Here is a 136,736-nt window from a genome sequence, read left to right on the forward strand (position 1 = left end):
AAAGCCCAAGGCGCTGCCCTTCTTTTTAGATTTTGACGTGCTCAGACCCCAGGGATTTGATCCGATCTCTTCCTTGGCCTCAGCAGGGGTTGTTGCGGCTGTAGTTTTGCTAGCCCCAGACCAACCCCAGCCGCTCCCAATCCCTGCACCCCAACCTGATCCCCATCCGCCCGAACTTGACTTGTTGTCTGTAGAACCGGAATCGGCGTCTAGCGTGCCGCTGCCGCCGCCGCCGCCCGAGTCGTCTAACTTGATCTCGTCAAAAGCGTCCATATTTGATGCCGGAATCGTAGGGGGTTCGTCAGAGATGCCCTTTTTGCCCTTCTTCTTGGATTTGGCAGTCGCGAAACCCCAATCGTCCTCCGCCGGTGGGTCCTCCGCCGGTGGTGTTTCTTTCTCTTTGTCGCCGCCGTCACCGTCGCCTGCTGCACCATCACCTTTGGGCGCATCGCCACTTCCCTGGTCACCTCCGTCGCCAGCACCTTCATCCTCTTTCTTTGGATCGTCATCATTGTTGTTGTTCGTGTTGTTATTCGCAGGAGCCTTGGCCGGCGCCTTCTTCTTCTTCTTTGCGGCCTGCATGAAGCCTTCTTCTGAACCAAAATCGATCAAAAAGTCGTGAGATGGATCCCGGAATATCGCATCGCTGCCACGTTTCTCCCTGGTTTCAGCCTTCGAGGTCTGAGGTCGGACGAAGAATGAAAAATCGGAGGGTCGTCGACTTGCAGAAGCGCCAGAATGTGTAGGGTCCATTACTTGTTCTGATGATTCAGATGCTTCGGGTGGCGGGGTAAAGTGTCGCGACCATCGCGGGCCGCATTCTGGTGCTGTCAACGGGCTCGATATGTCAAACGTGGTTCTGAGGGGTCGCTGATGGTATGACGTCTAGGAATGTCAGCGGATCAGCTTAGTCTGCATGTTTGTCCGATGCTGAGGCGTATTAGTGGAAGGGGGGGGGGAGGCGGTGTTGAGCCACCTCACTTTCCCGATTTCCCCCAATGAAGGTACCTCCAAATAGCCCCTTACAGCGAACGGTAACCGTTAAGCTTGGGACGAGCGATTGGGGCGTCGGCGCTGGAACGACGCCGTCGCGCACAAATTTCCAAAGAAAACTGCGAACTAAAAAAACGAATGACGGAGGACGAAAATGTTTCGGGCCGTACCTGAGCATTTCGCAGTGCAAATTCCCATGCGCGCGCAATCATGCGCAAGCGGACGCGCACGTCGTCCTCATCCCACCCAGTCGTCGATTGCCGAGCTGTTCTCCAACCATATGCGCCTTCTGCCCAGCTTCCGGGGAAGCATGTCGAAACCGCGGCCGCAGCCATGTTGGGAATTGGACCTCGTAGTGTGGCTTCCGGGTGTGAAAATCATGGAATCTGCGTGGAATCTGGGAGAGGCCCGATAGGAAACTGGAAAGCGAGAGTAAGTCGCGGTCGTGTTCGTCGTGGCTGTAAGTACGAATGGTAGAGGGAGGGGCAACGGTTTGCGCGTTTGAGGAGGCGGGCGAAAAGCCAATGAAGCGGATATCAAGTTTGCCGTATTAAAAAGACTCTGCCAGTACGGACGCTTGAGACTTTGAGTGACCTGGGAAGCTGCAACAAAAGGTGGTACAAGTCAGCAAGAAAAAAAAAAGATGTTTGCAAATGAAGTGGTAAAAGTAGAAGTAATGCGCGGGCTGGGGAAAGTCGGTTTGGCGGGCAAAAAAGGGACGGAGCCACTTCGTGCGCCAGGGACCTGGAGTTGACAAGGTAAGGGTCGAATGAGGTAAGGGGAGAATGATGGATAAGATACCACAGGGCGAAATACCTCAGGACGCCGCCTCGTCTTCTCTAATTACGTTCCTGGTCCTTGCTAAGGATAGGCTGGACAATAGATCGATAACGGGCCAGTTACGGGCGATAACAGGGATGGAGCTGTTGGCGTAACAGCTCAAAACGCCGCCGTCACCGCTGTCTGGTTCACCAACTGCGCTGGTCTGACCGCCCTAAATCTGTGAGAATACAAGTCAATTCGCCGATGAACTTTTTGGTGTTCGTCTCACGTTCCGAATCGTCCCTTGTTTTTTTTTTCCTTCCCACCTCCTATTTTCTTCGTCTCGTGTCTCCTTGGCGGAGGCGAGGTCGAGCCATATAAGAGGGTAGAGAGAAAGAAAAAACAGCAAAAGAAAAAGGAGCAGTGGGAGCGTTGGAAGCGGTCCAGAAAAGATTCTTACAAGCCACTTCCTGCACAAGGAGCCAATGGCCCTTCGCGTCGTCGCTGGATCGTCGTGGCGATGGGCAGACCGCCAATATCTTGCAGAAGAAAGCAACACACCCGCAGCTGGGTATTATCGTTCCGTTTGGCCCGGTGCCTGGACTTGTTGTCGTCTTTGGTTGGGAAATCGGTATAAGGGGTGGCCAACGCTCGAGAAGCAATTGCGGGCATCTGTGAGGAAGTAAAGCGCAAAGTCGCGGTCTTTCTCTTCCCCGTCAACTCCGCGCGTCTGGGTTTCTTCTTTTTCCAGGAGCCGACTTATCATGCAATGGGATGGCAAAGTAATAACAGAAACGGCTTGGGAAAAAAACAAGGACGGTTCCGCCGCCTTGTATCCCCAATGGTGTTGATGAACGAGAGAAAGAAGTGACGAGAGTCACCGACCCAGGCCGAGCTACATCAATCGGGTGCCATAAAGCAAGTTGAGGTAAGGTAGGGTCGGAGTAATAATTATGGATATGGATGTTCTTGCTGCTGCTGTATGTACGTCTTGCGATCCATCTGCCCAGCCAACCGTCCTATCACATCCAATCCAAATGCTCAATGAGTCTGGTCGGTCTGCTGGCCATCGCTCCTCAGTATTGTCCCGCTCCCCTTTGCCCCTTTCCCCCAATCTTCGCTTGTCTGTTTTGTCTGTACTTGTTCGGGGCGTGTGGTGAGTGCGTGTGCAAGGTACATACCGCACCACACACCCGAGCCACGGCTCATGATGAAGATGGCAGCAGGTGCCACAGTCGGCAAAAGCGCAACGAGTTACTTGCTTGTGTGCTTGTTGACCAAGAGGGTGTTGATCCCTGGCAAATGGGCGGGTTGGAGGGGCGGGCTTGGGGGTTCATTGGCTGGGCCGATGTGATATAGTCCCTGCAAGTCCCGTCCCTTTGACTCGATTCACACCACTGTGGCCCCCCCTCCCATTCAGCCTGCCGTGCAGGTGATGCCATTTCTCCAGGATCCCGTACGCTTCAAGTGGGCATTCGGGCAGCATGCACCACACGGCGCGAGAGCGAAAATGAGAAGCCAAGGTCAGGAGGTTTCTAAGGCTTGTTTGTTTGCCACGCGAGTTCTGGTTGTGGTGTTGTCTTAGAGTGACAACTGCGCGAGTTAAGTTAGATAACAGACAAGTTGTGACCCAGGCCTACAAGCTATAGGGCAAGGCCCAAAAGGTGCAAAGGCCGTTACTAGTACAGGAAAGAGAAGAGGTTGAACGCCCTTGCCGCAGGCCAAGCTAACCAGCCTGCCACTTGCTCATCGTCCCAGAGTGCCTACCTTACCCAGACAGGGTACCCCAATTGCACCTGCTGGAGGAACAGCGATACCCGCACCTTAATTGCTTCTGACAGTTGTCTCTAGACTCCAGTTCCCGGACAAGCAGGACCCTACGCACCGTCCTTTCCAGCCCTCTTCCCTGCTCTGAACAATGGGTGTTGACGCCCTTTCCCCCTGGATCTTCGCTGTTGGCGCGCTCTTGATTTTTTAATTTCTCTCCTCGACACTGCGATATTCCATGTTGCTTCATGATGACGCTTTGCCGCTATGTCTTTCTCCAACCACTCACTAACGAGGACAAGAGAAGAACGAGCAAAATAGAATTCGTGTATCACCGCCCTTGCCAGAACCCTTATCCGGCTACGCCCGGGCGCCCATGCCCTCCTCGGAGTTCATCGCAGACAATAACCCCCCATCCCATCTGGCTGGTCAGATAAATAATATTTGTTTCTCTCGCCTAAAGCGCTCAGTGGCAGAGGTACATGCCCGCCCAGCCACTCGCCCTCACTTACCCATGTACTTGCACACATATACCAACCCCGCCAAGCAAGGGAGCTGTACGGCCAGGAGAAAGAATGCCTCATTTGAGCTTGCATTCCATACGCGCAAGAGGTCGTGGTAGGCGGGTACCGACAGGCACATTGATTGCTACTGTATTGATAGCATGGCCAAACTTGGCCATGCATCTGTGTCTGAAGTGCAAAGCGTGAAATGCAAGTTCAACGAGCAGGCGGGGAGGACAGAGGCAAAGAGGGATAACATCATGTACATCATCATCTCTCACCTTGCCTTCGGCATCTAGGCCAAACAACCCCATTGCTATTTGGACCATCATGCCGGAAGCGGAACGAGGCTTGCAAGGGCAGGGAAAAAGAGGGAGAAGCCGGCGTTCATGGAGACGTTGCCATGCAGACGACGGCTCGGCCAGCCTGCTGGCATCAATAGCAGTGTAACGCGCATCAGATGAGGTATCGATACATGGAAGGCTGGGCAGCCATGCGCATGCGAATGTGGAATAGCAGATGTTGGGGGTTGTATCCGTACCTGCTCTCGCAGCGAGGCCTTGCTGAAGTCCTGGGCAGGTCTTCCCACGCCGCCGGAGCCCCATCTGGCATCTGTACGATGGACGAATGTCCATCCAGTGATCTTAAGCCTGCGCCAGTAACCTGCAGCTGGGCGGGTGTACTCGCAGCGCCGCTGGCTGCGTATCGGGAGCTAACAGGGCCTACATGCACACCAATTCTGGCCCTGTCTGCGAGGCAGGCGACTGTATTCCTCTACTGGTCTCTGCCCGTCCCACATCCCCAACATCGACTGGGCGCATCAACCCCTCCACTCCTCCCACGAGAGCCACCCAAAGTGGCATGGTGCCCCCTTCACCGCTTCGACGTCTCAACCCACGCAGAGCGAATTCGCACCAACCAGCCACGTCAAATCGTCATCTCCGCAGCTTGGGCATTTGAATACCGCAAAGTTTTATTCCCTCGTAGCATTAATGAACGCAGATGATGCGGAAATGGCAAGCTGATTTAGGTAGTAAATTTCGGTTTGGGCAGCCGGCATAATGCAGCTAGAGTCCAAATTGACAATGGGCTTTTATTGCTTCTGAATCTTTAAAGGGACGAACACCAACTGACAGCAAGGCACATGCAAGTGAAAGTGGCTCTCCCGCATATTCTCTATACCTCAGTAGTACCGGGCTGTTCTGCCGCTGGAAACACGAACATTAGTCCATTGACAGACAGTTGTTAATTAGCGAGTGGAGGCTTCTCGGACGAACTCTCTGCAGACTTGCGCGACTCCTCATGGCGGTCAGACCTGAGCCAGGCAATAGGCGGTCATCAGGTCCATGTCTAACCCTTCATTCAGGTTGAAACTATGGGTCGATGGGGAGGACAACGCAGCAAATGCAATATCACCGACTTGGTTAGCTGCAACGTCAATCGATCTGCGCAGGAATCCTATCGACCCCTTTCGAAAGAGAGTCTGGATCCGATGGTTCCAACCATGGGACGCTGCTCAGTTCCATAGCCAGCCAGCAGCGAGTCATCGATCCTCAAGCCATTTCGCCCCATTTGCGTTGCGTGGGATGCATGGAGAACTCCATGCATCTTCTGTTGTGCAGTTCAGCTCACTGACAGTGGATGTTGGGTGGACTAGTTCTCCAGCAACCAGGTGAATGACGGGCAACCCCAACAGATCGTCCGCGTCAAGTCCAAAGAGTATCTTTATTCAACGGTCGACAGTATCTGTGGACTGAAGGCCGAATTCGTCTCGTTTGCAGTCTATGTCTTGAATCATTGGTTGAAACGAGGACTGTACCGGTCGTTTGGAAAAGACAACATTGGGCAAGACAAAGCCAAGATCGCATTTCGGGACGAGCCTGGATTCCGTGGGTCTTTCCCGCTTCCGGTCGGGCCATTACCCATCTTCAACAATAGACGGCCTATCCGCCCTCGGAGCCGAAGTGGTGAGGGTGAGAGTGGTCAGCCTCAGCCCAGCCACAGCCACAGCCATAGCCATCATCTCACTCCGGGCTCAGTCCTCCAGTACCGACCGACTCAGTCTAAGGCCGGCCTCTCTTTAATCCCAGTCTGCGCCCTCAAGCTGAGGGTTGCGACAAGGCCCATTCCGAGGCACCGGCTCCTCACCCAGGGGTTAAATTTAGTATCACTGCCCGTTTCAGCGTTCTCTGTCAACTTCGAGTATCAAATCAGTAACTGTCTGTGATCAACGTTGATTTGCCTTCGTCACGCTAAGCAAGAAGTGACCAAAATCTGACGCAGTCTGCCGGAACCAATGCATCGGGTACTACCTTGACGCTATTCCCTACATCCAATGATAGTTTGGCACAGCAAAGCTGCCACATGTGTCTGCTAACAGTGGTTAGCTGAGTGTGTCTCCTCCATCGTTTCTGGTGACGTTGACAGTTAGCGCTGCTTCGAGGCAAGGTCCATGCGACACCATCTCGGCCTCGTGCTGCACCTTCTGCGGCCTGTTGTTTGGGGGATCAACCCCTCCTGAGAACAGACCATCAGACGAAACAGAATATTCTTACACCGTCGCTGATACTTTTCTCTGTTGATCATAACCCACTTAGAACGACCTTCGATTCTCAGAACAAGGTTCTTTCTGGCCGCTTACTTTGAAGACAGAATACGCGGATTCCCGCTGATCCTCAATCGACAGGGAAGGAAGCTGACCTGAACTTGGCTTCGCGCCGCCTTACGGCTTGTCAATCCCTTGGCTGTCGACATCATCTACTTATTTTCTTTTAACCTCTCGCGGTCTTCCATTTGCCAACTGTGTCGTTTTTCAGAGGTATTAGCACCTCATCTCATTGTTCTTTTAAACATCAAACGAAACAACTAGGTCCGGAAGTCCCCCCCGGACCGTAAGTCTCCACGATGCCCGCCCATCACAGCCTCACGATCCGCGTTCCACTCCCTAGCATGCTCCCAGCGGAGGCCGTAATCGAAACCCTCCAGTCGCAGTCGCCAGTCATTCGTCACCAGCCGCTCATAACCCGCTTCGAGAAAGTGCCAGTCTTACTCGACAGCATCGTCGACGACGAGTTCTTCCTCGAGACTGGGCTCAAGATCGCATCATACAAAGTCTACGAGAAAGTGACGGTCGTGCCGGGTGTCAAGACTGAAATATCCTTTCCCGCAATCCTGCAGAACATCCCCAACGGTCTGCGCTCGCGCGCCTCGGCCCCCGGCGGCGTCCGGGTCTGGAGCGAGTGGCTCGTCGTGCCCCGCCCCGCCGAGCGATGGCCGGGCGAGCACAGCTCTGGCAAGCTCGTAGGCTACGTCGAGGGCGACTATGACCTCGTCGAGACGACGAGGGTCGAGACAAGCCGGATGCTGATGCCCCTGGTCAAGGGGCAGATGGAAAGTGCGCACCGGGACATGGTGCGCAAGATGTTGGACGAGGTAGCGCAGAGAATCGGTCGCGTCAAAATATAACATAACGACACCGAAAACGAAAGGAAAAAAAAAAAAAAAAGGGACAAAACATAATCATATAATATGACGGCAGGCTAGGGTTGGGTTGATGACACGGCATTTGTACGTTTTCGTTTAGATACCATAATTGTTAAGCGGCGGGAAGGGGTGGCGCAATGTCCAATGAGGTTTCAAAAAGCAAGCACTTGAATATATTAATCTTATACAAAGAAGAAACAAAACGCTCCCCGCGTTCTTCTCCATGTGTCATAATCATCGTGGCATTCACCAGTCTTCAAACTTTCAAGGGGGGGAAACACCCTCCCCTTTCACGATTGGTATTAGATGGTGTAAACAAGCTTGCCGGCACTGACCTTGCCCTCCCTCAACTCGCTCAGGCCGACAAGGACACCATCCAAACCGCTGCCGCCGCGGTTCTTGATGACGCGGACGGGCTTCAGCTTCCCGTCCGCCAGAAGCTGTCTGCTGAGGTCCCAGAAGCGCTTCGCGAACTCGTAGTTCTCGGGGACGGCCTCGACCCTGCCAAAGTAGGCGAACGGCTCGCCAAAGGCGGTATAGTACACGGTCATCTGGACGTCGACGTTGGGGTTGGCCTCCTGGACCTTGGCCTTGTCGACGGACAGCAGGGTGGCGATGAGGCTGGGCTTGGTGGACGACAGGGCGTTGGCGATGAGCGTCGCGGACTCGAGCGTCGAATGGCAGTCCCAAGCGATCGTCAGCGAGTCGTTGGTGTACTTGCGAATGTCCTCGGACACGGTGGGCGACTTGTAATCGAAGACGACGGAGGCGCCGAGCTCCTTGACGTAGTCGAAGTTGTGCGGCGACGCCATGGTGATGACGTTGTAGCCCGACAGCTTTGCGTACTGGATTCCGGAGACGCCCATGGCCGTGCTGCCGCCGTAGATGAGGATTGTCTTGGGTTCCTTGGCGGGGGACGTGGGGAGGGGCAGCTTGAGTGTCTGGTAGAGACCTTGGCCCTGCGTTCAGTGTTAGTATTGCTCGTCTGGCGGGTTTTTTTTTTTTTTTTTACATGGTTCATGTTGGCCCGAGGGGGTCTATCATCATTTGCTCATGAGGAGATGAGGTAAGAGGGAAGGGATAGAAGGGGCACGTACAACTGTAGTGACGGCGATACCAAGCGTGGCAGCCTCCTCGTCGGAGATGTTATCGGGCGTCTTGATTTGGAGGTCACCCTTAACGACGATGTACTTGGCGAAGGCGCCATCAACCTCTCTCAGACCATTCCTAGATTCCGTTAGCCATTGTGTCGCCAAATCTCATGCTACTTTCTCTCTCTCTTTCTCTGAAGGAAAAAAAAAATTAAAAAGAATGAAAAACTCACGATCCATTGACAGGTCCGCAAATGCGATCACCCTTCTTAAAGTCCTTGGTCACGCCGGGACCGACCTCCTCGACGACACCCGCATAGTCGCATCCGACCCAGATGCCGACGCAGCCCACCTTGTCCGCCATGTCGACGTGCTTCCAGTCCGTGGGGTTGATGGCCACGGCGGTGGTCTTGACGAGGATGTAGTCGTCGGCGGGGAGCTTGGGGATAGGGGCGTCGACAACCTTGGCCACGCCGGCCTCGATTGTCTTGACAGCTTGGTTCTCCGCCATTGTGTTGATGATGTGCTGCGAGTAGGAAAAGGTACTATGTAAGAGCGTCTGTGTACTAGTGTCAAGTTCAATGTTGCTGCTGCTTCGGTGTAGAATGCTTCCAGTGTCTGAATTGCTTCGAATTGAGTTCACAACCAACTATCCCATCGAGGGAATCACACTCCCATATATACCATGCCATACGACGCCGACGCCGATATGAGAACCACCTCCTTCCCCCCCCACATCCATCCATCCATCGTCACAGATTACAAATGTGGTCTGCAACCCAGTGCTCATCGCAGGGTTGTGTGCATAGACAAAGAGCAACTGGTTGACGGCGGGGCAAACCAAAAAGTCCGCATCATCGCGCGCAGTTGATTGCGCTTCAGAGAGTGGTTGGCATGTAAGAGAGAGAGAGAGAGAGAGAACATAATTCCGCGCTTAGAAAGCCCATTTCGGCGCCGGAGAGCCGCTTCCTTGCTTACGGCAGACTACCACGTCCGTCCTCGCTTATTCGCCGACACCCGCCAAAGGGGGCCCATAATCCGGCGCCGAAGACACATTTGTCAGATTATGAGGGAAACTCGGTTTACAAAGTGGTGCCTTTAAAAAAAAAAAAAAAAACCGCCCGCGCCAAAATCAACTGCCTTTTTACTCCCCCCTCCCGCACCTAGTGATAAGCGAGAGCCACGCCACGATTCGGCCCCGCGAACACCCCTCGCTAGATGATGTAACAGCATTCTTATCGCCGACGGGAACCCCTCCGAGGAGCATTTCTGCTTTACTGTTGGCTTTATATTATTGCACAGAGGACGATGAACAAATCACCTTGATTTCAATGCCCAAAAGTAAAGTTAAAACTTGTATGCAATCTCATCATAATGGTATCTATAGCAACGCGTTCTAAACCCTGTAACCAGACCATCCGCTCAAATGCCCTCTCAATGGGCAATGTTTGCAGTGTTCCCTTACAACAGACGCTTGACGATGAAGCGCCACATCCCCAAGAATAAATAGTATAAAAGACGTGTCATAGGCGAAGCGCCGCACAAAGAAGTCAAAAATCAACAAAGCAAAAATCGGTCGGTAGCAGCCGTGTATTGCCGTTACCGACCGCCGTAGTCACTGGCGTAGCCAACTTCTCCAAATCCTTGGCTCATGCCACCTTCACCAAAACCCGTACCGGGACCGCTGACGTAACCGCCGTCGTCGCCTTCGTAGTCACTGGCATCGAATGATGAGCGGCCCGAGATATCGTCTTCTAGGCCGCTGCTCGCGTCTGGCGCGGACCAGTTCATCTGTGCTAACGCAGGGTATTGGGCAAGAAGAGCGGCCGGCAGCATGTACTGGCCACTGGGGTCCATCGGGTAGCCTGGTTCCATTCCCATAGCACCCTGGGCCGCCATGTTCTGCATGTTCTGTTGTTGCATTCGCTGTTCTTGCCAGGCACGCTGCCTGTCAAGCATTTCTTCGTCCAGCAAGGGTTTGATGCAGATCCGCCCCGCCTCTGACCGGAAGTGTCGACCAAGTGCATCAGCACGCGCAAATCTGCGGCCGCAACCCCACTGGCCGCCAGCTTTCAAATCGCCCTTGCAGACGAATTTCTTTTCGCCAGAGTGTAGACCTTCGTGTCTCTTTCGGTCGTGCTGTCGAGCAAACGCTTTGCCGCAGACCGTGCAGACGAAGGGGCGCTCGTCGGTGTGCGTGCGCAGATGCGACCGTAAATTGTAGGCTCTGGTAAAGCGCTTCGGGCACAGCGTGCACTGGAAGGTAGCCGGGTGCTTCTGCACGCGTTTCGCGTTGCCGTTGTCCTGAGAATTTTGGTACTCAGGGTCCGCCAGTCGCAACGCGATGACGTTATTCGGCACGGCCGAGGTCGACTGTCTTCTGCGGCTGGGGCTCGTGCCTGATCGGTCGAGCGGAGATAATGATCGGGAGGAGTCTCGTCCGGACAGATCAGACCCCAAATGAGGAGACAGGCTGCCAGCTGAGGTCTGGCGGACCATGCCGGCACCGGCACTGTTGAATGGGTCCGTAACCGCACGCGGACGGGACCGGGGACGGCCTGTTGCTCTGGTTAGCTGCAGTGAGAAAAGAAGGTGCTGTTGGTTCCATACCTCTGTCGGGAGGGGTCAAGGAGTCTTGATCCATCGCAGCCTTGGGGGGCTCAAAGCTGGTCTGTCTTGATGTGGGAGCAAACTCGATGTTAATGGCCGGCGCCACTTGGGGCATGTCGGAGGGTTGCTGCAGGGTCGGGAACGCCTCCTGGGCTGAGTAACCACCAGCGGCAAATCCAGCATTCTGAGCGCTGAGTCCAAAGTTTGGCGGCTGGTTCAGCTCGGGTATCGACTGGGGAAGGATGCGCGGGGAGATGGCCGGACTGTGGGAGGGGCTCCGCCCTTGCAGGTTGGGACTGCTAAGCGCGGGGTCGGAAATGGTGAAGCTGTCAAAACCTTGAATTTGCTGGTAGAGACCTGCATCCGCAGGGCGCTGCATCGGCGAGTGGCGTTGGTCAATAGCCTCGAAGCTGTCGGCGCTCACCAGGTTCGGCGAGGGGGCAGCGGAGGAGACGTCCGAGAACTCGGATGGGGACCTCCGGTGACGCTGGAACTGGGGCTGGCTCCATTCGTTCAGCTGGTTGGGCATGAGGGCAGCTTCAGGGCCGAGCGAGGCATGTCTGGAATGGCCCGACGGCGGCGAGGAGAACTGGTGGTTGTTGAAGGCAGGAGACTGGTGAGCAGAGGGCGTCTGGTGGGGGTCGGGATTTAGGAGGTGAGGAGGGGTCGGCGAGTGGTGGCTCTGTGACATGGCCATGTTGTTCATGTCACCAGGGTTGAGGCTCTGGTCGTAAACTCCCGTGTTAAACTGCTGTTCGCCCTGGCTGGTGGTCGGGGGGAAGAGTGCAAAGTCGCCGGAGGGAAAGTTGGGGTCGAGAAAGCCGGGTTGGGCTTGGTTTGCGAAGGCAGCAGCGGGTTGATTGAAAGACTGACCGTTCTGCTGGCCGTTCAAGAAGTTGTTATTATTAAAAGTAGAGAAGTCGGCGGAGGCGGCTCCGGAGAAGGCTTGGGTAGCAGATTGATCCAAGCCGAGACCGAGACCAATAGAAGCTGCTTCGTTGGTGGGCTGGAACGGACTCGGCGACGGGGAATGCGAAGGTTGTCTTATATGAGGCTGTTGATGCCCCGCAGACGGCGAGCGACCGCGTTGGCCCTGTTGATCCATGATGTAGATGGATGCCGGGAGTCGGGACCGGGATAGACGAAAATGCGCGTACTGCGTGTGTGGTGTGAGTGTGTGTATGTGTGTGTGTGAGTGTTGTTGCTGTCTTTAGAAATATGGGCGAGGCAGTTCACAAGTCAGCCTTTCAGGCACCGCACCGCCCTGGGGCTGTGCTGACGCGCGAGCTGACGGACCGCACCCAACTGGTGGCCGCGGGGGGTGAAGAGAGCGCGCGTGCGACGAGCGGTTATTATTCGCTGTTGCGAATATGTTTGTGGGACAGAGGTCGGTTTAGACGAACGTAAGTGATTGTTGCGTAAGATGGAGGAGAGCAGCGCCGGAGAGAGACCAAAAAAGTCGGAGACTGGTTGCGGGTTTGAGGGGGGCGTTGGAGAGTTGAGTGTCGCAGTAAGAAGAGCGAGTAGAGTAGTAGTAACGGCTACAGTGTACGAAGAGGAGTTAAGATGGGGAAGCGAAGGACTTGTGCCAGCGAACGAGGGGCCGGCCGGACTAGGGGGAGGGAGGGGAACAGACAGGCGGACGGAACCTCTCAGTCAGTTGGGATTGGGGTCTGTGTCGGGTCACACAGTTTTGGGGGAGGGGGAAGGGGAGGGGTGTGTGTGTGTGTGTATGTGTGTGAGTGGTGTTGTGGAGGGGCCTAGCAGCGATGGATGACATGCTGATTTGGTTGGTCAAATAGAGCCCACTTGTGCGGCCCAATCTGAGTGGTGCCCACAAGGCTGTGCACGTTTGAGGATGGATCTGTCGACCCAGCGGCTTTCGGTGTGATAATGTCAGGAATTTGTGTACATGACAATTGTACCTGATTTGTGTACTCGAGCGAGGTACCTTGGCTTGCCCTTTTGTTCGCTGGGTTGAAGGTCGGAGGTACCTCTGCAACGGCGCGCCCCGACTCGAAATGGTATGCGCTGGGCTGCTTGGTCGTTCTGCTGGAGGTAAGTAATGGCTAGGTAGATAGGTACCTTGCTTTTTTCCCCTGCGTGTGTGCCTGTGATGATGCGCGGGCCAGCTGCAGCTCTCTCTGGGTGCGTCTCTGTCTCTTGTTGCGCCCGCGGCTGTTGGTTCCAGCCGGGAGGCAAAGTCCAGAGAACCTGGTGATGGCGTTTGTCGTGTTGGGTCGAACTTGTGAGTACCGGCCGCGTGTTCTGTCTGCGTGGAGCGAGAAGCGATGCTATGCTGCAAGTCCGGAAGTGTAAATCCAAAAATATCCTTCCTCTGAAGCAGGGATCCAGACACAGAAGCTATCGTGGCCTTCGAATGCTCTTTGGCTGTTCTCAGTCTCTAGGTTGGATGAGGGAATGATGACAGACGTCGCTCGGGGCTTAGAGCTAAAGGAATCCGTTTCAAGCAGGAGGATGTGCAGAATATTGATGACGCTAAGGCGATTCCTTGTTGGTTGATTTACTCTCCCGCCTGAGAGGAAGGTTTCGATGGACGTTCAAGCCCGGCTCAGAGCGCTAACAGCGGCAGGTAGTGATGATATGTTGTTCAGAGTTGAAAAGCCAAGTGGTGATGGATGCGCAGATAATCCTCGGAGCTGCCACTACTGCTACTGCTGCTGCCACTACCTGAGGTCTACCTGAGGTATGTGCTGTTGCCCTGGACTGGGTGGTGTATGTCGAATAAACCAGTGTCCGTCGGCCACGAAACACTGTATACCGGGGTTGGGGGTTGGGGAGGCAAGAAGAAGCCTGTGACTCGCGACGAGACGGGAATAAAGGGCGCCGGTCGGCGGTGGGCGGCGGGAAAGTGAGTTGGAGCCATTCCCTTTTACCAAGGTGGTACCCAAAGTAATTAGCTACTATTACAGATTGGCTTGGTGACGTTGGTGTCGCAAGCATGTGGGCTAATCAATACTATGTGTACACTCAACCAGGCAGCAAAGGAAGCAGAAACCAAGTCTTTCCACAGGCTGTTCCCGGCGCATAATATCTCGTCTATTTCAAGCTTAGGGCGGAAGAAACGGGCGGGAAACGGTAGGAGAGGGGCAAAATAGGGGTCCCTGATTTCCAGATCAAGGCAACGCGGTGCATTTTCCAAGGTGCGAACAAGAGAAGACAGGACATGGTACTACTGTGGTATCGGTACCGAACACGGAGGACAAACGGACCACCGCTTTTGCGTCCTGACAGTAAATGCCATGTCTTGTGCCGTACAGGGCCTGTTCCTGTACCTGCTTATCCAGCTTACCCCATCTTACCTTACGGATACCTCCCTGTACTAGCAGTAGTAAAAAGCAGGGCGCTAACGTGAGCAGCTGGATCTCTCCAAGATTACTGCTCACTATGCTACCCTGCCATATATTATATTACTGTCTATCGTAGACCGCGGTCGTCTCTCCATCAAATGTCCGTTGTTTGGCTGTCCGTTCCAGATCAATCTCGTCCTGCTTGTTGACCTACAGAACGTCCAGTGTTTCTGCTTGAGCGCTCAAGTACTCGCTAAGCAATTATTAGGTGGATGTGTACCTGCCCAGCCCTCTCGTCGGACCAGGCACAGGGGAGGAGGAAAACAAGGGACACTGGAACACAGGGGACACAGTTCCGTAAATGGGAAACTGTAACAGCTGCAAGCGTTGGGCGTTTTTTTGCTGCTTCTGAAATCTGCCTTACAGTGGATTCATGTTTCCTGTCCGTGCCCACCCCGACACTTGGTGCTTGATCAGACCCGATAATTTGAAATTACGCTGTTCCTCGCTTGGCCTTGGCATTTTGATGTGCGGCCACGGAGCTTCCTTCCATGCCACAGCGCGCGAAGTCCCATCCTTGGGACAGCGCATCACTACGTTTTACGTGGTAGTACGTAGTAGCCAAATGCTCTCACACTTTACCACACGCCACTTTGGGGCCCTGTGCTGCACTACTTTCACATTCCTCCTACTGGGGTGCCCATAATTCAGACCTCGACCACTGTCTGGTCGTCATCATCTCATACTTGGCCGTCAGCAGGAATTCCACCTTCACCTGTCACCTTCCCAGTGTCAATGATCACCGCCCGGTCTGGACTTGACGCCGACCTGCCACCTGCTGATTAACAAGCCCTGGTACATCCACTTTCCACTTTCAATATACGCTTCACTTGGACGACCTGACACATTATGGAGTTGGACCAACCTATTCGTCCAAGTCGTTGTCGCCCACAAATCCATTGACCCGCTTTGAGAGGTAAACCGAGCATGCCCAGCTCTCGTAACCTCCTTCATTGGCATCAGATGGAAGAACCCACAGCCCACAGAGAATAGCAAGAGTCTCCGAGATGAGATGACAGTGGAAAGCCAACGAAACAATTTCGTCAAACACATGACACCACCAATCATCATTGTCGACCCGTCGACGCTCTACAAACTCTCTTTCCAGCACAAACCTGTCAAAGTGAGGAATTATTACAGAACCGCTCCAGGGGGTGATTGCCCCTTGCCCGTCGCGCACTCGAAATAGGTAATCTGCGCGTGCGGAAGCATGCTGACGCTCATCACCAACCACTTCTCCTCACCAGCCCGCTTATTCGTCGGTGAGCGACGCCCAGTATTCGCTATGTGCAAAGCAACCTTGCCGCCTACCTGTAGCCCTGTGCAAGTTCGGCATATGCATTCCTCCCAGATACGGATCGCAGGGCTCACGGAGTTCTCTATGCTCGTTTGGCGGCCACGGATACTGATGCTCACCTTGTTTATGTATCTCGGTGGCATCTGCCCAGCCAACCCTAGCCACATCCATCTGACTGTCGTCGCTACAAGTCGCCAGCGCTGTCGCCTCACTACGCCAGGAGAACCAGGGCAAAGGGCCATTCATCTTGGTCAGGCACAAGTCTCACCATCCCCCCTGAGGCTAACCACAAATCCAACATGAAGTCGGCCCCTCCAATCTGCATCAGCGTCACATCTCATATGAGGCTTTTGGAATTCAGATTGTTCACCTGAATCATCCGTTCTAACCCCCTCTATTGCTTGTCCATTACCGTAGTACATCGCCCGCCGCCCCAGACCTTCTAGACAGTGCTTTCGTGAAGGGGACCGACCAGGAGTGGCGCAGTTCGTTTTGAAACAGAACCCCTCACGGCCAGAATCACGATGATATCCATAGGCAATCAGCATCAATGTTTTATCCAATAATCCGCAAGCTCCCCGGAACTCTCGTTCAGCAGCTTCCAGGACACTCCTGGGGGCAGGAAAGTTCCATATTGCTTCCATTCCAACCGGCCAATTACGAAGCCATCATTCGAGTTACTACGTAGTAGCTCAGCTGCATGCGTCCGACACAGCCACGCCGGCCTGCGTGGCCCCCAACATCGGACATGACATCAAGCATATGCCACTGGAAAATCCACAGACGCGGCAGGAAGAAGCTTATTCGAGAAAAGGTACGACCCCAGGGGCTACCGAAGCCCGTGAAATCGCCCTGTTGTGCTCAACCTCGGCGGAGTCAATCTGTTCCATGTTCCCCATAACCGGCGACTAATCCGATCCATGCCGGAGCGGGCCTTGAGCCATTTTGACCCCCGCCAGCTCGAACTCCATTTTTAGAAACTTACAGTACCTTCGGAAATACGAACCGGACCGCATACCTGGGATTGGCATTTGTTCGAGAGACGTCGTCCAACCTGGAACCACGATGATGAAGACGCGTCGTCTTCCCCCTCCCGTGATGTTCATCACTAGTATATTCAACCTTTTTCTTTTTCGGTGCCAGAGGTCTCGGATGTTTTGCTCCTCCTACTCATCTTACCGTTTTTTTTAGGCAGCTACGATTTGAATATAGCGGTGGGGGTTTCCATCTGATGACATGTCGTTCATCCAAAGATGCCCTTGTAAGGGCTGTGCTCGTCGATCATTCTGGAGAACGCTGAACTTTTCGGGTTTCCCCTCGCCGAAACATTCGTCGTCCGAATCGTCACACCGACTTATGGAATGTGTTATCCAGCGACCGACATGTTGGCCGTTTGTAAAATCTTAATTTTTTTCTCTTTCTCTAACCCCTCTTTCGTCCGGTTTTGCCTCCCGTTACCGGAAGCCTAGCGGGACGCGATCCGGTTCGCAACTTGACTGCGCAAAGCTTGCAGAATCACATCAGACTTATTGAATGTTAATGTCGAATGCCTGGCTCTCGCCCATCCATTCTCTATTCTATAAAAAGAAAAAGACAATATTCCTCCTCTAAATCTTACACGTGAACCTCTTCAAACAGACTGCAGCGTGTCCCAAAAAAAAGACCGATGCCTCTCCTAGTATAGTACAATGAGTAGGGACTGTCCCATCTCCCAACAAAACGCCCATTACGCCGGAACAATCCCCCATTGCAGTGGTATCATCGGTCTGTTCTCTAGCCCGCAAAATAAACGTGAGAAAAAAAAAAAAAAATTGTTCGTCCGTGAGGATGTTGGCCTGTGATCCATACCAGGAATCTTTTGGGGGGATAAAAGAAAAAAAGAGAAGGAAAAACAAAAAAGGAGATATAATAATACACTTTTTTGAAATGAGGGTCTGTTAGATGACCTCTTCACGCTCGAAGCCCTGCGTCTTCAACGCGGCGTTGGGTTTCCCGCCCTCCTTGTACTCGCTGACGAAGGGGTTCGGGTCCTCCTTTTGGTTGAGGTTGCTCAGGGTATGGTTGACGCCACGATGGACGGCCTCTGCGAAGCATTGTCAGCACCGACCGAATCTTTCTCGTCCTCCGCGATTCTTGAAAGGGAGGTGGGTGTCAAGGGCTACTAACCATCGGCTCTGATGTAAAGGATGAGATCCTTCATCGTCCTCTTCTCCTCCGGGATCCTCCAGTACTGCACCGCGATGTCCGGGATGGCGAAGTTGGGGTCGGACCACTTGGGCAGCAGGCCCTCCTCGATCTCGCGGATGCAGCGCGTGTACGTGTGCACGGCCTCCTCCTCCAGGTACCCGACGAAGCGGTGGGTGATCTTGGGCGAGATGAGGTACGTCAGGAACAAGCCGTTGAAGAAGACGCCCTGGGCGCCGAGGATCATGGTCTTCATGAACCACCCGGGCTCCGACATCTTCATGAACGTCAACAGGTGCATCCTCTCGTTGAACGACTCCTCCAAGAGCGTCTCGATCCAGCCGTTGTCGCGCTTCATGCGTCGCAGGCTGCCGAGGTGACGAAGCATACCGGCTACCATGCCCGGAACTGGTTACGATGTTGTGTCAGCTGAGACGTCGATAACTCCTCGCCCGAAAGGGGGAGGGAAATTCCCTGAGAATCCCAAGAGGGGGGGGGGGGGGGGGGGGGGGGGGAGACAATTGGTGTATAATTGGTAACTTACCTCCGGCAATACTCTCAAGAAAGATGAACCGCACAAGCCATTGGGCTTCGGTGAGCGGCTTATCAGCGACCACGGCCGTCGTGGGGTTCTTCTTGTCGACCTGCTGCTCGGCGCCCAGGCCCGTGGCGCGGTCCATGCACCATCTGGCCAGGCGGACGAACTTCCAAGCCGCCCAGTCGCCGGCGGTGCGCGGCGCGCGATGATCCGGGACGATGTCGAGCATTTCCTTCTCCGTGTACCCCGGGTGCGGCCATGCCGGCGCCGTGGTGCGGATGTGTTCCGTCTCTTTGGCGGGGAAGAAGTCGCGGAGCTGGGCGGCGCGGGTCGTCGAGAAGTTGCTGTGCTGCTGATGAGACGCGGATTCCGAGAGTCGCAGGCTCGCCGGGTAGACCGTCGCGTAGGACGAGGTGCCGAAGCCGTGGAGCGCGGCTACCCGGACGAGCTGGGCGGTGCCTTGTTTAGGCGCGCAGAGTCTGACTGTTGCTCTTGATGAAAGCATGAGTGACGTCTGTTGGTTTCAAAGTAGGTGGTGGTGATTATGTTATCCGTTTATGATGTTGTTATTGTTGTTGCGGTGTAAGCCTTGTGATGCTGATGAGTACAAAGTGAGAGCGTATGCCTGAGGAGGCTCGAAGACGTACGCCCTCTTATATCCCATATGTCGAGGGGGGTTTAGGCAGGTGAAGGGAATTTGTCAGAGAGAGGGGGGAATAACACAACACACGAAACGATACGCAATGGGCCGGAATGAATCACTGGACCAGGTTCAGTCTTGGAAGGATGAAGCTGGCATTACTCAAGCCAATACAGCCTACGAAGACAGACCGGATCCAAGAAGGATTGCCGTTTGCGTTGTACCCCCCCCCCCCCCCCTCCCCCATCCAAATGTGCTAGCTCCCGTCACACCGGGTCTGTCCCCTCCCTCTCAATACCAAGGCGAAGGTAAAGTCGCCGAAAGGCGCCGCCGCCAATCTCGGGCTAGCCTCATGCTTGCCGCTTACAATCCCGCAGCCACGGACTAGGTTTGGAGTTTTTTTTGGTAGGTCGGTTCTGACATTTCCGACTTGCCGAACTTGCTGGGTTGGTTGGCTGGAAAGTCTGGAAATGGCAGGTGGGGGCCCCGTAGGCAAAGCCCGGGGAGCGTGGGTCAGCTGGACGGCGTCAGTCGGGACCTGTCGGGATGAGGGAGTCCCAGCACTGAGAAGTACTATGGTATGTTTTGTCAAGAATAAAGTGCTGTTCCGCTCCTTTTTCGTCGGGATGTGATTGGCCAACTCCGATGATTCCTAGCAAGCCACACAACTTACACAGGCAATATTCTCTGCAGGGCTGGCTGCTTCGAGCCCGCATGACGGTGGCTTGGGTGCTTACTCTTGTTTCTGCTTGAATGGCGCAGTGTCAAATTGCCGTCTGTGATGCAAATGGTACGTCAGGAGATTATCCAGCCATGGCCTGTAAGGCCTTTACTCAGAGCCCCCTGAAAGTCGAAGCACTTTACTCCCCGGGATACGGGGGGCCATGTCCGTCCGCTACGGACTTCTTGTCCGAGTTGCTGGCGGCAGTTGATGAGATGGAGGAGACGAGAACGAGCTTTTTTTCCGTGAAACACCCGAGTCAGAGAAGATGGAAGGGAAAAGGAAAAAAAAAAAAAAAGACTCTTTGTCGGGCAATGCAAAGCCGGGTAATGGCTAACAAGGCTAAAGATACCCCACTGTTCTGTTTACGAAGTTGATATTTTCAAACACCGATTGTGGAAGAGATGGGAAAGTTCCGGGAGCGGAAGGGCCGTCCGCCGCCGTCTCTTCCGCCTCCCGCCCCGGATGGTCAAGCCAAGGCCTGGGCGGATGGGCCATGTGACCATTCTAGAACTGGCTTGCTCCAGGGCGAAAAAAAAGAAGACGGGCCAGGGGTGCCAGGGGCAAGGGTCCTCGCCTTGTCCATTCGTAGTTCATTTGATATAGATGACATCGCAACAATGACATTCATTGACTCACATGCTCCCCAAGGGGGTAAGCAAGAGTAAGAAACTGCCTCAAAAAGGTGGGCTTCTAGTGAATCCCTGATGATCTTATTGCCGACGCCCTACGACCCCCGGAGAATAGGATGGGGAGAGAAGAAATTTGCTGGTCACGTTTGCAGAATTTGAGGCTGTTTCGAGGTAATTTAGGAGGGATCGGGAGAAGGCGGCTCTGCAAGACGGGGCCCGTTCGTCATACGGAAACCATGGTTCCTGATCCGTCAATGCCTCAGCTACAAGGCTGCAGATATTGATGCCAGAGATCTTGACGTGGTGGATCATTGTTGCTTGTATGCGCATGAGTTTAAAAATAATTAATGCCAGGTTTTTGATGCCCTGCTTGGTATCGTCCTGCGCCTGGGCTCCGATGTGAGTCGGAACCTGACCGTCACGTTTCGGTCCCTGCATACGATATCAAACCGCGCTCTTCCTGGTGGATGCACCATAACACAGTGAGGTGACATTTGGACCGCGTCCTAGGTATCAGAGCAGGCCATTGCGCATTTCGTATTCCGTGTTTGATGCTGACCTTCTTCACCCCGGTCCACGCAGGACCGCAAGTAATGAAAGCAAGAAAGCAGAAATTATCCAAATCGGATACTTGGGTATTCAAAAATTCCCTAGCCGGGACGAAGCCAGCTAGAAGTGGTCATAAAATAATTTTCAAACAGCAATAACACGATCTCGGACGGAATCCTCACTGATCCGCGTAAAGCCCTTGCACTCGGATAAGGAGGAAAGGAAACGAAACATGTAAAGATTGCGGTGGATGGTGGGGTTTATATAGATTTCCAGAGCGGGGTCATTCTTGGTGACTCACTGCTCAAGGTGTCAAGGTGCGTAGAATAGGAGGACAGCATCTCCAGTGAGTGAATGGAGAGTTTGGAGGGTTACCATGGCTCTCTATTGGAGGTGCACGCCACTTGAGGCCAGTGAGGCCGATGAGGCCAAAAAAGATACCCGATAGGGAAAGGGCTCTGAAATCGACCACTAGTCAGCTTACGGCTTTAAACTAGGGATGGCGGGGTCAAACATCCCACCATGATTTTTATTTTTGTTTTTATTTTTGGACAACGGCTGAGGAAGTCTGATAAACCTTGCCGATCCCTCAGATTGAGCGTGGACATATATCTACAGGCTTATTTCCTACTTTTGCTCACCGACCGCTAGTACTTTCTGCATGTAAACACAGCCTTTTCTGTCTCATCGGACTACTTCTTCTTTAAGGATAACCACAGATGTAGGTGACAGCGGCGCCGCCGTTCCAGTGTGATGTCATTGAAAGTAAAGGGAACTCTTTGTTATGCAGCCCCAATAGCCCGCAAGTATTAACACAGGTTTGGCTCTCCAGTTTCAAGGTGACATATTTATACTGGTACATGTTTGTTTTACAAGCAAAAACTTTACATATCAGGGGAGCAAGTCAATGGGCAGACTTGGACCATTCGCAACAGAACACAAAATACGAAACGAGAAACTCCAGTCGCCTTTGTAAAAGAGACTGTCCAACTCCAGCCTACTTTCTTAAATATACAGAAACAAATGATGTGAAATATGTTAGTCCATGATCAAAGTCTCCATGTGGAATTCCTGTACCACGCGCGGTATGCGTGCCACTGCGTGTGCATGTTGACACACCAGAGTTCATCGGGTCTCCAGTGAAATGCCCCCCCGCTGCTGCCGCGTTCGGCCGGGCTGGGTTTTCCCTTCCTCGGGCGCCCCTTCACTTCTTTCCTGCCCAACCACGGACCCCCCCTTCCTTTCCACAATTTGTTTCTCCGAAACCAAACTTCAGGCTCATCGGATTTTTTTCTCAACAGAGATCTTTCTGAACTGCTCCCTTTCAAGCTTTGCAACCTCTGCCTATCTGCACACTTCGCTTTCTGATTTTCTACCCCGCGTCTCCTACCCATACCATCTGACATCATGCCTCCTAAGAAGTGGGGTGAGTAGCTTATTCCTGCCTTGTCCCGCACACACGCACACAAATTATCGTCAGAGGCAAAATGTCGCGATGATCTGTCCAGACCGGAAACCGCGACCGTTGCCGCCCAGCCCACCTCAAGACCCCACCGCAGCCGGACTATAACCATGCCTTACTGACAGCATGTTTGTCTATAGACGAGGAAGAGAGTGGTGAGGAGAGCTCCGGCCCTAACTCCCCTCCCGTTGCCGCCCTCCGCCGCACCAAGTTCGACGACGAGGAGGACGAGGACGACGTATGTTGACCGAAACCCGTATTCCACTACGCCACATGTATGCTGACACTTCCATGTAGGTTCTCGACTCCTGGGATGCTGCCGAAGACTCCGAGGTCGAGCGCGAGAAGGCTAAGAAGGCCGAGGAGGCCAAGGCCAAGGCTGCCGAAGAGGCAAAGAAGAACAAGAAGTCCAAGGCCCAGCGCATTGCCGAGCACCAGGCTGAACGTGTTCGCCGCGCCGAGGAGAATGAGTCTGATGAGGAGGAAACCGAGGCTGAGCGCCGCGAGCGTCTTCGTCGTACTGAGAAGGAGTCCGACATGAAGCACGCCGAGGATCTCTTCGGTGATATCGGTGTCCCCGCCGGCCGCAAGGCCACCCTCGCCGGCACCGCCGTCCAGATCGATCCCAACGACCCTACCAAGACGGCCAACATCGCTGATATGCCCCTCTTTAAACCCGTTACCAAGACTCAGTTCGAGCACCTCCGCACCACGCTGGCGCCCATCATCGCCAACAACGTCAAGAAGGCCCACTACGGTCTCTTCCTCCAGGAGTTCGCCAAGGCCCTGGCTAAGGACCTCCCCAGCGACCAGATCAAGAAGATTGCTTCCACCTTAACCGCCCTTGGTAACGAGAAGATGAAGGAGGAGAAGGCCGCCCAGGGTGGCAACAAGAAGAGCAAGGCCGCCAAGACCAAGGTTTCTGCCGTCGTCAGCCGTGCCAGCGCCGCCGACACTGAGACGTACGAGGATGACGCCTTCGGAGAGTGAGTTGACCCCCTCGGAATCTCTTGCTGTTGTCGACATGCTAACTCCCCCTTAGTGACGACTTTATGTGAAAGAAGAGGGCAGGGTTGCATCATTCTTCCACACCCAGCGTCCGGCCCCTTACAGCTCCGTGAGCCCGCTGCGTGCCATCAGACCTGGCGCGCCTCCGTACCGAGACTTGCAGCAGCGACACATTGCAGTTTACCAGCGTCGCTGCCGCGCACCCGGCTGCGCCCTGTGCAGGTGGGGAGCAAGGAGACTTGAGGGCTTGCAGGTTGTCAGGGGTCGCTGGGAAGTGGTTGAGAGGGAAAAGGTGTTTGTGGGCTGATCAAAATGGGGCCGATTCGGGCGGACGCTAGATAATCATGAAAGGTGTTCATCGTCTACTCCATACCGCTGGAGCCCAGCATGCTATACAGCGTTTCTCGCATGATATAAGGAGCAAGGCCATTCATGAATGACGGGTAATGGGACTTGATAGAGCAAAACACGATAGATTTGAATCATCAGGCGTGCATCTGCAGGTACATCTGTGTTGAGTTGGTCCCCGGTGAGATATGTCACGGAAGACGCTGGATCAAGACGTTAGAATTAGTCTACATACGATGATCCCATATTGACATTGTACCATGTGTTATTCAGGCTTTTCTCGAACGTGTGACAAATCTTGGTGTCCCGGGGGTGCTTTGATGAGTCGCTTCCTGTACAACATTAGTAGTGTGGCATGTAGGTGAGCCGCCCAGAGACAGAATTCTTTTGGTGAGTGGATTTAAGAGTACTAGGCTTGCAGCTTCTTTACATCTCGGATAGCTCGAGTTTGCCTCGCTACCCATCGGGATGCTGCTAATCTACATAATCCAATATCGTCTACAGGTGCCAGCGTTTTGGCGCAGGGACACTTTAGTTTCCAGTATGTACCAAGTCGCGATGTCCATCAAGAGCCGTGGTGTTCGATGTACCATCGCTCTCTCATTAGAAAGAACGTCAGCTGGATTTAATCTCGCGCCGCCATTTTCCAAAGTGAACAGGGTAATCCAGCTATTATGTAGTATGTAATTTGCAGCTGGGCGTTACCGACCCAATTTGGAAACCTACCAACTCGTCGCTCCAAACATCGGCCTACTACTACTCCACAAACGAACATCTGTTGTCAAGTGACACTACAAACGGCATCTTCGGAAACTTCAAGCGAAGGATTCCCGAACGGCATCTCTAGATGGGGCACTTATTTCACTATACATACCAAGCAGTGCGCAGCTAAGCCTCTCCTACCATGTGACGGCGTAGCCAGCATCGTTTGCAACCGATATACCCGCAACATATCGGCAAGCCTCCCAGACATAAGCACCGCAGGTTTCAGAACGCAATGCGGAGGTTCAATGCCTAACCTACCCTCCGTGTCTAATTAAGGGTGAACAGCTCAGCAAACCGGCAAAGTAACGCCCTTTAATGCCTCGCTCCCAACATGGTAAACAATCAGCCCACGGCATGTTGCACCTGCCCATCAAGCGCATGAGAAAAGGCTACGGGAGGAGGAGGAAGAAAACAGGCTTCTGCCAACGTCGAGCTTGCTGCGCACCACACCCAGGAACAAGCTTCGGCCCATTATCTGGAAGCGGAGGGACCCTGAACGCGCTAGGACAGCTGGCTTCATATCGGATGTTATGCATAAGTTTGAGTCACCCATGGGGTCGCGAGGAGGAGGAGGGAGGAGGAAAGTGGGGATGACATGGTCGCGTTACAGCACGAGCATTATTTGGACCCCTATGCGGACGACGTGGACGTCATGCGCAAACATCATCGCGTTACCGTAGGCGCGGGGTTAAAGATCGCGTGTAATGTTTAACTGTCATGGCCACAGGAGGTGGACAGTGCATTCACACAAAGACGTAACCAGACGTGTCTGCAATAGGGGTATCAATTAATCTGTTCCCTCTCCCCTACCAAGCTTGTATCCCATCTATCGAACGGAACGCCTCGCCTTCCAAAATAAAAACAATGAAGGAGTGAGTGGTTTGTTGCTCAGCCCTTCTTCCATGAGTGTGAAAAATGCCCGTCCGTTATATGTACATGGCCGTTCCCCTTTCTATACAATTGCAACGCCCGTCTTTGAAATCATGTGCTCGTTAACACACCCGTGCTCTGGTCCGAGCGAAATAAGAGAGGAGAGGAGAGATGGACTAGATGACGTTGCCAGCCATACCCATGAAGAGGGCGTGAACAGCAAGACTCAGAGTCCAGAAGCCGACCTTCTTGAGGCGGCGTACGCGGCTCTGCTGGTCCTCGACGTCGCGGGCAAATGCCTCGTAGGTCTCGGCAGACATGTCGTCCATGAGACCGCAGTCGAATATGGACCAGCTTCCGTCGAAATCACTAGCGCGCTTGACTATGCGGCAGGTGATGGGTATATATGTTTTCTTGGCGTTGATGTAGGCCACAATAGGGCGAACAAGAGCCTGGTTGATGTACGAAATGTCATTCGTAAACAGAGGCACGGCGGCCTTGACATCGTTCATGTGAATGCGCAGGTCCATAATGAGGTATCTTCGGTCCTCGTCTGCCGAGTCTGCAGTTGCCGACTCGGTGGATTCTTCAGGGTCTTCAGGGTCTTCAGGGTCTTCCTCGGTCAACTTTGGTGTCGCCTGGGAGAGGTGGCCTTCAGTAGGTGTTGGCCCCAGAAGATCCGAAACAGGGCCTGCGAGGAGATCCTTCTGTAGAAGGCGCATACGGTTTGAGATGACGACATCTTCGAGTTGGTCATAAAAGTCCGACATGACCTTGGTGATGCCCTCGTCCAGATCAGCGGGGAACATGACATCCGCTACAATGTCGACGTTTCCCTCATAAATCCAACCAAACGGTCCTTCAACACCTCGGTTGAGATGGTCAATCTTGAGGCCATCGATACGAAGACGACTGAATTTCTTCCACGCAGACGGTTCGCCAACATCATCGGCAACGTCTCCATTTCGGCCTGCCAAAGTGCCGTGTACCTGGCGGGGGTGAATTGTGAACAAAGAGCCGTCAAATGATCCGGACATGTGTGTCGCGGAGAGGAAGTCGTAGAAGAGCCACTGTTTCCTGAGCTGCGGTAACTCGCAGGAGTAAATGCTGACTGAGAACGGCCGGAAGTTGTTTGGTTGGTGAACAGTGACAAGAAGGTCTTCGAGCTTGAATGAATCGATCTCAAAGTCACCGGGCTCGTGAGTGTGTCGGTACGAGAGAGGATCAACTGCCTCATCCGACCACTGCACGGAGGTGCGATCCACTACACCGCGAACTCCCTTGACTTCGACATCCTTTAGGAAGCCCTTACCGTTCCACCACTTCAGGAACGATAGAGTAACGTTGACGGTAGCGATTGTGAGGTCGTACTGGGTGTAGTTTCCGGCATCCTCTTCCAGCGCCTCTCCGTCGGACTCACCATGCTTGCCAGCCGCAGCCACAGCCGCGGCATTCGTTGATGAGCCCTTGCTGACGGAAGACGTAATCTGGCCGGGTCGTCGTGACACAAAAACGTTCCTAAAGCTGATCACGCCATCTCCCCACTTGGGAACGATGGCCGACTCGAAGACTACAGTCACGCCGGCAGACTCAGTAAGAGAATCGCCAACCCATTTCGCAAGAGTTTCTACGGGAGATGATTAGTGGTGTCGGCGGTGTCATTGAGGACAAGGAGAAACATACCCTGCGCAAAAACGGTGTTGATACTGAAGATGATAAGGGAGAAGAAGGTCGTGGTACCGACGAGAATCCAAACCAAATGGCCGAATAGGAACCACGACACAAATGCGCCCCATTCATCAATATTCCACGGCCTCATACTCCTAATTGACGCCCACTTAAATCGAACCTTCATGCGACCCAAGAAGCCGTTGGCGGCAGCCAAAAGTTCGTCCCGGGTGGGTCGATGCGGCATTCTCGGTATGTGCAGATATTTCGACATGGCGGAGGCAATCGACTCGGCATCGGGCTCTGGTACATCGACCTTGCCCTGGTCTGGTGTTTTAGGTGCATCCTGCTTTGGCTGGGCTGTTGCGCCCTTGTTTTCGTCTTTTCCACTCTTGGAGCTATGGTATCTCCTCTCCACTGGGCCAAGTCCCCTTGAATCGCTGTGCATGCCCCGTCGCCATGCTAGCCGGCTTAGCTGGTAGAGATTGGACTTCTTCGCCAGGCCAGCGCTTGCGGCAGACTCTGTGGCAGCAGCGCAGGATATCACCGTAGCTTGGGTGGGAGAGAGGTTGGTGGTGAAGCCGACCAGTAACAGGCCGCTCCCAGTATAACTTCGTTGCGCATTGTGAACATTCGGTCGTGGGAATGAGCGTTGCCCCGTATGTATCGCTCTTCGAAAGGACGCTGCTTTGTAAGAAGGACTGACACAAGGCTGGCCAGTCCTCAAAAAGGTATTCCTCGTCGCAGTGGTGGTGAAAATCGTCCCTCGCAAACCCAGAGTCTGCGACATAGATTCGGAGGCGCAGGACCAGAAGCGACGCCCAAAAAGAGTCGTCGAAGCGTTAGACATTTCTCCAGCTCATCCTGTCTCTTGGTTGAACAGAGAGACAGTCAATGAGAAAGGAAAGCCCAATGATTATCTACCTCCAGTAGTAAGGGAGGGGAAGGAGGGTCTCAACAGGCAGACTGTAAACAAGACACGAGGGAGAAGGGAAGAGAGGCACGGCAATGTTAGCACATTTCATGCGCTCATGCGAATGTGACTGAGATGCAAAGCTGGGCCAGGGAAGCGCCTGTGAAAAGTCATCCATGACGCGCTACCAACAGCTATACCTCGCTGAACCCGGCAGGACCCGTTCCAAAGGTACCTTACGTATGGGGCGTCACCTAACAGAGCACCTCATTCTGAGTAAATGGAAAAAAAAAAATCAGCAAAAAGCGATATGGCCCGTGCACGACGACCTAGGCCCTTGCTCCCATGAGGTACCTTTAACGCTCAGTGCACGGTGGTGGCTTGTCTCCACTTCTTGTGTCCATCTTTTCTTTGAACGGGCACGCCGCTTATCGATAAGGAACACAAAATTTTGGGAATTCGGCGATAAATCGATATCGGTCTGCAATTGGCACCCGCCGCTTTTTTCTTCACACGACCGCCTGACCCCCGCTGCCAGACCGACTCGTCCCGACACACAAACCGGAGTTCCTCGACCGAAAAAAGAGACCGATTTTCGAGCCCTTCCGTTTTCTAGCGATCTAATCAACTCGCGATATCCTCCACCCCCTCAGTCGCCCATTATGCCTGCCCCGACCGCCAAGCAGGCGGAGATCGCTGCCCCGCCATTCGAGGCTCCCCTCCAGGAGCCTCAGCAGGACGAGGAACTTCTCCTCGATGCGCCGACCGCGCTGCCCGAGGACCTGGATGCGATCTTGCCCAGCGTGCCCCATAACGGAGAGGAGGGCGAGATGGTTGTCGACGAGGAGAACCGCCCGCGCTTTGCGCCTGCCAGAGATATCGTGCGCCACCCCGTACTCCCCCCCCAAAGATTTCTCAGTAGCAGGGACTGACCGTTACCTCAGGACCCCATTACCAGAATAGAAACCCGCAAGGTCCCCGTGCCTCCTCACCGGTTCACCCCTCTTAAGTCTGCCTGGCCCAAGAGTACGTGCCCCTCCTGGATCTCGGTCTGATAACCCCTTCTGACGATGCGCCTGCAGTCTACCCTCCCCTTGTCGAGCATCTGAAGCTACAGGTGCGCATGAACCCCCGCCGGAAACAGGTTGAGCTCCGAACCTCCAGGCACACCACCGAGGATGGTGCCCTGCAAAAGGGTGAGGACTTTGTCAAGGCCTTCACCCTGGGCTTCGACGTCGACGATGCCATTGCGCTGCTGCGTCTGGATGACCTTTACAGTAAGTCCACAGCTCTGGTCACTTATAGCAAAGACATGAGAGTTTCTGACAACCACAATAGTCGAGACCTTCGAGATCCGTGACGTCAAGCAAGTCATGGGTAACGAGGCACAGGGTCGTGCCATTGGTCGCATAGCAGGAAAGGACGGCAAGACGAAGTGTACGTTTCCCTTTTCGAGGCTTCAACCGAGGGCAAAAAAGAAGGAAGAGATTCTGAACTGACAATCTACGTGTGTAGTTGCCATCGAGAACGCCAGCAAGACCCGTATCGTCCTGGCCGACAGCAAGATCCACATCCTCGGCGCGTACAAGAACATCCACATGGCCCGCGAGTCCATTGTGAGCTTGATTCTCGGAAAGCCGCCTTCCAAGGTCTACGGCAACCTGCGGACGGTTGCGGCGCGCATGAAGGAGAGATTCTAAGGTGGCTAAAAGACGAGGCCAAAAGCATCAAAGCTGGGATTGGAAATCAAACAAAAAGTGAAATGGAAAAGAAAAAAGGACAAATTTTGGGGTGGTTTAATGATGGCATGAAAAAGACATCCTGTCATGGACTCCGGCGTTCTGGGCATTTTAGAGATTCCAAATCGTTTTGGGCAGGGGACAATATGACAAACATTTGAACAAAAAGATTTATCTCCTACAAAGGGGAAGTGTTAAAGAAGCCCACCGGTATATTGAACGAATGGGGGGCAACCTCTGAGATGTTAAGTTCACAAGCTTATCAAAATGGGTTACTAACAGAAAGTTGAGACTGAAGACAGCGTCGTGTCCGTTAAGTCATTTCGCGCCAGAAAATGCGACCTAGCTACCTATCAGCCAAGACAAGTTAACTACATCAGACACCGAAGCAAGTCTTTTCCCAGAGCTGCAATAGTCACCACAACATAGCCACACTTACTGACCTGGCAAACACCCGTGAAACTTACCCCGTAGCCTTTCAATCCTCAGCTATCCAAGTTCAAGAAATTGCCCAAAAAAAAAGACTCTTTCCCTGCTGGTAAATGTCGAAAGTTGTCACACTCACAACACAGAACCGTCTACAAAGCAAACACCACTTCAGCTCCGTAAACCAAACTGCCAGCTTCCGTCATCAAAGCCTAGCCATACCAGGCCAATTCAACTGGACAAACAAAGAGGTAAACGTTCACACACGATAATCAAAAGGTGGAATGAACCATGTCCATAATGCGTTACTCCATAGACGTCTATACGTGCCTACCCGACAAGGGGGGAAAAAAAGGAAGCGACTTTTTACATAATGACCGCTCCCCGGCGGTCAACCTGCAAGACAAAGTCCCCTTATCCAGGCGATCCGTCTCATACGAAAAGAAAGGGGGGGAGGGGGTTTGGTGGTTAAGGAGTCAAAAGCCAACAACTTCTTCCTCTTTTCCCCCTCCGCCTTCTTCATTCTCAACTCTCTAGGTTTGTCTCGTTCACCAAAATAGGTTCTAGAGCTTTTCCTTTATTTAAAAAAAAAAAATCCATCCGGATTTGTTTTTTTTTTTTTCCCCTGTAGCTCTCGTTACGTTGACATTCGCCAGTTCTTTTCTTCTACTTCTTCTACTCCTCGGCATCCTCGCCCTCCTCCTGAGGGACATCGTCCTGCTCGTCGTCCTCGTCGAGGCTGCCGGCGGGCACCTCGTACAGACGAAGGATGGACTTGTTGGGGTCCTTGACGAGGACGTACTTACCGTCCTGCTCGCGCTTGAGGCACATGTCGGCAATGGTGCGGACGATACCCCAACCGTTGGAGAGAGACAGGTTCATCTGGTTGGCGAAGTCGCGGGGCTTCCAGCCGACGACGCCGAGAATGACGTGCTTGTCGTTGGACTTGGGGTTGGCACGAGACACGAAACTGGGATTTTTTGTTAGCTTTTTGTTTTTGTTTTTTACTCTGTTCATGAGGGCATTAAGATGATAGATAAAACGTACCCAAGCTTCATGACATCGGCACGGGCGAGGATGGACTGGACGGTCCACCTGGCGAGCTTGCAGGAGTTGTTCTTCATCTCCGTCGCCACGACCGCACCACGCTGGCTGACGAGCTTCGTCCGCCAGTCGAGGGCGCCACCGCTGCCCTGAGCCTTGCTGTCGAACTCGTTGAGCGCGTGCAGGGTGACGAGCTGGTCGTCGCCGCTGATGGCGTTCTTCTGGACGGCGTCGACCTCGGTACGCACGACCAGGTAGACGTTCTCCTCCTCCTCGTTGGTGGACAGGTCGAACTTGCGGTACTTGTAACCCTTGCTGGCCGGCGGGTCCGTGTCCTCGGACGAGTTGTAGAAGGGGTTGGCGTGGGGGAACTGCAGCTTCTGGGTCTCGTTCTCGATGACGACCTGGTTGGCGAAGTTGTGGTTGATGTAGGTGGCCTCCTCGGCGAGGGCGCCGGGCTGGTTGAGGGTGTCCTTGCTGCCGTCCGCGGCGTCGAGGGGTGCGTCCGCGGCGTTCTCGTTGACAGTGACCATGTCAAGGGCGGCGTTATCGCGCTTGTCGATGAACACCTTGTTGCCCTGCACGGAGATGACAATGTCCCAGGGGTAGACGGAGCGGGGAGAGCACATGAGCATGGACAGAATGCTGTCGGTGGCGAAGATGGTGGCCTCGTTCTTCTCGGCGAGCTCCTGGATCACAGGATCCGAAGAAGTCGTAACGTTGTAAGCAGCGCGGTCGATGGCGTTGAGCCGGCGCTCGGCACCCTTGACGGGGGGCTTGTCGTAGGAGCGGTCGTAGCCGTAGACGAAGCCGTAAGCGTCGAGATCCTCGCCCTCATCGGCGTCGAGGTTAAGCTTGGCGAGGCGGTTGAAGTCGATCTCCTCGAGCAGCTTCCAGTCGGCCTTGATGTTGATGCTGGCATCGCGGTTGCGGGCCGGCTTGTCGTAGTCCTTCCAGCCGAAGCGGCGGCCGCGCTGGCCAGTGTTAGATCTGCCACCGCGGTCGAAGCCGCCGTAGCCCTGGCGGCCGCCCTGCTGACCGGTGCGGTTGATGGCCTGGCGACCACCACGGGTGGTGGTGGCAGCGCCTCCACGCTGTCCACGGCCACGGGTGAAGACGGCGCCACGGCCGTATCTCGTCTTGGTGCTGTCGCGGGTGTTGCTAACGACGGAGAAGGTGGACTCATCCTCGGCGGGAGGAGCGTTGAAGGAGATGGCGTGGCCGGCACCGTAGACCTGCTGATCTGTAAAGGATGGTTAGCGACAATGTCCTTTTTTTATTTTTCTCATCTTTTTCTTTTCTTTTTTTTTTTCCAAATGAGAGAAAGGGAACTTACCACGGAAGTTACGGTTGTACTGCTGTCTGCCTCCACGGCCCTCTCTGTCCTTGCCCTCAGAGGTCCAGTCGGCCATGCGACCGAGCTTGTCGCCCTTGGAGAAGGGCGCGTATGGGACGCCATTCAGGGTGGTGTCGGAGGTGACTGGCGGGCCCCAACCATCGCCGGCCGGGCAAGTCTCGACGAGCTTGACCCAGTCGATTTCCTGAGCCATATTGAAAGCCTGTATGATTTTACTTCGGGACGGGCTGCAAAAGTTCGTAGGGAGTCGATATTAGGCGCTGATGCGGGTGCAGCGGCGGGCAGCGATTCGGCTCTGAGGAAGGAAAAGTCGTCAAGGGTTTGGGTAGTGCGCCTCCTCTCGCCGTCGATTTTCGACGTTCGGATTTTGGTGGGGTGAACTTTGTGGGGCAGAGCGGGCAAAATTTCGATAAAGTGTTTTGACACCTGGCGGCGGCTGACAGCCACTCGTTTCCATGCGACGCGGGGCCACGGCCAGTTTGTGTGTCACAGCTCTTGGTCGAAATGCCATGTCTGTGCAGTGAATATCCCCAAACTGTGCATGGGACTCATGGGCTTCACGACGCAAGGTCATGTTTTAATGTGGCTTTTTCAAATTATTATTCATGTGATCTCTCAAATTTTTAGAACTTGTTATAAATTCGTGGTATCAACAAAAATCCCCAAATGCACTCCTCGTGTTCCCGTTTGAGCACCTCATCGGACCAGTAGTACAGGCTGGTATATACTAAATGCCCTTCATACATCGCTCTATTTACCTCGCCAAAGAGGCGCTGCACCGGGTTCCCATTGACTGGCGGCTTAGTAGACCATCATCTCAGGTCGGGCGTAGAAAACGTTCTCCAGGGCATCCCTGACCTCGAACTCCTCCATAACAGCGCCGAATCTAAGCCGGGGTCAGTCAACATGCACATACACCATGAGAAAAGAAAGGTCAAAAATGAAATAAAATTAAAGGAGGGGGAATAAAAACCCAAAGAAAAATATGAGGAGGCTTAATACATACCCGTAGCATCGGACCTTGTCCTTGAGCTCGTCGGTGAGCTTCTGGAAGTCCTCGGCTCGAAGCTCGTTGACCCTGGGGTGGCCAAGAACCATGCCCCATGCCATGACGGGTGTGACTTCTCCGTCGAGATTGAGCTTTTTGCTGAGGTCCAGCAGAGCTGAGAGACTGCCCTTGCTCACTTCCCACGTCCTCTGCTGGGAGTCCAAGTCTCCGTTGACGTTGCTGTATCCGAATGGAATGTCGGGCGTCAGCTCGGGGAAGGGCGCAGGAGGGCACGATGCCATCAGCGCGTGGCCGCAGGGTTCGCCGCCTGTCTCGCTTGCTCTTTCTAGTAGCCAGGGCATGTGGTTCATGCAGGGTTTCTCGAGACTGTACATACCCTCGATAAAATCGCACTCGTTAGCAAGCCCTTCTTTCCGTTTTTTTAACTTTGGTCTCGATCATGATCGCTCACACCACCCGACTCCTGGTGGTGACCAGACTTGGTGGTATGAACAATGTCTCTTCACTGCGGGGGAGGTGAAAGGTATGCCTTCGAGGGGTGGTGGTTATCGTACGTTAAGACGAAGTCAATGCCCGCTTGCTCAAAGTCCACACCTCTGCCAGAATTCTGCGCCTGCATGTTTTGCACCTGCTGTCCGCCCATCTGAGGAAGGGGAGGGGGCGGGCCGTGTGAATGGGAGTGAGACGGACCGTGAGACGAAGGCGACACCGACGGCGCTGTCGTGGAGGTCATCGGCGGTGTGTAAGCATTTTGGCCGTAGCTGTGGCCGGAAACGCTGGCGCTGGACGTGTAGCCAACGCTGGGGTTACTGACGATGTCATCACCGTAGTGAGACAGAGGGATCCCGTTCTGAGCCAGGATTTGCTTGAGTTGCCTGTTCTCCTCGGCTATCTTATCCTTGTCTTGGGATATGTTGCTGAAGATCTCCTTTAGTCTCAGCACTTCGTCTTCTAAAGCTTTGATATATAACTCCTTCCTCTCACGGTGCGTACTGGAGATGGCGCTGTCAGTAACTGTTGCGATGTGTCGCAGTGACAGCCAGCAAAGGCGATCGCGGCTTACCGTTGCGCTTGGCGGTTCAGTTCTTGTCGCCTGGTCATGGCCGGTTTGCTGTCAGGCTTCGGTCCTCTCCTCTTGGGCGGGTTGCCATCTACAAAAGGTAATTGTCAGATCTAGGCTCGTTGGCATCAAAAGTCAAAGTCCTTACCGCGTGTGGTCCTCTTTTCCGTCAAGGACTTGAGAAAACCGAGGTTGAGCGAACTCAAAGGGCTCTTGTCTTGATCAGAGCCACCGCCCCCGGAACCGGAGCCGCCGCTGTAAGGTAGCTGTTGCGGCGCCTTCCCGTACTGGTCGGGGGATAAGGAGGAAGCCATCGCTGCCCTCTCGTATAGCGAGCCCGAAGATTGCTTGCGTGACGGGGACGACGATTGGTTCGGCGGAGAACGATAGGTAGCTACGTTGCTTAGGTCAGTCATCTTATCGTTCAGGGTAATCGCCGTGGAGCGATGACATTTAAAAAGAGGTAATGCGACTCATGTCGTCATGTGGATGTATTGCGCGTCGCCAGGCAGGTATAGCGGGGATGGCCTCTATTTCAAGTTCGTCGCGGCGCCAGGCGCAGCGATGACACAGAAATGGCACCCGTAGAGATTGGAGGGCTTACCTGGGACGATTGACTGCGCGGCGGACAGACTCCCGGTTCGCCTGGCAATGCGTCGCAGTTGGATGAAGGCGATTATTGCCCGTCAGAACAAAGGGACGTGTACTGGGAAATGATTGAGCCGATCGATGCTTGTATCATGCGCCAACCTCCGGACCGTGAATACGGTTATTTGAGAACGAGTTGCCCTTGCACTTGAAACCAGGTTCTTGCGTCTGAGCTGTCTGAGGATACAATGCGGCGCGGCGAGGGAGATGAGCACGGCGCGGGTAGAAGATGGGGTCGGGGTAGGTAAAGTATGGTAAGCTGGTCCGCCCTGTTTTAGGTTTGTTTGACGCAGTTCAGACGAAGAATATGTCGTGCTTTCTGGTCTCTGGATGGTTGCAGCAAGCAAAGAACTCCCCTCTTTTTTTTTTTCCTTCCTCGGAAGCTACCTAATTGTAGTGAACCACGGTAAGGTAAGTTGGGTTAAGAGAGCCGGAGGGATTTGGCGGAAGAGGCGTAGTAGTATCTAGGAGCACCGAGGTGACGATGGATGAGAGAACGGATGACGGCAGAGCGGAGAAACCAGCCCGTGAACAGAGTGAACAGAGATGGGTGCGATTCAACCACTTTGCTTCACCTGTCAGACTGGGTAAGTTTTGTGTTTTGTGGTGGCTAATGTATGTCGCGAATCGAGATGACAAGAAAATACGCCACCGTTCTCTTCTAAGACAATATGGCGGGAGCGGAGAAGAGGAAGGGTGAACGGACAGGCAGCCAGCTGGTTTAGTCAGGGTAGAGTCGACTCAAGCCTCTCTCTCTCTCGAAGAATGAGTAGTACGAGCCGCAAAAGGACGGTTGGAACCGGCGGTACAAAAGTAGGGAGGAGAAAGGGGGGCGTTAGGGGGGGGAAACGCGGGGTTCCAGTAGCCGTCGGTCGTCGTTCGGATCAAGTTGAAATCCAGACCAGTGACTAGAAGGCGAGCAATGTATGAACAATGATGAGTATTTTGTTCGATTTTGTCCTTCACCAGATTCGACGGAAGTCGGAAGCGCTGGGCCCAAAAAAAGAGTTGGTTTGCGGGACAAAAAAGTACGAAAAGTTGGACTCGAGACTGGAATTCCTTTTCCTTTGCTGAAAAACACAGGTCGATTGGGGCGGTATTGGCTTGGTCTGGCGTGACGCTGACGAGGGACTCCCACTTGGTTGCTTTTTCGGGATTATCGGCGTTCCACGCGATTCTCGTTGGGCCAGGTCTGCTTTGCCTCAATGCTGTACCTGAGGAAAGACGACGGCGCCCAAAATTAAGTGGAATGGCGGCAAGCCTATCGATCTGGTCAGCCGGTAGGGCTATGGCTCCAGTCGTCTAGTTGGCGTGCGATTGCTAGACCGTGGTGAGGCCGAGAGGAGAGGAGGGGCCCCCCTCAAGAGAATGATTTGTATTTATGGTTTTGGCGCCGGTACTGTATGACAGTGGCGGGGGTGGTCAAAAGGCGCGGCGTTGGTCTCAACCCTGACTTTTGAACTCCCAACTGCCTATGCCAACCGGTTTTGATTGTATTTTTATTTTTGGCCCAAGTGCGTTATATACTTCGGAGGAAAAGACCTATTCAGGTAGCAATGGTCCAGATGAGAGGAGTATTGGCACAGATCAGAAAAGGCGGTAAAAGCCTCAGCGAAGTCTTGGTACTGTATAGTTATTATCTGAGCCGCTTGCGCTGTGACCATCTGTGACTGTCTATCTAATCTAACCCATCACTTTTCATGAGGAGAGGGGAAAGGGGAGGGAGGGGTTTGAAGGATGGATCGCGGCAGGCGGGTGCAGCTTAGATGCATATCAAATTTGAGAGGAAAAAAAAAAAAAAAAAAAAAGGTCAAAAGAGGTTACAGGATTTCAAGCTTTTCCATTGTTTGATGCATGCGTGTTCGGCCAGACTATCAACCCATCCGCCGAGTCTGTCCACGGAGTGGCTACGCAGTAGGTGACCAGAAGCTTGACTAGCAGAGGAGGAGCTCCTGCCAGGTTGCAAAAAGTGCGCCAGCTTCGGCACAGGTGGGGTACATGGAGGGGTTCCCATTTGCCCATGTGTTTAGGGGACTAGGTCAGGGCAGCCAGTGTAAGTGACGAATTCCTACCCTAACAGCCTAGCCACCTGTTAAATGCCTTACTACGCAGTAGCTAGCTAGGCAGAATGCGGATACACACCTATTGGGTAGTATTTTGCGCTGGTAGTGACTGGAGCACGCTGTTTGCTGGCAAAGATGAGTGGAAGGGTCCCCTGGGAACAGCAATTGACTGGCCCCTGTGGGCCCCAGCGGCCTGGTGGCATGTAATCCAGGTTCCCGTAGCTTGACTTACTTGACTCGGCGTCTCAAATACAACAGCTACTGGCCCCGTCAAATGCTGGAAAGCACCAGCGATAGCAAAAAAACTTCGGAGACAAAGTCCGAGGTTGTCTATCGGCTTAAAGCATCTGACGATACGATAACCGAGCCTGAGCATGTATGGCCGCCTCCCCTTACAAATATGATGCTCCCTATCTGTCCGTCAGTCTCTTCGCTCCCTTGTTGTAAATACGGCCATTCGGCGTTCGTCTTGCCATCATGAGACTCGGCGATGCACAGAGTCGTCTGTTAATATCCAACACTCCCTCATACGTCCGTAAGAGAAATCTTTTCCCCCCACGACTGTGCCAACCTCCCACCCTCCCCAACAACAGGATATTTCAGGTTACTGGAGGAATTGGATCCCAGCTCGATCATGCTTGCGTGTGCTTCAGCTGAGCATCCACATCCCGAATATCCAATCTTGAATCTCCGATCTTGCCTCTCACAAAAACCATTTCTTACGCGATCAGCGATCTCGCCAAGCTCACAGGCCTCGGTACAGATGATGGCCCAATGGCCGCATCGACATCGGACGAGCTGGGAAAGCCAAGAGGGCCTTTAATGTGGGCTTCCCGGCCAACGTCCCTGGCCTGCGCACCTCCCTCCAATATACAAACCCAACTCGCTCGGCCTGTGCTGCCAGCTCTGCCAGCTCTGCCAGCTTTTGACACATGAGCACCAGTCCGTGTGCCGCCGTCCCTTCAATTCCAAGACCGGCTCGTCGTAGAAATAACCGGTTCGCTGCCCACTGGGCCAGCTTCTGATATCTCACCCGGTCGTCCGCAGCCGTGCCATGTGATGAGCAGCGCAACAGCAGACGAATGAACCCTGGCTCCACCGTTGCAGAAAGAGAACGAAAGTAAGAGGGGCGGCGCACACACTTGCCTAATCTTTCATATGGTCAAGTTTAAACATTCCCGTTTGTCAGCCGCCCCCCCAAAGCTGGACGACGGATCTCTGCCCAAAAGTCAATGCCGTCATACTATATCCCACTAAGGAAATCCGGCGGGGACCGACAACTTTGCTAGTCGAGACCAGCCATCGCCGGTATTATGTTTCCTTTTCTCCGTCTTTGGGGCCGTCGCAATCATGTCTCGTGAACAAATTTGTGTGAACAGATGCTCGGCCCCCCGTTCGCCCAGCTTTAGAAATATTGTCCGGACGTCAAAAACGCAAAATCTCGGAGACGAGTGAACCCCGGATCGTTACGCGCCCTAGCTTTGTTCCAGAAACACTTTGGCTGTCTCCCTTCTTTGGAGTGGTGGGAAGTCACGCGCACGCGACTCCCTTTCGAAACATTCCACTCAACGCCGAATGGAACCCCCGGAAAGAAGCTGACCGTCGTCCAACCTCACCTGCCGGAAACCACAAGTTCAACTTCATTGTTTTCCTTGCTTTTTCCTCCGTAGGGATAACGGCTATCGTCTTGTTTTGAGTGCCCAGATAAATCGGAGGGTATTTCTTTATTCTTTTTTTTTTTTTAATTTAAACTTTCGTTTTTCTTCTCAAGACCGCGGCCTAGGGAATACAGTCCGATTCGTTTCGCTTTCGGGTTGGCCTTTCGTTGTGCCTTGACGACTTCGGCTTTTCCTCATCCCGTCACCGTTGTCATGGCTGGCAACGGCAATATGCTGACTCACCTCCGGGGAGCCGCCATCCTGGCCCCCTGGGTCCTCTGGTTGCTGCTGGCTGATATGGCCATCTCCCTCCAGTTGCCGCTCAAGTGGCTCGCCCCGAATTTCGTTTATAATTCGTCTTCGCGGATCGCCGAGACGGTGTGGTACTGGATCCAGGTCATCTTTGAGCGCTTCAACGGTGCCAACATCACCTTCTCCGGCGATGCCATCCCACGTGGCGAGTCCGCCATCGTAGTCGCAAATCATGTTGGATGGGCAGACTTTTACATGATCCAGGCTCTCGCCATTAAGGCTGGGATGCTCGGGCGGTGCCGGTACTTTGCCAAGATTCAGCTGCGGATCGTCCCGTTCCTGGGTTGGGGCTTGTGGGCGATGGGCATGCCCATGGTCAGCCGGAACTGGTCCAAGGACAAGCATGAGCTCGACAGAGTCTTTTCGGGCATCATGAATAGATTATGGCCCACTTGTGAGTGCTTTTTAGTCACCTGCCCGAGTCCGTCGACGGACGATCGTTACTAACAGGGAACAGGGCTGATCAGCTTCAGTGAAGCCACCCGCTTCACTAAGAAAAAGTATGAGCAGTCGATTGTCTGGTGCAAGGAGTCGGGTCGTCCGCAGCCGAAGCACCTGCTGTATCCCAGGACAAAGGGCTTCATCACTACCGTGCAGCACCTCAGGAAGGCCCCGCATGTCAAGGCAGTATACGACGTGACGATTGCCTACCAGAGGGGCGGCGACTTCTATGCGGCGCCAACCATGTGGGATACCCTCAGCGTCCCCGGACTGAGCTCGCGGCTGGGATACAAGTTTCACGTCCATGTTCGCAGGTTTCCCATTGAGAGTCTGCCGGCGGATGACGAGCAGCTCGCCAAGTGGCTCGAGAACGTGTGGGTTGAAAAGGGCGAGTGGCTGGACGTGAAGAAGGCCGAGTGGGCATCTGAAGCACAGAGTTAGCTGGGCATTACATGTTGAAGAGATGAAGAGCCCAACAAGCGTGGTATGTTCCTACGTCTAACAGCTTATAATACGTCTGATGACAATCCGGGACAGCATATAATTGCCGTTCAGGCAACGAACCTCTGTCTTATCAAATAGCTTAACAATGCTTCCCATTGAACAGTCAGTTGCCATCGTGCCCTTGACAAGTGATACTTTACGGTATTCCATGGCAAACTCAGTGACATGCCAGACAACCGTAGCCTGGCCTTGTTATCAGTAGGCCTCATATCAAAACACACAGTGTCATCCCGCACAGCCCGCGCCGGCTTAGAATGCTCACTGTGCTCCCATGTCACCTGCAGTCAACGAGGCACCCCTAGCTTGGTATCCAGGCACCGGGACGTCGTCGGAACGGCTCAAATGTTTCGAGAGACGATGTACCGTGAGACAATAATGGCAGGCCCCGCTGGGCTTTATACCGTATAGCATGACTCACAAACAAACGTGAGTGTTCCAACCGGATAGGAACCCGCTCCGCGCACGGGAGGTTATTTTGAAAAGTAGAGATTACAAACGGGCGTTCTGGTTCGGAGGTTGTGGTGTGTTTTTTTTTCCGAGCAGTCAGAGTATCGTCATTGATCCGTAATGGGTAATTTACGAGACTCCTTGGCGAGGGTTCAAGAGGTGGAACCGCGGCGATTGGTTTGTATGGTATTTGAAATGTTCCGGAGGCACTCCCAAAGTTATTTTGTTGTTGTTGTGGACTATGTTTATCATGTGTGTGTGCAGCTGAGATATCAGAAGTGTTGCATTGTGACGGTCTTGTGTTGGGTTACATGATGATGTTTTGGTATGGGCCCAGCTACGGCCTTTGGTACGTGGGTCGCAAACAGAACCATGCCGCTTCTATCTTGACTACAGCGGCATATGTTTTCCGTTCTTGAAGTCCCTTCCATGGTGAGTTGGTTTTATATATATGAAAGATGCAGTGTGGCTAGTGATACTCCTCGCTCCGAAATCTCGGTTCTGCCCGAAGGATGTGGAGGATGATGCCTAATGCCCCCCTATCAGCGGAAACGATGTTTCTCTACTCCGGACAAGAAACGGAGGGCGAACGAGTGTGTAGCCCTACGACTCTTCTTGCCGAAACTCTCGCTGGATCAACACTCATAAATCAGGGCTGGCTTACAACCATTTTCATGGGCCAAACAACGTCTCTTGTCCGAGAACATTTTCACTATCTCCGGAAATCTGATGGCATTGTTCTAAGCCCTTTGATCGAGGAACCTCGATCAAAGGGCTCCTATGGTACATTTCTCAAAGCGCCGTGGTCGTGTGAACACAATAGACCACCAAACATGAACGAGAGCTGTATTTCTCTATGGTCATGGAAAACATCTACTTCAGTCCGTGATTCTGCTTTCAGAGCCTGCCTTTGCTGTAGGTCAACTACATGCTTGCTAAACCGTCCTTATACCAATCGGAAACTTTTACCGTAAACGCAAAACCCTTTCCATCCCTCAAATAAGATACAACAGGCATAACAGTCGTGGCACGTTAACCGTTGAAACCCCGTGTTTCCCTCTTTCCCTCTGGCGGACTACATATGCATTGCATATACCCCAGACATAGATTCTCAGCGAGAGCCATCGGCAATTGCCGTTCCCTTGCCGGTCGAAATAGACTCAACCCTCACGGCAACCGCTTCGGGCCCATGGACGGGCTGTTCCGTCCGATGGGGAAGCCGAAGAGATGGGGGATAAACTCGCAGCAGGGGTTCCAGCAGACAAGACCGCGACACTGTCCGTCTCTCGTAGACCCGTCATCCCAGTCGAGCCACTTTGGCTTAAGCTCTGTCTGTGTAACTGAGTTTTCTCTGATGCCCTTTGCGAGAACTTATCGGGTCCGGCGACAATAGCCAGCAACGCGTCCTCTGGCCACTCAATAGCCTCCGGCAGTTTCCTCCGTTCCTCTGCTTCCGTCTGATTACGAGCCTCCTCCTCCGAAAGTCTCGTCTTCCCAAATGTCGTGAGCTTCCTAGCCGCGTTAGCAATGTTCTTGTCGCGCCTCTTAGTATCGAATAGCTGCCTCGGGGTATCTTGAACCACTCGGATGCCCTCTGAGCGTGGCCCAGTGGCAGCCCTCTTCTCCAGACGACTACTAGGTTCCACGACCGCCGGTCCTTCTCATCTTCCACGCGAATCTTGTGAGACTGCAGGAGCATCACGACTTCCCTTCTTTTCTGGTCAGTGTAAGACCGCTCCACGCTCATGAGCGGCCTGCGCGATTTTGGCTGCGCAAACTTCTCTTATGGTTTTGGTGTTGGCCCGGCTCTCTTGTACGGTGTGCCGTCAGCTTTGTGCCTGACGCCTGCGAAGACTACCGTTACCCCTCCGGAACAGACACTACGGCCGGGCCCGGCGCCGGGCTGTCTGTCGAGGTGAGCAGGGGCCTTCCCGCGGCAACTGCTGTCATGAGCGTACCACTGATACTCGGTGGCATGGTTGGCCTGCCGGGAGAGGAAGGTTGCAAGGTGTTCTGCGGATTTTAAGTGTTGCTGATGTTTCCGCAGCAAAACATAATTTTGATGCTTATGTTACAGTGTTAATCCCCCAAGTGCCGTCTGCCCGTGTCTCCGAACTTTCGGACTTGATCACGCTTACGCCATGGCATGCCACCCCATTCATTTCAGCCGCGTTTCCTCTCTCTTTCTTTTTCTCTGCTTCATGCTACTACAACACAGAGGGTTGCCGAAGCTCGGCTTTTGCGATTGAAAGAGACAAGCAATGCTGGGTACCCGAAAGTCGAGGTCGGGACTGGAATGGCCAGCGACGCAGACTTGCAGCCACTTGTACATGCAGCAGCAAGACAAACGCGTGAAATTGCAGGTCATTCATCCTTTCTTACCCCTCAGTTCCAGAGAAAGGCGGCATTTTGAGACGGAGAAACATCCGTACACTCATTGCTAGAGCCCTGATTCGAGGATACGGACCCGACGCCTTGGGGCACCACAGACGCGGCGCTCCTCAAAGACATGCTCAGGATGGCAAGGCAGACTGTGTCTGACGGATTGAGACAAACTTATAACGAGTTTGGTTCTGAGGTCTAAAAAAAAAAAAAAAAAAAAGTGAGTCGGAACTGGACCCAGTCCGGTGTCATGGTGGCCGTGTTTCCTCACCTCCCAGCCGCCAGCAATAAAGCGTTGGTATTCACACCGCGCGCCCGGATTTTCCAGATCAGATCGTATGATGGAACGATAATTTGAAGCTTCGGCTTCCCAACAAAAAAGAAAACAACCTTAACGGGATGCTCTGCTTCACTGTTACTTCGACTGTAGGGTCATGCGGGCAATTTTCCAGGGGCAAACGGTTATTGGTGGCCACACGGTCATTGAGAAAGGCGATCATTCGCCGGCAACCTCTCCGACGTGACGTTGCCAGACACCTAAAAAGAACTTAGTTTGCTGCCTGTTGTTTTTGTAGGAAAGAAGTGCTGAAGCACGGCTTCATTCCAGTAGTGAAGTGTTTGCCCCATCGGCATACGCTAATCATAATGGCAAAGTCAATTGCCGCGCAGTAGTAGAAAGATGGAGGTCGCTACGCTTGTCAAAAACCCCCACACGGGCCGCTTGTTGATGTCTGCACCTGTGGGATTCCTTCCGATCACAAGAAAGATGTTGATCAGAGTGGCTCACCGCAACTGTAGATCACGGATCCGGGGCATACTAGCCGTCTCGCCTTCATGAAGATCGCAAAGCCGTCACTGAGCAAGGTATTCAGAATCCCCTTACCCGCTTCCGTTCTCAATTCCTTTTGGGCTTGGACGAGATCCTATCTCCCCTCTCCCCCCCAAAGGACGAGCACGATAATAAGCGCATCGCCGTTGAGGGACCTGGATAGTTTGGAGAGTTGGGAAAGCAATGGCCGTGCAAACGAGCAGCTGACTCGGCGATCTTTTGGACATGGCACGACCTTGAAGTTACCCGAGCTTGGTCTGTGGCACAGGGCACAAGACAAGGATGGGTCCGGGGTAGAGGTTTCTTGACCACCGGCACGACGCCTGCTCAGACGCGGAAATGCAATCGCATGAGTCGTTAAGGCTGTCTGGGGCTGCTGCAAGGACACGGTTAAATTTCCAACGAGACTTCCAAGAGACCGAGCTTTCTGGCATGCTTAGGATGACAGGCGCGGCGAGTGTCGACGACACCGGTGACCTATTTCCGAGCCATCCAAGACCCTAGACCCGATGTCTCTAGAGAGTGAGACAAGGCGTTTATGCTAAGGATGAACAGGAACTTTTGAATAAAGTCGACCATTCCCTAACCCCAGATCAGTTGTCAACAAGCTGTGCCGTTGCATACAGAGAGAACGAAAGGGTGATTTGTGGCTCAATGGGACTGGGCGAGCTTCATTGGCCAAGTCGGTTGTTTCGCCAGACGCAGGGCCGGGGGCCGAAGTCAACACGTTAAAGTGGTGCTGTGTGAGAGAGGCGGCGGCCGATAGAATGGGACATTTGGAGGAGGAATCTCGATTTGGCGCCGCAACCCCCCCAATTCGCAGGTTGGGGTACGCCTGAAGGAGACATTGCAATAGGCTGGCTCCCAGTTCAATGACAGCGAGGCTTTCGGGAAGCCGGTGTGCTGGGAGGGCAGGGTATGATGGCAGGGATACTCTCGACGACGACGATTGAGTGTTTGGGAACCATGGCTCGAGGTATACGAAAGTAACAAGAATGGACAAAAGCTAGTCGGTGAGACAAGGCACGAGACTGAGAATAGTATTGTTGATAAAATAAAATAAAATAAAAATAAAAAGTGAACAAACAGAGCATTTTGAGTTGAGGGTGTTGGCCTGCAGCACAAAGGCTCACACTTGCCGGACCCCCCGCATATAGGGAAATACAATTCGCAGCGATTCGGTGGTTGAGAATGCATTTGTACTATTGTGCTGTCCGCGGGATCCTTTCGTCACCTTGTCGTCGATTGGACGTGAAGGCCAGGGATGACGAGATGGGCGACATCATGCGGGCGGAACACTTGGCGCGGGCGTTTTGGGGATTTGGGGTCTAAACTTGCCCAGCATGCCAATGCTGTTTGGGGACCAGTAAACATCTGATGGAGGGGACGAGGGACACGATGAAAGGCAGAGGTGAGTTGAGTGGTCCCGGTGAGGAAGAGACGAGGCGGTGGGTGCGCATGATGGTTGGTTGGATGGATGGATGGATGGATGGATGGGTTTGTCACCTCATTTGGACGTCGTGAGATGGTGGTGCCAGCGTCTGCCGTTGTAAGGGCCATAGGGACAGTAGGGACCTTAGGTTGACGTAAAGGGAACAGTCGAAACCGTTCTTGACAGCCCCAAGCGTCCTTGTTTACCATGCAGTGGCCCCAACCTCCAGCCAAGCTCCCAGAACTTACTCAAGCTTGTCTCGATTTGATGTGTGTTAAGTGTTCGGAGCGGCGTGTGGAGCACGTTTCCCCCTCGCCGTTGTCTTCGGCTTTCTAGACCCCATTTTACTCCGCTGACATGTTGCACACCGTTCCATGACACCTACTAGTAGGTGGCGCTCGTGAGCCGGCTGGCTGCGTCGTTGTAACATTTGGGCCAACTGCACATCTATCCGACCACGCTAAGGCTGATGGCGAGTATATTTGTGTGTGTTCATGGGGGGGTGTGTGTGAGAGAGAGTGGATGGGTGGGTGACGATACACACCTTGACTGCGTATCGAGTATCGCAAAGATTGCCAGTGAACATATGTAGGCCTAGGTGCAGATGCAAGTCGGAGCACATTACATAAGAGGTAGTGCGAAAGGGTTGCTGAGTTGCTGTCGGTTGTGGTCTTCACCATGGAAGACACTCCCCACCAATCTCATGAAGCGCTTCTTGGGGTTGTTACTTGGCATCAAGATAATCAAGAGTTGTATGGCAACTTTGCAACCTTTGCCTGGAACGGTGTAAAATGTGAAGCAATGCAGTCTAGTATGCTTGCGTTAGTCCTCTTGACGAGCCGTGGCTGGCCGTCATTCTCTTGGAGGCTATGCAACCCAATTCTACACATGTAGCTGCTAAGCACAGCGGAGGAAAATAGCAACAGTGACATCCCTTGTTTGCCGCTTCCCTTTGTTCCGATAATGAGTAGATCAAGAGGGTCACGTTTGATCGAATCGCGTCAGTACGTATCAGTATCTACACCTGTGTCTGTCAAAGCTTTAGAACGGCGGTTGCTGAACCCGTTCATCCTGGAGCTGATAGTCAAATTCGAGGCTTGTGTCCCATCTTTCTGCCACACTCTCTCAACCTGAGACACCCCGGACTGGGAACGCTCAAGGTAGATCAACGCAATTCCAAGGGGCCCGGTTCAAAGGCAAGTCGTTTGCACTCTTCTCAAAGGAATACATCCCAGGTCGGATTGTCGACGATCTCAGCGTGGTTCAAAGCGATCCGCAGCCCCAGAAGGCAAGGAGGGATATTACCTTGGATGCCAGCAGCAGGGGGTCCCATGGCTCAAGATTGAGGATTACAACCGTTTTGCGTGAAAATCAAAGCGGGCAACGGGGGCGGCTCCCACTCCTTAGACACGTCTAAACAGATACAGGTGCCGGAGTGCCGCGGCTGTGACGGAATATAATAAGCAGCGCGCACCAAGAGGTTGCTCCGTGTCACGGCGGGATATGAGCATAGCCACAGAAACGTGGTGAGGGTGTGGGCGTCGTCCGGCTGCAGGAAAGCGGCTGGGATTGGGAGACCAGCTGACTGTCTCTGACCATGATGGCATGGGCTGGGGGGCGGGAAGCCCCAATGCCAGTTCCATGTCTTGCCCCCAGACGTATGTTGGTGCTTGAAGCCGACACGCGGCGCCTCAGCATGCCGTATTAGATTAGCATTGCCAAAGGTACTATAAACCTCAAAAGGCAACTTGAGCGGTAAATCATGGTTTGAGGTGTACGTATGGTCAGAATAGTTGATATCGAGCAGATGTGTTCCTTTTTGCTAGTATTGGGTTGCCCGCTCTCGGTGTTTGTGTTGGAGCCTAAGAATATAACGCTTTAATCGCGTTAATCTGCCCTGATGGGTTCCATTTTAGCCTCCGCCTCGGTGTCGGCGTTGGTGTGGCTAGGGGCTGAGATGCGGAAGACCGAAGATGGGATAGCCGTGCTTGTGGGATGGCATTTGGACCCTTGGAGCGGAGGCGCCGGCTGGTGATGCCCTTTTCATGGATGGCATTTGCTTGTGCAGGACGGTAGGTCCAAGGCATGCAAGCCAGCCAAAGCTTGGAGTGACAATTAGACAATTGAAGCAAAGTTTTTTTTATGTGACCGTGCCAAGGCAAATGACTGTTTTTGTTGCTGCCCTTTCTCTCGCTCACGTGTTGAGACACCCATCCGGACGGCCATGTCTGTGTTGATGAAAGAGGGGTTGCATAGCAGTCGTAGATGCGTCAGAGGCAAAAGGCTAACGCAAAATATAAGCCGCAAAGGACAACAGACCAAGAGTATTGAATGTCCGGTTGAATCCGATACAAGGGGAAATGACACTATGAACACAATGAGGAAGAAAAGGGGCAACACAGAATAAGGCCAAGCAACACAGACAACTAGGAGATAGATAGGCTGAAGATCCTATGTGTCCTGTGGGTACGATTATCTCCAAACATAAAAGGAGGGGAGGGGTACTAATGCGTGCGTGATGTGATGTGTTACTTGGTGTCGGACTAGCTGCAGGCTGGATTGCTTGCAGGCAGGGCCTTTATGATGGCGGTGATTCTCGTCCTGTGCTCGCTTGATTTTCTTTTTGCAAGCTGCCCGCCCGGCAGTCCGTTGTTTGTCTTTCCCCCCTGTTCCTCTTGTCCTTCGGAGTCACCCGGCATCTGTTATTCTACTTGAAAGTCCAGGCACATGTGGGAGAGTGGATTCAAAGTGAGAAATGAGCGGGTTTGTAAGCGGATGAAGGAAAAAAAAATAGGTGGCAGGCATACAGAACAATCGGGCAGAGAGGGGGGGCCGAATGGACCAGGGTGGAGGAGAATGGGAGAAGGAGGAAAAAGAAAGAAAAGAAAAGGAAAATAAAGATACTGAAGAAAACTGATTGAAGCGAAGCAAGCGATGCGATGCGGAAGACAATTCAGTGCATGCCAACACAACTGCAGCTCATTGCGGTAAATAATTATTATTTTATTTCATTTTTCTCATAGTCCGGGCAGTCTGTTCCAGGTTGTTGATTTGTTTCCAGTGGACAAAACCCCCGAGTGGTCCCTCCCAGCGCGGCCCTCTCCCGCCAGATCAGGCCCCCGCCCAGCCTAGGCCAGCAGAGCATGATCAAGCAAGTACCGTGGTACCTACCTTAGTAGTACGGACGGGAATACCGTCCAATGTATGAGGCGTGCCCTGGTGCCCCTGCTTGCTCTATAGTTCCTGCCCTGGTGTAGTTGCAGCTTGTGGGTGCCCTGGACCGGACTGGCTGACTTGGCTTGGGTAGGCGCCTCCACCCTCCTCCTTCCTGCCAAAAAGTGTGAGGAGAAGGGGAGGAAGGAGCCCCTTCCCCTTCCCACCATCGTGCCTTCCCTTCCCTCCCACCCCCAAAAGTCTCACACACACACACCACCCGACTCCCCGACTCCCCGACTCCCTCGCTCGTGTTTTAGCGAGTAGGCTAACCAGAACCAGACCTAAACTGGATTGGGTAGAGGTACGTTGTGTCGCATACATAGTTAGCGTATCATGCATGTACTTCTACCAGGTCTTTCCCAGAGAATCCCGGCTTCATTGGTCAGACCAGACCCTTCCCCGCTTAAACCATCCACCCCGACCACTGAGTCTGCTGAAGGCCCCATAATATGGACGCGACACTGCTAAATGCTCTCTGGGCACGGTTTGACTGGACTGCTGCCGACCTTTAGGCAAGAGTGCTAAGGCAAGAGCAAGAGCAAGGTAATGAGTGACTGACACCATCATCACAAAGGGCCACCCTGCGGCGTGAACTTTGGCGTGTGCCGTTCCCTTAACTTTTTTTTCTCCCTCCTGCTCCCGTGTTTTGTTTGACGACGACACACAGTCCAGCATCCCGTACGGCCAACGGTACTGCGCTGCGAGCTCTGTTCCTCCGACAAGCATACACCACGCCTTGCCTTCGCCTTCGCCTTCGCTTTCCCCTCGTCCACTTTCGAGTCGGCCTCTTCCTTCCCCTGCTTGGGACAAGACATTGAATCAGTCCAAGTCGGCCAGCCGGCACTGCTACCCGCGATCGATCACGACCCGTCCCTGTCACGTCAAGTCTACATTTTTCCAGCTCTCGAACGTCTATACCGGCTCCCCGATTGCCCGACGTTCGCTGGCTATTCGTGCCGAATACCTTCGTTCCTAGCCTTCCACCTCGCGACTCTTTTAGCAGCCCATTGTGGTCAACTACTTGAGCTTTCTCTCGCTTGCTGCGCCTCGAGATTGCTCACGTCAATACCCGTCATGTCTCGTGGTCTGGCTTGCCTGTAGTCTTGGCCACTTGCCAGACAAACTGGCTCTCACTCGGTGTTACCGGGTTGAACCAATTCTCGACGCTGCACAAGCCTTGATCTTCCTTCACCTAGATATCGCAACAACACCCTTTCAGTCAGTACTCGCTCGCCGAGACGAAGCAAACCGGCCAATGGTATCGTCACAATCGGGGATCTCGCCCACCTCTTCCCAATCATGGAACCACAACCCAACATGCTGGCGCCCCCGGCCGTGACCTCTCTCCGGTCACAGGCCGGCGCCATGGAACGATCCCTAAGCGAAGATATTCGAGAGGAACGAGAAGAGCTACGTGAGGCTGCCGAGCAGACTCTCAACGTTATTGTCGATCTCAACCTCGACGGAACTATTCGATGGGTCAGCCCGTCATGGACCGACGTTATTGGCACCCAACCCGAGTCGGTTAAAGGAACTGCTATTGCCGACCTGATCGTCAGCGACAACAAGACTATTTTTGCAGACACTGTCGAGTCCATGAAGTCAGATGACTCGCGAAGCCAACGAGTGCGCTTCACAGTTGCATGTGGCCCATTATCAAAACTGCTTCCGCTCCAGGACCTTCAAAATTCGGATACCGATGAGCCCGAAGGTTGCGCACCTGGTGCTATCGACCTGGAAGCCCAGGGGATCATGGTCTATGACGGGGTCTCGGGAGGAGAAAGTCATGTGAGTTTACTATGCTGTTCCACCGAACGAATTTCCATCAGCTAACCACCTCGCGCACTAGACGATGTGGATGATCCGCCCTTATATCGCGCCTCGGGAAATCAAGATTGACCTGCCCGCTGTCATTGTAGACTCGCTCGGATCTGGTGCCGAGGTCCTCGCTAGCTACCTGACACAGCTTGCAGAGTCCGGAGTGGACGACCCCGAAAACCACCCGCCGCCATTACCGGTGTTGTGCCGCATTTGCGAGCGCCAAATTTCGCCGTGGTGGTTTGAGAAACACACCGATCTATGCTTGCAAGAGCACAGGGCGGAGATGGATGTACAAATGGCACAAGACAGTTTGACAGAACACCGGCATCTGATTGTGAGGGTTTTGGATGCTCTTGAGGCTCGAAAAAGCCGGTCATTGACTGGTGACCAACTCACACCCCCCGCGGCCGAGTATAAGGGAATGCCCATCGGCCCTCCTCCATCAGCTCAGTCGTCTCCAGGAAGTTCAGTATCGCAGTCGAGGGAAAGATCAAGTGGTTTCGGCCACTCACGAGCACGTTCTTTTGCAATTAGACGCCCTCAAGCTAGGATTGTTGAACTGCTGCTCGATCTTTGCGATACTGCCATCGAGATCAGTACCCCGGCTGTCAAGGAAGCCTCTTCTCAAAATCCAGGCGAGATCAGGACACAGTCACCTCAGTCAGAATCCCGCATCTCACAAGTCATGCAATGGCAATCGCCCAGCACCAATACTTTGGAACAGGAACAGGGTCTAGCATTGCTCTGTGCCGACACCGAGAAAGCTGCCAAGACCAAAGTTGAGGCAGTTTTCCGACACCGCAAGATTATTGAGTATGCCGAGCGCATTAGAATTGAGTTCGCCGTCATTGTCCAAGACTGTATTGACGAGGCCATGCGCAAGGCGGCTAGGATTGCTGCAGGCAGACTGAGTGATTCAACCGAGGACGAAGAGGAGGAGGGTACTACACCTGCCCAGGAAGAACTTTTTTTCCAAGGCTCCTTCGAAAACCCTTCTGCCCTCGCGGCTGCCTTACAGAATGCCAGCCTCAACAGTAACCTCGATAGGCCACGACCAACATCTTTCGTGGAATCTACGCGCTCAAGTAGCCCTAGAGAGTGCCCGACGCCACGGTCAAACTTGGGAGGCATTAATCTTGCTGGGCCAGCTCGCGAGTCAAGACGAGAGTCTTTACTATTCGAGAGTGATACCGGAGACAGTGACGGGAGCATCCGATCATCTTCTGTGGCATCAAGACAACCCCCCCGGACCGATTCACCCATATCCGAGTTTGGCGACCTACGCCGGGCCGCCAGCGCCAGGCAACATCATCGCAGGAGCATCATTCTCCCTGGCACATCTTCTCCTCGGCGCCAGGAATCTCCTTCGCGCAACACCCAGCCCTCATCTCCCCTTAGGATAATCAAACCACGCAACTTCCCTTTCCCACATGATGGTATTACATCTCCTGAAGCCTCTCCGTTGCTGCCGGGTAGCGAGTTCAGCTCACCAGCTCATCTTCCGATCAGCCACCACCGAAGACAGTCATCCGCTGCCATGTCGGAGTTTGTGATGAAGGGACCGCCGTCCCCAAGAATGACAGCTCACCAGCCCCCGCCACAAGCGCGACCGGCACCACCTTCCATTAAAGATTTTGAGATCATAAAGCCTATCAGCAAAGGTGCTTTCGGCAGCGTCTACTTGTCCAAAAAGAAGTCCACTGGTGAGTACTTTGCGATCAAAGTGCTCAAGAAGGCAGACATGGTCGCCAAGAACCAAGTTGGAAACGTCAAGGCAGAGCGTGCCATCATGATGTGGCAAGGCCAAAGCGATTTCGTCGCCAAGCTATATTGGACATTTTCTAGCAAAGACTATTTGTACCTTGTCATGGAGTACCTCAATGGTGGTGACTGTGCGTCTCTCATCAAGGTTCTTGGAGGCCTACCTGAAGACTGGGTAAAGAAATATCTCGGCGAGGTGGTCCTTGGCGTAGAGCATCTTCACAGCCGCGGCATCATTCATCGCGATCTCAAACCTGATAACCTCCTTATCGATCAAAAAGGTCACTTGAAGCTCACTGATTTTGGTCTATCGCGTATGGGCCTTGTTGGCCGGCAGAAACGGGCACTCGACAGCCAGAACGTCGACCCTACACCTGACCTGCTCAAACAAGGGCCTTTTGCCCGTTCGGCGTCCTTGGCATCTTCGCGATCTACCTCGCTGGATCTCCATGGGAACATGCATTCTCCGAGCATGACACCACAGATGACACCGGATACTGGATCTAGCGCCGGGCAGCCTTCGTATTTCGCTTTGGGTAGCCTCGACGCCCGCCGCGTCTCTAGCCATCGCAGCGACAGTGGCGGTAGTGAGACGCTCGCTCGCATGCTCAACAGTTTCTCTTTGAACGACCAAGAGCCGAACACACAAGCTCACAATCCACCACCGCCTCACGATGAAGCGACTGACAGCACCGGGCAAGCCTCGCCGGATCTGACGAATCTGCACCACCCTAGCACTCAATCCAGCATTGACTTCCTAGGCAAGAGCACTCCTCCGCAGTCTTCCATGATGCCGCCACCAATGGCCTTGTTTGACCCAGAAGACACGAATCGCCGTTTCGTTGGAACCCCGGACTACCTGGCCCCTGAGACCATCAAAGGCGAGAAACAAGATGAGACCAGCGATTGGTGGTCTGTTGGTTGCATCATGTTCGAGTTTCTATACGGTTTCCCGCCTTTCCATGCCGACGAAGCAGAACAAGTTTTTGAAAACATTCTGGCGCGCAAGATTCAATGGCCTGACGAGAACGAATGCGAGCCAATCTCTGATGAGGCCAAAGATCTCATTAACAAGCTACTCTGCATGGAACCTCAATCCCGATTAGGAGCTAACCGAGAAGAGAAATTCCCTACTGGTGGCGATGAAATTCGCGCCCACCCCTGGTTTGAGGGCATCAACTGGGAGACTCTACTCCAGGATGAGGCTCAGTTTGTGCCACAGCTCGAGCACCCTGAGGATACCGAATATTTCGACGCCCGTGGAGCTGTTCTCCAGTCCTTCGCTGAGGAGATGGAGGACCAGTTGTCTCCGCCTGTATCCGGACCTGGGTCGGACTACCCTGACAGACCACACGATGCATTGTCCCGTGTTCGATCTCAGGTCAACTCGATCAAGCGCAATCTGATGCCTCTTCACATCCCTCCTCACGTCAGAGATTTGAAGAGCCGCCGGCTTAGTGAGCCCGTCGTTGCCGATGACTTCGGTAGCTTTACCTTCAAGAACCTTCCAGTACTGGAGAAAGCCAATAAGGATGTTATCCAGAAACTCCGCGCAGAAGCATTGGCAGCTCAGAGCAAACCGACCGTCATAAGCCCTGGTGGAAGTGTTACATCACCCGGTCCGGCCCTAGAGGGTAGCCCTGTCCTGGCAAATCCTGTCCAAAGAACAATCTCGAATGCGAAGAACCGGCCGCAATCGCCCTCTGGATTGAGTCATGCCAACTCGTCTCCCAGCAGGGCGTCCCAACCTTCCTCGCCGCTGCTGGTATCCTTCGTTGCTGGCCAGGGAAGCGAAGGCAGGCGCAAAGCATCCAGCAATTCTTCGAGTCTTTCGCACCAATCGAACATTCCTCATCAGCCAACGTCACTTGAGATACCCCGTGTACCCCCAAGTTTACAAAAGGCAGCGACGAGCGCAGCTGCCTCCCCAGTGAAGAGCCGCGGCGCGGGACCGCCACCCCCCCTTGCTCTTTCACCTCAGAAAATCGTGTCAACGCCTCGCCAGGCTTCAAGTAGCCGATCAAGATCCCTGACAGTAGGCTCGCAGTCTAATGAGGGTAGTCCGATCACTTCTGATGTTCTGGCTCATCATCGTAACCGCCGCAGCCAAGTGTTCGACATGTCGCCGTCTTCATCCGATAACGAGGGGGAAAAGCATAATGCGCTACTTCGGGTCCAACGCCGCCGTCAAAGTTCTCGCCGTCTATCGCAAATCGCTTTCGATGGAGGACCGATGTTCCGACCCTTGGACGTGTTGATATGCGAGGACCACCCCGTCTCCCGAATGGTCATGGAGAAGCTTTTGGAGAAACTTCGCTGCCGAACCATCTCGGTGGCGAACGGCTCTGAAGCTGTGAGGTTTGCTATGAGCGAGATCAAGTTTGACATCATCTTCTTGGAGTATAGGTTGCCTCAGATTAATGGCGCCGACGTAGCACGAATGATTCGGGAGACTAAGAACACAAACTCCCATACGCCCATTGTCGCCATTACGGCTTACCTCAAAGAGCTGCAAGCTCCTCACTACTTCGATTCCTTGATTGAGAAGCCCATTTCCAGTTCTAAGCTGACGGAAGTTTTGAAAAACCTCTGCCAATGGAAACCGGAATCGCCTGGCATCAATTACTCAATGTCCCTGTCACTGCCTCACCCGGTTCCGTCTGGCCTTCGGCAGGCGAGCTCGCGAACTGATGACAGCCCGACCTCTAGCTCATCTTTGTTTGCAGGGCGTCCGGGTAGCAGCGTGGTTACCTCGAGCCGTGAGGACTCCATCAGTTCTAGTCTCTTTGGTGACTCTGAGTCGGTGTCAACAGATGACGTGCCGATGGTCATAAGCCGGAAAGCAACAGGAGACTGGGAAGAAGGCGGGTTGGGTATTCGGGAAGATGATACCACGCAACTCAGCCACTCCCCGAAATCATTGCCGCAGCTGCTTACGCAGCAGTCTGCGCCCGGGCAGCTTGAGCACCCCCGAAAGTCTTCTTCTCAACACTCCGTGGAGAAACTGAAAGCAAGGAAGGAGCACATGGAGAAGCGGCATGCGGAGGGCACCGACTCAGCCGACGATGAGGACGAAGAGCTTGGTCTGGGGAGAGAGAAGCATTTCCGAGGCAAGCCACTGCTACCTAGCTCAAAGCTAGGTATTGAAATGATGAGAGCCGACAGTCATGACAGCGTTACAATCGGCTCAGAAAGCACACCGGAGCCTGTCACCCAGGTTGTGACCCCCTCGAAAGAGATGGATGTGACGTCTTTCGAGAACCTGCAAGGCGCTGCGGCCCGAACGCCGCCGGACAGCGGAGTCGGCGCAGAAGACAAGGCTTCTGCTCCTGATGTTGAGGAAACCCCGAGACCGCAGCCGGCAAATCGAGATGACAATGCGGACGAGGAACCCACCCCGCGACCCTTGGAGAGGTCTGGTGTGATGAGTACCCAATAGGGTAAGAAGGCACTTGCTACAGACAAGAAGGGGTGCATAAATTTACCCACCGCTGATGCCCATTAACATTTGGGCAATGCAGCTTCCGACAGATATGGAACATTTCTTTTATTTTCTTCAATTGTTTTCCCGACAGCGAGGCGTTAAGTGGGGACAACAGCGACACGCAGACTGCATCTTTTCCTTGAGTTAACACGGACTTTGGACGGCTTTGGCGTTTACGGTTCAAGTGGAGTGGTTCGATTCTGGAAGCCCCTCCGATTGAAAGACAGGCCGAGAATGCGGGATGGAACGAACGATGGGAGGGGTTTATCTTTCTTTTGTTGCATTTGCATTGTAGGGTAGATGTGAAGTTGTTGCATCGCCATGCATGCCAACTCTCATTCATCAGCAGACTTTTTTCTTCTCTTTTCTCGTTCTTTTTTTTTTTTTTCTGTTTCTATATTTGTTCTGTGTCTACACAATCTAGGCTCTCTACTCCCTACTGCATCGGTACATGGAAAGAAGGGCAGGATACGGGGTTCTGAACGCGGCATGGCTGGATGCCCGCAACTTGATCATGGTTCCTCGTCTAGATGTAGGCTGGGTGAAATGATGAGCTGAGTTCACGAGTACTCTTAAGTCAGGCTTGCTGCGTTGAGAAAAAGGGGGAGGTCTATTCCTAACGTGTTTTGCGCTTTTGGTTCCTATACTCGATCTATTCGATCATAAAAGTAAGGGGGGAAATACGACTGAATCAAAACAAAAGGCCCTCTAAAAAAAAGAAGACTGAATACAGAAATTACCAAAATGCGGTCTCATCATTCTGCTTGTGAACTTACCTATAGCATTGGGAAAGGATTATCATTTGCTATGTCTAAGATGTGTTTACGATTAGGGATGTTCATTCATGGAGGCGTTCTTGGCACTCTGGGGCCCCTACAGAGAGGTTTCGCTTCGGTCATATGTTTAACGAACGAACCAAGTCAATATCCAAAGTGTTACAACAGTGGCGAAGATGTGTAAGAACAAGTGGCTTAGCGCGTCACGGGTGGCACTCGGACGCGTGCTGTTGAAGGTACCAAATAGTATGTCAGTCGTAGTTGAGGAGGAACCTTGTTGGAGAGACGAGGCCTCTGCGGGTGGGTTGTCACGGTTGTGTATATCCAACTCGAGTGCGGTAAAGTGTAAAGTGTATTTTGTGTGGCGAGAGAGGGAGAGGGGGGAAAGAAAGATAGGGAGAGAGACAGACTTAGAGAGCAAGGAGGGGGGAATGGTGACGGAGAACTGTCTACTTCACACGCACGCGCACGTACACACACATACACATACATCTGCTTGGCACGGCAAGGTTAGACTACATAGATTTTGAGGCTGGAGTCGTCCGAAGAAGAACAGGGTTCTGAGAATACGCAATGAGCCAGCACGGACGAGAATGGTCCGGTCCGTCTCCTCTTCATCCGCACCCCCCCCTCCTCCTCTTCCTCCCTCCTTTTTCCCGTCTCGATCTCCGTGTGTTTGTATCTGCGGGAGTACTGTATGGTATGCAGAGGGAGGGCGAGTCGTGTGAGTTTCAGTCGCCTCTATCTGGATGGTGGTTTTTTCAAGGGGGGGAAGACGGGAGCTTGCTTCGGTAGGGTTGAGTCTTTGGGGTTTTCCCGAGGCTTACCTTTTACAGCTTTGCACACACCGCTTGACATGCGTGTGTAGTCGGTGACAGGGCAATGCTTGAACCGGGTATAAACGACCAGCCGCGCGGGATTTAGGGGAGTTTGAGCCAGTTAGGAGTTCTGTTCATTTGGGCACAGCAAGGGCTGACGAAACAGGTAGGTGAGGGTTAAGCTGTTTGAAGGCGATGGAGGTTAGGTTGGATGCGGCATAGAGTAGACGAGACGGAGGGGTAGGGGTAGGGGTTGAGCTGGCAGTACTATGGCACGAGATAAGCTGCAACTCGCCACATTAGATATAGAGATAGAGGCAGAGCAGGGAGGGAAGCGGGGAACAATGTTGGGGGGGTAGTGGTGGTTCCTTAGATAGTAACGGTAATGGTGGTGGTGGTGTTGTTGTTGTTGTTGTTGTTGTTGTCAAAAGTTTACAGAACTCGGTTCATGCAGCTATTGGTTCAGGTGCAGTTTTCATCCCATATGCACCGAATGCCTCTTGATCACAGCGGTCTTTTTTTTCCCCCATGATGACGGAATCCAAGAATTGAGAACTATACACACACTCTCTAATATGGCAGGGGCCTCCTTTTTAAATTTGGACTGATGTTTCCTTGCAATGTGTTTTAAGCTCGAGTCATAACCCGAGATGGAAATTATGAGGCTCACAGTTTGTTACTTGAAAGGGTGGGTAAGTTTGCACAGCATACGAACAATAAAAAAGGATAAAATAAAAACAACGACAGCAAAAAAAAAAAAAAAACAGGCGACGTTACACGAGTGTGCAAAGAAGCTTTGCCAATGGTCGTGGCTTGAGAAAATCACCTGGGCTTGGCAGCTTGGCGAAGGAGAATGAGGAAAACGAGCACGCGAGCAGTTGCTGGCAGCGGTTAGCAGCAAAAAATTGCAGAGGCTTGGCGATGGCTTGGTATGGGTGAGATTAGCGGGACGTCATGGATTTTTCCCTCCTGGCGCAGGAATTGCCGTACGATATTTCGAGTCGACAACATTCATCAAACGCAGGTCATGCAGCCACGATAAAAGTCAAGAAGCCATGCCGGAAGTGCGGGTTCACTGGGAGTCAATAGATCTGGCACGTTTCTGTTTCAGAGCATCTGATTGGCTGATCTGTGACAGCTCTGCCGCTGTCGTCGGTGGTTCGCCGGCTGTTGCTGAGACGTAATTCCTTTAAGCTCGCCCATGGATTTTTTCCTTTGCCCGGGGACCTCCTGCGAAGAGGGTGAGGGGCGAGCGCGGCACAGTGGCAGTAGAGTGGGGGGCTAGCAGCTTTCTACGGAGCTAGGCACCTAGGGGGATGAGTACTACATAGCATATGTGGTGGTAGCGGGGCATGTTTTATGGGGAAGCCTGGTGAAGACCGCGGTGAAGGCAGGGGAGGGATTGGTTCAAGCTACCTTCCGCGTGAGAAGGGTCGATCAGCCCGTCCTTCTTTTTCTTCTCTGTGCGTCGTATGTGCAGGGTATGCAGTGATTCTGGGGTGGAAGGAGGGGCGAAACGGCCAGGCCAATGCAAGTAGCAAGATGCTGCAAGACCTGGGCAAGGGCTCTGCAGCCGCAATTGGCGGGGCGAGTCAGGAGGACATGGACAGCCTGGACTTTTTGGGGCGGAAGCTCTTGACCGCGGCCGTGGAGAGAGAGAGAACACTTCAAGGGGAGAGATATTGGTGGGAAAGGAGAGGTCATGAGGGGTAAGCTGGGATAGCCTGGGTAAAGCCAATAGGAGACGTCTCGGGATAAGAAGCAAAGGGGAAAAGGGGAAGCAAGTTGATTCGACTTCGTCCTGGTGAGATGGTGATGGATATGATATGCTGTAGTAGTAGTACGTAGTAGAATTGAAGCGTCAGACTTTCCTCCCCTGGCCATTTGGAAAAGATGGTCCGGGATCTCTAAGAGGAGGGAACTTTGGATAACCTTTTCTCACGGACGGAGCGGGCTCATTTCGCAGTGACACAATTGTGGTTACTAACGTGAGGATTTGCAGTTACTAACGACTAAGGCAGTCTCGCCTCGCTCGCCTTCCAAAAACTTGTAGACTGTCAAAGCTAGCCGCGTTAGCTGCAAGGGAAAAAGAAAGGGTACGTATTTCCTCGCCCTAAATTGGAACGATGAGATGTGCCTGGCAACTCCCTCGGATTTGACATATTCTTTCCTCTCAGCTGTGTGGTCAGTCGGTCGGTCGGTCAAAAACCAGGCTGGCCCAACCAGGTGACGTAAAGTTAGTGCGCCCCGCCGCTTTCGGGTTTACCGCAGCATGGTCCCTGTATCACTTTTCACGCCAGTATGACCTTTTTTTTTTTTTTCCTTTTTTTTTTTTGTGTTTTTTAATCCAGCGGAATAACAAGACATGGCGTCAGAACCGCGTATTACTGAAATTCTTCTCGAGTTTCTAGCTACCTTCAAGTGACTGCCACACTCGCCAACGGCCCTTTCGCCTCCTACCTTCTTCTTACACTACGTTGTTCTCCTCACGTATCCATCGATCTTCCAGACCACTTGCTCACATTGTCAAAAGTGGGGCCTCTGTGTTCAAGTTGACGGCGCGGGAGGCAAGTCAGGCCCATGCCAAATGCAAAGGGTCCTTTTCCCATCCTCGTTAAGTCTTTCCTCTTTTTTTTTTCTATTCCCACACAGTACTTTACCAATCGGTACGGATACTACCACCGCCATGTAGCGTACTGCCATCCCATACCATGTCATGGATCCCAGCCCAACCCCCGGTGGGGTGTAAGTGGACAGAGTGCCACACCCTCCTCGGCTTCCGCCCTCGTCCACATCGTTCCCCCGTCCATTGGGTTTTTTTTGGTCTGTCAATCGAAATCACCCGGTCCAACGCGCGCTTACACCTAAAATCTCGCTGCCGTAGCTCTGTCATTGACTGTTATCGCTTGTATCTGTTGTAAATCACGTTGCCCCTTCCAATCTCTGACGACTAGTTGCGTCCCCCTCGGTCACCCAACCCGGAAAAAGATTCGAGCCTAGTCTTCCGGAGGTCCTAGAAGATAATCTGAACAGGGGATCATCTCAGAACTGCTGGCCCGCTGTACGCCAAGCACGGGATCCAATTCTCAACGGAGACTGGCCAGAGAGTCGGTGTTCGCCCGTTTCCACCTGGAGTCGTGAGGCGAGAGACTAAACGGGCAGACGTGCCCGCCTAAACAGAGCCCACCACCATCCCGGGATCTAACTTTGCTTATATCTGCTCCGTCCCTCTTGGCCGTTGATCTCGTCTTCCCTTCCTCTCCTCTTCTGTAGCGGTCATCAACCTCTTCCTCTCACCCCCCTTCCCTACTCGCCTGCTTTCTTAAGCAAAGCAAGGAAGCAATTCGACTAGTGAACCTTGCCCTCTGGGTCCCATCCCAAGTTCAAGGTTTTGCTTTGTCTCTCCGCAATTTCTTAGTTGAGGACTCTTTATATACTGCTACCGGTCCCCTTCTCCTCGACATCAGCGCGCCGCTGTTGTCCTAATCTACTCGGGTCGTCCTCAGCCAATTTTCACCCCACGACCCAAGGTAGCCAGCGTCTTCCACAATGACGACCCATCACCCCCGCCATTCCGCCCCCATTGGCGTCATCCCCGTGCCTCACGGCCCGGAGACAGGCCAGGAGCATGAGGACTACCCCCGGGAGCACACCACCGAGTATGAACGTCAGATTTTCAGTCATGTGACGCGCCCCGATGATTCCTACACCCCCGACGGCACCTACTGGGCTGATCTGCCCTTACGGAAGCGCGTCAGCTTTGTCAGTAAGGTCGACCGCGACGAGGCCGCCAGGGAACTCAAGGCTACCGGCGAGATGATGAAGAAGGATCCCCTGTCTCCTTTGGCCTGGTACTTCCGCAATGCTGTTCTACCCGGTGCCGGCCTCGGTCTTGAGGGCTACGTCTTGTTCTCAATTGGCAACTTGGAGCCTCTTTTTGCCGCCGCTTGGCCTCAATGCTGGGGTAAGGCGCATACGGAATGTAGCCAGAACTGGGTTGCCTCCGTCACTTACCTCGAGATTGTTGGTATCATGATTGGTCAGGCTGCTGTTGGTGTAAGTCATTGAACTCCCATACCTGAAAGCGAAAGCTGACCCTGTTGTAGGTTATTGGAGATTGGATTGGTCGCCGCTGGGGTCTCATCCAAGATGCTGCCATCATGTTCGTCGGTTTGCTGCTACTGACTGGTAGCTGGGCCAGCTCCCTTCAGGGCTGGGTCATTTTCTACGCTTGGTCCCTCTTCTTTTACGGATTCGGTGTTGGTGGCGAATATCCCATCACTGCCACCTCATCTATGGAGAACTCCGTCACTGCTGGTCGTCTTTCTACTCGCGAAGATCGTCTTCACCGTGGCCGCAAGGTCACCATGGCGTTCTTGATGCAGGGCTGGGGTCAGTTTGTCAACCAGGTCGTCCTCATCGTCCTGCTCGTCATCTTCAACCGCGGCTCCGGCGACGGCCCTTACTCGGCCACCGCCGCCCAGTATACCTTCCGTCTTTCCTTCGCCTTCCCCGCCATCGGTACTCTCTGGCTCGTCTACTACAGAATCTGGAAGATGCCTCGCGCGAACCAGCAGCTCGCGCTTGCTAAGAAGAAGCAGGGCGTCACTGGATACGACGTGAATGCGCTCAAATACTGCTGCCAACACTTTGGCGGTCGTCTTCTCGCTACCGCTGGCACATGGTTCTGCAACGACGTCTTCTTCTATGGCAACAAGCTTTTCCAGGGCCAGTTCATCTCTGTTATTTCTAGCAATCCCGACTCCCTCCTGACCAAGTGGACGTGGAGTTTGATCAACGTTGTCGTCTCTCTCGCTGGATACTACCTTGCCTCCCTGTTCATCGATAACAAGCTTTACGGCCGCAAGATGATGCAGCAAGTTGGTTTCCTCATGTGTTTCATCATGTTCGTCATCCCCGCCTTCAACTACGAATACTACACGAGCCCTGCTGGTATTCGCGCCTTCCAGGCCATGTACTTCATCAGCTCCTTCTTCAACCAATTCGGCCCCAACTCCGTCACTTTCCTCGTTGCCGGTGAGGTGTTCCCCACCCCTATTCGTGCCACTGCACACGGCTTCTCCGCGTGCATTGGCAAGGCTGGAGCTCTTCTCGCTTCCGTCCTGTACAACTACATCGACACCCAGACCAAGTTCTACGTTGTTCCTTGGTTCGGTCTTGCCGGCATGCTCCTCACCTGGCTTTTCCTTCCCGATACCACCGGTCTTGATCTCAAGGAACAGGAACGTCGCTGGACCTACATCCGCAGCGGCAAGGAGTCTGAGTACCATGGCGTTGCCGTTCACCCTGAGCATCTCAGTTTGTGGGAGCGCATTCGTGGCGTGGGCAAGTACTACGACGCTGAGAAGGACCACAAGGCGCAGATCGAGGACATGCGTAAGGAATGGGAGGAGAGACAGGCGATGCAGGGCGAGAAGGAGCCCGAGGTCTGGGAGGACCATGACCTCTTCTCTGAGGAGATGCATGGCTACTTCAAGGGCCAGCACAAGGGCAAGACCACCGGAGGTGTGATGGCCAATGATGCCACGATATCCGAGGCCTCGTCTGCAAGGGAAAGAAGCGGAAAGGATGAGATTCAGCCCAGTCCGATGGTGGAAGAGAGAAAGGGCGGCAGTTCAGATCTGAACGAGAAGCAAGGGTAATTAAGAAGTATTTGCATAATGAGGAGTATTAAAATGGGTTTGGAGTTTTTGATAGGCGGCTTTCTCACTTCGGGCTGGGTTTTGGGTAGAAACATACTTAGCATGGCGCATCAGACGCCGAAATGCATATGATCTATTATGACCAAGAGGTTTATATGTTCCATCTTTTCTTGTGATGCTCTTTAATAACTACTACTGATGGAACTGAGGTTTCATCAAATTCGTTCGAAATGTTTGTTGTTGGGGCATATGTCATGTCAATTGCAACCCGCCTACTGAACTTTATAACCAACCTCACACAATTGTATTGTCACATACGACCATACCCACTGGAAAGCTCGGGATCCCGTCCGCTCTCCCATAGATAAGCCAGTGAGGGCCGGATTAGTAGTTGGGTCGGTGACGACCAGCGAATACCTGGTGTTGTATGTTTTTTGCCTTTTTATGTTTTCGAGACTGTGTTTGGTGTGGTGGGGGACGATGTTGTTGCGGAACTATGTTCCGAAGTACTACACGAGGAGTTTACTAGTTGTGCTCTTTATGGTCCTACTTTTTTTTGATTTGGTTTTACACTAATCTAGTCGCCTTTGGTCACTGGGTTAATGTTTACTGAGGCGCACATGACGACGTGGAATACTAATACGCATTTTGACTGCGTAGGAGGAGTGATTCCGGGTAACGGGTGAGAATTTCCAGAAACCGGGCCGAATGTCAGCAGTAAAAATGGACATCTTTCTTTCGCCCTCAGCAGAGTCTGGTGTAAGGGGGTGAGGGGTTGTAAAAGGGTCAGTTGATACTTGTTTGCGGTGACCTCACCTCCTTCAGTTACGTCTGTCTTCAAGGATCTCATGAAAAAGAGCTTTCAAATTATGATATCGACCTTTAAATTTGCATACTTTCATGCTTATTTGGTAGTTTACGCGCCGCTTATCTCCTTCGCCATCGCGTTGTTCAATAATTAAGCTCGGGATTACTTACACCAGGTCGTGATGTTAATCCAAGGGGGCGTTAAGGGCGTGTCCTCGTGAACAACAAGACATTGAAGACCAGCCGTGAATCAATAATAAACATGAGTATGCTTGAGTGATGTAATCTTTCGTGGTGACAGTTGGGTCACATTATTGTCCTTGGCGGTGATCTATCCCCAGATATGGCCACCAACTACAGGAATGTGGTTTTGTTTAAAACTCGAATTTGATGATTGGTTTTTTATTCACATTTATATAGAAACTAGACTAGAAAAAACACAGGTGGTCTCATGACGAGAATATATGAGGTGTCGTTCTTGCAAGTAGCTTGGGCTTACAGCTGGCACGTTTATGTCGGGTCTTCGTAGGGGTCCCTTCATGCCACCACCTGGCCTGTACCCATCACAACGCCCAACATGTTTGTTTGTTTTGAGCAGGAAAAAGCAAACATTCTCTAGAATTCAGATCAAACTTTCCAGATTGTACCTGTCCAGAGGGGGTATTCATCCCTAAGATTGGGAATCACATAAACCAAGCGGGCTGAGAGAGCAATCCCCAGGGCCGACCTCAACTAGACACTTTCCTCGAGGCTTGTGAAAGACTTTCTTTTGATAGACTGTTTCGGATTAAATAAGCTAGCATAGTTTTGTTTACAATATGGGTCTAATGCATAGTCGAATGCCTACTCAAATGCATACTCGATGATGCTGCAAGACTCTGGCATGTTAGCTCTCGCACAAACAGTTCTTTTGCCATCACCAACAAGACAGCAAGCAGGACGAGACATAATCGGTATCCAGAAACCCAAAGACGAACAGTTTAAGTTCGTCGATACGGTGCCGGGGTGTTTTAACTAGTGTTAGACGGACAGCGAGGAGATAACGCATCAATAGTATGCCAGTTACTAGAGCATGGAGGCACTGACTTTGCTATAATTCTCCTACTTCCAACAACTGTATTAGGCTTCCAAACAAAGAACTATGCTGCATATTTTTCCCGCATGTTTTCTTGAGCTGCTTAGTCGCAGGCTTGTTGTGTTCTACAGGTATGGCAAAGTTACCTTGAGCAGCAAGTCTGGTGCCAAGTGAACCCCAAAACAACACTACAGATATAACAATATGCGACATTTCGTCCTTATAGATCATTTCTCAGACGTCTAAGAACCAAGACTTCTCGTGATTTGTCTCACTTCCTTGTCTAAATGCTTCATACCTTTGCCACCTATGAAAGCTGGTAAACTTCCGCCAAGTATCAGCATCCCCATACGGTTTGCTCGCTGACAGAACGAGGCCGCAGCCTTTATAAATAACCAATCCTGGATCAATCTCAACTTCTGTTCGCGACCAGCCTAGGTGCATATACTGCTCGCAAAACAATTTTCGCATTGACAAAAACAGGTCTGCTCGCCTTGAGTGGTTCAACTATACTGAACGCTAATATCAGCTGCTATTCAATACCTGCATATCCTTGGTCATGCTGTGTAAGTGATAGACCGCCGATGACACAGGTCAGTGACGAATGAGAGGTTCTAGCGACACACGTGTTGACCCTATCCATCAACGTTCAACTTTCCATTTGCATCTTTGAACACTCGTTGAAGCCGTTGCATTGACATGCAACAAACTCAAAACCTGGTATGCCCGAATACGATGGTCGAAACCGAAAAACATAGGGGACATCATGAGAGGCCCTTGCATTCTCCAACGCAAATCCGCCATGGAAATCAGGGCATCAGTTGCGTCAGCCAATACCGCTCGATCGACGTGATCAGGCATGCCCGCAGCCCCCACCACCCAAGCCGCGCGGGTGGACGTGCGAAAACCCACTGGGTCTCAACCACGTTAGCGGGCTCAGTGAAGCTTAGTAATTCATACTAAGCGACTTAGAACGCCTTGGAAGGCGCGGGAGATGAGCAAGAAACGGCTGCTTCAGCAATCAACGATGGTTACAATTCGTCCGTAATGAACAACAAACCTGCATTACCATTCCAACGCTAGAGAAAAAAATCCTATTGACTAAAAGAGAGGGTAAGGAGGCGAAGAAGAGTTGGAATGCAAGGGGTCTTTGTTGCGGCGGCTCTTAGCGGACAGTGCCCACCCGTTGCAGAAAGTGGGGAGTTTTTGGAGGGGTAAACTGCATCAACAGCTCCCTCCCCAGAGCTTCCGAAAGCTTCAGTCAACCTCTCACCTCACAACTCATCCTCATTATACCTCATCTGGGCATTCAAACTCGGCAGTCTCAATTCATCCCCAGAAGTAAAGGCACATCGTAGAAAATCGCAGCAACAATGTTCACTGGCATCGTCGAAGATATCGGAGGTCTGTACTTAACCCTACCCTCACTCACACACTCACCCCTCACCGTCCCCTCAAACCCCCCCCCCCCGCGACCCTAACCCAACTAACACGCGCTTGCCTCCTCAGTCGTCTCCGAGCTGAACCCCAATGACGAGACGGGTGGCACGTCTTTGACAATCTCTCTGCCCGAGACCTCCTCGCTGCTGTCAGACTGCCACCTAGGTGACTCCATCGCCATCAACGGTGTCTGCCTAACGGTGACGCAGTTCGAGACCTCGCCCCCGTCGTTCAAGGTCGGCGTCGCCCCAGAGACTCTCCGCATCACGAACCTCGGCTCTCTCGCAAAGGACTCACGCGTCAACCTCGAGCGTGCTGTCCGCGCTGACACCCGCATGGGTGGCCACTTCGTCCAGGGCCACGTCGACACTACCGCCGCCATCCTGGCCGTCACTCCCGACGGCAACGCCCTGACCTTCCGCTTCGCCCCGCGCGACGCTTCCGTGTTGCGCTACGTTGTCTACAAGGGCTACGTCGCTCTTGACGGCACCAGCTTGACTGTCACCAAGGTCAACGACGAGGAGGGCTGGTGGGAGGTCATGCTTATCAGCTACACGCAGGAGAAGGTCGTCGTGGCTGCCAAGAAGCCTGGGGACACTGTCAACGTCGAGGTTGATATGATGGCCAAGTACGCCGAGAAGAGCCTTGCGGGCTACCTCGGCGGATCCGGCGGTGTTCCTCTGGAGAAGATGGTTGAGCGTATCGTAGCAGAGGGCTTGGGTAGAAAATCTTGAGGGTTGAAAACTTCAAAATTTGCGTGCTTAATTTTAGGTCTTGCGTTTTCTGAACTGGTTAAAACAATATCTATATCCGGACACGCTTGGTTCATACAAAATGCTTGCGTTATCCAGGAATACCCCTTTTTTTTATGCATCGCCCCAGACTTCGGCCAGTCGCTGACTGACGGCTTTGGGGATCTTTTTCCGGCCCACGAGGTTAGGCAGTTCTCTTATGACCAAATCCCGTTTCCTTTTGGTTCCCTGCTCGCCAGAGCCACACTCTTCAAACGCCTTTATCAAATCATGAGGTGTTTTCCACCGTTTCTGGATTTCCAGTGCCTTTTCTCCCGTGATGCCCCTTGTCGTCATGAGCATCTTCAGATAAACGTCTCGTAAAGTCAACATATCCGACTTGGACGCCAGAGACGCAAAAGCCGGATAAGTAATATAATATCCTGTAGAAGGATCCTTCTCCCGAAGGTGCTGCAGCAGCGGCAAATAATTCTGTGCCGTCAAGACGGTAGTTGGAATAACCGAGAGTGGCTTGCGCTCATAAATCTTTTTAAGCATGGATGTCATCCGGGCCAAATATCGGATCGTTTCATCCATCTTTTGTGTTCTCTTGAGAAAGTAGCCGTTAACTACTTGAGTTGAAGCGATGGATGACTGAATCATCTCCTCAACCTTTTGGAAATAACTCGAGTCCATAGATATCTCCTCGACAATGTATACGACATTCTTGACACCTGATCTTCGGAGACGAAACTTTTGCTCATGAAAGCGGCCATCTTTGACACTGCTAACCAAGTCGTCGAGTCGCTTGCGCTCAACGATCCAATCGAGTACAATTTCGTCACCTTCGCCGCCACGACAAGATAGCGAATTGGGATCATGGCATTTGGCAATCCATTGCGCGTCACCGACTTCTAGTGCTCGCACAATAGGCTTGACGCCCTTCTTGCTCAGTTCTTCCTGCATATAGTCGCGATCTTTCAAAGCCCGGACCTCGCGGTTGTCCAACACAAGATGGACTGTGAAAGATCCCGGAGGCAATATGATGGGGTTAAATGTCGGGAGCGAAGAATCATCTGAAACAACAGGGCCATTTGTGACGACGCCTTCGTAGGCCGACCTAGGTTTTGGTTGTTCCACAGGCTCGCTTGATGGGGACCCTTCTCTGTCAATTAGGTTTTCTGATGTGGCCAAATCAGGCCTAACAGGCTCCAGCCTAGTGCTTGAACCAGCCACGATACCACCAGCTTGACCACTTGGTTCTGTTGTCTTCTTGATGCGTTTAGCAACGTCCCATCCTTCATCGGTGAGCAAGTAGCGCTTTTGTGGACGACCTTTCTCACAAACCAAGTCTTTTTCGATCAGTGTCTTCATCGAATTCCAGGCTGTGTAATGTCGGCTAGGATCAGCCGGCGCCGTAAAGGATGAGTCGCAGTGTTCTTGGGCAAGCTCGATAAGCTCAGGCTTTGTCAAGCCAATGGATGCATCTTCTCCTAGGGTAGAAAGCGAAAGAACTAGAGCATAGGCACCGGACCGATATGTTGGAACATATGGCTTTGCCTTACGTGCCTTTTTAGGAGGAGGCGCGGGCTCATCGTTGTCAGCAACTTCGGATGCGCCACCTCTCTTAGGGAGCCGGGTATCTCTGGGCATCGGCAAGCCGTTGGTTTCACAATGTTCTTTCAATTTATCTGTGAGGCGAGCAGAAAGCTTGTCTCCAAAGCCTTTGAGCTGAACCAGCTGCCGAGGATGCTCAAATGTTATAGGACATGCCTTAAGTGATTCGTATGCATTTCTGTACGTTGTTATGCTTTTCATGCCTCGTTCTCTAGCGTTGTCCAGCCATTCCTTGACCCAGTCAAGAAGCAGGGGATTGGCGTATTGCTCATGGTCTCCGGCCATCTTGCTGACGTGATGTATGAGGGCTGAGTTGTTCCTTGCGGGTCATTATCGAAGGCTGCCTGTCGCCTGCAGCTTTTTGGGGGGAGCGCGAAGTGCAACCTTCAGAGGTTCATCGACCCAAAAGTGAAGAAGAAAAAAAAAAGGAATAGAAAGCGGTAGTATCCGAGCCTGGAAAGGCGAAGTACACACCCAAAGAACAAAAAAAACAAGAGAGTCAAGGTCAATGGTAATTGTCGCGACGCGCTTTCACACGAAAAGTGACCGGAAATGGCTAGGTTGAGTTCACGAAGACACGTGATTCGAATCTCTTTCCTTACTCGGGCCTTCGGGTGGTCTGAGAGCTTAGGTGAGGGGCTTTCCAGGTTTCCTACCCCACTCCCTCCAGTTGCGGTGTGCTGCATCCATCTGACTTGCATGATTGCATCACGGGCAGTGTCAGCTGGCGGGGCCTGCCTGCTGGTCGCTGCCGCCCACGCACAAGGTAATGGCGGGGAGTTGGGAGTGTTGAGTGAGGAGAGAGCAAGAGAGTGGGAGACAAAGAGTGGAGGACAAGGAGGTCTCAAAAAGAAAACACTGGAATGGCGGCCTCCACGTTCAGCCAGCAACAGCGGCAGCCTGCCCGCCGCTATCTTACTCTCCACTGTTTCTCGTAAACATCCCCCAGCTCTATTTCACTCTTTACGCCTGTCAATCGCTCTACCCACTTGTCAATTTCCCCTCTGTACTGTCCCCCATCGTCAATCGATAGCTTGCATTCTAGCTTCCTTACCTCACACATCTTCAACACCGCCCGGTATGGACGACAAGATTATTGCAGCTTCGCAGAAGCACCCCATTGTGCCGAACCACGTATTCAAGTATGGCACTGCGGGGTTCCGGATGAAGGCCGATCTCCTGGACGGAGTTACCTTCCGTGTCGGCCTGCTCTCCGCTCTCCGTAGCCGCAACCTCAATGGTCAGACGATTGGTGTCATGATCACGGCCAGCCACAACCCTGCTGTCGACAATGGTGTCAAGATTGTTGACCCGTTAGGTGATATGCTTGAGCAGGAGTGGGAGGCATACGCTACCAAGCTTGTGAACAGCTCCTCCGACCAGGAGCTCGTAGAGAACTACAAGGCACTGGCCTCTCAACTACGCATCGATCTTTCGTCTCCTGCCCGCGTTATTTACGGTCGAGACACCCGCCCTTCGGGTCACAAGCTCGTTGCTGCTCTTGCCGACTCCCTTGAGGCAACCAACACCGAGTATGTTGACTACAAGATCCTCACAACCCCCCAGCTTCACTATCTCACCCGCTGCATCAACACTGAGGGCACCCCCCAGTCGTACGGTAAGGTCAGCGAGACTGGCTACTACGAGAAGTTTGCCGATGCGTTTGTTCAGGCCCTCAAGGGCCGCAAGGTTAATGGCCAATTGATCGTGGACTGCTCCAATGGTGTTGGCGGTCCTAAGCTTGTTGAGTTCCTGAAGCATGTTCCCAAGGACGTCACTGGCTTCGATGTCAAGGTCGTCAATGATGATGTCCTCCGCCCTGAGGTCCTCAACCTCGATGTAAGTCACACGAGAGTCGAATATGCCCTATCAATCAAGCTGACACTCCCCAGTGCGGAGCAGACTTCGTCAAGACCAAGCAACGCGCCCCCGCTTCCCCTAAGCCCATCCCCGGTGTCCGCTACTGCTCCTTCGATGGCGATGCCGACCGCCTGATCTACTACTGGACCGACCCTGATACTGGCTTCTTCATGCTGGACGGTGACCGGATATCCTCTCTGGCCGCTTCCTTTATCGGTGACCTCGTCCGATCCGCCGGCCTGGAAAACGACCTGCGCATCGGTGTTGTCCAAACCGCATACGCCAACGGTGCTAGCACCAACTATATCGAGAAGCATCTCGGACTGCCTGTTGTGTGCACTCCTACTGGCGTGAAGCACCTGCACCACGCTGCCCTCAAGTTTGATGTGGGCGCCTACTTCGAGGCCAACGGCCACGGCACTGTCCTTTTCAGCCAGGATGCTATGCGTGCTTTCCGTGAGACCAAGCCTCAGTCCCCCGCTCAGAAGGACGCTCTCGACACCCTTGCCGCTGTGGGTAACCTCGTTAACCAGACTGTCGGCGATGCCCTCTCGGACATGCTGATGGTCGAGGTGATCCTCGCCCACAAGGGCTGGACTCTCAAGGACTGGGCCTCGACCTACACGGATCTCCCCAACCGCCTTGTCCGCGTTGAGGTTGCCAACAAGGACGCCTTCCAGACCACCGACGCCGAGCGGCGTCTCAGCCACCCGCCGGGTGCTCAAGACGAGATTGACCAGTGTGTTAGGAAGTACACCAGCGCTCGTTCTTTTGCCCGCGCCAGCGGCACGGAGAACGCTTGCCGTGTGTACGCCGAGGCCGCCACTCGTTCCGAAGCGGATGAGCTTGCCAACAAGGTTGCTGGTATTGTGAAGCAGTACGGTGGCTTGTAAATACCGTGCTCGGCGATTGCTCATGACAAACAGCGGCGGGTTACTGATGCAGCCATTTGGATGACAGATGGGCTTCTCACTCCTTGCTAATTATTGAGGGCGAAAAAAGTTTTTTTGGCGTGATTTTTGAAAGCTAGAATAGCGGACAGGTCGCAACGAGGAGTCATTCGAATAGGATTAACGAAATAAATAAAAAGATGAGACATTTGATATCCATGTGTACCTCCTCCCTCATCGTGCATCCCGCTTGGTCTGCTTGTATATAAACTGCCGAGGTGTTATAACACGCATTTTTTGTCATACGTCCCCCTAAACTTGACGTCGACGCGGACACCAAAACCATGATTTACAACCATCCGGGGGTTCCCTGTCTCCATCTCAAGCTGACTAGAGGTTTCTCTGCGGCCCGTCCGAGGTTGGTGGTGGTGGTGGTGGTGGTGGTGGTGGTGGTGCATGTAGCAGGCCTGTCTGAATCCAGCTCGCTGGGTCCTCGGCCCGATCGGATGCATCGCTTCATTCATTGAAGCAGAAGCAGAGGTAAACCCGTGCTTAGACTTTCATGACCTTTCCTCAAAAGAAAAATGACAAATGAACCCAGTTGAGTCAGGTTTCTGGCCTCCATGGGAACACAATTTCAGCGGTAGGGTCGGTGGTTGCGTTAGTGATTTAACCACCAATACGGCAATTTTAAGTAAAGGCAAAAGCCCCCGGGAAAACAGGCAGATACGACAAAGTATGGTTCAAGTCGTCAATTCTTCTCTTATCATACATGTTTTCTCCCTCTGCCTCCACTATGACGCTTGCCTTTCATGACATCTCCCCCGCCTCTGTTCCTCTTACAAACATCTCCGACACCGTTTTGTTGTATACAGTCTTTCCCATGCAGATGAATCTGGAGCCAGTCCCTTGACGAGAATGTCCCAGAAACCGACAGGGAAGAGATAGTGACTAAATAATACATTAGATACATGTTGTTTGATGCTTGCCCGCCCAGTAAGTATGTGTAAAGAGGTATAACAAATCTGCCGCCCCGCAGATGGACGTAAAAAAATCATGTACTGTAGTTCGGCCGTTAAGTATGGTTGTTGCTGGAGCGCCATGGGCAGCTCTGTGGAGAACACCAAGTAGCACAATGCCTCCTCCCATGGTCGATACTCCGATATTTATCCAAAAACTAATAAAAACCGAGAAATAAAACTATTTGCATGCGCCCTCGCTTTCCCAATGCATGGTTTGCTGGCTTTCAATATGCTAGCATCGCCACCAAAACGGCGGTCTGTATTTCAAATTTGCAGTGCGTGGGTTGGTTGCTGCGGTATGAGGACGAGAAAAGTCGAGGGACCGCCCTGGCCCAGGTGCTAAGTCTGAAACGGGGCGCGCCGCATCCTGATGACGGCTATACCAGGCAGTGTTATGCCGTCGCACGAACCCCTATTCAGGCGAAAGTCTTGATTTAAATCATTAGACGTTGCCGCTGAGTGACTTGAAGCGATCTTCGAAGGATTTCATTCTCTCCTTCTCCAACTCCTGCTGGAGGCGTCTCGTCTCGCGCCTCGCGGCCTCACGCTCTTCCTGCAAGGTCAAGACCTCGATTTGTGCGGCACTCATACGTGCAATGACGTCTTGCATCTCCGAATCAGCGTTCGTGAGTGCCGTCTCCAACTCCACGACCTTGACGCGCAGCCTGTCGATTTGAGTTTCGTCTTCGACAGACTGTTTGGGGAGAGGGCGCGGCGAACGAGGGAACAATGGGGATGGCAAAGGGCTAAGGCTAGTCTTGCGAGAAGACTTGAGCCCGTTGCCCATCGGTGACGGGCTCATGCGGCGAAGCTGAGCGTTTTGGGCATCCTTGAGTTCCTTTACCTGCTCTTCATGCCGGGTAACTCGCTCCTCTGAGGAGGCTTGGGCAGCCTGCAATTGCTCCTCCAGATTTTTAAGACGGCTTTGCAGGCGTGTAATACGATCCGCATTGGCCTTACGGTCAGCATCTCCACGCGCAACAGCCTCAGTGAGGCGTTGGCGGAGCTCTGAGTTCAGGGAAAGCTGTTTCTGAACCTGTGCCGCAAGGTCTTCAACTCGTTGAGCAGAGAAGCGCAGCTCGTCCGCAAGTGCACGCTCGCTCTCTAAGTGTGCTACTTCACTGCTAGCAAGGCTTTCTAGTTGATCCTTGTACACCGACATTTCTTCTTTCGCCGCATCACGCTCAAAAGCGGCCGAGGAAAGAGACTGCTCAAGCCTCTGGATAGCAAGTTGGGTAGATTCATCTTGTGCGATCAATGGTCCCTTGCCTTCCAAGTTCTTGATCTTAGCAAGAGATTCCTTGTAGGCAAGTTGGAGGTCCTTAAACGCCGCCTCAAGAGATTCCGAGGTGATAGGTGTAGCAAGTGCCGTGTGGTCGATACTTGAACGAGCCATGGAAGGCGGTATGAGAATGTCTTTCTCCTTCAGCAAGCCACGAAGGGCAGCGACTTCTTCCTCGGCGCGGTCAAGATCCATTTTGAGGCCAGCAAGGCCCTTCTCGACCTGCCACTTTTGTTCGGCAGCTTCCTCGGCGCGGCGGCGCAGCACATTGATCTCCACGCGCAGATTGGAGATATCCTTCTCGAATCCTGCCTTTCGCGGAGATGAAGCCATCAGGCGGTCACGCTCGACTTCCAGGGACTTTATTCTCTTCTCATTCTCGCGATTCTGGAACTCTTGTCTTTCGAGGAGGCTCTTCAGGGCGTTGTGAAGTGCATCCCTTTGGGCCTCAACGTCCTTGAGCCGCTCGGACAATTGCTCACGAGACTCGGTCACACCGGACTTTACAGTATTGGACCGAGTGAGGCCCATGGGAGCCTTCTGGAGGGCAAAGGGGGCGGCGGCGGTTACAGAGCTGGACCTGGCCAGTCTGGGGGCAGAGCGCATGGTGGAACTCCTAGAGCGGGTATCGCCTTGGGCTTGTTGGCCTGTTGCTTTCAGGACCTTGTTCTCCTGCTTCAAGGCTTCCAGCTCTTGTTGCATCTTGGACGATTCATAAGTCAAGTTGGCATACTCGGAAGCCTCAGCTTCTAGACCCTCAAGCTGGGCCTTGAGCTGCGGTACGATCTCATCGCGAAGGTTGTCGCGTTCATTGGTAGCACTCTGGAGCTCGACCTTAAGGACCGACAACAGGTCTTCGAAGTTTGACTTGACCTGAATTTCTTCACTTAGTCTGCGTCGTAGATCCTCGCATGTGTGCTCCAGATCTTTTAGACGGTTGTTGGCGTCGGCGCTGTTGATCTGAGCAGCATCAATTTGTGAAGCCTTCTCAGCGAGTTCTTTGATCTGCTGGTCCAACTCAGTCCTCCGCATACGTTCTTCTTGAAGTTTATTGGTCAACTCCAGCCGCATGGAGGCCTTCTCCTGCTCTGCACGTCGTTGAATCTTCTCAACCTCTTCTTTATTCTGATCATATTCGCTGAACTTTGCTGAGCTGTAGCCCGAATCGGAGAAGTAATCACTGGTTCTTTTACCGGGGGCTTGGGGATTGTTAATTTCGGATTGAAGTCTGTCGACCAAATCTTCGAGGTCCATTTCACGTCGGATGGATGACGCCAGCTCGGCGCTAATGGCCTTGAGTTCGTCTTCCATCTCTTCAATTTGTATTGATGGAGCTAGGGAGGAAGCCGGAGGTGTTTGCAGGTGTGATTCGCAGTACCCAAGGGCGTTTGTCGGCGTAGCATTCCTTTTCGTTGGTTCTGGCAGAAGCGACGGCACACCGGTCGTGAGTGGAGTGTCATCTGTGAGGGTATCGCGGCGTGGAGATGCTAGAGGTGATGAAAGAGAGGAGAACTCTGTCGTCGACGGCGACGGAGATGCTCCCCAGCCAAAAAAGTTGACGAGCTTTGAGGAGCCCGGGGATTTTGGGAGAGGCTTGTTAAGGGACGGAGTTGGTGTAGCTGATGTGGTGGGAGTCAGGGACAGCGGGGCATCTAATACTGTCGTGACTGTCTGCGATGAGTCTTGTCGATTCTGTTGTAGATTCAGATGGGGAGGAGTAGGTTTGGCGGCGGTTATAGACATGATAGAGTTCTCATTAGTGTTGTGACTGTAAGTTGACTCGGAATCGTCGTCCGTATCCTCCTCCTCCTCCTCGATGATCGGGTGAGTTGACGGTTTCGGTAACTTCGGGGAGAAGGTTGGGGTGACGTCGGCGGTCAGGTAGACAGCTTCTGACAGGCCGTCTGAAGGTTTTGTTTGAGGAGCTGCAAGGTTGGTGCTTGGGATGTTTCGCGAAGAAGGATAAGCCGCGTCGGCTGCCGTGTCGCTAGGTGGGGGGCTGTTTGCGGAAAGACAATGTCTGGTTAGCGTGCCAACGAAGGACGTTTCCAGCCAGGCAGTGACCCGGTAAGTGCTGAAGAGTTATGGGATGAAAAGGAACAGAGTGTTCGGACTCACGGTGTGTCAAGTTTCTGGTGAGCAGCAGGAGGAGCGAAGAGAGGGCGTACGTTGTCGGGATATTCGTAGAGAGTCGGGCTGTCGACAGAATATGACCTCGAGAATCGCGTGTCCGGGGCAGGCAGATCACTCGGTGACAGGATTGACGGGCTGCTGGAACCGGAACCGTAGCTCGCAGCGATTTGAGAAGCGGTAGAAGAGAGAGGCTTTCGCCTAATAGCCTTGGCGGTATTGAAGGTGGGCGTTACCACAGGAAGGGTCTGTGATCTAGTGCGTCCAGGCGAGGGCGAAGTAGAGGTTGCAGCGTGGTAGGAGTCGCGGTAGGGTGGACGGCCCCTCTGTACATCGGATGAAGCGTTAAGAGTCTCAGAATAATGAGGGTCTCCCACGGCATGCGAAGGGCGTTCGAGCGAAAGATTAAGGTGAGCGGGACGAGGATCGCGGGCAGCCATGGCTAAAAATCGAGACCTGAGCGGCGGTGGCTTTCTCTAAAAGTCGGTCTTATCTCGCAGGGAGAAATTGGAACCATGGGCTGAACCAGCGAGAGATTCGAGGCTCGGACGAGATGACGCTCCATTGGTAAAGGAAAGGCGACGCAAAAAGAGGAAATGGACAATCTTGGGGGGTAATTGAGGGCCATAGGATCAAAGAGAGTCGTAGGGTAGGATTGGCGACGGCGACAGGACAAAAAGGGGCCATGTTCGCGCGCCAGGACCCTGGGGATGAGGTGGAGAAAGTGTGGTAGCGTAGCGCTTCCTCCTTTGGCGCCATTTCCCGTTTAGGCGCTGGGGTGTGGTTCCCCCAAGCAACCTTGGGCCATTGAGGATGCGCCTGTGCCTGGCATCCATGATACGATGTGTGCCGGGGCCGAAACGAAGTTGGGGGCGCGATATGTCGCTGACGACTGCGGTTGGTTTAGATGGCAGGAGGGGGGCTCATGAAAGAAAGGGCAATTGGGCCGAGAAAGCCGGCTGGCGGAAGCCGACGGGAAGAAGACGACTGGACGCAAAAGAATTGGGCATTTCAAAGGTTGCCGTGTCTGAAGTTACGTCTTACTATGTAGCAACGAGGGCACTATAAGCCCCGAGCTGCTATAGTAAAGGTACAATACGGACCCAATGAACGACCAGAAGCAGCTCAACATAGGAGAGCACGTCCAGAAACCTTCTTTCAAGGCCGAATTGAGGCAAGCCAGGCCTTCCATCCTAGCAGTGAGCAACAGGGAAGGCTGCTTGTGCCTTGCACTAGCGCTCCCTGTTGGCGGCAGGGATGAGACAACCGTTTTTCGACGAATTCAAACTGTTGTAATTTTAGCGTATGAGTGGTTCCATCCAATCAAGTAGCGTGAGAACACTAGTCTAGCCCGTTTCGGCGTCTCAACATGGGTTGGACTGGGCCAGGTCACTGTGGATCTTTCACGTTTTGTTCCTCCCCTCACTTGTGTCCTGCACCTTTACGGCGGCAGGATTGTGCTATACGCACTTGTCACCTCTCGGCTCTTTCCATGCCTACTAGTTGTGCCAGTGTGGTACGGCCTCTTCTTGCCTTTGCTGCCGTCTGCAAACCTGTCACTTCTAGGGTCTGTTCCTGTCTAGCTTCTATGCTGTTCCTTGCCTATACACGGTCCATATACGCCGTACATACGGCGCACCACCTTGGGGTTTCTACTTTGCCCCCATGAAGCCGTTCTTTCCCGTCGTACGTACCTTTCACATTGAATGCATGATCATCGCCTTGTACCAGCACACGATCAATTGATCTTACCGACATCATGTGTCCGTTGCTGCACTTCGGCCTTTGCCCGTCAATTTCAACCGCCGTCATCCAACGCTATGGATATATCAGCTGCCAAGCGGGGGAGAACATAATCACATGTGACCTAATTCCCGTATCTGTTTTTGAAAAAGTTCGTTGTTTGTCTCGCTCCACTTCGATACGAAGACAAGAAACCCAAATACCGACAGCGATATTTACAAGGTAACTAACAGAGTTTCCCAGCTAAAACACGGGCAGAGGGCCTAGCCTCACTGGCATGTGGCCGGATACGACAGCCGAACAAAGAAACGTTATTGTACGCGGTCTTGAATCTCCTAGGGATGTTTCGTGCGTGTCGTCGAAACATTGAATCAATCAGATGCCATGCCAACTTCTACAGCCTCACTTACGCCTTGTTGATTGGACTCTACAGTCCCCTTTACGCGAACCGTCTCATGTAGTATGCCGCTGCAACTTCGAAGGTTCAACCCTTTTCTGGCAGTTCTGTTCACTTCGCCATCAGCAAGGAATGCACACGGACGCGATCATGCTTTAATCATCGCTCGCTGCATGTCTCCCAACAGCCCGGATCAGGAGTGTCGCGCTTGGATTTCTGTCAAAAGTCAACGTTGGCAGACGCTCGGTTCGCTCGAGGCAACCTGACCCAACCATTGACCTAAGTATGTTATTACTGCACGGGCAAGGCCACCCTCTCGTTCAAACCCGTACGACGCTATGTTGCGGATTTTGCGTCTGGATTCAAAGAATTTTGCTTCGAGGCTGTGACCAAACGCTCGCAATGCGAAATCCGACGCGACCATTCTTCAAATGGCTCACGGCTTTGATCAAAAACTTTCGTGAATAACCTTGGCTTGGTATCGAGCCTTTACATCCGCGTAACCACTAGGCAATATGTTTAAACTAATCACGAGAGCGAGACGCCTATGCACCAACCAGAATTGGAACCGTTTGGTCGTCACACAACCTAACTCTGCCGATCTTCAAGTCCGGCGAGTAAGGTTGTTTCTGCTGATGACTACCGACGGCTAAATGCAATAGATATTTTGAGTCTGACGCCAAAGACGAAAGTGATTGGTTGGCATGTTGCCACCAGATCTTCTCAACATTTCACACTGCAAGCCCCGTAGGTTTTGGATGCATCGTGGTTAGGTTTGGCGCCGAGATCTCCCCTGAGGCGGCTGCGTTCGCAATTTCTCTACTGGTCGCCTATCCAGGCACAGCGTCATCCTAGAAGGGCTTAGCGCCAGGGACGCATCTTGATGTGTGGCCCACCCCTGACTATGATATCGTTTTGAGCGCTCATTTTCTCTTGGGGTGAGAACGGGGCCATAATCACAATAACTTTCCCCGCCAGGTAGGCAAGTTTGCCCATAATCACAAATGCCCCTCCCTTTACAACCGAGGCAATAGAGGAAAGCGCGTCTTCAAAGAGTGATGGCATCACTGTCATGGCTCAAACATTTCAGTCTGTTGATAGCGACCCGAGCCTAACATTCATGTGGTGCACTGAAGATCGATACAGAATCGGGCGATCGGCGCCCTCCTTCCTGCCACATCGGACAGATGTGCACTCCCATTTGGGTTGGTTGTCCGGGGTTGTGTGGCCAAGGCGAGGGAGTTTAATTACCATCTTCGCGAGGGACGGATTAGACAGCGGTTGCTTTGTCGAGGATCATCAGGCTTCTTCACCCTCCTGTCGTTGCCAGGCAATGATCAACGAGGCGATGCCAGAACCCTGCTGGTATCATTTGGCGTGCCTTTGGCGGAGCTCTTAATTAACACCAACTTCAATTTCGACTTCAGCACATTGCCGACTGACCAGGGCCTACTAATCGCGACCTTGCTAGCGGATATTATGGGACACCAACAAACCTCAAGGGTAGCTCTGCCGCAGTGCAATAGGCTCAAGGTGCACCGAAAACCCGTCTAATTACAGATACCTGGCATGCATAAATAATAGCAAGCTCCGGGCCTCTGTCATCGCCAATATTGCAGTGGGCGGCACCGCCTCGCTGGACCCTCCGGGTCGGAAATGTGTTCGACTTTACATCCCGAAAGCCTCATCGGGAATTAAAGACCAGATGATATGAAGCTATTAGCCTGAGGCAATATGGCTTGGGCACTTTCTTCCGTATTCGCCTGTGTGCCTCTGCCAAAGCCGAGCCGTATTTTGCTCAATTTCGTCCCGAAAGGGTATCCGAGAATGCACTTGGCTTGCGGTGCTGTGATGCCGATGCATCTCGGGAAGTGGGGTCCCCATTGTCGGACATTAGCGAGAGCAACCGCTGGTCCCTCGGCGAGGTGTCGGGTCACACAATGACCATACACGAGCTTGTGCTACAGGACGTAAGTAAGCACCAGGCGCTTCCATGCCGAAACTTGACCACTGATATATCCCCTGAGACGGCGGCTTGCCCTCTCACGTGCTTATGGGGTCGTGGGGAGCTTTGAAGCAGCACTGGGCCTAGGAAATCCAGAAGTCCCTCCTTCATCATACGCGAACCATGTGGACACATCAGCTCGGATCATGCATTTCACTTAGCGAAGTTAATCTTGGTAGAAGTAGTGCGGAACTTATTGGGTCGCAAGGTGTTGTCTCGAAAGTGAGATGCGGCGCATGATGAGCGAAGAAAGCAGTATCGTTGATGGCTCTTGGGTCATCTCCAGTCTCCGTTGCAGAATCGCGCCGCTACACACTCGCTCGCGAACTCGACTTCGACAACGAAGCTAGTCAGTCACCATCGTTGTCATCTATGGTCAATGCAGCTCCAGGCCTCGGCCGGTAAGAGACATTAATAGCGCGTTTACGGCAACTTCTCGAATGGAGATGTTTTCGATGCGAAGCCGGCTTCGCGAACAAGGACCCGTATTCGTTGCGACGTTTGCTAGCCCGTGACAAAGGGGAAGGTCGTAAACGCATTGTTGCACAGCTCTTGGTAGAACGCAACCTGTTCGTGTGTCAAATACAGAGAATCGACTCCAAGACAACGTGGTTATTGATGGCAGACTCGTGACTGTGGTGACTGGTTCCCAAAACATGGCAACATGTTGAGGAGATAGCAAGACCGTGGCCAAATACAGTGGTGGAGGTTAGGGTTGGCTTTTTTCTTTAACCGGGACGAGAACGTCTTTCTGCAGTGCGGAGTTCAAGTCGAACCATGCAAATGTCCCACTTGCAAGCGTCGTTTTGTTTCTAAACTTAGAGCAGCCACGACAACTTGGGACCCTAAAGTGAACAACTCTAACCGTGCCGTGCAGGCGGTGATATGATCGCGGGATTTTTTCTCCTGGATTGCTGAGTGGTCCATGGTCCGCAATGGCACGATGTCTGCCGCTATTTTTATAAACCTGGCAATCTGGAGTGGTCAATTTCCAGGTCAGCTAGCCACCGAAGTGTGTCCGCAACCGCGGGCTGGGCTTGAATATGGTTATCGCAGGGCTGGTATCGCGCTAGTTGACATTTTGCATATAGGACACTGGGTGCTCGACAATGACTTTCTTGGTTTTCAATTGTTGCTGCCTACAGCCAGTGCTGGGGTTTTCTGGGCGGGCAGCTCGGGCTTTGAAACGAATACGAGTTCCTCAACGTTGTGGTGGGAAGCTCTAGACGGTGGCTGGCGACGGCAGAAGAGGTTCATTTGGCTGGAATAGCTTCACCCCACGTCATGTCTCCCTCCCACTGCCGGAACTTGCCATGATGCGGTCCGGGCTTGGCTGCTGCTGATGGCGTCGACACCTTCATTTTCCTCACCGACAACTCGGGGTTAGGTGTTGATGAGCTATTGAGGGCAATATGGGGCTGAAGAGGGGTTGGAGAAGGCTGATTGGTGAGTGTACCCAACCAACCCACAACCAACGACGCTGAACATTGACTTGACGTTTTCTTTTTGTTAGTTGCACCGTTGAACAAGACTGCATTTGATCCTGCGAGATGATGAGGCAAAAGGCGGAGCGAAGAAAAAGAGCCCCCAAGCCGGTGTAGCAATAGACGTGGTTCATAAGGCTGAGTATGGCGGAACTTACAAGACAGTTCTGGGGTGCTTACAAGATGCTTGGTTAAGGTGACAAGGTGATTACCCATCGCCTATGTAACACGCTGGACCGGATGGGGAATGCCGGGGGAGGGAAGGAGACATGACAGACTTCGTGTCTGCAGAACGGGGAGTGGATGTGCGGTCTGCCCTCTCGTTCGTCCGCTCGTTTGCACCAAAGACATGGGAACGCTGTAATGGTCCTGGCGCCGGAGAAAAGCGGTGGTGGTGGTTGCAAAAACCTCTACTACGTTGCAGGTATGACCTATGCAGATAAGCCGACCTTTTTTTATTCGTTTTCCTGCTTTTTTTTTTTTTTTTTAATGTTTTGTAATAGGCCAACCAGCAAGACCAATGGCATAGATGGGGTAAGTTTTGTCTTTGTCAGCCTGTCAAACCAGACAGTAATTGCCATTTTTGGAAGACAGTCTACACACGGCCTCAACCACTGATTCGTCTTCTAGGTCGTAAGAGAAGGCGTTGGCCAGAAACCACGATGATTTGGGTGCCCAGCCATGACGAGAAGCGTGATGCACAACAACTCAAATTCAGCTGCATGCCCCATCGGAGCAGATCTTGCTTCCTAGTCCCAGACCCAGGACGGCCTAGCTGACACACCACCATCCCCAAAGGGCCGCCCCCTCAATCCCGGGGTGGGAACCCGCGTCGACCACGAGGGCAACTTTTCGCGCACCGAGCACGCCTTTCCCGTCGGTACCGGGTCTTCAATATCGATTTGCCCGCGTTTTTACCTTCTACTTCTTATTCTCCTTGTCCCAGCCCGGGGCGGGGGGTCCCATCTTCAGGTCGCTCACTTACGCACGCTTACTCACGAGCGACGTTCGATGACCTAACCGGCAAGGCCACGCCCCTGATGCTGGTATTTGGAACAAATGCTTACTCCATTTTTGGATCGGGCCTACGATCGTTGCTTCTCGATTCATCCAACTCGCCTCCGGCGTGTGGCTCGTGTGGGCAAGTGAGCTCATGAGAAAGAGGCCAAACCACGCGGGCCGCATCTCCCTTAAACCCATCCCACCTCCATATAAGGAGGGCGGCCAGCAGCGGGCTTCAGCGCGCACCTCCCCGGTCTTCCTCATCATGTCCAGGCACCATTTGCGGAGCACCGCCCGTACCGAAGAGAAAGAGTGTGAGTGAGAGGCACGGGGGAAAGATCATCAACGCGGCTACTTGAGAGAAAGAGAAAAGAAAAAAAAATCAAGACGCGGAAGCCCGTCACCCGTTGCGGAGTTCCACACACGCCACAAGCGGAGAGCCGCAACCGCATCCCGCTACCGCTCCGGACCGGCAACCACCATCCAGCCCAACCCGTCTGTACGGCACCCAAGCGCCTTTCAATTTGGGAGGGGGACAGGCAAGCGGTACAAACGGTCTCTGTGAATTGTTAGTGATTGGGACACAAGCCGAGCTGCAAAAGGGGTAGAGATATCGTGCCAGAAGCCACGCTACTCCACCGTCGTGAGACCGGCCTACTTGCTTGTTTGTTCTGCTTGTTGGCATTGGCGTAAGCTTAATTCTTCCCAACGACTCGGAAACCATACACACATACACACACACACACATACATACACGCACACATATACGCACGTACGCACAAGATACCACACCACATCCGCCCAAGCTGTCTTACACCGTGCCAACAACCCCGTTCGGTACCTTACCAACGGAGCACTTCCAACGAAACGCCTCACACCATCCAAGACGCCCTGCGGGCTCCTGCCCTTTTCCAGCCACCATGTCAGGCCAGTCAAGCTCATCGTCCCCCCTCATCTCAACAAGACGCCGCGCCTGCACGGCCTGTCAGCAGGCAAAGCGACGCTGCGACCAACGGCTGCCTCGCTGCGGTCGTTGCACTCAAAAAGGGTTCGAGGACTGCAACTACCCGTCCCTCGAGGCGGCCGTCGCGGCAGCAGACTTCAACTTCTTCACCGACGTCCTCAGTGGCTCTGCGGCTACACCAGACTCTCTACAGCACATCATGCCCGTTCCCGTCGTTCCCGAGACGGAGAGCTCGTGGTCCATGTTTTACAACAACGCCACGGCGGCGGCGGCAGCCGCGCCGACACCGTCTCCGTCGATACTGCCTCCTCCAAGCAGCGAGTGCATCTCCAGAGACTCGGTTCTCTACTGTAGCGAACAGTTCAGGAGCTACCCCAGGCGCTGGGTGACCCAGAACGGCGTGGCCCCCTTCATCCACCCGGCACTCTACCTCCCCACTACCAACGGCGCAGACGGATTACCGCCCGTTTTGCAGGATTGCTTCTGCGCGTGCGCGGCGTACGCCGCCAAGAACGACGAGAACGCTGCCCTGGTCCTCGGGGTTATCGAAGCGAAAGCCACCGCGCTCCTCTACGTCCCCGAACAGGCGACATGGACCCTGCCCCAGCAGGTCGCCGCGTTACAGGCGTTGGTCATGTACCAGATCATGCGCTGGTTCGATGGCGACATCCGTCAGCGTGTGCTCGCTGACTCCGTGGAGCCCGTGCTCGCCGCGTGGACTTCCGCCTTACAGGCCCGCGTCGGCGCTGCCGTCTTCTCGGCCGAGGAAGCTATGCCCGCCGTCGTCCTTCCGGAACCGTCGCACGTGCCCCCTCAGCAGCAGTCCTCGTCGTCTTCCTCGACTTACCAACATGACCAGGGTTTGTCGCCGGACCACTCGCGCTCTAACACGCCTGGCGGCGGGCGACTCACAAAGGAGGAGCTCAAGGCTTCCTGGCGCCGCTGGCTGATGGCCGAGTCGATCCGACGCGTGCTCGTCATGGCGCACCTCGTGCGTGCCGTGTACGCCACGGCCAAACAGGGCGGAGCATACGGTAAGCTTGGCGGGGGTGGCGGCGGCGGCCCTGGGTCCGGACCGGCAGGACATCACCACGGCGGCGGCGCTGGCGCTGGCGGCGGGCATCATGCCCATCACCACCCGCTAGGGCTTGCGGATATGGGTTTCACGGCACAGGTGAGACTGTGGTCTGCCACTACGGCGGAGCGGTGGAACCGGTCGCGTGAGGGCGAGGCGCCGTGGTGGGTTGGCCGGATGGACTTTTCCGGCCTTCTTGCGCTCGCTGATCCCAGGGACGCCGACGAGTTTACATTCATGCTCGCCGTTGTCTTTCGCGGGAAAGATGCTATTGAAGATTGGATGAACCATGGGCCTAGCGGGATGTAAAAATTACCATTGGCAAAAGGGGGAAAAAAAAAGACGGGAAAAAAAAAAAAAAAGAGTTATAGTGGAAACGGGATCCGAGGAGGAGAAATGCACCAGTGTTTCTCTTTCTTTGTTTTTATTTTTTTTCCTTATGTCTCGAGAACTGCATCAGCCACGACCGGCGTTTAGGTGGGACGGGGGGAGTGTCCTTCTTGCATCATCATCAGCGTTAGCATCTCAGTTGGTTGGGTGCTGGAGGTCAGTAAGAGACATGATTGTCGTTTGTATGATTGGATTCGGGGGGGAAGAGTGGTTGGGGAGTCTTTTTTAATCTTTACCCCCCCTTCTTTCTTTTCTTCTTTTTTTTTTTCCCTTCTTCTTCTTCTCCTCACATCCGTTTTTTTTTCTTTTTTCTATTTCATGTCGTTTGAATATTATTCATACAAGGGGGGTTGTTGGACGAACTTGATATCCAAGGGTCTTTGAAAGATGCATTGCATGGCGGATAGACAGGCACGCGCACCAAATGAGAGTGTTACGGCCGGGAAAACAAAAACATGATAGACGAGACAGCAGGGGATGAATAGATCATGGACGAGTGTTGACCAATCGACTTCAGTTTGATGTGAATGTGAATTCCTGCCGAATACCTAAATCAGGCCTCCACAATCATACACAATTAATGGCATCAGTCTACAACAAAGATCACAGGGTTAAATGTAAAAGGAGGTTCAGTTTGATTGATTCATTAGTCATGATCTATTTCTCTTTGCAGGCAGTGGACTGTAAAGCCAGCCCATGCACGCTCTCTATGTCTTGATTTTCCCCCATTCACGCTCGCCCGTTGGCGGCGGTATTTCCTTTTCATTAAGAACCGAATAGGCACCAAAAGGGGAATCCTTGAGAAAGGAGGCCGCGCCATGCCTCCTCGCCGGCGCAGGTTACGCAGCCAGGCGGGATAATCTCCCTTTCAATCATCCTAGGCGCAAATAATGGCAGGTTTATCACTAGTTATCGTCCGGAGGGCAGAGGCTGGATTTCTCCGTATCCACTACGGTTAGTAGGGAGGACGCCTCAGTCCTTGAATGCTCCGGCTGTGACGAAATTCTGCAGAGCCTTGGTATTGCCCTTTTAAAGCCCAATCATCTAAGGCGGACATGGGCAAGCTCAACAAGTGGCGCTTAGCACATCTTGTACTCGGCACCACCCTCGGCATTACGGGTAGCGTCGTCGGTGAGCAACTTGTAGGCGACCTTGATGTCCAAGTCACGGCGGTTCTTCTCGTTGGGCTTAACCTCCAGGCTAGTCTCAACCTCCTCACCGGCCTGCATGGTAAGAACGTCCTTCAGGTAGAAGACGGTCTGCTTCCAGTGAGTGTACTTGGTGTGAGGGCCAGTAGAGAAACGGATAGGCTTGTGGGCGGCGGTGAAGTCAATGTCAAACCAAGCGACGAGGGCATGGACGAAATCGTCACGGCGAGCCGACAGCTTGAAGTTGGAGCTGAAGGCAAGGTCAGAGACCTGGCACTTGTAGAGGTCCAGGGTCAGGACGGGGGCGGGGTCTGTAACGACGGCCTTCATCTCGACAGTATCGACAAGGGGCTCAGCCAGGGCGGTGGCCTTGAGAGGCGAGTAGTCAAAGCCGTAGACGTTGTCCCAGACTGTGAATCATGGTCAGTGGTTGTTCGGTTTCCGGCAGAGCTCGATTGGCAAACGCAGCGGCCTTTCAAACTTACATCCAATCTTCTCGTCCTTGTAGTCACCATCCTCGATACCGGCAACAAAAATGGTGGCCTTGTCGGGGAAAATAAGACCGTCGGGGTTCAGGTACCTGTCACGGGCGTACAGGACGGTGTCAAGCATGGACTCGTAGAGCAGGAAGTAGCCCATCCACTCTGAGATGATGATGTCGACCTTGGGGAAGGGGAGCTCAACCTCCTCCATCTTGCCCTGGATCAGGGTGATCTTGTCAGACATGCCGTTGACCTTGACGATCTCGCGAGCCTTGAAGATGATGGTGGACATGTCGACACCGATAACGTGCTTAGCGCCGGCCTTGACGGCAAACCTGCAACACAATTTATTGTAAGTCTCAAGGACGAAGGCAAGAGGGATTGTGCAGAGCTGTTTCGAATGTATACGCACATGGACAGAATAGCGGTACCGCAGCCAACATCGAGAACAACCTTGTCCTTGAACAGGTGCTTGTTCTGGACAATGGCGTTCATGTAGGAGCGAGTGCGAACCTCATCTTTCTGGAGGAGGAAAGGAATTAGCGATGAATTCACTCAGATCCCAGCCTTGAAGGAGCAGCTGGCTGATATGTTTGGGGGTGCTGCATACCAACATCTCCTCGTGGATGCCTGTTCCACATTCCCCCAGGTCAGACACAATGTTTCCTTAATCGATCGCATCGCGAGACAGGACTTACCATGATGGTCGTAACTGCACAAACACGAGTTAGCAACATGACCTTGCTTTTTGACCAGCGGATCTTCGACGCTTAGAATGAAAGCTCGACATACCTCTTGAAGTAGTGCTGCTCAGAGTGCGCCATGGCCTTGAGCTTCGCCTCAGCGGCGTCAACCTCCATCTTGTCGCCCGACATTTCGTTATGGCTGTATTGTGGGAGGGGAGAAGAAAATGAGAGGTGGTTTAAAGGTGAGGAGAAGAAAAAGTAGAATAAAACGAGGTGCTTTGGATGATCAGTCGACTATCTGCCGAACTCTGGTCTCCAGATATGGGAAAGATGAAAATTCAGGAGAGAAAGAAACACGGATAGACGCGCGGTGAAGAAGGAAGGGTCGGTCGGCGGGGCTGGGCCTGAATGGGGGACCTTTCACACGATCGGGGACTGGGCCTTACAGAGACTGGAGGGGAAGAGAAAAAAAAAATTAAAACTTGCGCCGCTCATGCCTGTCACCGCCTGTACCCTGTATCAGCCAGTTCCCATACCCCACTATGGGACACATCATGAGTGTTCACAGCTGGCAGACCCTTACTGCCGGCCCGTACTTTGCCACTTATGGATAAAATCAGACCTTCTATTGCACTAGGTCCGATAAGATAGAAGCTCCTACACTATGTTCCCTTGTTCGTTGCCGAGGGGCAATGTTGCTTGTTTATTCCTTGTTACACAAAGACCATACTAGATGAGCTTGCGGCTTGCTTGCTTTTTTTTTTTTTCTTCTCTGAACTGGACTCCAAAGCACGGGGCATGGTCCCGAAAAATAGAAGAAGAAAATTTAACGCCACGCTATGCGATTCAGACACCACGACCCCAGAGACTCCCAAGACCGCTAAACCTAGCACCACCTCTCATGTGGTTCTCTCCACTTAACTCCCAAGATCTCAAAGATCTTTTTCTCGTCCTGGCCCTCAACTAGCTCGCCCTCAGTCAGCTTGACCCGACCAGGGCCCCTCATGACATCCTTGTACAAACCTCTCTGGTTGAGTCGCATTCCCTTCTTCGATGCCAGTAGTCGCATACTCCTGTTGAAGATGTCGTTTCCCGTGAAGTAAATGAGTGCTGCTCCGATTTCTGTTTCCGGAACAAGTAGGAAGTCGACGCGCCTCCAAATTTTCTGATAGTTGTGGTCGTTGATACCCTTGATCTTTGGTAAAACACAGCACCCATGCCATTTACTGCCGTCCGCCTCATCTCTCGAGCTTGCCAGTCTGGCCACCAGAAATTTCTGGGCCTCTAATATCCTGATCAGTTCGTTCAAAAACGATATGAGATCAGATGTAGACCTTGTCCCTTTTTTGGTCACAATAAAATCGACGTCGCCGCTATCATCTGCCCCTCTGCGATAGCTCCCTCCAATGATGATTTGCACGGTGGGATCCAACGTTGCCGCCTCTGCCCTGACAACAGCCCCGAGGAGCTTGACTTCGGCCCGTGGAATTCGAGTATTGAGGTCATCATAATGGTCGATACCAATACGCTGATTGGTTGACAATTTGGCTTTCTCCTTAAGATCATCCAGCGTGCGAAAGCCTTGGGCAATCCAGCGGCCAGCTTGCACACTGCCGACGCCGTATATCTTGAGGAAGCTTTGTAAGACTTCGTCCATGGGCTCGTTTTCGGCATGCTCTAAGCGCTTGAGTCGATTGGTCATGACAACCTCTTCGATCTTGTCCGCAAGCCGCTCGCCAACACCGGGCAGCCGTATAGCCTCTTCAGCTGTCGATATCTTTGTCGATTGACGTTTAAGCTGGGTGATAGCTTTACGATACGCGAGAGGGCGCCATGTATCGTTTGTCCGGGTGTAGTAATCACACATTTGTTGCAATACTTCAATCGTTCTGCTATTCGGGTTCTGCTGATCGCCCTCTCTGCGGCCACCTTTATGACAGACGAACCTGTCTTCCCAGGTCAAATCCTTTCGAGCCTTGGCCTTAGTGACTAATCGCTTACTTCTTCTTCGTTCGTCTCCAGAAACTGCCTCGCTGTCTGATTCTGAACCAACTGGGTCTGCTGAAACTGTTAAATCGTCCTCGTCGTGTTCCAGCGGCAGATCTCTAAACTGCCGCAATTGAGAAATAACTGTTTCCAATTCATCAACAGATGTTGACATCGGTCTCTCTATCGCCGGACCGGGTCCCTCTTGGTTGTTTTCATCGATGAACTGGCTTGGGGGAATGGGTGCAACGTTAGGTTGGCCAGTTGGAGAGGTGTCTCTTATAACAGGAGGTGAACCTGGCGTTGCAATTTTCTCGCTCTGTCTCCCTGAACAATCCTGGCTTCTTGAAGGTGTCCCTGGTGGAGGCGCAAAATCCCATTTCTTCGAATCAGTCTGACGAGCCTTCAGTGGTCGGTCATGAAGAGAGGACGCTGTGGTTTCGGTCTGCTGAACTGCAATAGTAGAGGCTAACACTCGTTGTGGGCATCCAGAGACCTGATACTGATTCTGGGCAGCATTGAGCAATGTCTTAAAGCGAATGCAATCCAGTGGGAATTCCTCATTGACGACAGTATATGTGGATGAACCACCTGTGGAGCTGAGAATCATCTCGATGTTCTTCCAAGCGAGGTTCTTATCGACAATAACATGAGTTGCATCTTGGAGTTCTCGCGCCCAGGTTGCGCCGTACTCCTGCACTTTACGAATCCGAAGTTTCCTTGCGGGCGCAATATCATCGTTTGGAATGAAATAAAATCTTAGCCCACGAAATAGCTGCTGATGCACCGGCAAGAGCTTGATAGCCGGGTCTCTCTTCCTCTTTTTCATGGCGGCGACTGATGGTGAGTGATCCGTCAGGTGAGGCAAAAGGTGCCTTTTGGTGGAGAGCGGCGTGGCCCTGCTTCTTGTAAGTGTAGTCAGAGGCTGAAGAGGCTTCCTTGAAGATGTATCCGGAATCGGGGTATCTTCAATAAAGCTGATGTCGGCGGCAGGAGCGACGTCCCGGTCCTTCCTTCCGGGACCCTTTATCTCGGCAAGTGGGGTCCGTTCAATGACTTCCTTCCGTTTGAGCTCCGTGAGTGGCGCCGGGACCGGAGCTGATGTAGACCCTCGGGAGCTTGTGTTTGATTGTTGGGAGATGACAGGAGACGATAGAGGCTCTGGTGGGCTCATCTCCTGCAACGGCTGGCGAGGTTGCGCCGCGGCTTGGAAGGCCTTCAATTGTTGCCGATGATGCTCTTCAGCTTCCTGGAACTCTTCGTCATCATCTTCACTGTCCAGGTTGCCGATAGCTTCCAGTTGCCGAAAGAAGCGCGCTTTGTCCCTGAGAGGTGTGTCGGTGTTCGCCATCGTGTTTGGAGGTGTTAAAGAGATATGTATGAAACCTTTATCGATGACAGTCGAACTGGACTCATGTCGGTAATGGGTCGCTGCTGCCTAGCGAGGACGTTGGAATGGGGAAAACGCGGAATTCGTCAAGGAGGGCGACGTACACCCAAAGAGGTAGTAAGGGAAGACCTTAGCTTACCTTGAATTTACCATGGCGAGGTGTCACGTCAAGGAAAGGGATGGATGCCTTTATTGACCCATGGATAGAGAAGCTGAATATGGGTGCAGTGCGTGGGGAACAGTGCTGCATTAGTGCTGTGGCTACCTGCAAGTAATCCAATTAAGGCAAGCTCAGCACTGACAGCTCTCCACCGGTAGGGACAAGAGGTAGGTGCGAGCGCGCGATAGGCTATTTTTGAGTAAATTAACTCCGGGTTGCATTCGATGACGCGAATTCTTCAATTCAGCACATGCATGAACCAGCCAGGGGTCTGTGTATATCAAATTTCGCGAGGACATATATTGAAAACATACCAACAGCCTCAGTGGCTTCAAATCCTCCATTGAAGCTACTTGCAATAGCAGTGAGACGGAACTCCATACATGTCCACTTGGGCTTGCGTATCATCAAGCTAGCGCTGAGACACTGGATCTGTTAAAGTAAACAAAGAAACTTCATGTCTGGTCTATATTGCGCCCCCAACTTCGAGCCCAAGAGTCATCATGGGTCTGTCTTTTCTTCAATATGGAATTACAAGTACAGCGGTCAGAAAAGGACTCTGTTATCCTTCGCTTCCCATGGTATCACCGCAAACGAAACCCAAAATACATGTACAAAGTTATCGCTCGTTCCCGCATCGGTCTCCAACGCCCAGCAGTTGCCATGTCGTTATATGTTACAATCGCTCTCGCCTCTTAGGATTAAGTCGGCAGTCGTTATCAGGTTGTCCTAGTTGAGCCAGCGACAGTGCCATTTATAGCTGGTCGTTAACCAAGAGGCTGTGTCGAACTAAGACCTTGACGTCTGATGTCTCCTGGGCAGAGATGTCCCGTCCTGGTCAACTAATGTTATCTGCCCGAATTTTCAGGATGTTTCACTGGGCATGACCAAATTGTGTTGGGTATTGTGAGGAACCAACGAAGTTCCGGGCATCCATCAAGGGAATGCTGTTCTTCTCCATAGGCTGGAAAGAAATCATGTCGTTCGAGTATCGGCTAGCGGCTTCATTGTCCATATCATTCAGCACCTCCCTGGTGAGCTCGACATAGTCGTAGGCAAACTCGCCAATCTCAGCGTCGTCGATGCCCAGAATCTCTGCCTCTTCGGTGGCGCGCAGGCGGAGGCCGGGAATCATGTTCATGATAAATAGGATGATGGTGGTACCGACAAAGGAGTAGGCACCACCGGTAAAAGAATCAGCCAGCTGGTAGCCGAGCTGGATCCAATTTTGGTTGATCCACCCGCCGTCAATAGTTGATATTCCGTCAAGGTGGGCGATGTAGTTAGCAGCAAAAAATGCCGTGCAAATGTTACCGACAAGGCCGCCAACGCCATGGACGGCGAAGATATCGAGAGCATCGTCAATTCCTAGGATAAACTTGAGCTTAGTTGCATAGTTGGAAAAAGCAGCTCCGAGGACGCCGAACGGGACGGCAGCCCAGACGGGGACGTATCCTGTCATGGGTTAGTTGACAAGTTTGGCAGATTGTTGCGAATTGCACATACCCGAGCCTGGTGTAATGGAAACCAAGCCAGCGACAACACCAGAGCAGAATCCGACGGTGGACCACTTGCGCTCCAATCTGTAATCCAGAACGCACCAAGTAATACCACCGACACAAGCCGCTAGGTTCGTAACGACGGCAGCGAGGACAGCGCGCAAGTTGGCAGACAGGGCCGATCCAGCGTTGAAACCGAACCATCCGACCCAGAGGAAAACAGTACCGATGACGATGTGGGTTACGTTGTGCGGTCGGTAGTTGAGCTCGTGTGTGCCATGGCCGCGACGTTTGCCCAGCATCATCGAATACGCCAGAGCCGCTGCGCCGGATGCGATATGCACAGGTGTTCCTCCAGCAAAGTCTAGACCTCCCATCCTGTTCGACCAGCCACTGGGATTCCACGTCCAGCAAGCGATAGGATCGTAGATGACGGTTGCCCAGATAAACATGAATATAACGCAGGGCAGCATGCGACCACGCTCTGCAACAGCACCAGTCGCAAGAGCAACAGTGATGCAAGAGAACATGCCCTGGTAGACAGCAAACAAAAGGTCGGGAAGTCGATCGGAGCCAACTGACGGACGGCCGAGAACGTTTCTGAAACCGAAGTTGGACAAGTCGCCTATGAAAGCGCCGGCAGTATGCGAAAATGTCAGAGAATAGCCCCAGAAGAACCACTGGAAGCTAGTGACGGCAGTGGCCATGACCGAGAGCCAGATGAGAGAGAGGGCAGATTTCCTCCTGGCTAGTCCGGAGTAGAAGAAGCTGTGGCGAATTGCGTCAACTGACAGGTCACGGTCGTTGTTTCTTTTGCGGATTGTAGAGCTTACCCAACCCCTGGAATCATGAGCAGCACAAGAGCCGTCGCCGTGATCATCCATCCAATGTCACCAGTCTACGGGTCGTACTGTCAGCATCGCATTCACGCTGACGTCTGCAAAAGTGACTACGAACAACCTACCTCATACCAAATGTTTAGATCCTCTGTCAAAGAATCTCCTCCTGTAGGGCCGGTGCCATTGTAAGGCACTAAGGGCACATACTCGAGCTCGTTGAGATCGAGGTCGAGAGACGCCATAGTATCCAGTTAGGTAATCTGGGTTCTTATCGCCGATTCGGCAATTGTACAACAGAGGGGACGATTAGAGATATCGTTGGCAGGCCCAGGCCGAAGGCGGGCCAGAATAATTGGCAATTTTCTGTATTAAAAGGCCGGCTGCAGGCTCTAGAATGAGCGAATGCTCGATGAGGAGCGCACAGAACCGTCACGGGTTTGCGGAAAAGACAGCAATGGATGAGACGACATGACGGAGCGGGAACAAGATTGAGCGGGCGCGGGATGCGCGAAGCTTATGAATGTGGATGTCGGGCGGGCGCCCGACACTGTTGCGTTGCGGGCGGCGTAATGAGTAGCCCTGAAAGTGGCGGGCAAGCTAGCGGGACTGTAGGCCTCGCCCGACGGCTTCAGAGGCAAAGAAAGGGTACCAGAAGGTCGCAACATGCTGGGCTGTCCCACGGAGAATCGCCTGGCCGCTGGGTGCCAAGCTTTCCGGACTAGGAACTAGGGGGTGGCCAAAGTTTTCCTGGGGGTTGCAGGTATGGAAGGCCGTGGGAGGCCCCTGTACTGAAGCATGTCACACTCACCATTATCCGTACATGTACCATAGTACCACGGATACAGGGTTCCGATCGAGGCTAATCAGTCGGGAGAGGATGTAGACACGGGGGCGGAGGCTTATCGATGGTTACGTGCCTGGGGTACTTTCATCCAATTGTCCTCGCCCAGGGGATCAGGGTAACGTGCTGCACTCAACATACCAACATGGGTGTGCATTCAGTTGAGTAAAAGAAGAAAAAAGGGAAAGGAAAAAAGAAAAAAAAAAACAGCGTTCTGTGAATGAGGGACAATTTAGTTAACTGAGTGACAGCAAGACCGCCACGGAGGGAACTAGAAGAAGTGGCTGATCAGACGACTTCAAGACATAACAACGGCTTTGATAAGAAGAGACCGACAACCATTTCTGGTTAGCGGCAACGTCTCTTCTACTTCAGTTGCCCAGGACCACTTTTGACTTCATCCAAGCTGTATTTGGACAGGTTGCTCTGTCTCCTCAAGATGGTACTAGTAATTGTCAGCTCCTCGAAATTGCCCGAGTAATTGTCATATTCGTCTCTGATTATCCCCTTGAATGAAAGTCCCCATGGAAAATGCGTGCGCTTCAGTAGTCCCATGTACGCCCTCCCCTGTCGAACAAGGGTCCGAATTACCATACTACTAGAAGATGAATGGGGAAGCAAACCCGCAGTCGTTATCAGGCAGGGGTCCAGCACCGCAGAGATAACGGCCAGTCCTGCTTGCCGTTGATGTCTTTCGGACAGGTCAAAGGTCAAGGCTCGTCACGAACGAATCTCCGTATAGCCCCTTTTCATTCTCAACGTTCGCCAGGCCGTTGTCAATCTGGTCAAGGTAACCATATGGTTCATTGGGCTGGCGCCCTCATGCTAACCATCACTTCTTCTGCTGAACACACAGGACGCCTTAGTCTGAAGTTTTGCACATCTTCATCTTCTAGATCTGGAGCAATTGAGGATATGGCGCCAGACCCCTGGCTATACGGCTTATGATGATGTGGACATGAATCAAAAAGAGCTGCATATTCGATGTTTGGCTTCCTTATCCCACCACCAGCTTCTCGCCGTTTCAGAGATGTCGACTATTGCGTGTGGAGGGACCCAATGATCTAGGGGGTGCAGGAAGGTAAGATTGGACATTACGACTGGCAGGTGTCAGTTGTGACGACTCACCAATGCGTCAATGTACTTGATGCATTCCCGGAGAAAGACCACAACGGGCGGAGGACGAAGTGAGAGCGGGCGCAGGGCAAGTTAGGTCCGGGCATTTGCAGCCATCTGCAAACCCTCCAGGCAGCGGACGAACCCCTATTCGCGGGCGACTGTGTTGCCTTACTGGTCATGCGACGGAGACTTTGTTTTACTCAGTCAGTCTGGGGCGTTGATTGGTAGAAGAGAGTATCCGCACCCACAACGAGACAACGGCAACGACAACGGGAACAAGAAAGTGTATGTAATTCAAAGGGGTTTTCGGAAAGGACGGGATTCAGTACCCGTCCCAGGGCAAGTCTTGGCCAAACACGAGGAGCGTTTATTGCCTGCCGTAAAACAACGGAAGAAGAATAGGCTTTGGGATCTACGTGGCAAGTGTACCGCGTTGTGCATGGCCGTGTTTCTTAAGACGAAAAGCGGCATAGTAGGCCGTCATCTCATGTCCGGCTGAAACGGACGGGATTCTAACAGGCGGTTTTTGCAGCAGGGAGGGCGACTCAGAGGCGATTCAAAGCGTCAACTTTCATGTTGCCTTGCCCAGATAGACTTTGGGAAAAGGTAAGCTTGTGGACCATCTTATCATTATAATGGTAATCTTGCCTCTTGTGGGAAAATGATGACGATGCTGTCCGATGTTATGAACTGGCTGTTCGGCCAAATGATATTATCCCATGTTGTCCCTCCCAAACTTCTACTCACGTCGCCTACCAGAAGCTGTCTGGAACACTGGCCACAAAGACCTATACTGAAATACCTTATTTGAGAAGGCATATATAACTGCTATTGCTGCTACTCCTCCAACAATACTGCCAGCTTATCTACAGCCTATTGCCTGTTGGGGGAGCGAGCAAGGATGGTAGCCACCCCTCCCGCCGCTACCAACCTGATGGGAGACCGAAGGCAACCCTATCTGTAGTACATTCGGCACGGATACGTGGGATACTACGAAAGAACGCAGGGGCACCTGCCGAAGTGGCCGAGCAACTACACTTTGTCATGATAAGCTATGGTGCTCTCATTGGTTGATATGGCCCCAGCCTGACTGTGGTAGGTATCTAAATCTGGACTAGTGGTGCCAAGTGGGGGCAAGGTTCGAAATTCGAACTCTCTTTGCTTCTTCTAAGCCCCTTGTCGCCAACACCGATCTGCTATCCACCCATTCGACATCACTTTTTGTTTTGCCTGCATCTTGGTCAACTTCAAGACAGACACATAAGTCGCGCCATTATCACATGAAGTATTGCAATGCACGACGGTTACAGCGCCCCTACGCCCACTAAGAGTGGTCTCTAACAAAGTCCTACGCGACTGTAACCCATGATGCTTGCAGGAGAAAACAATCCTGGCCTCCTTTAATGGCCCGTTGACCAGCCATGCTTCCACCCATCTTTCTTGCTGGTTAAGGCCCGAATACTCCTGCTATCATACAGACACTTGATTTCCTTAAGAGAAACATATCCTGGCGTGCACGACCTCCATTGATTAAACCATCTCACTAAACCACCAGTGCTTCATCTCTGCCTGCAGGGGTTTCAACTTGTTCTACCACCTAGCCCAATGGAAACATGGACCGCGGGCTGCACCAAGCCTCTCGGCTTTCTGTCTTGAACTCCTATCGTTACCATAGCTGCCCGCTTTCCCTTCCAGAACGGGCTTTTGATCGGTAACTCATGCCCATAGCAGTCAGCATCTCAGGACCCCGGCCAACGAGCGGTGCCTGGTACCTGACTACAGACTACGTGCAGTTGGAACCGCAAACCACTCCATATCGGTACGGCCCCGTCATCCTTGATATTAGAGTAAGCTCTTAGGCCGTGCGCGAGTACTCTTCTGCTTCCCCCACGGCCTACCTTGTCCTCTCACCACGAAGCTTGGGGAAAGTCGGCGTGGGCTCTCATTCTACCATGCTGCCAGGGGTGCCAAGTGGCTCCTCCATATCACATTGCTCAAACTATCTTGTCATTCAATCTGATCCATGTCTATCTGCCTTCTTGGATTAAAGGGGCTTGATCTTATTCAATGAACCATCGCCGAGCTTTTTGTCACGTCATCAAACCGCAGTTCATGATCAACGTCATGGGATCTTCTTGGACAGCCTTCCGAATAGCTTAGCCCTGGCTCTCTGTTCAATTCTAATATTTGCTCACGGTTGGCTTTCGCACAAAGATATTATCAAGCTGCCGTCACAAAGTGCACATCTGTTCCTGGATGCGGCCTCCGGTCAAGATCAACGTTTACTTTACAGATGCAGACACAATCCGGGGCTACAACTAAAGAGAAAAGAGAAGCTTTCTAGCGATGACTTTTCTGCTTGAATCACCTGGAAACTGGTTTGGAGAGTATCTGGAAAACCAAGCAATGTTTCGGCGGTAATTCCTCAACGGGCTACAATGCACCTCAGCAAGAGACGTTGTTGGACAGCCAGAAGTTAAAATTGCACCACATGCGAAGCCTATGCACCACCTGTAACACGTTGTATGGCCCTACATACGGAACGCCGAGAAGTCCCCGGTCACGCTCGCCCCTTGAATCTGTAAACGACAGTGGCAGCACTCGTTTACCGGCATCACTTGTCCCATTCGATCCAGGCTTAAGCAGCTCCCTCCACCTCGTATTGGATGCGTCGCTACTGGCCGCCTCCCTTGTTATCCGCCCATACTAAACCGCGCCTACGCAAGTTCAGGGAGCCTCTTGCGCTGCTGTCTGACAAAGACGCCGATAGAGCAACATGCATTCTGTCCGTCTCAAACTATCAGTCTTTCCGATTTTAGCTGGCTGCCAGTGTTCGAATATCCCTCTTTCGCAACGTTCGGGCGTACCAGACACCGTTCACACCGCAAACGAGCCATCAGGGTTAAGATGAAGATGGCTTTGTATGTCGTCCAAAGCACAGCCATGAGCACAGCGCACCAAGAACCAAAACAACAGCAACACCACTTCCCCTTCCCTTCCATTCTCCCATCAAGACAAGCTAGGCGTGGTCAGCCGAGTATTGCTATTGAACTAAGAAAACACGGCTTCCATCGTCTTCTGCTTAGATTCTGTGTAACAAACAAAGAGAAACCTGCGTGTTCTGCTCAGGCTCAGTCCCTTGACTGGAAAATTAGTACCATGGGGGAAACCACGCTCATCTACGCCGAGCAACGCTTGGTTGTTACTCTCACCCCCAATACCCCGTTCGTCAAAGATGGGAGCAAACAACAAACGGCTTGCGGATGTTTGTAGAATGTTGAAGTATCCTGTCTAACCCCCGTTCGGCTTGATGGACGGAGTAGCTGTCGTTCGGTATGTCTCCAGTCTGATGTTCTGGTTCGGAGCCGGGGTCATGATGCTCAAAATTGCTATGCTTTCTTGGAAACGGGTTGAAATATGGCGTGAATGCCTTGAAAACACCGCGATGAAGCCAACCTTTCTGACCAGGGGAAAATTTTTCTTGACATATGTTGGAGGCCACTGTGACGAATACAAAAATTGGGCCGCATTGGATATCCGAGTGAAACTACATAGCTACCTAAAAACAGAATTATACTTCTCTCCCATGATTCTCCTCGACTGTATATAAGCTCTATCCGACAGTGTACACCACCACATTTTTGACGGGCTCAAGTCCATTTCAGCTTACCAAAGCCCCTCGTGGAAGCAACGCCCAGTGACCACCGCATGAGCACTTCCGTTGCTGTGCCAGGACGAATGTAAAGCCCGGTCTGGAGCCAGAAACATCCTCCATGACAGCCGAGCAACGCACACAACGTCTCCATTGTGGCGCCTTGGCCTCCTCTGCCTCCTTTGCACTTTTGACTGGCGGCCCGACGAGCTCGACACGTTTAAACACGTCGACATATTTCCCGCGAGCCTTCCGCGCCGCAAGCGACCGGCGGTCGTCATCGATTTCGAGGAGATCGAAATCGGCGAAAAAGAGTTTGGAAGGGTCAGCTTGGGCGCGGTAGCTCTTGAGGTCCGCATTGAAGAATTTCGAAAGGACATTGAAGAAGGCTGCCGGAGGCGACGACGCGAGGAGCATGTTGAGCTCGCAATGAATCTGGGCATTTTTAATCTGCGCATCGACGGCTTTGCCGGTCATCTGAGCCCCAGTGGGGTTCTTGTTTGCCAGTGACGCGAGGGATGTCTGGTAGGCGGACCGGATATCGTTGTTGAGGACAGTCAAGAGACGGTCAAACTCCTGTACCTTGACGAGACTGCTCGAGGTGACGCGTTGCATCTTCTGATACGCCTTGTAAAGAACGGTATGTAGGCCCTTTGGGGTCGGGGCGGACGGGTCGTTGGCGTTCGCAATCGCGGCACGGCGTTCGTAGAACTCAATGGCACGATTAGAGAGGATTTCGAGGTGAAGGATACGACGGCAGACAGCCGAGAGGAAGCCGCGTGTGGAGGAGCAGAGGAGAAGATGAAGCGACACATCGGAGCGGGACTGCAGATAAGCGCTCATTTCAGAGAAGCGCTGCGGAGTGAGGTGGGCGAGGAACTGCTCGTCATCAAGAAGGGCAAAAAGAGAGTCGGTGAGCCAAGAGAGCAGATCAAGAGACCATTTTGCGCAGCCCGAGAGAGCATCAACCACCTCGTGCTCATCCAGAGGACTAAGCTTCTCGCGGATGTTGACCGGGGTGTTACTGGCAATCGTGATTAGGATGACGACGTTGCGGGCATTGAGGGCCAGCATAGCAAATTTGCCGCCGAAAGACCGCGGTTGGAACATGCCCTTGTATCCGAGGTGGTTGAGGATACTTAGGCACATCTGAAGTGAGCTGTTCCTCACGAGACTGTCGTGGTGAGTATCCTCGGAATAGTCCACCGGGATCTTAAGCATACGGACAATCTCATTGATCCAGTCAAATGTAAATCCTGCATGGGTTAGCCAGTTGCGTGTAGGCAACGTGAGATTGACATACGCTTCTTGTCTGCATAAGGCCGGGCAACAGCCAAAATATCATCGTGATTGATATTGTTAAATGCTGCTGTTGATGCGGCGACGGTGAGACCTGCCAGCACTGCAGAATATTGCGCTATACTGCATTAGCTTGATGTTGTCCAGTAGATTTTGAATAGGTTCAAATACCATCTTGATTAGAGTTGCCGATGTCACCCAAGGGGTAGTGCAGTTTACTCCATTTGACTTTACCACTGTCTAGTATTTTGACCAGGGAACAGTTGGTAGGAGAAAAAGCCATTTGCAAGCCTACATGCGCTGATAAGTCGGAGTCGCGGACATATGTGACTAGGTCAAACTTACATGGAGAATCATCCTGGAAGGTGAAGCCCACTTGGTTAAGGGTCATAACTCTATCAAGATTTATATCGTTGTATATCTCTTGCATTGTGAACCTGTCGCGGTATTCTACTGAGCCGTCGCTGAAGGCTAGGCAGATTACTCTGCCGTACTGGAGGGTCTGAACCCCAATGATTATCTTGTTGATAACAACAGGGTCATATTTCTTGAGGCGGGATGTGGGCTGAAGTCAAGTTAGACATCAACAGCAGTTGTTCTGACACAAATTGCTTTACTTACTGTTGGGGCTGAACCTGTGCTGTTCCTTCGACTTCCTAGCTGCTCAAATGCGGGATGAAGGCTTTGGGGCTGATCGTTGATAACTTCCCACTTATCGATAATACTTTGCGTTTCTTGGTAGGGGGTATTCGGTGTTGGTAAATATGTGCGTACAGCAAGTATGACGAGCGGTGCCCATCCCTGGCCCGTAAGATCCATGGTCGATGGCAGGATCTCAAGATGACTTATCTGGGTCATGGCAGAGTCGGTTGGTGATACGGTCGGCCCGTTAGGCAGCCAGCTGGAGATTGCAACGTGCTTTTCTTGCATAGTTGGGTTCAGAGATTGGCTTCCTGGTGGAGGCTTGTTGTCGGATTGAGACTGTGGTAGGCCCCAGTGTATGCCAACTCGTACAACCTTTAGCTGCTTAGACGCAGTAGCCAGGACAACCCATAGGGAACCTATTCCATGTCAGTAAGAATCACACAAGTAATACAGGATCACTGACTTTTGTCGCTATGAAGTGCGGCATGTGTGATCAAATCATCAGATGAGTTAATACTCTCAAGTTCTAGGCTAGTCTCCTCAATCTTGTTGTTGTTCTGGGCCCAGAACATCTTTAAATTACCACTTGCCGTCACGCAGAGCAGAGCACTTTTGGATGGGTTGGGATGCCAAGGGCCGTAAGCATGAACAAAGGAGCTCTCGTAACGATATGAATTGCCATCCTTTACAGCTGGCCCATGGCAAACATAATACTACATAAGAGGTTAGTCGCCGATATAAGGTAGCACTTGGGAATACGTACCTGTTTACTTTGGGGGGCCAGTGATAGCCAGTAGCAACCAACAACGGCTTGAAGATCGTCACCCGGCTCATGATCCCACTTTCGCGTCGCGAAAGGCCGATTAAGGTTGATTGAGTAAGTTAGTATGGATACCCTGCCGGCCGCATCGATAACGGCAAGCTCAGGACTAGCAGTCGAAGCCCAGGCAAGGTGGACTATAGGGCTAGATGGATTCGTGCTAATAAGCTCGATCTTTGTTGGCTCACTGAGACCCCAATCGCCATCATCGGGGTGAGAACGAAGAAACCTCGTTTCCAGGTGTCTTCCATCCGGAGAAACGGAGGCGATCGCTCCTGATCTTGACCATGCTACTCCCCTGTGAGCTGTGTGAGAAGAAAGATCAATAATGATGGGACTAGGACTGGATTCTCACTGGCAACAACCACGTGTTCGCAGCTCATCTATCCTCTGGCGCAGCTGCTTTGTAGGCGGGCGAGCGGCTTGAAGAGAGAGGCCGACGCCATCGCCGAATAGGTCATCGACGTCGAGCTGGTCAACCTGCATAGCACCATTCATGCCGTTCTCGAGCATGAGCGGCATCTTTGCTTCAGTCATGGGTGCTACTACTCTAGAGCTTGGCGTTTACGATTGCTCGTGCGTATTCAATGTCGCTAACCAAGATAGTAGGAAGTCGAGGCTGCAAGGCTGAGTTAAGGCAACGACTCTGTAAGTCGGTGGAAGCTCATCTTCCACGCAAACTACAGGAATATTTCAGTGCCATACGATGTACTACCGATAATTTTGTCAATAAAAGGTTGAGACTACAGATTGAAAGGATGTCGTTCTGTGCGGTGACTTTGGGTCAAGCCTTGAGAGACTGGTGGATGAAGTCGTGTGGCTAGAGAATGGAAGATGCACGTTAGCAATTAGCTATTTGAAGGTGCCAAGGCTGGACCAATGAGACCAATGATCTATGTGGGAAACCCCACCTAAGATCCTTACCTCAGCCTCAAGTTCTCCCATGGGTGGAAAAGGGGAGGAGTGGAGACGTGTTCAGCCCCAAAGAGCCTACCTGAGCCAACCAAACTAGTTCTGTGAACAGATCAAGCCACAATGAGGCTGAAATCCGGACTCAATGCCCTGAAGTGATGTGCATTGCGGCAGTCTACCCAATCTCAACGCCGTGGGGAAAAAAAAACGACCCGTGACGTCCGTCCAATGATCCCTGCAGGAAAGGGCCGGGCCCCCATCGATTGTGACAGGGAACACCGACAGACGTGAACAGGAGACAGGGCATAGCAAGTCGGGGTCAAGCAATGTTTCCGAGCAACGGGCGTCCACCCCGTCCGGGTTACCCGCCCAGTGGGTGCGGTGTGCGGCGTGGTGTAGCAAGTACTGCTGCGCTTTGTGTTGTGACTTTTCTTGCGTCCGCGACTCGGCCATGTTTCAGCCGACCATCATGGCCGTTGAAATTTGTAGAAAATTTAGGAGACAAGAAGCATATTTTCATCTGGATCACTCCTCCGCGTCAAGTGAAATTTCTTACAAAAGAAGAAAAAGAAGAAAAAAAACCCCAAAAAAACAACTTTTGCGAAAGGATTTGCTAGACCGATGTGCGTATCATTATCGGTTTTCAGTGCGTCAGGGGATGACGTAGGGTTGATCAACTCTGTTGTGGTCTTTGTTGTGCGCGACAGCTATCCAGCGCGACGCCCTCACTCAATTGACGTGATGAAAACTCTGAAAGTGGTTGTCGATAAGCACAATTGAGGTACAAGGACGTTGAAACTATTGGGTCCGGGTTGTTGTGTCATTGGCTGCAGCTCACTGCTGGATCGACAGGTCACTTGCGACCGTCCACAATCACTGAAAACAAGGCGCTGCTATCAGCTGATTCCAACTGGCGATTCTTGACGGCGCTCTTTCTTCCACCTGTGGTTTGCTTCCTGGGTAGTGAAAAGTGTAAATGAAAAAAACCAAAGCTAAAAAAAAACTGTGTTACGCGGAGATTATAACAATATCACGCATCGCATTTACGAGGTAGTTGCAGGGTGTCCTTGACATTTTGATTATAGGCATCGAAAGATGGCTTAGAAGAATGCCTGCGCAAGGGAAAAGGCATCACCTATCTCTGGGCATTAGCCGAGTCATTCTTGTTGACGACGAGGAATAAACAGCGGGGTTGACCGTCATCGCTGGATGTCGCATGATTTAGAGGACAGGGCAATGTGAAAGAGAGTCGAAGGAAGAGGGACGGGACAACAACAAGAGGGGGAAGCCGAAGGGGGATGTTAACACAAAGGTAAGGCAAGGTGCATGAGGCAATGTACCCCTCCTGCAGATCGCCGCAGAACAGTACCGCAATCAAACCACAACCAGTGGAGCAAATTGTTAGAGAGCCCAGCCAGCACCTCCATCAGAGAAAGGCGGAAGGAAGGGTTTGGCTTGAACGACGGGGACCCAATGGGAAATTAAGCGACACTTTGGCGGCCGGAACCAAAACAAGAGCCAACCAAGAGCACCGAACCCAGAAGAGCCAGACTCAACAGCGCGCACTAGCCACCGCACTGCATCTTACGTAGTACGGGGTACTTCCTGCCAGCCCGCATTCTGATCTTTGCTGCCGCGCCGCCGCCGGCTCTTGACTGAATCTGATGGTCGGCCTTGTCCCCCTTCCCTTCGCTCCCCCGTCTCTCCTCTCCTCTTGATTACCTTGTTATTGACGGCTGTCTCGTCTCGCTACCTAACTTTGTGTTCCAAGTCACGTCCGCCCCCCCTCCCGCCATCCACGTCCCTCCCCTTCGTCCCCCTTCCGCGCCCCATCCATGTTCTGCTGCATGTGGTACGCATAGGTACTTGTTAAGGTACCCTCGCCCGGTTCCTCTCTCCACATCTGTCTTTCTTCAACGACACTTCTCGCCTGCCGTCCGTTGAACAACGAAAACCCTTTCAAACCACCTTCGGAGAAAGGATCGCACAGCCCTCTAAAGCCCGGACAATCGCCATGGTATAGAACATTCTTGCTCATGGTTTTTCGCACTTTCCTCGCCCGTTTTCTTCCCTCCTTTCCCTTGTCCCCGACCGCCGACGTCGAAATGGACGCACCGCCTTCTCCTTCAAATATGGACGTCGACGCGCACCAGCACACCTCATCTCCCTCAGATTCGCCCCTCTCCTCACCCCTTTCCGTGCTGTCCAAGTCTCCTTCGATACCTTCGTCTCCCGAAGTTGATATGGACGCGTCAAAACGATATCCGTCTCCGACCTCTTCCATGCCTTCGGGCGCACAGTCACCTGTAAAGCTAGAAGCTACCGACGACTCCTTGCCCGCCATCAAGCTTGACGACCCTGCCGACTCTATCAATGTTAACTCTAGCGACGTCAACGAAGGGCAGCCGCCTCGAAAGCGGCGCAAGATCACACCTCCCAAGGAGCGCACTACCGAACACCTTGATTTAGACAGTTGTGACGTGAACGACGAAAAATTAGCGCGTCTGGTCTCTGCACTCAAGAAAAGGAAGAAAATTGTTGTCATCGCTGGTGCTGGCATCTCGGTTTCTGCAGGCATCCCGGATTTCCGCTCCAAAAAAGGCCTCTTCGCGACATTACCCAATGACCACAAGATGAAGGGCTCGGGCAAGCACCTTTTTGACGCGTCCGTTTACAAGCACGACTCCTCCACCGAGAAATTTCACAAGATGATTTGCGACTTGTCTACTATGGTCAAAGCCGCCAAGCCAACGCCCTTTCATCACCTGCTTGCTTCCCTCGCTCATGAGAAGCGGTTACTCAGACTCTACAGTCAAAATGTTGACTGTATCGATACAAACTTGGGACCGCTGAAGACAGCTGTTCCCCTTAATATTAAAGGACCCTGGCCTACGACCATTCAGTTACATGGGAGTGTCGAGCACATGGTTTGCTCAAAATGTACCGACATTAAACCTTTGGAAACAGAGCTTTTCGTGGGTCACGAGGCTCCACTATGTGAGGAGTGCAAGACTATTGATGAACTCCGAACTCAGTTTGAGCAAAGACGCAGCCACGGTATTGGACGCCTGCGCCCCAGAATGGTTCTCTATAACGAATTCAATCCCGATGAAGAGGCAATTGGAAAAGTCTCAAGCGTGGATCTAAAGTCGCGTCCAGATGCGGTCATTGTTGTCGGCACTAGCTTGAAGATTCCCGGCGTTAGGCGACTCGTCAAGGAATTGTGTCAGGTGACCCGTAGTCGCAGGGATGGCTTTACTGCATGGATCAACGTCGATTCCGAACCACAACACAACGATTTCAAAGACTGCTGGGACTTGGTAGTACGTGGGAAGTGCGATGATGTCGCTCATTGGGTCGGCTTGCCCCGGTTTGATGAGCCTGCGTGTGAAGGCAACCCGTACCTCAGTGAAGAGGACGAACTACAGCGCAAGGCCAGGCTTCTTAGGGATAATCTCGAGGTGGCGCTCACTTCCCCCACACCTGGATCACCTGGCAAATCCGAGTCGGCTACTGTGCCAGAGACGAAGAAACGCAAACTTGTCGACCCAGTTCAGAGTATCCCAACTCCGACGGCGAGTCCCAAAATCAAGGCTGCCGAGGCTGGAAAGAAGGCTGCTAAGCCCAAGCAAAGTAAGCTTTCATTTGGTGGTCAGCATGTCGCTTCAGAGAGCGACGCGCCAGCCAAGAAGGCCAAGAAGACGGCAGCCAAGAAGCCTCGCAAGCCCAACGCAAAGAAATCCGCCGAGCCTCCGAAAAATGCACTCAGCCAGACATTCAAGACTCAGAAGAACCGAGAACTTGCCGACATGCCCCAGGAGACTCTTGCTGGCAAGTTGGACAACCAGCACTACAAATACGTCGAAGAGAAACCCAGTTTGCTCCCGCCTTTGAGACCTGAATCTCAAAAACCGGCCCAAAACATATATTATCCACAAAAACCGGCGGCCGAACCTTTTCAAGACGATTGCGCGCTACCAGCAAAGCTTCCAGGGAACATCTCGCGTCCCTCACTGACAGAGCGGCCCAAGTCTTCAGCCGGCATAACGTTGCAAAGCGTCAAAAACTCTGTACGCCCAGCAACACCTAAACATGAGCGAAGGAAATCTGCCGATACGATCTCACCCCAATCTGTTCCTAGGGGTATGGAAGGGCTGATGGATTGAAAACGAAACAGTGGGATTGTTATGGTTGTCACGTGATGAGCATTCGTGCTTGTTGTTTTAGTACGTATAGAAGGCATCGTCATGCTGGTACCGAAGAGTTCGGGCCGCATGTATCGGCCATTGGGATGTTGTTGTTTTACGAAAGGAGTTGCTATGGGTCATTATTATGTCTTTTCTTGCCATGTACATACCAACCGCCCTCGGTACATAGGAGCGTCGGCGACTGATCGGCTTCACGTTATCATTACACAGTGGGGGCAGGGCAAGCGAGGGCTTCTTCGTGCGAGTGAACCGCACAAAAACTCTGTTCTGAAAGAGGCACAGCAGACGGAATCAAAGCTACAGGCGTCCTAGGAAGATATGAAATGAGCTGCATCAATAATATACCACTTGACCAGACACTTACAGCTATACATCTTGTACCTCTCGATATGACTTGCCTGCTTTCTCTACAGCGTAATTGGACCTAAGGCGACGATACTATGGTGAAGGCTGACAGGCGTGCCCGTCAAAGCACTGGGCAGTCAGACTGGTAAGGGTGCCTCCGCGGGTTACACCGTCAACAACCAGCCGTCTCCCTCCTCCGCCCACAACCGTAAACTTCTTTCAGCCATGGCCTCAGGCGACCACCAGTAACAAAAAACGCAGGCCCTCTTCCCCACCCCTCACCCCCCCTCCCCGCCCAAATGGACTTCAATACCTCCAGGGGATCGAGACGTGCCACTTTCACGGTGCCTGTTTGTTTACATTTATTGACTCATTGAATGTTTGCAGAACGGTATATATGCCGCATTCTCTTTGTGTGATGCGTCTCGCTATAAATGGATATCTTTTTTTTCCACACCGTACACCATTGTAGTCTGCGGATGCACATCTGGGTCACTAATCAGGCCTATTGTCGGCCACTAAAATACGTAGACACAGACAGATTCCCCCTTCTCCTTTTTTTTTGGGTGACCTCTCTCCCAAGACCTCCTCGATGTTTGTAAATACTGCAACAATAACGACGGAAGGTCCCTCAGAGGCGCGGCAGGTCGGAATGGGCTACTTGCCAATCCCCGTTTTGACGTTGGGCCTTACCGACGGGAAAGCTGTGACGGGTGGGCACAGGTCCACGTCGGCGGACTAGAACAGGGCTGACAAGGCTGCAGCACTCAAAACACAGACAAGGACCACGTCATGTGACCCAGACCTCGACGCCTTGTTTCTGCTTCCTCGACAAATCAGCCGCAGTCACCTGCCAATACGAGAGCCAGGCTCGTCTTTAAACTTCCTCAAAGGGTTCCAAAGCAGGAGATAAGACATGATGCTTTCGCAAAACTCCAAAATGGGTCGTCCTGTACCATGCAAGTCCGGGTATGTAGTTTATCATTCCCTCGCCTCAACTAAAATGCCTTCCCACCTAGTACCGAAACGCCAGGCCAATGCTGAAATAGAACACGTATCATAACTTGATCGAGACTTTGCAGAATGAAGGTCATCTGCTCTTCTGTGTTGTTTTATGTTGTGAGATCCTCCACCTAAGAGGCAGCTGACGTGCCATTAGCCGCCGCAGCCGCCGACTTGTCTCCGTTTTGTTTCTTTGCTTCTCTGTCCCGCAGGACTCTATACATGGCGCTCAATCGGTCGCCGGTCACTTCATTGCTCGTGCTGTCAACGGGCCAAAGATTCGCCAAGAACTCCCTGCACAATGGTTAGTCTCATCCTAGCTGTGAGAAGGCAACACAACATACCAGAAGCGGTTCTTCAACGCGTCGTCGCGCTCCTTAACAAATTCGCGATCCAGAAAGTTGCCAATAACCACTAACTCCTCGCCAAATATCCTAGCACGTTCCTTGCTGGACTTGACTCTCTCCTTTGTTGTACACAGGATGGCTTCAAAATTCGCACGAACCGGTTTAAGGAGATACCACAACATGGCATCCGCATCCGTCTCTCTTTCCTCCTTGTTGTCTCCCATGCGGCGCAGCTGATCAAGCCGACGGAGAGCCTGATTACGGCGATCGCTGTCAGGCTGACTTGCTCTTGGGGTATTGCTTGATCGACGACGGTCGTCTCCGTGTCGATGATCCTCAGCTCGACGGTGCTTGTGACTGCGTTCGCCATCATCGCGATGCCTACGCTGATCGGCTCTGGGAGAATGCTGTTCATCGCCGTTACTCTTAGTACGGCGTGTCTCATCCATTCTCCGGTGTTTGGGAATACGGCCTTCATCGTGTCCAGAGTGCTTCCTCTTCGAATCTGGTCGCGGCGTGCCTCTTTCCTCGGCGTTGCTGCGACTGCGATGGTGCTCGCTGTGACTGCGTTCACGATCCCGATGAGAGCTGCTTTTCTTTAGCGTCGGAGGAGCAGGCGATGCTGCCCCATTTCCTACGTCGCTACGACGATGTCCGTTCGCCAGCCTCTTGTTGTTGCGATGATGATTTTCAACGGCTCTGTGCGCCAATGGATCGGTGGAGTGCTTGGCTTGAAGAACAGAAAGCAGGTATTCCGAACGGCGAACGAGGTGGACGGCTCCTGGAGAACTGACACCTTTGTCAGTGGCCTTGTTCCGTTCCTCCTTCTTTTCGATGCGGTGCTCTTCGAGGAAAAATTTGTCTGCCATGTCCAGCTCGGCATCGTCTCTAATCTGTGTCCAAGCGCCAAATCCATATCGGTCAATGCCAACAAGTAGCATGCCATCCTCTCGTGCGCCCCATTCGCAGCTGTAGTGAGCTGCCTTAGTTGCGTCAGCGAGACGGAATGTCTTGAAATCATCACTCTTCTGCAAGATTTGTCGCAGCAGACGAAGCTGTCGTGGCCGTTCGATGGCTGTTTCGGCGTTCATCTTGCGAACTTCACCGAAGTCAACAAGGACCGCCTTCTTGTCTTTCTTCGTCAAGGTCTTGCCAAGCTTTCTCTCGTCATCCATGAGACGAGCTGCATTGTCGTTGAGTGCGTCATCGCAGGTCTTGACGAAGTCATCCAGTATGGACTTCAAAAAGTCACGGTCACGTCCCGTAAGCCTAGCTTCCTGAATGATCTCCTCGCCACGATCTTCCATAGAACCGTACCGGAAGAATGCTTTGAGTAGGTTACGAGTTTCCTTTTCATTCAGAGGCCGCTTCGGATCAGACAGCAGCGCACGTTGCTCCTCTGCTTCTTGGCGCTGTTGTTCTTCTCGCTGTCGCTTCTTCGCCAATCGATCCGCTCGGTCCGTTTCGCCTCCGTGTCGATTCTTCATCGTGGCTCTTCGCGGTGCGCTCTCAGCAGCCACCTTTGCCAGGTACTCTTCATTTTTCCGTTGATCTTCCTCCGCTTTGATAACAGCGAGTTCTTCTGCGGGAATGATTTGATCCCAGTCCAGAGCCAGGTCATCCACCTTGACGTCAGTGTATTGCATAAAGTTGTCCCAGTCGATACCGCCGCTGCTCAGGTTCATTTTATCATCAACCTTGGTCTTGGTGACTTCTGCGTTCTCCAGGATAGAATCAATGTCCAGCTGTTCAAGTCGCTCTTGGTTTCCGGTCTGCTCGAACATCTTCTGCGAGCGCATTTTGAGAACCCATTGAATATCTTCAGCGGAGCTTGGGCCATCCATCTTAATCCCCTTCTTGTTCATCTCCTCACGGAATGCCTTGCCGTCATCAGTAACGCCGGCCTGGATGGTGAGATACTCTAAAAGCAGCTTGTTGCGAGCTCGCTCAAGAACCTCTTCTTCGACAGTCTCCTTTGACACCAGGCGGTAGATGCTGACGGGCTTCTTTTGGCCGATACGGTGGGCACGACCCATGGCCTGTAAATCAGCCTGCGGATTCCAGTCGGAGTCAAATATGATGACAGTGTCTGCAGTCATCAGGTTGATACCCAGACCACCTGCTCTGGTGGAGAGGAGAAAACAGAAGTCATCACTATCCTCAGCGTTGAAGTGATTGATTGCCATACGACGAGGGCCTGCGGCAATGGTGCCGTCCAGACGCTGAAACTTGTAGCCTCTCAGGGCCAGATAGTCGCTGAGGATATCCAACATCTTCACCATCTGGCTGAAAACAAGTACTCGATGTCCGTCCTTCTTGAGCTTTGTCAACAACTGATCGAGGAGCATCATCTTTCCACTGCTAGCGATCAACCCTTTAATCTGGTCTTCTCGGCGAGTGCTACCAGCCAATACTCTCTCTTCAGCGCCAGCGAACATGTATGGGTGGTTGCTGACTTTCTTCAACTCCATCATGATGTTTAGCAGCGAGTTTTTCTGGCCCGTTGCGTCAGAAAGGGCAGCATAGTTTCTAGTGAGGATGTTCTTGTAGTACTCCAACTGGACATCTGAGAGCTCAACGCGAATTATTTTCTCCGTCTTTGGCGGCAGATCAGATTCGACAGTTTCCTTAGTGCGACGCAAGATGTAAGGTGCAATGGACTTATGCAGGTCTTGCAACTTCTCTTGGGTATCATTTCCAGCAAGACTTTCCAGCTCCTCATCAATAACAACTTTGCCAGGATTCAGGAAGTCCATTAGTGCCGAAAGTTCGGCGAGATTATTTTGGATGGGCGTGCCGGTAATCAGGATTTTGCAGGGAATGCCGAAGCTCACAAGCCTTTGATACAATTGCGACTCCTTATTTTTCAGACGGTGGGCCTCATCAACAAGTAAAGCCTGCCATTTGATTGTCTGAAGGAATTGCCAGTCTTGAAGAATCATCTCGTAAGAGGTGATTAGAGCGTTGAACTTAGGCTTTTTTGGGTTGCCGTTGACAATGAGCTCGTTATCACGAATTGTATTGCGGGCAGTCTCGTTTCCAAGATACACGACGTAATTCATGTCTGGAGACCAGTTGTCGAACGTATCGCCCCACGCAGGAATGACACTGAGAGGTGCGACAATGAGGAAAGGGCCCTCTTGCTCACGCTCATTGCGAAGCCAACTGAGGAACGAGACACTTTGAACCGTCTTTCCGAGACCCATTTCATCGGCGAGAATGACATTGTTGGCGCGAGTCCAGTTTAGGCAAAGGAAGTTCAGACCTCTCAGCTGAAATGAACGTAGCTCGCCACCCTTGATATAGTCGGGCTGCGATTCGAGCTTCTTCATTCTTGTTCGGGTATCCGGGTTTGACTCCTTGCGGTTGGAGATCCAGGAACGAGATGATCGATCCAGAAACTGGTCAATCTTATCCTGAAAGTCTGCGCTAATGGCAGACGCAGCTTCCCACGTGGACTCATCGTAGTAACAGCCCTTCCATTTGACGAGATATTCGTCCTCGTCTTCACCATCTCGGACAGCGACGACTCTGTCCACTTTGACAAAGTCTTCCAATGCTTCTTCAGCACGTTCACGATCTAAGAAGAACTGCTCTTTGGTTTCAGGGGGAATATCCTCGCCGAACCGAATAAGCAATTCGTGTTCCACGATTGTTCTGTAATAGTTCTCGACTCTGCGGTAGCCTCGAAGCCCGCGGAGTGTATCTGCTGTCTCCCAAGTATCGTGTAGATGTGACTTTCCTTGCCACTTGATGTAGTACTCGAAGTCGTTCCTGGTGGAGCTCCAACTGAGGTCAAGGTCATCTTTTAGCTTATGTTTAAGCACTTTGTCAATGTATGGGGAATCGTCAACTACGTCCGCAGCGTAGTAATTCGATGTGAGTTCGGACGCGTCTTCGTCCTCATCATCGACGTCACTCTCCTCATAGGCGCCCTGCTGCACCTGAGCTGCCCGCCTACTGGACCAACGCTTCTCGGCAAAGACAAGATTCGGTTGGGCTTCCCGTTGGCGGCGTGCTTTCTTCTGGAGGCTTTTCGCGCGCGCGCCACCGTAGTTATCAGAGTCAGAGTCAGAATCGATCGACGGTTGCCGTGCAGGGGTACCTCTTTTTGACGCTACGGATGCCAAGGTTAGTACGGATGGCGTCGGGGGCATCGACAGAAACAGCGTGGCTGAATTCTTACATTGCCTTGAGGTCTCAACTCGTCTTCTCTTGACATTTCGCCGGTTGGTAGTGACCACATCAGAATCATCGGAGTCATCGTCAGAGGACTCGGCCTATTATCGTGAAAATGTGAGTTAAAGTCATGGAGACAGGAAGCGTCCGGCACTTACCAGCTTGCGCTGTTGTGTTGGACGAGACTGCGGCAATTGTCAGTGGCCAATATTGTTCACCGGGCTGAGTTGGGTCATACACTTCTTCTCAATCCATATAACTCCGGGTTTGCTTTAATGTACTCATCCTCGCCTGCCGCGGCTTTCCGCTTGGATGGCCGCTGAGAATCGTTAGAGCTAGAATTGGCATCGCCAGCTCCATCACTCTGTGCAATGGATGCCACATCATCATCCATATCGAAGTCGGCATCATCAGAAGCATTGTTGTCGTCACCGGAGCTCTCGCTTTCAGCGAAGTCAGGCGCCCCGTTGATGTATCCGGTCGAATCGTTGGGATCTGGCGACGGCGACGATGAAGCGAGACGTGCGGCATTATCATGCATATCGGAAAGGTCACTATCGCTCTGGTGGCCGGTAGCGACTATGGGGGAAGGAGAACCGCCCTGCGGCGACCGGTGCCCGTTTGTGGGACCGGGTTCGAGGGGGCTAGACATGACGATGGTCTAAGTCGAGGCTGCCTGCTATGGATGGAACGACATTAGCCCAGTACATGACCGGTAAGAGGCAGAGGCGCACAGAGCGCGTGGTGAATAGAATGTGGCGATCGAGGCCATCACAAAAGAACGGTAATACGCCTAATATTGATGGGGGAATCATCCTCGTCGCATCGCGGGGACGCGGTTGATGGAGACGAGGCTGAAAGTTGATAGCGATGCCATTGTGTCTGTCAGACGATACAGGAGCGCCATGACGTGTCACTAGGGCATCATAACCATCAAAAGAAGTCATCTCTATCAACTCCGACGACTTCAGGGATCGCTGAGGACATACCCGATACGGATATCAAGATGCAAGCGCGCCAGCTCGAGGCTGACTTGATGGCTCGCGACGGGGACTTGACCCGGCCTTGTAAGGGCCGGTACGAGGGCACAGAAGCAACTTACAAGTCATTAACAACGGCCTCCAGGCAGCAAGTACCATTGATCTGAATCAGATGAGGTATTGAACGAGGAAATGGACAAGTGACGTTGCGTGGGTTGTCCAGAGCCTGGCGGGTGAAGGGTGGTGGTGGATGGAAAATGTACTGGTGGAGAGGCAGGAAAGAATTGAGGTGGATGCACGGGTGAGGTACAGGTGGTTGTAGCGCTAGCAGCACTGAATCACCCCCAAAGAAAGAGTCGGGTATTGTTGCCTCAGGCAGAAAGTCGACTACCGTGGGCGGCTCAGGGCAGCCCGATGGTACGTACATATTTCTCGCCTGAGGAACGTCCGGTGAATGGGTGAATTGGCGGAAGAGGCAAGAAGGTGGGGGCCACCAGCCACAGAATGCACGTGCCTGCGTGCGAGCATTGTTGGCCGAGACTCGGAACCCCGCTAGCACCGCGTTTTCACCGCCCCCCGCCCCCGTCTTGTTTTCCCCACCTTCGACAGCGTAAGTCCGACACCATTCACGAAACGTGATGTTGGAACACACCGGTTTTCAAGGTCTGGCCTACAACTTTGGTCGGAGGTGTTTTGCGCGACATCAGCGAATCTGACAATAATCCATCGTAATGATGAATTTTACATGTCCAGTAATTTCGATTATGCAGGAGGCGTTCTTGAGAACTACTCCGGTCGCTTTGACTATCCTAAGCACGTAAGCTCTTGAATGTTCAATACCATTGCCTCCACCGCAATGAAATAATCGCACAGTCGATATGACAGAAGTATGAAGCACGCATCGAATGCCTCATTCATGTGTGAATGTGAGGATTGATTAATATGCGTCATAATCCGCTGCAGCACAAGACGGCTGGTCCCACCAATGAGTAGTTTTAGTAGAGCCATCTGTATGTATGTCCATCCGGACGATTTACTGTTGCTGTCTCATTCTTTTCTTCACGGACTCTTTTCTTTTTTTTACTCGTTTAGACAGACTTTATCGACTTTTCTTGTTGCTGTGGATGCGAGTCAACATTGATACGATACCGCTTTATTGTCAAAACAGGTTGAAAGCAATACCAACTCCTGGTCATCAGTAATTACTAACCACTACCGCGGTCCCTTCGGTGTGTCATGGATAGAGCTTAGGCCTGCCGGTTGAACAAAACCGTGAGAAAAACAGAGAAGCATGTAAACTCAAGAGAGTGATATTCAACAGCATCAAGCGCAGTATCAGCATATAATCATGCAGCTGCCCTTTTTTATAATTATGCTTTGCCTGTCCATTTCAAGTGACCATACTGGCAGACTCTGTTTAGTCTGTGCATCGTAAATCGCGCACTCTGTCCGTCTTTTTATTGATGTTTATATGCTGAACATCATATGTAACGAACATTCGGCTTGGAGGGTTGCTAGGTAGTCGGTCTGTTGAGGACTAACTACACTGCACCAACAAGCTTATACCTAGCTTCGAGGTGCTCTGGCGAAAGAGACCAGCCATTGCAAACTGCACATTTAGAACTTGGGTAATTTACGTGGTCTTATTCTTCGGTATGCTCAGATCATTTAGCAGTTTGACCCATCCCCATTGATCTGATCTAAAATACGAGAATACAGAATGTACATCTGATGAGTAATATAGGATCTGTATTTGGAAAAATAAAGACGCCAATTTTGTGACGTTTGCACTGTTACATTCTAGACACAGAAACAGCAGCCAGAAGAAACATCGTGTGGCATCCACGATATGGAGGGTAAAAGCAAGGCCGCAAGGAGCATGAGTGGAGCCTGCTCTTGTTGCGGTCAAATCCACCAACCTTCATCAATTATCAATGAACAGGCGGTCAGCTTTCGATACAGAGGTGCGCATAGGCGTGTTCCAGCAAAACATTGTGGATGACACAATTGCACGGGTGCTTCAGGCCACTACCAGCGTGTTTGGCCTCATCCAGAGAGCTGTGATGTCAGGTGGCTAGAAAGTATACTTCAGGTATTCTTGCTTGTGCATTGTGAGAGAGGTGACTTGTGCGAAACTTGAGAACCCTCACTGGCGGGGTAATTAGTGACCAGTAGGGTAGGGGAACTGCCCCGCCAAATTTGTACAATTCACACCAGTGACGGGGCACACAAATTGGATGACCGGTTTGATTTCGCCGCCCAACCGTGTCTCTCGTCTGTGACACTTTGCAAAAAACACCAAAAATCTTTCTTTCCCATCACCCAGAAGGCCAGGTCGCGATACCTCGACAACCCTCGCCGCTTTGCTCGGTCCTGCTGCTTCCCTACGTCTCCCAATCTCGTCCGACTGCCCGTCTCGTCTCGCTACGTTACCTGCTCGCGTTTTTTCCTCTTATTATTTTTTTATTTTCTCTGCGCGCAGAAAATAAATCTGCCCCACTATCCATCCCATCGTTAACCCCGCCTCGATCCCGGGTACCATCACCACCATGTCCGACAAACTCACCCGTGTCGCTATCGTCAACAGCGACAAGTGCAAGCCCAAGAAGTGCCGTCAGGAGTGCAAGAAGTCCTGCCCCGTCGTCCGCTCCGGAAAGCTTTGCATTGAAGTCGGCCCCGACTCCCGCATCGCCTTCTTGTCCGAATCACTATGCATCGGTTGTGGTATTTGCCCCAAGAAGTGCCCCTTCGGCGCCATCACCATTATCAATCTGCCCACGAACCTCGAAACCCAGGTCACCCACCGTTATTCTGCCAACAGCTTCAAGCTCCACCGTCTGCCTATGCCCCGTCCCGGTAATGTCCTGGGTCTCGTTGGTACCAACGGTATTGGAAAGAGTACCGCTCTGAAGATTCTTTCTGGAAAACTCAAGCCCAACTTGGGTCGCTACGACAACCCCCCTGACTGGGAAGATGTCATCAAGTACTTCCGTGGTTCTGAGCTTCAGAGTGCGTTTCCCAAGCTTTATTTTCCTGCTCCGTCAATCGCTGACCAATTTTTCAGACTACTTTACGAAGCTCCTGGAAGACGACCTCAAGGCCGTCGTCAAGCCTCAGTATGTCGACCAGATCCCTCGTGCTGTCAAGGGTCCCCAGAAGACCGTCAAGGCCTTGATCGATGCTCAAAGCTCCCTTGGCAACAAGAAGGAGGTTTGCGACGTCCTGGAGCTCAACCACATCATGGACCGTGAGATCAACTTCCTGTCCGGTGGAGAGTTGCAGCGTTTCGCCATTGGAACCGTCTGCGTACGCAAGGCCGACGTGTACATGTTTGACGAGCCCTCTTCCTACCTCGATGTCAAGCAGAGATTGGCTGCCGCTCGCATTATTCGCTCTCTCCTCCGCGATGATGACTACGTCATCGTTGTCGAGCACGACTTGTCAGTCCTGGACTACCTTTCCGACTTCATCTGCGTTTTGTATGGTCAGCCAGCCGTGTACGGTGTTGTTACCTTGCCCCAGTCTGTTCGTGAAGGTATCAACATCTTCCTCGACGGTCACATCCCCACTGAAAACTTGCGTTTCCGTGACGAGTCCCTGACATTCAAGATGTCCGAGGCTGCGGATGAGTTTGCCGCCGACAAAAGCCGTGCTTTCAAGTACCCCAAGATGGAGAAGACCCTGGGCAACTTCAAGCTGAGAATCGAGTCTGGTGACTTTACCGACTCAGAGATCATTGTCATGATGGGTGAGAACGGAACTGGAAAGACTACCTTCTGCCGTATGCTTGCTGGTGCGCTCAAGCCCGACAACAAGGCCCAGGTGCCTGAGATGAAGATCTCCATGAAGCCCCAAACCATTACCCCCAAGTTTGAGGGTACCGTCCGCCAGCTCTTCTTCAAGAAGATCAGGGCTGCTTTCCTCTCCCCTCAGTTCCAAACTGATGTTGTCAAGCCCCTGAAGCTTGACGACTTCATCGACCAAGAGGTGAAGAACTTGTCTGGTGGTGAATTGCAGCGTGTTGCCATCGTTCTTGCTCTCGGTATGCCCGCCGATATTTACCTGATCGACGAGCCTTCCGCCTACCTCGACTCCGAGCAGCGTATCATCGCTTCCCGTGTCATCAAGCGCTTCATCATGCACGCCAAGAAGACTGCCTTCATCGTCGAGCACGATTTCATCATGGCCACCTACCTTGCTGACCGTGTTATTGTCTTCGATGGCAAGCCCGGTATCGACGCTCATGCCAACAAGCCCGAGTCTTTGCTTACCGGCTGCAACACCTTCCTCAAGAACCTTGACGTCACGTTCCGTCGCGATCCTACCAATTTCCGTCCTCGTATCAACAAGCTGAACTCTCAGCTCGACCAGGAGCAGAAGTTGGGTGGAAACTACGTAAGTCCTGAGACTACCCGCACTCACCTACCGACATGTGCTAACACAAACAGTTCTTCCTGGACGACAGCGACAAGACGAACTGAAGAGGGCATCCATAAGGATGTTTTCCCTCCGCGTCACAATGCATTCGACAAAGGCGTTAAGGGCGTTCAAAAGGGACATAAGCGGCAGCTGGGGAGGCGCGCTTTCGGAGGTCAGGGTCACGCTTTGGTTTTAGAGGAGGCGGGCGCGTCCGAGGACGACGACGTCGACGGCTAACAACGGTGACGGTAGTCTATCCCCTGTTGTCTGGTCCTACGGGGAAAGCTGGTTTGATCCTGTGGTTTGGTTGGATTGAAAGCAAGATCTCTGATTTGGGTATGAGCTATGGTGCTCGACCACACATTCGTTCGGGATCAAACAAGTCCGTAGATTGAGGGACAATGGATTAAGCAGGATGACTGCCGTCAGTCTTGTCACAGCTTTTGTGTCGAGACTCTAGATATACTAGAACATGCCAGATATCACATAGTTAAAAAAACATGAGAAACAATAGGCCGTTGTTAAAAGGCAATCTATTTTTCTTCTGATACTACCCGCGACAAGCGCGCCTACAATAAGGGTTAAATGAGAGAAATACATACTAGCTAGCAGCCGGCCTGGATGATCAACACTCTGGCGACAAGCTGTGAGAACGGACCGTGTTGTTTGGCTCAAGGATGTTTGTCGACAATAAGAGCGCAGGAAGGCGTAGGGGTGAAGGCCAGTTATCTCTGTAGGCGCTGCGGTCATCATGCTCTCAGTGACAGCAGGTGATTTCGATACGTACTCGAAAGTCACTTTTGTGTGTCCGCAATCACCTCCGCGGACATATCGCCAACTCAATCTTCCTCGATCTCTCCCTCCTCAGATCCCGAGTGAATACCAGTGTCATCCTTATTGGCAGCTGGCGCCGGCGCCGGCGCCGGTGCCGGCGGAGGAGTCCTGTTCTTGTGACGTGTATCACGTTGGGGGGTACGCTCACGGGGTGTTTTCTCTCTTTTTACTCTCTGCGCCGTCGTTAGCAGGCGTTGTTGAAAGTCATCGAGACCTAAGAAATTCGTCGTACCTTGGAGTCCCTAGATTCCCGACGCTCATCTTCATCCTCTTCACGACGGCGTCGAGAGCCAGACGGGCGCTCGTCCCCATAAGGGAGCTCGTCGTAAGAGCCCATGCGCCGCCTATAAAGCCTCTCGCGCTCCTCTTCCCTATCTCTTCTCTCGCGGTCGTAGTGACTGTCATCGTCGCGACGGGATCGGTGCCGGTCGTAGTCACGGTCGCGATCACGTTCACGTTCACGGTCGCGCTCACGGTCACGGTCACGATCACGGTCGCGCTCGCGGTTACTGTCCCGTTCACGTTCCCTCTCGCGGCGAGGAGGAGGTGACAAACGGCGTTCGCGATCCGAAAGAAGGCTCTCGGCCATAGTTGATTTGCGGTGGTTGCGTTCTCGCTCTGCAATGGCTTTCCGCCTGTCCGCCTCATACGCATCTGGTTCGGGGCTACGGCTTCGCCTAGCAGCACGGCCACTACTACGATGAGATCGCTCACCTCTAGATCGCGGTCTCTCGCGGTACAAGTCGCGCTCGCTTGATTCACGGCCACGCCGGCGTCTCCGGTCACGGTCGGCCTCTTCCTCCTTTTCGCGGAGTCTCCTCATGTGCCTGTCGAAGGCGGCAATGCGAGCATCTTCAGATGTGACTGCCTGGAAGGCAGGAATTTCCGCAAGGCGAGATTTGAGCTTCTCGTACGTGTCATCCAAGGTGATGGGGGGATCCATACGTTTCAAGTAAGCTCGAAGATCATCAACAGCTCTTCGTTGCTGTCGCTCAGACTGTCGTTCCTCGTCTGATCGCCTGGAAGACCGCTTCTCCTTTATCTATAAACATATTAGATTTGATGTCAATAAGTGGGACCTTCAAACATACCCGTTCCAAAATTACCATGAGCGTGTCACGATCAATGTTAGCAGTTCGGCGATTCTTCTTAACAACAGCATGGAACTCCTCAAAAGTGGTCTTGGGGGTGACATCAAACTGCTCATCCTGTAATTGGGTCAGCATGCGGTGTAAGATCCTACCAGGAGGGGTATAACTTACATCGAGGACATCGAGGACATCGTTTCTAGGCCCGCGGATGGCCTTCTCTTCTTCTTCAACAAGGTCCCAAAAGAGTTCTTGAGGGGTCGAACCTCCTTGGCCAGCCATATTCCTGTACCGCTCGTCGCTCTCAATTAGGGGATAAATCTGGCGCCACTTTGTGCCAGCATTGATTTTCCCGTCCTTCCGGAGCTCATTCAGGAGCGAGATGAAGGCATCACGAGCCTTGCGCTCCTTGCGGAATTTCTTGTTCTTCTGCTCTTGCTTAGAGTCGTTGAAAGCACGTTCTAGTGCCTTCATATGGTTTTGGAACGCAATCAAGATGTCAAACTTGCTTAGGGTCTTGTACTTCTCATCATTCTGGAAAGGAGCCGTCGAAGAAATGAGGCTCTGGGCATCGGACCAGCGCGTGTAAGGCTCGAGGTTAAGTTTCGGCAGAAGATCGATCAAACCGTCCATAGCGGTCTTGCGCATAGCCGCCTGGTTCTCCATGTGCGCCTTCTTGAGTTCGACAATGTACTCCTCAAAGAGCTGGCGGCGCTCGGATTCGTTATTGGTAGACCTGAAAATAGTCTCGCCCTCAATCATGGGTCGTGCGGTCTTCCACCTTGTGTAGTGCTTGATCTCGGGGTGGCGCTTGAGCATAGTTTCGAAGTCAGTACGCAGCTTGGTCAGTCTCTCCTTTGCGCGCTCCTTGTCTTGAACGATCATGTCATGACAGTACTTCTCGAACGCCGCTTTGCGATCCTTCGGGTCCTTGATAGCTCTGTACTGGGGGTCCTTTGCAATTGTGCGCAATGTCTGCTCCCAGGTCCAGTCAGCCTGGACGCCGCTACGCTTAAGCAGCTTGGTGAAAGCAGCTTCGGCTTCCTCTTGTGTGGCATATTCGGGCTCGTTGCTAGCAGGTACAAAGGCCTTGGCGTTCGTGTCATTGCCGTATGTTAACTGACGCGACTCGGGGAAAGTTTCACGATGATCGCCACCGCGATAAGAGTCGTATCCGGAGTTGGAATACCCGCCAGAGGGTGTTCCTCGGTCATACTGCGCCGTAGGACTGTATTTGTTAGCTTGGAAAGCGAGAGAGGGCAGGTATGAGCCATACGCAGGGGCAGCCGGGCCGCTGGTAGCCCCCAGAGCCTTCTTATAGGCTTCGGGCATCTCCCACGAGCTTGTCTTCGTTTCCGTGTTGTACCAGTACTTGCGACCGCCTTCCGCAGTATACTCCTTCCATGGCTGATTGGCTAGGGCTCTCTACAGGTATATTAGCATCAGCTTCATTGCTTCCGTAATTAGCACCATACCTCAGCCGGCGTCATCATATCCTCTGGCTTGGTCCATTGCGTGACTTTGGTCGCAGGGTTGTAGTAATAGGCTCTGCCGTCGGGCGTGCGGTGCTCCTGCCACGCCGCGGGCGGCTGGCCGTAAGGGCTACCGGCACCGTTCATGACGAATTTGATAGTTAAGTCTGAGACAAATATATCAAATATCGCAATCGATGTATAGAAGTGTCGGCAACTACGATTTGGGTGATTCTGAGATGCAATGAACTGCCCTCAAGGTGTAGAACCAACAAGTCGTCGCGTGGAGTGAACGCGAAAAAAAAGGCTGCGAATATTTGCGAATCAACGGAATGAGCAATATGGCGCTTGGCGCACGGACTGGGGTAGCTTGCGGGCGGGCTCCACTTACCTCAGGACCTGTCAAACCACGCCATTCTTGCTGACATAAGTCAGACAGGGGATCTGTTACACTGTGCCAGAGTCACAGTAAGCTGTAACTCGGACTGTCTGCCATCAACCAGTATTCAATGGACCACTAACCAAGAGCTTTACCGCGATATATCCTAGGGGTGGCATCCGACCTGCTTTTCTAAGCTTCCTTTTCCAGCGAAATAGAGCACTGGCAGTCATAATCATTCTATTGTGCTGATCAATTCCTGGTGCTACTTCTCCTATCGACAGTTTTATGTGGACGGAGTTGTGAAACTGTCCTTTCATCAGATCTCATAGCTGAGTATGAGCCGCTACATTGCACAGCAAACAAGGTAGCCCAGTATGGCTGTTGAAGGCCATAGACCAGAGCCCGTTGCGGTGGAGGACTTTATCGAAAACGCATTCCTCTCATATATGGTTCCCAAAGCAACAAGTCTCGATCTCGAAGAAGCTTTCAAGGACGTCGACGACACCAAAGCCTTGTTTGACTCTATTGAGCGAAGAGACAGCCTCTTCTTCGGTATGCCTTGAACAAATTTGATTTTGAAGGTCTAATGTGCTAACGCGCCTTAGATGAAACTGTTGAAGTGCTTCTTATACTGAGAGCTCCTCTGGTGGATGAAAAGACTCTGCGCTCTCATTTCAGCCGGCTAGTTATCTCATTGGAGACCCAGATCATCAACAGCCATGCCGTAGACCGCGACCATCCTTCGACGGACATCATATTCCAAGGATCCGTCGAGGACACCTCCGACCCCTTTATCGTGGTAGATGACCCTGAAGACGGAAGTGAGAACAGCAATAAGGAGGAACCCCAAGCGGAGTCCCTAAAGAGGCCACCGCATATCTATGCCGTCTGGAAGCTCCCTGTCTTCCTCGCCCGCCCTCGTATCCGCCTCCAGGGTCCTTACGCGGTCTTCTCCGCCTCTGCCTGCCTCAAGCCTGCTTCAGGAGTCGTCTCCGGAACCTCTACGCCGGAACGTCTTAATGGACGTAGCAGGAACAGCGGAGCCTACCTACAATCAGGCGTGGCCTCGGGCTTCAACCTCCTGGAGCCCTTCGGCAATGACCCGGCCCTGGGCGGTGTCGTCCCTCGGCTTTCCGCCCTTCGCGTCTCCCGTGTTGCACCCGTCACTCAGCCCAAAGATCAGATGCGGCCCCTTCGCGCCCTCAACAGCCTACGCGTCCGCATATTCCCAGCAGTGCACACCCGCGTCCGGTTCTCCCGCCCAAATACGATGCCCACATCTCCGGCTCTAATAGCACTCTTGGAAGTTGATTTCACATCTTACTTCGACTGCGCCATCGATCTGACCAGCATCAAACTCACCGTCGCCGACGGCGGCTTGGTGGAGGACCTCAATGCCCCAGCAGCTTCCGGCCTCTCCCTTCCCATGTCCTGTGTGCCACACGATCATGTAACTTTCCTCTACCGCCTCTCCCCACCGCAGCAGCTTGACCTTCCTTCCTCCAAGAATCCGAGCCGCGACCTCGACATCCAAATCGAGGCCGTCGTCCAGAAGGAGCCCCCTGTCTGTACCCCTCGGCTAAACATGAAATGGTCCACGACCCTAGACTTCACCCTCCCCGTCAACCCAGGCTTCAACGCGGCGATGCAGCCGATGCAACCAATTCAGCGCTCACACCGTCCCTCGCAGCTGTCTATAAGCGGCATCGAGGCTGCGCAGTCCCTCGTCGCCCCAGCAGTCAGCAGGCCTGACTCTCTCCCTTCCCTCGAGGCCGCAACCCGTACAGTCGAGGCACCGCTGCCGGAGCTGGGCATAACCATGACCTTCTGCAGTCCCCCGGGGCCCATCTACGCAGGTGAGGTCTTTTCATGGACGGTATACGTAGTGAACCGGAGCGCAGAGAAGCCCAATGCGCCTGTTGTCCCCCCGCGCAAGCTCGCTCTTGTCGCGCTCCCCAAACGCAGACGTAACGATGTCCGCCTCATGCGGCCGCCCTCCACGAGCGGAATAGGCAGGACGGCGGCGGACGGCAGGGAGCTCGCCGACGCAGTGCTGGACGAGAACGTCCTCCATGCGATGCAGCGCAACTCTCTTGTTGAGCCGACCGAGGTCGTCTGTCTGACAGCTGACACGAGGGTTGGTCCTCTCGCTCCTGGCGCGTGCCACGTCGTCGATCTTGAGTTCCTGCCCTTGAAAGAGGGTATTGTAGGCATCGAGGCCGTCAGAATCATCGATCTAGGATCGCAGGAGCATGTGGACGTGAGGGAACTCCCCATCATATTTGTAGAGAAGCGGCCAGCGGAAGAAAAGCCAGAAGAAAAAAGGGCCGAAGAGGGAAAGGAGGAGGTGGGGAACTCGGATGAGGGTGAAGACAAGACAGAATAGACACGTGATGGACATTGTCGGTTCAACGTGGAACGGCAGATCCATATTCTCCTATAACACTAATCCTTTCCCCAAGCAGATTGCTTATCGCAGTCACCGCGGGAATGCAATGCTACCCAGATGCAAAATAAACCGACTCTAAACGACGCTATGGTATGTCATGTTTTGTTCGTCAACTGTACTCCTCCGCTCCATTCCATCCATCCATCCATTATCCTGCCAAAAAAAACAAGTTCAAAACCACATGGTATCTGTATGCATATTATTCCATACACGCCAAGCAATGTGAAACGCAAATCATAATAAGTCGTCAAAGTCGTCATCCCATCCCAGCCGTTCATAAATCGATTTGGGCTTCTCTTGCGGGGGTTGTGAGGGTTGCGGGGGGGAGGATGGTATATGCGCCCTCGTCGCCATCGGCGTAGCCGCCACCTCGTCTGTCATCACGTCTCTCGTCCTCTGCTTGCATGGTGTTGCCGGTAGGCCGACGTCCGGCGATGGTGATCGCATGGGCTCGTACCGCTCGAGAATCACGCTTCTAGACACACTCAAATGCTGGCTCCTCGCGGGCTTCCTCATCATGAGCGGCGATGAGGGCGGTATAGCAGGCTCATCGTCAGGCGAAGGTCCTTCAACTGGCGCGCTCCGCTTTACGGGCGTCGCTTGGATGGCCGAAGAGGGGGTGGTACCCAGGATATCGATATGTCCCCTCCGTGGTCCAGTTGAGGGTATCCTTGATGCGCTAGAAGGGGGGATGCTGGACATCGGAATCGACAAGCTGCTGGCACCTTTCGAATCCTCCGCCAGAGCATCCCGAAAGCGGTGGTTGGCCGGCGTTACCTTTACCTGGACCGAATCGAAGAGCGGGTGCCGAGTCGGTTTTTTCGATTCTGGTAAGGGGTCAGTACGTCGAACATACTCACCGAGGAAGGAATACGCACTCTTAATCGAAGACAAGCCACCAAAGACTCGTTTCTCCGCATCTTCAACAATGGCCTTGCCTGCCATCTCGCGATTCGGCTTCCTGAGAGCCGTAATAGCATCTTTCAGCTCCGCTTCCACCATGGCCTTCTTTTGCGCCTTGACATCATCTAGGGCGGTCATGCTGTTGCCCCTAGAAAGCAGCCCCATCCTCTCCACCGAGGACCTTCGGTCGAGGTCGCTGTTATCCCGCTTGAATCCCGGAATGTTGGCTGATGTTGCGGATCTCAACAAGGCAATAGCATTGCCGGGGCCCCTGGAAACACTCCGACGAGACTGTTCCTTGAACAAGGCCTTCTCGATGTTCTTTGTTGCAGGCTTGACGCTAGCGGGTCGTTTTGCAGCAGCCCCAGGCTTTGAACCCGCTTTACTAGACGAGGGCTTTGTCTTTGGCTTCGGCGGTGCAATGATAATAGGACCGCCAAGCTTACGGTTGATGGAGTCGCAAATATCGGGGAGTCGAGCAGCGAAGCTGTACATGTCAGCAAAGAAATAGCGATGTGTCACCGACAATGACCTACAATGGCATGATGATGTCGGTGCAGAAGTCCTTAAGGGGATCTGATGACGCCTTCTGGGCCGGTGCTCCATCCACAGGAGCAGATGCCTGGGAATCCTCAAGCAATCTTATTTCGTCCGTGGCGGTCGATTGCCAAATGCACAATCGATCAGCATGGACATCTGCCAGCACGGGAAAATTGTGCTTGCTGCGCTTCTTCGGCTGGGTTTCGGCAGCCTTATCCGCCTCCTCACCTGGCAAGCCTGGCAGTTGAGACTCTCTCTCTCCATCGGCGGCTCGCAGCGGCTCCAGCGCGAGAATCTCCAGAATCAGAATCATCTGCAACTGCGTCTCCCTGGTTCTGAGGAGCGAAACATGAGATTTGATCTGAGCTGGTGTGATTGAACTATCGTCATCTTGGAGCTCTGGCTTGTTCGAGTCCCACCACTTGCGGACATGGTCGTCCTCACCCGGGTACATGCCGTCCTTGCCCAGCTTCATCTTTTTTGACTTTCTCTTCTTCGGCTTGCCACTACCTTCGTCGGAGCTGTAGATATGGGTCTTCAGTTTGGAGATTATGTCGGGTATCGTCTCGCGATATTTCTTGTCAATCTGGACAGTCGACATAACGAGACTCTTGAGGAAGTCTATGAGGTCACTCATGTTCATGGTGCCGTCGCAGTCGAGGTGGAATGCGGCTCGCGCTCGAGACAGCGGCCCCTTTGCAAAATACGCCAGAGAACCCTAGACAAGACATTAGCCATACGATCGCGTCATGGCAGCCGGACAGGCCATCTACCATTGACTTATAGAGCGCCTCTGTATACTGCGCCCTAATGTTTTCCATGATGTCACCGGCCGTCTGCTGTGCGTTGGGCTCCTGGGCCGGCTCCGGCTGCGGTGCAGCTTCCACGGCATCCAGGTGCGTTTCGAGCCATTCCGCTGGTTCGGGCTTCGCCTCGATAGTTTGAACCGGGTTAACACTTGGGTTGAGACCACTCGGAGTCTGGGGTCTCAACGCATTATCATCATCCGACCTTGTCCTCTTCTCCGCCCTCGTCGCCTCCTCGAAAGTCGACACGGACTGCGAACGTCCCCGTTTGCGTACAATCGATTGCAACGCCTCGATCGCCAATCTCTTGTCTTTGTGGCCCTTTTGCAGACCTGGTGTCATCATGGGCAGCTCTTGCTGATTTTGCAATAACTGGGAATCCTTTGCCTCCTCAACCTGACGCATGCGCAAAACATGCTTCCCCGTAACCGTAGCCTGGGCTGAAAGGGCTAGCAAGTCCACCCAGGAACCAAGTTTGCAAATCGCGTACAGCGATTTTTCGGACGTGGCGGCACGTTCGATCGCGTAAAGTGCTTTGGAGGCGTCGTTGCGCGCAAGGAGAAGGCTCGGCCTTTCCGCTACGCGGTCTTCGAGGTCGAGGATCTTGATGTGTGATTCGTAAAAGCGGCTGGAGGGCAGGTCGCTGTGCGGCGCGCCGAGATCGAGGGAGGAGAGAGGAAGGTATTCGCGAGGCAAGAGCATGAGCGGTTGCAATGTGCATGGCTTCGCGATTAAGCTTGGGGGATGCGCCTATGTAACAGTCAGCTATGGATGGATTCCTAGCAATACGACAAAGGAGAAGATATGTCAACGGTAGCTTACCTTGACTACGATTGGGTTCTTGAGTAAATCCCCAAGCGCGTGAGAGCCGCTTCGCTTCCTCTGCACCCTTGCCTCGGGCAGTGATGTTGCTCCATGTTTGGAGTTTAGAGAGCCATCGGAACTAGGTGTAAGAATCCCCGATCTTGGACGCGACGCGTCTGAGGGCGGGAACAGTTTGGAGGAAGACATAGAATCATGAGGGAGGAAGCAAAGTAGTAAAACTTTTGAGCAATAATTTCTTAACAAGACATTCAACCTAGGCAAAGTTCATTGCATGCTGATATCGTGGGGGGGTAGGTAGAATTAAGGCGTGCGCAATGTAGCGTCAGGGCTGAGTGGAGGGATGACCAGAGAAATTGATTGCAGGCGCCAGGGCGAAAGAATGCTTGTGTGGCGTCACGCGTCGGTGATTTAGCGCATCTTCAGCGTGTCTGTGGACCGGGCGGAGCGGGGGAGCGTGTGGAATTTTGGAGGGGCCTAACGGCCCCACCATCAACAACATTCAACAACGTCACTGCATGAGACGGCGGGCATCACTAATAAGCAGAGAAACATCGTCATAGATTCATGCAACGCCGCCATGAGAAGGGAGCGGGACTTTAATTAAGATTATTATTTAAACATTTTCTCTGCATGCTTTGTAGCTTATTTGGCAGCCTTTTATAGAAGCGCCAACAACAATATTTCGGTGACAACAGGTATAAGTCATTTTGTTGATGGAGCAAATGTCTTGTGCCATTCTATTACCACTTTAATTGTTCGTGACTACTATTCCGGAGTGCCTCTATTCTGGCATCCTTTAATTTTTACCCTTGTTACCTCCTTACCTGGCTCGTTTGAACAGTCTTCAAGACTATCAATGTGTAAACGGACATCGGGATGGTGTTGAAGCAGTCGTGAGGTGGCTTGCATGTCCCCCAAATCTCAGCATCCGGGGGGGTAAAATTAGATAAAGAAACTGCCGTTCTGAAAATATGTTAACGGGTGTTAAGATTCAATTATCCTGAACAACTACAAAATGAACATGGAGCGCTTAGGTGAAGAAGACCTCGGCTAGAAGTAGTCCAGTACTCTTCGTCAACGTTGCTCTTCGGCTCCGTAATAGTATATATAAATTTTGTAAGGGTTTGAGGGTAATATAATAGTATATCGGGACTGAAAGGGAAGAAGAAAAAAAAAGACATAAAAAGAAAGAACTGTTCAACGCACTTTACTCGTATGGAGCGTCGAACAAGTGCGCCCTCCAGATTTAACAGAGAATCTGAATCCAAGGGTATATTTTTGTTGCTCTACCGACCAGACCATACGCCCAAAGATGTCCCGGTAGCTGTTGGAAGATTAAAAGTGATCTCTGGCAGAAGTAGGAGTATTGTGCTTGGAATTGGGGGGTGCGTTGTTGCCGTGGCTAGCGACTTCGGATCCAAGGGAAACAGGAAAGAACCCCGTACAGGCATCAATCTCATTTCCTCATGAGGCCAATTTGAATTGTTCGTAAAGAAGCGAAGAGTGAACAGTAAGTAATAGGTCCTACAGAATTCAAACCTCATAGCGTCACGTTCTCAGCTTGAGCCCACAACAGTCACAGGCCTACAAATCTTGGTCGACGATGAAACTAGCTCAAAGATCAAGTTGAAAATCACTTGATATTCGGTAAATTCCAACAAGGCGAAGTACTTTTAGGCTCCTATGAATTGGCCTCAGTAATATCCAAATGTTTTGGCCTCAATGGGTTCTGGCTCAGGTTGGCCCCGATTTGGCCTCAATTTGCACATAATTTGGCCTCATTCGTCATTTCTGAAAAATATATAAACCCTATCTCCCCCTTCTCTAAACTCAATCTTCTTCTCTTCACCAGCTTTCTTTGCCATATGGCTTAGATCAAGTGTAGTATCTGTTCTTTTCAGTTTAACCGCTGATATCCTCTACGAGAGGTAAACCTTACACCACGCGGGTGACAATTTTTTCTCTTTCCAGGGCAGACAAGCCTTTGTACTTGTGCAATGCAGTCTGTCCACTGTGTCCCTGGTATTACACTGCTTCCAGGTGATGCGAATTTGAGCATATCTTTTAGTTCATCGTTATTCATTTTCCTCATTGCGGATGCTCTGGCTTCAGTTCCAGGGACGTGAAGAGGTAATTCTCCACCATCCGGTTCGTAACCAAGTCGTCGCTCGACATGTACCTATCGGCTCCACACGCCTATTCAATCGTACAGCCGCGACCGAATTAGCATATCTCATCGCTATCCGGAAGGTCGGAAATCGGCGTTATCCAGTGGGACTTGCCGGCCTGGTGCAGTTCACGAGACTCGTCGTGATCCATGATTAAAGACAACCGGTTCCATCGCCTCTACGCCAACCATATCGTCTCCTTCGGTTCGGAGCTGATGGAGCCGCTGCGTCCCTGTACGGGCAAGAACAGATCCGTAGCAAGCGTCTGACTAAGGCAGCCCGCAACCCAAATCTCCCAGACAGGCTGAATCAGGAGGCAGGTGTTTGGCTCGGTCAATCAATCATTCTGAAAGCAAGAGCCCATTCTGCCGTTTAGGCGATAGACTAAAACGGCTCCTGAACGGGATGTATCTGTCAACTTCATTCTCATCCTGGCCTCCCTTAACCGTAAAAAAACATGTTCGGTATGAAACCCCTCCCCAGGGTGCCCATAAATTTTCACAATCCAATGTCTGAAAGGTCTCATCTATCGTCACGAAAGGAAGCTCTCATCTTGGACCTTCCTCATTTGTGGGCAAGGGTGAAACGAAAAATATCCATCTCTGGGCCTCCTTCTGATGGCCCCTTCGCACACCCCCTCCCCCTCATCTACCAAAACAAAAAGCAAAGGTTTGAACACATGCATGCAGGAAGAGCCAGGATGGGAAGCCACCGCGTAGACTCTCCATCACAACGAAGAGGATGGCAAGGATGGGTGTCAAGACAAGGAGCATACTCTCGGCCGGGCTCATGGGGTCGTCGACACTCGGAGCCGGAGACTTTCCCAAGTCAAAGTAAGAAAGGAAGTTGACTGTGGCAGCGATAGTTTGAGAAATTCATCCGCAGCCACACCGTCCGAGAGAAACTCATCAAACATGTTCGAAGATGTTTCCCCTCGAGAATTGCCCGGAAACGGGCAACGCTGACCACCCTCTCCTATCGTTATCGTCTTCGTCAACATCGTTGGCCCGCCGAGGCCTACGAATCACCTCATAATCGCCAATTGTTTGCGTCTCTGAGGGTCTCTCAAACGCAAAACTCGGCCAAACTTTGCATAGACGTGCCACGAATAGCCTCTTGCTCGTGGGCCGTGTTTCTTACCCCCGTTTGCGAGCGGCTCGCACGTACGCAGAACGCACACGCCCTATATCACCCCCTCAAAGAAAGATCAGCCAAATTCCCTTCAAAACACGATAGAGTTACTTCTATTCTAGTCATCTCTCCGAACCCAGCTACCCGCTCCCGTTCTTTTCTGACATTGGAGGGGAGCCCCGTGCACTTGCGTTGTCACCAGCTGCCTGAGCCATAACACTCACGATTGCTTCGACGGAAACTCTCTCCGTGCTAAGCACGTACGGTAGGATGTAGAAAGAGATGAGGGAAAGGTGGTGTAGGTGTGGATTTACTACGTTCAAAGAACAATCGGTCTGTCTGTATTACAAGCAGACCACACCACCCCTCGACAACGTAGAAATGCCGGTAATATCTGCCCAGCTGAGGCGTGAGAAACTGCCCTTTATTAGAATTTGACAATTTCAGGGGTTCCATGAGCGTCAACTCACAATATTTTTATTCGTCCTCAATAATAGAACCAATACATACAGCCATTAACCTTTACAACAGATCGACCAGTGTCAAACCAGCCGAGGTAACAACAGCAGGAATCAGCCACGGGTAGCATCACAGACCGGGATTACCCACAACCCTCCACCAGACAGCCGTTGCTGCGCTGTCAACCATGTAAGATTTCCGCATCTAGATAAAAAATGAGCTTGTTGGGACGACACGAAGAGGACAGACGCCGGGAGCCCGCTACGCCGCAGCACATGAAACCCACCCTGGGGGAGGAGGGACTCCCAGCGGCGAGACCAGCGTTTCGAGCACACTGCGACGAGCTGGGTGCTGTGTCCAAACTTGCACGAAATCGGAGGAAAGAAAAATGACATGCTGATTGATCGTTGAGACATTAGGGTTGGGCCAGGCACAAACGTCGCCAGGGGATCTGTATGGATGATTCCGCGGACAGGGCGTCGTCGAACGCCCTGGGCGAATGCCATGTTTGGGCAGGCTAGGGTACGGGATCTGTAGCATCCGTCAATAAACTCAACGAAAACGAGACGAGATGGAAGGATGCGGGCGTCTAGTTTCGTCTGCTCTGGGACGATATGGACGAACTCAATTGCTGGCGAGGCACATTTCTGACTTAACCTTCACAGGTGGGGGGTGAGGGAACAGTCGTGACGCATGGCTTGAATGGCCATTCCGCTGGGTTATTTGCCCATGTATGTAGAATAGAGATATTACCGAAAAATCGATTGGATTTCACTTTGTGAGTGCCCGAGCTTCGACAATGGTGGAATGCAGAGCCTCAGGTATATGGACTGCCGACTGACGTCTGTCTAGTCAAGTGACGGAGATTCCCTCCCCCGGAGACGAAGGAATGTTACATGAGAGATCAAATTTGACTCGACAGGATGGAGTGTGTGTGTATTTGCTACCAGAACAACTGCTGCTGCTGATACTTGATATTGATCAATGTGGCTCATTGTGTCCATGACTCCGCAGGGCTGTCGTACCCCTCCACGGCGACAGTCTCAAACTCATACATCCGAATGTGCAGTTTGCAAACAGACCAGGTCATTGTGTTCTCCTGAGGCCAAGCATCTCCGGAGAGCTGACTGAGTTGAAATCCGTCGTATGAATTTCAATCCACATGCTACAGAGCGATGACTCTAGAAAACAGGACTGCGAACCCTGACTTTGTTTCGACCTAGAAGTCGTCCTGTTGATGGGTAATTGTCTTTAAACGACATGTAACAGGTCTGTCAACCGGGGGGGGGGGGGGGGGGGGGGGGGGTGAATCGAGATCTAAAGAGCAACTAAGGTTGCATATAACTAGAGCCATCTATCACTTATAGGCGCCAACTGACTCGATAGATGCATGTTTCGCAAGTGTAAAACATTAAGAAGCCCTATTAAGCCTGCGCATCAGCATACACCTGGATCCCTGGGACCACTTCGATAGCAAGCAGCCAGCCCGTACAAACACGTTTGACAACATCATAGGCCTTTTTTTCTAGCCGTCGGTCTGCTTGGCAAAGTCAATTCTGGATGATATTTACCTTTTACAGCTACTTCGGGCCTACCAGATGCGGATCACACACCACGAGCAGATATCTAATGTCTCGTAAGCGTGTCCCTGTTTTTGTTCGCCGAGGGGAGGCTGGGCAACATGCCAGGCAAATCTCGCCAACCTTCGTGACTCAAGTCGCATACCACGTTGTATGAGTCTAGCAAGTTTAGGACCACGTCTATAGGCTGTCGAGTCATGGTAATTTCACACTTTTGTGATTGCTGCAGAAGCTTAGTTGAGACATTACATCTCATGTGTGCTATCTGTTTTAGATCGACTGGGTCTCCAACCGCCCGCTTCCTAGCCCGCCCAGGATGCTGGCTGGAAAATCGAGAGACACATGGACGGCTGTCGTGCAAAGTCAGATAGACAGTCATATCTCCCACCAGCGGTGAAGGTGCCTGTACGGCGATCAATGGGAAACATTGGCCCTTTTTTGTCCCACAGAACCGTGCGGTCGAGCTCTCCGGTCGTCGCAGGATGGTGTGCACAGGACATCACAATTTTATGGCCGCGCAATTATGTAAGGTGACCCTAGCGTCACGAGTGCTCGGGCAATTTCGAGAATTCGAGGTCAAAAATAGTAGCCCCAGGCGTGCTGTCAGGGCAAGCCACGGCTTGACTACGAAGCCGCTGGGAGCTAAAAAAGCGTAAATGCTCAAGCTGAGGCCAACCAATGTTTGGAAACAACCGGCCCGTTACCAGCCTCGCGCCATTCTGTGAGGTTGGCTGCTTACGCAAACCGTGGCTTGTGGTGGCCAGCACTAAGACAACACCAGAAGTGTAAATGTCTCTGGGTTACGCCGTTGTAGCCGTTGGCGCCGATGTTGTCGGTGAGTTGCATTTCCCGTCTTCGAGGTAAGACGCCTTTGCCACTGAGGAAAGAAGCGGTGAAGCGTTGAGCACCAGCTTTGGGCTCCCACGTTTGTTGGACAGCTTTGTCACCCAAGATACAACGGGTGATGGGCTTGACATGTTATGCGCATCCGCTATGGACAACATAGTGCTACATACATCCAGGAGTATCCTTGCCGCCAATTCACAGGATCGGCCTGCGATCGTACGGCTGAAATAGGGAAAAAAAAAAAAAAGTTTCTGGAAAGATTCGATGAACTACCAACAGCTCGTCTGGACATCAAGTCCTCACCTCAGCAGGCAACGCATGTGTTGGTTCAATAATGCTGTATTACGTCGATGTCAGGGGAGAACCGATGCGAAGCCGCGAAGCACGCTTTTGCTGGAGAACGAGACGCATTCCACCACGCATCGAGCCCCCCTGCAAGACTTGCATTGCTGCAAGTCATTAAGTTGCGTCGTGGGAGGGGTAAGGAGAAGCGGGAATATCGCCGTGCATACTGCTCATGAAGCGGATATTTTGGCAGCAACAAAAGCCCAGACTCTATTTAGTAGTGATTTGTAAAGAGTCGAGATGGCATCCCGGTTGGTGTCGTCAGCATCGTCAAACAGCTGGATCCAGGGACTAAAACGAACGGCGTCGGGCAGAGAAATAATCACCATGTGTCCGGTCCCTTGCAGTCAATCTGCAGGTCGGCCTTGGCTGGGCCTGAACTTCATGCTGATGGCCAAGCGAGGGGAAACTAAGGTGCAGAGTAAGGAAGCAGGACGAAACCTGGGACGACGACAACGAATGGAGCCCAGGTGAAAGAGCGGTGAATTGGAGTTACTGCACACCATGACTTTCGGGCTCCCCACCTCTCCAAGCCGCAAAATGGTCAGCAGATGACTCCAAAAACCGCTAGGGATGCTGTTCCTGGTACCTGGCAGACCTAGGAGCCATACACTAAAACGGGCCAGTTGTTAGTTGCATCTACAGATGGTGTCGAGGACATATCCCTCTTGTCAACAATGAATGGCTTTTGGAAAGCCCCGCATCACACACTTCTCACAATGTGCTTGTGGATCGAAGACAACGAGACATCGTTACGCGCCCCACAGGGCAGATAAAAAATCTAGCCAGCAGCGTCGATCCGAGCATGGATAAGCCATGAGGTGACGAGCGTGACGGCTTGGTGCTGGGGGGCTATCGACGGCGAAAGCGGGCTCTCCGCACTTTGCCGTGAATAGTCCTCGGCTGGCGGTGGGTACTGGATTCGATGGATGATGGATGGGTGTGGATAGAAGCGAGGACGAAACGGGCTTGACCCATCTCCGAGTTGCCCCCCTAGCGTTAAAATATGAAAGAGGTCTTCATGTCTAGCCTCTGTTGTTCACATCCGTTGGAGTGATACTGGCTTGTTTTCTACCCCGGGATGTTGCCAGGCGCACAGCCCGCGTGGCTGGGTATCAAGATAGCCGTTCTATATGCGGCTCACCACACCTATGTATGCACTTTGGCTGCTATCGTGAGTTTGCCCGGCTTCCGACCCTCGCTACCGTAGCACGGGACGTCAGTATCCGTGGCGGCACTATCGCTGCAGCGCACAGCAGGATTTGCAGCGGTCTCGGGCAAGAGACCTAGTTAAGAATGCACGGGAGGGGGTTGACATGGATAACTTGAGGAGGCATGATGCCTGTTCAACTTTCTGCCTGATGCTTGACGGAAGTGAGGGCGTCTGTATGAAACCTGATGGATGGAGCGGGGCGCCAGCGATGAGGGGTACCCGTCGATAGCGCTTTTGATTTATCGATAATTAGGGCTGATAGGCGATAAGCCGCCATGTCGCGGGAGGAGGGGGAAATTCCTTGGCCAGTGTGGGCAATGTGACACCAGGCGTCAAAGTTGGCCATTGGTGATGAGTCGTGATGTATCCGAAACCCTCTCCGGTGTTGTCTAGACTGGGTCGGGAGGGCGAATTCCGCTGTCAAGCAGTTAAGCCAGGCTCGATGGAGCTTAATCCATAGTAGAATGGTTGCGTCTCGTCGGTTTTGTCGGACCTCCATAGGTGCTGGGAAGCGTCTGGATTTTGTTAATGGCATTGCCTGCCAAGAGACTGAGGTAAGACGCCGCCAATAGTTGGTTCTGTCAGGTCGGCTCCTAGGCGCAATCGAATTTATGAGCTACTGCAGGAGGTGGTCAAGCTGAAGCCAACGACATCGTGATCTATGCAAACAAGTTGGGCCAAAACACCTCAAACTGGATACGCTGACGGGTTTGCCCGATGCGTTATTTTAGGCGACCAAGGCTGTCTTCAAACGGCACCCTTTGCTTTTCTGCTGATTACTCCGGGCTGATTGCATTCACTTTGTAAAATGGTCTTCCGATCACAATGTCCGACGCTTCTGTTACAGACGTAGACACCAAAAGAGGTAACTTTCAATGCCACATTGCGTGGATGCCAACCAGAATCCCACCAGTGCCAGACCCGACTTTGCCGCTGACGGACTCGATTAGGAGAGGAACGAACCAAAGAAACTGTTCGCTGTCCACCTGTCCCATCACAACGTTTTGTGACTGTGGCGTCTGCGGGGCATAGGCAAATACGGCGTGGTATGTTTCTCCGGTCTGCCTGGCGGCGCCTTAATTGAAATTAAACCGCTTGGTGGCCAATGGAGCTGATCACATGGGCCCTCGTCTTTTGTGTGTACTGTTCACATGTAGATGTGTGGGAGTAGGCGATTGTCTCATGCCAAAGGTGCCAAAAGGTGGATTTGGTTATTCCGGCTCAATAGCATTGTGTCGCTATCTCATTGAGAAGAGGGTAGCAAAAGAAGGCAACTACGAACTGAAAAAAGAAACGTGCAGCAGCTGTTGTGACGAGCGCAAAGCGACCAATCCGCTTTCTCAATCATATGAAGGGTTCAGTGGGAACCACACAATAGAAAGGGTCTCATTGCCTGTATGCCAGTCAGTGCACAATCTATCTTAGCATGCAAGGTACCAGGGGCAGTGGCATTGGCAACAACTGGGAGAAGTCCGCACCGTTTCTTGCAAACGAGTGATAAACCATTGGGGCCGTAGAAGGAGAAACCGTATCGGAATCCTGGCTGGCTAAGAGGTCTTATTAATTCCCGACTCCCATGACTGTCGTTGTCACATGGTTTTTTTCCTTGATTATCATGAGCCACAGCCGCCATCACGAGAGCATCTATGCCATAAACCGCCAAAGGAACGAGCCAGATCAGCCGTCATCATGGTTGTGCCCATGGCCAGCTCGAACTGAACCGAAACAAGTATACGAGGTGTTCCTCGCTTTGCTGGA

The 136,736-nt window shown here is 52.5% G+C and overlaps 28 protein-coding genes across 28 annotated transcripts, besides 1 other annotated feature; 12 read left to right on the forward strand and 16 right to left on the reverse strand.

Annotated features, from left to right (window-relative positions):
• Positions 1-6,929: 6,929 nt before the first annotated feature.
• On the forward strand, positions 6,930-7,490 carry CTRU02_208759 (uncharacterized protein; the record flags this gene model as incomplete). Its single annotated transcript, XM_036724825.1, has 1 exon — positions 6,930-7,490. One exon carries the CDS (start codon positions 6,930-6,932, stop codon positions 7,488-7,490), a length of 561 nt encoding a protein of 186 aa, XP_036583457.1.
• Positions 7,491-7,810: 320 nt separating this feature from the next.
• Positions 7,811-9,110, reverse strand: CTRU02_208760 (zinc-binding oxidoreductase; the record flags this gene model as incomplete). Its single annotated transcript, XM_036724824.1, has 3 exons — positions 7,811-8,467; positions 8,606-8,735; positions 8,833-9,110. 3 exons carry the CDS (start codon positions 9,108-9,110, stop codon positions 7,811-7,813), a joined length of 1,065 nt encoding a protein of 354 aa, XP_036583456.1.
• A 1,088-nt stretch (positions 9,111-10,198) lies between these two features.
• CTRU02_208761 (C2H2 type zinc finger domain-containing protein) lies at positions 10,199-12,314 on the reverse strand (the record flags this gene model as incomplete). The annotated part of the gene is made up of 2 exons (XM_036724823.1): positions 10,199-11,157; positions 11,210-12,314. 2 exons carry the CDS (start codon positions 12,312-12,314, stop codon positions 10,199-10,201), a joined length of 2,064 nt encoding a protein of 687 aa, XP_036583455.1.
• Positions 12,315-17,814: 5,500 nt separating this feature from the next.
• On the reverse strand, positions 17,815-19,104 carry CTRU02_208762 (alternative oxidase; the record flags this gene model as incomplete). Its single annotated transcript, XM_036724822.1, has 3 exons — positions 17,815-17,960; positions 18,044-18,469; positions 18,606-19,104. 3 exons carry the CDS (start codon positions 19,102-19,104, stop codon positions 17,815-17,817), a joined length of 1,071 nt encoding a protein of 356 aa, XP_036583454.1.
• Positions 19,105-22,548: 3,444 nt separating this feature from the next.
• CTRU02_208763 (translation initiation factor eIF3 subunit) lies at positions 22,549-23,661 on the forward strand (the record flags this gene model as incomplete). Its single annotated transcript, XM_036724821.1, has 4 exons — positions 22,549-22,567; positions 22,744-22,841; positions 22,901-23,589; positions 23,646-23,661. 4 exons carry the CDS (start codon positions 22,549-22,551, stop codon positions 23,659-23,661), a joined length of 822 nt encoding a protein of 273 aa, XP_036583453.1.
• Positions 23,662-25,770: 2,109 nt separating this feature from the next.
• Positions 25,771-28,112, reverse strand: CTRU02_208764 (mitochondrial distribution and morphology protein; the record flags this gene model as incomplete). Its single annotated transcript, XM_036724820.1, has 2 exons — positions 25,771-27,221; positions 27,278-28,112. 2 exons carry the CDS (start codon positions 28,110-28,112, stop codon positions 25,771-25,773), a joined length of 2,286 nt encoding a protein of 761 aa, XP_036583452.1.
• A 725-nt stretch (positions 28,113-28,837) lies between these two features.
• On the forward strand, positions 28,838-29,875 carry CTRU02_208765 (pre-rRNA-processing protein pno1; the record flags this gene model as incomplete). The annotated part of the gene is made up of 5 exons (XM_036724819.1): positions 28,838-29,056; positions 29,120-29,201; positions 29,258-29,476; positions 29,514-29,612; positions 29,691-29,875. The coding sequence occupies 5 exons, from the start codon at positions 28,838-28,840 to the stop codon at positions 29,873-29,875; spliced, it is 804 nt and encodes a 267-aa protein (XP_036583451.1).
• Positions 29,876-31,015: 1,140 nt separating this feature from the next.
• CTRU02_208766 (eukaryotic translation initiation factor 3 subunit D) lies at positions 31,016-32,934 on the reverse strand (the record flags this gene model as incomplete). Its single annotated transcript, XM_036724818.1, has 3 exons — positions 31,016-31,310; positions 31,388-32,627; positions 32,721-32,934. 3 exons carry the CDS (start codon positions 32,932-32,934, stop codon positions 31,016-31,018), a joined length of 1,749 nt encoding a protein of 582 aa, XP_036583450.1.
• A 758-nt stretch (positions 32,935-33,692) lies between these two features.
• Positions 33,693-34,483, reverse strand: CTRU02_208767 (BZIP-type transcription factor; the record flags this gene model as incomplete). Its single annotated transcript, XM_036724817.2, has 2 exons — positions 33,693-34,116; positions 34,305-34,483. The coding sequence occupies 2 exons, from the start codon at positions 34,481-34,483 to the stop codon at positions 33,693-33,695; spliced, it is 603 nt and encodes a 200-aa protein (XP_036583449.2).
• Positions 34,484-39,392: 4,909 nt separating this feature from the next.
• On the forward strand, positions 39,393-40,373 carry CTRU02_208768 (1-acyl-sn-glycerol-3-phosphate acyltransferase; the record flags this gene model as incomplete). Its single annotated transcript, XM_036724815.1, has 2 exons — positions 39,393-39,885; positions 39,949-40,373. The coding sequence occupies 2 exons, from the start codon at positions 39,393-39,395 to the stop codon at positions 40,371-40,373; spliced, it is 918 nt and encodes a 305-aa protein (XP_036583447.1).
• Positions 40,374-42,043: 1,670 nt separating this feature from the next.
• CTRU02_208769 (uncharacterized protein) lies at positions 42,044-42,630 on the reverse strand (the record flags this gene model as incomplete). The annotated part of the gene is made up of 2 exons (XM_036724814.1): positions 42,044-42,395; positions 42,464-42,630. 2 exons carry the CDS (start codon positions 42,628-42,630, stop codon positions 42,044-42,046), a joined length of 519 nt encoding a protein of 172 aa, XP_036583446.1.
• Positions 42,631-50,041: 7,411 nt separating this feature from the next.
• Positions 50,042-55,763, forward strand: CTRU02_208770 (response regulator receiver RIM15p; the record flags this gene model as incomplete). Its single annotated transcript, XM_036724813.1, has 2 exons — positions 50,042-50,530; positions 50,592-55,763. The coding sequence occupies 2 exons, from the start codon at positions 50,042-50,044 to the stop codon at positions 55,761-55,763; spliced, it is 5,661 nt and encodes a 1,886-aa protein (XP_036583445.1).
• Positions 55,764-60,951: 5,188 nt separating this feature from the next.
• CTRU02_208771 (major facilitator superfamily transporter) lies at positions 60,952-63,065 on the forward strand (the record flags this gene model as incomplete). Its single annotated transcript, XM_036724812.1, has 2 exons — positions 60,952-61,458; positions 61,509-63,065. The coding sequence occupies 2 exons, from the start codon at positions 60,952-60,954 to the stop codon at positions 63,063-63,065; spliced, it is 2,064 nt and encodes a 687-aa protein (XP_036583444.1).
• Positions 63,066-63,337: 272 nt separating this feature from the next.
• Positions 63,338-63,427: a sequence feature (Protein overlapping with rRNA (CTRU02_208772, KAL0936557.1) was converted to a misc_feature.).
• Positions 63,428-66,320: 2,893 nt separating this feature from the next.
• Positions 66,321-67,121, forward strand: CTRU02_208773 (riboflavin synthase; the record flags this gene model as incomplete). Its single annotated transcript, XM_036724811.1, has 2 exons — positions 66,321-66,351; positions 66,457-67,121. 2 exons carry the CDS (start codon positions 66,321-66,323, stop codon positions 67,119-67,121), a joined length of 696 nt encoding a protein of 231 aa, XP_036583443.1.
• Positions 67,122-67,253: 132 nt separating this feature from the next.
• CTRU02_208774 (DNA repair protein) lies at positions 67,254-69,020 on the reverse strand (the record flags this gene model as incomplete). The annotated part of the gene is made up of 1 exon (XM_036724810.1): positions 67,254-69,020. One exon carries the CDS (start codon positions 69,018-69,020, stop codon positions 67,254-67,256), a length of 1,767 nt encoding a protein of 588 aa, XP_036583442.1.
• Positions 69,021-69,287: 267 nt separating this feature from the next.
• CTRU02_208775 (n-acetylglucosamine-phosphate mutase) lies at positions 69,288-71,488 on the forward strand (the record flags this gene model as incomplete). The annotated part of the gene is made up of 2 exons (XM_036724809.1): positions 69,288-70,574; positions 70,628-71,488. 2 exons carry the CDS (start codon positions 69,288-69,290, stop codon positions 71,486-71,488), a joined length of 2,148 nt encoding a protein of 715 aa, XP_036583441.1.
• Positions 71,489-72,949: 1,461 nt separating this feature from the next.
• Positions 72,950-76,359, reverse strand: CTRU02_208776 (intracellular protein transport-like protein; the record flags this gene model as incomplete). Its single annotated transcript, XM_036724808.1, has 2 exons — positions 72,950-75,788; positions 75,908-76,359. 2 exons carry the CDS (start codon positions 76,357-76,359, stop codon positions 72,950-72,952), a joined length of 3,291 nt encoding a protein of 1,096 aa, XP_036583440.1.
• Positions 76,360-83,470: 7,111 nt separating this feature from the next.
• On the forward strand, positions 83,471-84,898 carry CTRU02_208777 (uncharacterized protein; the record flags this gene model as incomplete). The annotated part of the gene is made up of 1 exon (XM_036724807.1): positions 83,471-84,898. One exon carries the CDS (start codon positions 83,471-83,473, stop codon positions 84,896-84,898), a length of 1,428 nt encoding a protein of 475 aa, XP_036583439.1.
• Positions 84,899-86,058: 1,160 nt separating this feature from the next.
• CTRU02_208778 (hnrnp arginine n-methyltransferase) lies at positions 86,059-87,469 on the reverse strand (the record flags this gene model as incomplete). Its single annotated transcript, XM_036724806.2, has 6 exons — positions 86,059-86,537; positions 86,613-86,944; positions 87,022-87,131; positions 87,220-87,239; positions 87,308-87,378; positions 87,402-87,469. 6 exons carry the CDS (start codon positions 87,467-87,469, stop codon positions 86,059-86,061), a joined length of 1,080 nt encoding a protein of 359 aa, XP_036583438.2.
• A 712-nt stretch (positions 87,470-88,181) lies between these two features.
• CTRU02_208779 (DNA polymerase) lies at positions 88,182-90,632 on the reverse strand (the record flags this gene model as incomplete). The annotated part of the gene is made up of 1 exon (XM_036724805.1): positions 88,182-90,632. One exon carries the CDS (start codon positions 90,630-90,632, stop codon positions 88,182-88,184), a length of 2,451 nt encoding a protein of 816 aa, XP_036583437.1.
• Positions 90,633-91,705: 1,073 nt separating this feature from the next.
• CTRU02_208780 (ammonium transporter) lies at positions 91,706-93,411 on the reverse strand (the record flags this gene model as incomplete). The annotated part of the gene is made up of 4 exons (XM_036724804.1): positions 91,706-92,286; positions 92,338-93,098; positions 93,164-93,228; positions 93,295-93,411. 4 exons carry the CDS (start codon positions 93,409-93,411, stop codon positions 91,706-91,708), a joined length of 1,524 nt encoding a protein of 507 aa, XP_036583436.1.
• Positions 93,412-98,790: 5,379 nt separating this feature from the next.
• On the reverse strand, positions 98,791-102,082 carry CTRU02_208781 (mediator of rna polymerase ii transcription subunit 16; the record flags this gene model as incomplete). The annotated part of the gene is made up of 8 exons (XM_036724803.1): positions 98,791-100,037; positions 100,085-100,198; positions 100,252-100,371; positions 100,426-100,645; positions 100,702-101,141; positions 101,189-101,438; positions 101,489-101,843; positions 101,901-102,082. The coding sequence occupies 8 exons, from the start codon at positions 102,080-102,082 to the stop codon at positions 98,791-98,793; spliced, it is 2,928 nt and encodes a 975-aa protein (XP_036583435.1).
• Positions 102,083-104,493: 2,411 nt separating this feature from the next.
• On the forward strand, positions 104,494-106,623 carry CTRU02_208782 (nad-dependent histone deacetylase sir2; the record flags this gene model as incomplete). The annotated part of the gene is made up of 1 exon (XM_036724802.1): positions 104,494-106,623. The coding sequence occupies one exon, from the start codon at positions 104,494-104,496 to the stop codon at positions 106,621-106,623; it is 2,130 nt and encodes a 709-aa protein (XP_036583434.1).
• Positions 106,624-108,328: 1,705 nt separating this feature from the next.
• Positions 108,329-113,190, reverse strand: CTRU02_208783 (chromodomain helicase; the record flags this gene model as incomplete). The annotated part of the gene is made up of 4 exons (XM_036724801.1): positions 108,329-112,476; positions 112,546-112,639; positions 112,697-112,723; positions 112,777-113,190. The coding sequence occupies 4 exons, from the start codon at positions 113,188-113,190 to the stop codon at positions 108,329-108,331; spliced, it is 4,683 nt and encodes a 1,560-aa protein (XP_036583433.1).
• Positions 113,191-116,067: 2,877 nt separating this feature from the next.
• On the forward strand, positions 116,068-117,999 carry CTRU02_208784 (translation initiation factor rli1; the record flags this gene model as incomplete). Its single annotated transcript, XM_036724800.1, has 3 exons — positions 116,068-116,527; positions 116,583-117,913; positions 117,967-117,999. The coding sequence occupies 3 exons, from the start codon at positions 116,068-116,070 to the stop codon at positions 117,997-117,999; spliced, it is 1,824 nt and encodes a 607-aa protein (XP_036583432.1).
• A 777-nt stretch (positions 118,000-118,776) lies between these two features.
• On the reverse strand, positions 118,777-121,478 carry CTRU02_208785 (FF domain-containing protein; the record flags this gene model as incomplete). Its single annotated transcript, XM_036724799.1, has 5 exons — positions 118,777-118,944; positions 119,004-119,813; positions 119,863-119,979; positions 120,034-121,284; positions 121,335-121,478. The coding sequence occupies 5 exons, from the start codon at positions 121,476-121,478 to the stop codon at positions 118,777-118,779; spliced, it is 2,490 nt and encodes an 829-aa protein (XP_036583431.1).
• Positions 121,479-122,087: 609 nt separating this feature from the next.
• On the forward strand, positions 122,088-124,099 carry CTRU02_208786 (uncharacterized protein; the record flags this gene model as incomplete). The annotated part of the gene is made up of 2 exons (XM_036724798.1): positions 122,088-122,265; positions 122,319-124,099. 2 exons carry the CDS (start codon positions 122,088-122,090, stop codon positions 124,097-124,099), a joined length of 1,959 nt encoding a protein of 652 aa, XP_036583430.1.
• A 297-nt stretch (positions 124,100-124,396) lies between these two features.
• CTRU02_208787 (uncharacterized protein) lies at positions 124,397-127,422 on the reverse strand (the record flags this gene model as incomplete). The annotated part of the gene is made up of 5 exons (XM_070205145.1): positions 124,397-124,989; positions 125,023-125,552; positions 125,602-126,323; positions 126,379-127,161; positions 127,234-127,422. The coding sequence occupies 5 exons, from the start codon at positions 127,420-127,422 to the stop codon at positions 124,397-124,399; spliced, it is 2,817 nt and encodes a 938-aa protein (XP_070061220.1).
• Positions 127,423-136,736: the final 9,314 nt, after the last annotated feature.

This window comes from Colletotrichum truncatum (assembly GCF_014235925.2).
Source record: "Colletotrichum truncatum strain CMES1059 chromosome Unknown Contig_0005, whole genome shotgun sequence".
NCBI lineage: Eukaryota > Fungi > Ascomycota > Sordariomycetes > Glomerellales > Glomerellaceae > Colletotrichum > Colletotrichum truncatum.